Genomic DNA, 144,179 nt, shown 5'->3' on the forward strand with positions numbered 1-144,179 from the left:
TTATTTTCCAACTTTATATCTCACAAGTAAATGAAAATGTCATTACATTGAACTAAGCTTTGGAGAAAATTATGATAAATGCTATATTGTCCTAAGTAAGGTCTTTTTGGGTAATGAATTATGCAAACCTAGGTAGGAGTAAGACTAGGAGCCATTGACATCTTAAAATAGCTTAATCATTTAGCTTTACCTTTACTAGCTTAAATAGTTACCTTTACTATCTTACCAAAATAGTTTGCAAGGTCCTGAATGATCATTGGAAATGTATGTTCTAATTGAACTCTCATGGTGCAATCAAGAACAAAACGATTCCTTAACCCTTCTGAACTCTAGAATCTAAACCCTAGATCTTTAACCTTGGACTCTAGATAGTAAATCCTAAAACCTAGATCTTAAACCCTTTAAAACCCTAAACCCTAGATTGTAGACCCTAAACCCTAAACCTTAGATCCTAAACCCTAGGACTTAAACCCTAGATCATAGACTCTAAACCCTAAACCCTAAATCTTCGACCCTGGACCTTAAGCCCTAGACCCTAGACCCTAAACCCTAGACTCTAAACCTTAAACCCTAGACCCTAAACCCTAGACTCTAAATCTAAAGCCCTAGACCCTAAACCCTAAACCCTAGACCCTAGACCCTAGACCCTAGACCCTAGACGTTGAACCCTAGACCCTTAACCCTTGCAAGTAGATCCTAAAACCTAGACCTTAAATCTTGAATCTTAGACCCTAAATCTTAAACCCTAGACAAACCCTAAAATGCAAGAAATGATGTATAAAATATATTGATTTAAGCAACAAGTTGTGAGCAAACCCTAAAATATAAGTAATAATCTGTAAAATATCTTGATTTAAGCAACAGATTGTGTTGTACACAACCTGTTAAAAGAAATAGGTTGAGGTGCCCACAACCTGTTGCCTGAGCAACAAGTTAGGGTGCACTTAACCTGTTGCTCAAATCAATATTTTATAGTGATTTGAGCAACAGGTTGGATGCACCCCAACCTTTTGCTTAAGCAACAGGTTGGATTTCACCCAATCCATATCACTAAAAAATATGATTCCAAATTACTAAAGAGCATGATTTCAGCAATAGGTTGGATGCACCCAAAAAGAAGGTTGATTATTAAAATTTTTAATAAAAATATTAGTTATGTTTATATTTATATATATATATTTAACAATAGTTTATGTATATGAATAAATTATTGTTTTTTAAATATAGATATAATATTATGTATTATATAGATATATTATTACACTATATTATAATATTAATATTTTTAATATTCTAAATGATGTTATTTTTTTTTAAATATAAGATTATTTTAGATTTAAAAAAGAATATGTAATATAATATTATTATAAAATTTTAGTATTAATATTTATTATATTATATAATAGTATTTCAATTGTAATAATATAATTTTAAAATTTTACTTTGATTATATGTTATTTATTTATTTTAATTTGATTTTAGTTTATTGTTGTACCAATAGGTTAGATGAGAGTTGAGAAATCAAAACAAAAGCAAAAAACAGGTTGTAATAGGTTAGAAGAGAGTTCAAATTTCAAAATAAAAGGAAAAGTCGCAATAGGTTGGAAGGTGTTGTGTACACAACAAGTTGGGAAGACATTCACCTATTGTGACATTTGGAAAATTTTTTGAATTTGAGCAGCAAGTTGAAATGAAGAGAGAACAATAAAAAGTTGAGGAATGAGAAAAATTAATGAAGATTATCATACTTATACCTATCCTCAAAAAATTGTTAGATATCAATGCTCCACTCCCGTCTAACTATGCGAGAACCAGCTAACTCTACTTGTAAGCCCCCCATATGAGGAGAAGGCATTTGAGTAGCTCGGTTATTGGGTAGGTCCTGGTTTGGACACCAGCTGGGGGCCATGTGTGGCCTGATGGCTAGACGGCTTCAGATAGAGTTGGCACACCACCAACTAGGCTACATGCAAGTACAAGAAGGCATCCCATGACTGACCGCACTAAGGGTAGACAGAGCTTTTCTTGGGGCAGCCCACTCTCGGGTTGCGGGGCTCGTTTGGAGTCCCAAATGATCTTGGGTGGCTGTGGGCCGAATGAACACCATAGGTGAGTTGCTCTATTTTGTGCACCGGTTCTATCATGTGGTCGGTGGCCTATTTTGGCACCGACCCCTAGTTGACCATTTTGGGCGGACTAGGTCGATCACCATATTGGGCCTAACCGACTACGACTGGTGGCTATATAAGAGCAACCCTGTGAAACCCATTTCATCACTGGCTATAGTAACCCTAATTCCTTAGCATCCAGCCTCCGTCCTCTACTGTTTCTAGCTCACCATCGAAGCTTCTTTCACAAGAGCATACAGCTGGGAGGTAGCACCATCTATTATATCAGTTCTACAGTAATCAAATTTTTGATTCTCCATACTATCTGGTTTTCTCTCTTGCATACTAGATCCTGTTATCTATTGAGCATAGACGTTGTATTATTTTCTTACATGGTGTCACAGCCTGGATTCTAACAAGAAGATTTGGTAGTGTGTTTCTGTTTGCAAGCAGATTTTGAGAGATGGCCCAGCCCGCAAGACTACGAATCCCACCATTCGGCAAAAGCGAAAAGTTGGATGGCTCTAACTATCCACTCTAGAAGTTCAAGATGAAGACCATCCTAAGTGCATATGAGCTTTAGGACACTGCTAATAGGGTGGATGTGAGGCCGGTTGTGAGACCAGATCTAGCCAATGTAGGACAATAGATAGTACCAATTGCGGATGAGATTCTCACGTGGACAAGAAGAAATGCAGATGCACTGTGTTCTATTGTCTGCAGTGTAAGTGATTCCATCATGGCATTAATTCAACATGTCACCACAGCGGAGGAGGCATGGACGGTCTTGAAAAATCAGTATGAGACCATGAATCAGACGCAGATTCAGAATCTGGAGACTCAACTCGCAAACGAGAAACTGTCTGAGTCTGAAGCGGCAGAGAAGTTCATCACCAGGGTGAAGAATCTGCGCAATCAGATGATTGCAATTGGCATCACCATCACTAGCAAGAATCTAGCACGAAGGTGCATACGGATTCTCCCACCAAAGTACGATGGTCTTGTTATGGCACTGAATACGCAGAATAGAAATCCAGCAGTCAACTTTGAGGATTTGAGCGCAATGTTTCTAGAGGAGGAGATGCATCAAAAGATGAGGACTAGAGAAGATTTGGCTTTCTGGACCGGATCAAAGATAGGTAAGGGTAAGGACTCCGATAACCCATCTTCTTCTGATGATAAAAAGAGAAAGAAGAAGATCAAGTGCTTCTATTACAACAAGGCAGGGCACAAGCAGAATGAGTGCCGAAAGAAGATTGCAGATAAGAAGAACAGAGTAAAGAAAGAGTCCAGCAACAACACGTAGGCAGTACCAGTAGAGCTGTTCGTAGCAATTGAGGAGATTTGCATGGAGGCAATTCATGTATCTACAGATGAACCTTGGATCATTGACAGTGGTGAATCATGCCACATGACCAATTGGAAGGATTGGTATAGCTCTCTATAGCTGGTAGGGAATGACATCCTAGTAGCAGTCGGCAATGATGCAAAATGTCCACCAAAAGGAAAAGGTACGATTGCCCTCAAGTTAGATGGAGTTGTAAAATAGTTGTCCGATGTTCTTTATGTGCTAGATATTAAGAGGAACTTGTTGTCCATTTTTGCGATCACGGATCGGGACCTCAAAGTTCAATTCGATAAAAATGGTGCATAGATTTTGGATCTTCAAGGGAAGGTCATTGGTAAAGGTACAGGGTGCAACAACATCTTTGAACTCTCAGCTTTCAGTGCTCAAGCTGATGTGAAGAACACTAAGGTGTGGCATGAGAGGTTTGGTCATGTAAACCTTAGTTCTTTGAAGGAAATGCATAAAAGTGGAATGATTGCAGACCTACCAAAAATTTCAAATCTGCTCGATGTATGTGAAGCTTGCATGATGGGCAAGCAGCATCGACATCCCTTTCCTAAATAGGCCAACACGGCAAAGGCTCCTCTAGAACTTGTTCACACAGACCTCTATGGAAAGTTGGAGACAGAAGCTTTGGGTGGTTCCTACTACTTCATGACGCTGATCGACGACTACAGTAGAAGGGTATGGATATACTTCCTGAAGACTAAGGATGAGGCTTTCACAACAAGAAAAAGCACCCATAGACGCGGACACAGACGCGTTTACTGAATTTAAAAAAAAACTTATGGGTGCATCTATTTGTGCATCTTTTTCTGCATCTAGAGGCCCGCATCTAATAGTGCGTCTATATAGCAGACACACACACATATAGACGCGCATCTAGACGTGTACATAGACGCTCTGCTAAAAAATTAAAAAGACATATAGATGCATCATTAAACATGTGTATAGATGCATTTATAAATGGTCTTATAGATGCGTTTATAGATGTGCAAATAGATGCTTCTTGAACAGACAGACGCATATATAGATGCGTTTATAGACGCACTGATAAACGTGCTACATAATATTTTTTTAAAAATTTACAAAATGCTATGTATCTTGTGTATGGTAGATAGTTACAAGAATCCCATTTCCACATTGCGTAATTCAATTCGTACAGCCAACTGCATTTTAATTACAATTCCAAATAAAACATTACAACTCCAAAATGCAATAAAATTGAAAGCTCAAAAAGTGCTTGTATGCACATATAGCACGAAGCTAAGCCACGTCATGTGGCTTCAAGTACAAAAAATAAGAGGAGTGTATATACAAGAGGCACAAAGCCAAGCCAGTGGCTTTAAGTACAAAATAGAGTAGCTAGCACCACTTCTACAACTAATCTATGTTCTCCACGTCCTCGCTCCCTTCCATGCTCCCTTCTGCGGTCCAATTCTATGCTCTTTTCTCCACCTCCTTCCTCGTCTTCCTCCTCATCTTCTTGTGCAGGGACCTGTAAACAAGGGACAACATATATCAATGTATGAAAAATCAAATCTTTACTTATAATATTGACATTATTTAATTACCTTCAAGTACCTCGGGGGCCGCTCCAGTAGCCCGGATATACTGCTCCTCAGTAATCAACCCATCATGATAGAAGTGCTTCCATGTATCTTCTCTGCGATGGTGGTGGTGGTAGGCTGTCTCGACAAGAGTAGGATATCTGCCCATGATATCAAGCTGCAAGATTACACAATTTGCGGAGGGGTTAGTACAAAGAAACAACCTCCTAATAAACTACATAAGCAATATAATTTGAGATCGATATTTACAAATTGGGCCTCCCATGATTGAACACCCCCTGCTCCAAAATGCATGCTTCCATATTGCTCCATTTGGATCCTTCATGCCTCCACGTGCTGCAGACTGGGGTCCTCCCTCGCCCACTTCATTGCTTTCTTCCACTCAGGCTTGTGAGCGGTGTGGGGCAGGCCCCTTGGTGGTTGACCTCCCTTGAGCTTGGCAAGCTCTGCTAGTGCCTACCTCTTAAGTGAAGATGTTTTATTGCCAAGTATCGTAACAATCTTTGACTTGGCCCATTTATCTGTGAACTGACGATTGGGGGGGTTAGGATACCTAAAGCAAATAGCAGCGAGGGTCTCATCAGCCAACTTCTTTGGCTGGTCTTTGTAGTGGATAAAGCAATCTTTGTAATTGTTAGCAATTACAAAGCGCATGAAGACCATGATGTCCTTCCCTTGTGCATCCATCAAGATGCCTCCTGTCTAAGTGATGTCATAGAATATCGTACCATCACCCGGAGGCACATTTAAATCATCTAAATCATCATCATCCCCACCACCACCCCTCCCAAAGCACTGTGCCATGCATCTCCCACCGCTCTCCATGCTACTATGCTTGCTACCATGTCATGTCGAGCTAGTACGCTGGCCACTCATAGCTGGAGACTGCACGAGACTATGTGGACCACTCATACCTAGAGAACCGAGTCTCGACTGCGTAGGAGTACGCCGATGGCTCTATGAGACAGAAGGACCTCCTGATGGCATGGGGGAAGGGGCATAAGATGGCATGGCAGAAGGGGCATAAGATGGCATGGGGGAAGGGGCATAAGACGGCATGGGGAAGGGGCATAAGACGGTATGGGAGAAGGGCCTCGGTTGTGTAGCTGGCTGGGCCGTGCTGACTCCGCTAGGGTAATCTTAGCTGGTGTGGGGTGGTTTGGAGTTTGTACTACCGACTCCTGGGGGGTGTTTAGAGTACCCGTCATATACCCATATAACTTCATAGGACTAGGAGGGTGCCCTAAAAGGTTATATACGTCCCTAAAAATAGACTCTTGGAGATCAGGTGAGCCCAAAGAGCTTCCTGGCCACATGATGAACTGGAAAAAAGAAAAAAAAACGATTACTGATGAGCTGAGAAGGAAGAGGAAGGGAAGAAAAGATTACTATCGGAGCACGTCTATAGACGCATCTGAGAAGCGCGTCTATTTTTGCATATAATAGTGCATCTATAGATGCAGGTCTCTGTGTCTACAAACAGGCTAGACATGCGTCTAGATGCGCCTGTAGATGTGGTTTTAGACATGCTTTGAGATGTGCCTATAGACGCAATCTGATAGACGAACTTTTGTAAAAAGTAGAAAAGGACATGCGCCCGACACAAAAACGTAACCATGATACCAAATCATGCGTTTCTCAGATATAAGAAAGTACAAATCCAAAGAGAGCAAAGTTCCAAAAAAGATCAACTGTAAAAAGACTTACCTTGGATAGAGGTATGGAAGCTTCTTCTCCTTTTTCAAAGTTTCTTCTCTTCCTTTTCACCCTCTTCTCCTTTATGCTTGGAAGTAAGTGTGGGTGCCTTCCTCTTAAGCGTCGAAACTGTGGATCTGCTAATAGCAAAGCAAGCAAGCCGCACGAAGTATAAGTAATGTGAAGAAAAGCAAAGCGAGCGCGCTTAAAGTAGACTTAAAAATTGTGTCTATACACACGTCTAATAGTGCATTTATACATGCATCTAAATACACAGAGTAGACATGATTTTAGATGTACTTGTAGATGCGCACCATAGAACATATAGACATGATTTTAGACGCGCTTGTAGACATGCACCATAGAATAGATAGATGTGGTTTTAGATGCGCCTTTCGACGTGCCACAGAGTTTTTGAAGAAAAGCAAAATTTTTTGGGTTGTTTGTTTGTAGGATGTCTTCATCTTCAACAAGTAGCTCCAGTGAGGATGAATCCCTCCATATCCACCAAATTGCGAAATGTGGTTGGAGCAAAAAATCAAATGTATGTGTGATCGATGTCGAGGAAACATGTATCGTGCACACAGGATTACACTCAATCACAACTGAAAGTATGGAGAATGGGATGCAACCATAAACATGGTAAGCGTTAAAGAGTTAAGGTTGATTGAGATACCTATGGGTGTTCATATGTTTGAGTTATGATCCCATTTTAATTTGATACAGGATGCAGTGCCACACTCGCCTATGTTGCCAAATGCTTGCCATGAGGAGGCGAAGCGTCGGCGATATGAGGTGAGATCTTCAGGATGGACCGTTATGGATGCATGGAGTGATGGTGATAGTAGCCCTCCACCATTACCTCATGAAGCCATGGAGGAGGAGGTGTTTAATGATATGGTGCGGGATTTATATGTCCATCAAGGGAGGGATGATAGCATGGAGCAGGATGATCTTTTTACTGCAGCATCAACTCCACTGTTTGAGGGGTGCATATTTTTTGTTCTGTGTGCCTCCCTTGAGTTACTAAACTTGCAAACCATCTATGGATGGAGTAATGCAAGTTTGAATGCATTATTCAAGTAAGCTTTAAAGTCTATTTTGCAAACATGGTGAATTATGCTAGTGGGTCAATTACTCGAATGCTTTTCCTCATTTATGGTCCACGTGTAGGCTATTGTGTAAAATGATTCCAAGGGAGATTAAATTACCGACCTCAAGAGATATGGCAAGGCAACATGTGACCTCTCTTGGAGGATTAGATTACAAGCGCATCCATACATGTGTCAATGATTGCGTTTTATTTCGTGGACTACATAAGGATACAAGAGAGTGCCCTACTTGTGGAGAGGCAAGATATAGAACAGATCTCCAAACTTTGGATGTGCCTCGTAAGGTTCTGCGACATTTTCCCATAATCCCTTGCATCCAAGATATGTTCAAGTGCAAATCCGTTGCAGATCTCATGTCATGGCATTCCTCCCATCGATCAACCGATGGCAAGTGGAGAACTCCCGCAGACTCTACTGTGTGGAAGCATATTAAAGACACATGGCCAAGCTTCAAGGAAGAACCTAGGAGCTTGAGACTTGGATTGGGTATGGACGGTGTGAACCCATTTGGTCTCAAGAGCACCTCTTACAATGTATGGCCATTGATATTGGTGAATTATAATCTTCCACCCTCTATGGCTATTAAGAAAGGACGTGTTATGCTGTCCCTTCTAATTCTAGGGAAACATAAAGTGAAAAATCTTGATGTTTATTTGGAGCCTTTGATTGATGAGCTAGAGATACTTTGGAGAGGTATCGAGGTGCATGATGTGAGCAGGCCTCCCTCATCACGAGACTTCAACTGCAAAGTAGTCTTGATGTGGATGATGCATGACTTCCCAGGCTATGGCGAGTGTTCAGGTAAGCATTGCACTTCTAATTATGAATAGGCAAAGGATGTGGCACCCTAAACCCACCTTCAACTCTTAATTGCATATATTGTTCAGGTCTCACTACATCGGGTTACCATGCATGTCCTGTTTGTGGCCCTTTGCTAGTTGCCTCATGGGTAGACGCATTGAATAAGGTCATCTATGAGAATCACCATCGATTTCTCCCACCTGATCATCCTAGGTATGTTGCCCCTTGGAATGAAGTCCTCCCACAATCACTCACTGTGGGAGATTAGTTGAGAATTTGGGATGGTTCCATGACTCCTGCACCACTTAGCATGAGCCAGTAAGGGTTTGTAACTATTGTGTGCTATATTGGCTGGAAATAAAGATTGCCCACTAAGACTTTATTTTGTTTAGATACTCCATCTTTTATCGTTTACCATATTGGTCCCACCTCAAGATCAATCACCTGCTTGATCCCATGCATATCTTCAAGAATGTGGCATCTACCATTTGGGAGCATTTGAATGGGACATGAGATTTCGTAGGCATAAGGGAGGATCTACATACCACAGGGAGGATACGTGAAGCTTGGCCACAAGAGAGACCAAATGGCCGTATTTTTTTACCTCGTGCAGCATGGAGGTTATTAAAGCTAGAGATGGCAGTGGTGAAGCATGCTATTACTACAATTCGTACTCCCACTGTGGATGCATGAGGTGTTTGAAGGAAGCCTTTACAAAGAGCAAGAAAAGAGGTGTAGAGCAATTATATGGCTTGAAATCTCATGATTGGCACAAGATGCTCCAAGTAAGTATTTTATATGCATAATATCTTTTTCGTTTCAAATTTGTGAGTGAATAATTATAAGCAACTAATCAACCACCTCCTTGTGGGATTAGTTCATACTACCTACTAGCATTTAACGTGGTGCATCAAAGGACGTGAAAGATTGTATTTACAAGATGGGTGAGCTTGTGAGGTACTTTAGATGATACAAAATATGATGCATATCAATGCTCCATGCAAGGTGTTCATATTGCTAATATGGTGTACTTTTTCATTTCTAGGTATGTGAGCTCAAAGGAAATAGATCCCACCACACTTGAGAATGCTCGAGTTATGTCAGTGGAGGTGGTTTGTTTAGTGGAGGAGACCCTAGACTCTAAACCTTAAGCCCTAGACCCTAAACCCTAAACCCTAGACCCTAGACCCCAAACCCTAGACCCTAGACGTTGAACCCTAGACCCTTAAGCCTTGCCAGTAGATCCTAAAACCTAGACCTTAAATCTTGAATCTTAGACCCTAAATCTTAAACCCTAAACAAACCCTAAAATGCAAGAAATGATGTATAAAATATATTGATTCAAGCAACAAGTTGTGAGCAAACCCTAAAATATAAGTAATAATCTGTAAAATATCTTGATTTAAGCAACAGATTGTGTTGTCCACAACCTATTAAAAGAAATAGGTTGAGGTACCCACAACCTATTGCTTGAGCAACAAGTTAGGGTGCACCTAACCTGTTGCTCAAATCAATATTTTATAGTGATTTGAGCAACAGGTTGGATGCACCTCAACCTATTGCTTAAGCAATAGGTTGGGTTTCACCCAACCCATATCACTAAAAAATATGATTCCAAATTACTAAAGAGCATGATTTCAGCAATAGCTTGGATGCACCCAAAAGGAAGGTTGATTATTAAATTTCTTAATAAAAATATTAGTTATGTTTATATTTATATATATATATTTAACAATAGTTTATGTATATGAATAAATTAATATTTTTTAAATATAGATATAATATTATGTATTCTATAGATATATTATTACACTATATTATAATATTAATATTTTAAATATTTTAAATGATGTTATGTTTTTCTTTAAAAAAAATAAGATTATTTTAGATTTAAAAAAGCATGTAATATAATATTATTATAAAATTTTAGTATTAATTTATTATATTATATAATAGTATTTCGATTGTAATAATATAATTTTAAAATTTTAATTTGATTATATGTTATTTATTTATTTTAATTTGATTTTAGTTTATTGTTGTACCAATAGGTTAGATGAGAGTTGAGAAATCAAAACAAAAGCAAAAAATAGGTTGTAATAGGTTAGAAGAGAGTTCAAATTTCAAAATAAAAGCAAAAGTTGCAATAGGTTGGAAGGTGTTGTGTACACAACAAGTTGGGAAGACATTCACCTATTGCGACATTTGGAAAATTTTTTAAATTTGAGCAAAAAGTTGAAATGAAGAGAGAACAATGAAAAGTTGAGGAATGAGAAAAATTAATGAAGATTATCATACTTATACTTATCCTCAAAAAATTGTTAGATATCAATGCTCCACTCTCGTCTAACTATGCGAGAACCAGCTAACTCTACTTGTAAGCCACCCATATGAGGAGAAGGCATTTGAGTAGCTCGGCTATTCGGTAGGTCCTGGTTTGGACACCAGATGGGGGCCATGTGTGGCCTGATGATTGGCCGGCTTCAGATAGAGTTGGCACACCGCCAACTAGGCTTCATGCAAGTGCAAGAAGGCATCCCATGACTGACCGCACTAAGGGTAGACAGAGCTTTTTCTGGGGCAGCCCATTCTCGGGTTGCGGGGCTCGTTTGGAGTCCCAGATGATCTCGGATGGCTGTGGGCGGAATGAAAACCATAGGTGAGTTGCTCTATTTTGCGCACCGGTTCTATCGTGTGGTCGGTGGCCTATTTTGGCACTGACCCCCAGTCGACCATTTTGGGCGGACTAGGTGAGTCACCATATTGGGCCTACCGACTACGACTGGTGGCTATATAAGAGCAGGCTCGTGAAACCCATTTCATCACTAGCTACAGTAGCCCTAATTCCTTAGCATCCAACCTCCGTCCTCTATTGTTTCGAGCTCGCCATCAAAGCTTCTTTCACAAGAGCACACGGCTGGGAGGCAGCACCATCTATTGTATCAGTTCTACAGTAATCAAATTTTTGATTCTCCATACTATCTGGTTTTCTCTCTTACGTACTAGATCCTGTTATCTATTGAGCACAGACGTTGTATTATTTTCTTACATGGTATCAGAGCCTGGATTCTAGCAAGAAGATTTGGTAGTGTGTTTCTATTTGCAAGCAGATTGTGAGAGATGGCCCAACCCACAAGACTACGAATCCCACCGTTCGGCGAAAGCGAAAAGTTGGATGGCTCTAACTATCCACTCTAGAAGTTCAAGATGAAGACCATCCTAAGCACATATGAGCTTTAGGACACTGCTACTAGGGTGGACGTGAGGCCGGTTGTGAGACCAGATCCAGCCAATGTAGGACAACAGATAGTACCAACTGCGGATGAGATTCTCGCGTGGACAAGAAGAAATGCAGATGCACTGTGTTCTATTGTCTGCAGTGTAAGTGATTCCGTCATGGCGTTAATTCAACATGTCACCACAGCGGAGGAGGCATGGACGGTCTTGAAAAATCAATACGAGACCACAAATCAGACGTGGATTCAGAATCTGGAGACTCAACTCGCGAATGAGAAACTGTTTGAGTCTGAAGCAGTAGAGAAGTTCATCACTAGGGTGAAGAATCTGCGCAATCAGATGATTGCGATTGGCATCACCATCACCAGCAAGAATCTAGCACGAAGGTGCATACGGATTCTCCCACCAAAGTACGATGGTCTTGTTACGGTGCTGAATACACAAAATAGAAATCCACCCCTCAACTTTGAGGATTTCAGTGCAATGTTTCTAGAGGAGGAGATGCATCAAAAGATGAGGACTAGAGAAGATTCGGCTTTCTAGACCGGATCAAAGAAAGGTAATGGTAAGGACTATGGTAACCCATCTTCTTCTGATGATAAAAAGAGAAAGAAGAAGATCAAGTGCTTCTATTGCAACAAAACAGGGCACAAGCAGAATGAGTGCTGAAAGAAGATTGCAGATGAGAAGAACGGAGTAAAGAAAGAGTCCAGCAATAGCACGTAGGCAGTACCAGTAGAGCTATTCGTAGCAATTGAAGAGATTTGCATGGAGGTAGTTCATGTACCTACGGATGAACCTTGGATCATTGACAGTGGTGCATCATGCCACATCACCAGTCAGAAGGATTGGTATAGCTCTCTACAGCCGGTAGGGAATGACATCCTGGTAGCAGTCGGCAATGATGCAAAATGTCCACCAAAAGGAAAAGGTACGATTGCTCTCAAGTCAGATGGAGTTGTAAAATAGTTGTCCGATGTTCTTCATATGCTAGATATCAAGAGAAACTTGTTGTCCATTTTTGCGATCACGGATCGGGACCTCAAAGATCGATTCGATAAAAATGGTGCACAGATTCTGGATCTTCAAGGGAAGGTCATTGGTAAAGATACATGGCGCAACAATATCTACAAACTGTCAGCTTTCAGTGCTCGAGCTGATGTGAAGAACACTAAGCTATGGCATGAGAGGTTTGGTCATGTAAACCTTAGTTCTTTGAAGGAAATGCATGAAAGTGGAATGATTGCAGACCTACCAAAAATTTCAAATCTGCCCGATGTATGTGAAGCTTGCATGATGGGCAAGCAGCATCGGCATCCCTTTCCTAAAGAGGCCAGCAGGGTAAAGGCTCCTCTAGAACTCGTTCACACGAACCTCTGTGGAAAGATGGAGATGGAAGCTTTGGGTGGTTCCTACTACTTCATGGCGCTAATCGACGACTACAGTAGAAGGATATGGATATACTTCCTTAAGACTAAAGACGAGGCTTTCACAACAAGACAAAGCACCCACAGACGCACACACAGACGCATTTACTAAACTAAAAAAAAAACTTACAGGTGCATATATTTGTGCATCTATTTCTATGTCTAGAGACCCGCATCTAATAGTGCATCTATATAGCAGACACACATGCATATAGACGTGCATCTAGATGTGTAAATAGATGCTCTGCTTAAAAATTTAAAAGACAGATAGATGCATCATCAAACATGTGTATAGATGCATTTATAAATGGTCTTATAGATGCATTTATAGATGTGCAAATAGATGCTTCTCGAACAGACAGATGCGTATATAGACGCATTGATAGACGTGCTACATAATATTTTTTTTAAAATTTACAAAATGCTGTGTATGCTATGTATGCTATATAGTTACAAGAATCCCATTTCCACATTGTGTAATTCAATTCTTACAGCCAACTGCATTTTAATTACAATTCCAAATAAAACATTCTAACTCCAAAATGCAATAAAATTGAAAGCTCAAAAAGTGCTTGTATGTACGTATAGCTTGAAGCTAAGCCAATCATGTGGCTTCAAGTACAAAAAATAAGAGGAGTGTATATACAAGAGGCATGAAGCCAAGCCAGTGGCTTTAAGTACAAAAAAGAGTAGCTAGCACTACTTCTACAACTAATCTATGTTCTCCACATCCTTGCTCCCTTCCGTGCTCCCTTCTGCAATCCCTTTTGTGCTCCCTTCTCCGCCTCCTTCCTCGTCTTCTTGTGCAGGGACTTGTAAACAAGGGACAACATATATCAATGTATGAAAAATCAAATCTTTACTTATAATATTGACATTATTTAATTACTTTCAAATACCTCGGGGGCCGCTCCAATAGCCTGGATATACTGCTCCTCTTTAATCAACCCATCATGATAGAAGTGCTTCCATGTATCTTCTCTACGATGGTGGTGGTGGTAGGCTGTCTCGACAGAAGTAGGATATCTGCCCATGATATCAAGCTGCAAGACGACACAATTTGCGGAGGGGTTAGTACAAAGAAACAACCTCCTAATAAACTACATAAGCAATATAATTTGAGATCGATACTTACAAATTGGGCCTCCCCTTATTTGTAGACTAGGGTCCTCCCTTGCTGACTTCATTGCTTTCTTCCACTCATGCTTGTGAGCGGTGTGGGGCAGGCCCCTTGGTGGTTGACCTCCCTCGAGCCTGGCAAGCTCTGCTAGTGCCTACCTCTTAAGTGAAGATCTTTTATTGCCAAGTATCATAACAATCTTTGACTTGGCCCATTTATCTGTGAACTGACGATTGGGCGGTTAGGATACCTAGAGCGAATAGCAGCGAGGGTCTCATCAGCCAACCTCTTTGGCTGGTCTTTGTAGTGGATAAAGTAATCTCTGTAATTGTTAGCAATTATAGAGTGCATGAAGACCATGATGTCCTTCCCTCGTGCATCCATCAAGATGCCTCTTATCTGAGTGATGTCATAGAATATCGTATCATCACCTGGAGGCACGTTTAAATCAACTGAATCATCATCATCCCCAGCACCACCCCTCCCAAAGCACTGTGCCATGCATCCCCCACCACTCTCCATGCTACTACACCTACTACCATGTCATGTCGAGCTAGTACGCTCGCCACTCATAGCTGGAGACTGCACGGGACTACGTGGACCACTCGTAGTTGGAGAATCGAGTCTCAACTTCATAGGAGTACGCCGATGGCTCTACGAGACAGAAGGACCTCTTGATAGCATGGGGGAAGGGGCATAAGATGGCATGGTAGAAGGGGCATAAGCTGGCATGGGGGAAGGGGCATAAGACGGCAGGGGGGAAGGGGCATAAGATGGCATGGGAGAAGGGCCTCGGTTGTGTAGCTGGCTGGGCCGTGCTGACTCCGCTGGGGTACTCTTAGCTGGTTTGGGGTGGTTTGGAGTTTGTACTACCGACTTCTGGGGGGTGTTTAGAGTGCTCGTCATATACCCATATAACTTCATAGGACTAGGAGGGTGCCCTAAAAGGTTATATAAGTTCCTAAAAATAGACTCCCAGAGATCAGGTGAGCCCAAAGAGCTTCCTGGCCACATGATGAACTGGAAAAAAGAAAAAAAGAGGATTACTGATGAGCTGAGAAGAAAGAGGAAGGGAAGAAAAGATTACTGTCGGAGCACGTCTAGCGCACATCTAAGAAGCACCTCTATTTTCACATATAATAGTGCGTCTATAGATGCAGGTCTCTGTGTCTACAAACAGGCTAGACACGCGTCTAGACGCACTTGTAGACGTGGTTTTAGACACGCTCTGAGACGTGCCTATAGACGCACTCTAATAGATGAACTTTTCTAAAAAGTAGAAAAGGACATGCACCTGACACAAAAACGTAACACTGATACCAAAATGATGCATTTCTTGCATACGAGAAAGTACAAATCCAAAGAGAGAAAAGTTCCAAAAAAAGATCAACTGTAAAAAGACTTACCTTGGATAGAGGTATGGAAGCTTCTTCTCCTTTTTCAAAGTTGCTTCTCTTCCTTGTTCACCCTGTTCTCCTTTAAGCTTGGAAGTAAGTGTGGGTGCCTTCCTCTTAAGTGTTGAAACTGTGGATCTGCTAATAGCAAAGCAAGAAAGCCACGCGAAGTATAAGTAATGTGAAGAAAAGCAAAGCGAGCACGCTTAAAGCAGATTTAAAAGCTGTGTCTATAGGCATGTCTAATAGTGCATTTATACATGCATCTAAATACACAGAGCAGACGCGGTTTTAGATGCGCTTGTAGATGTGCACCACAGAATAGATAGATGTGATTTTAGATGCGCTTGTATTTGTGCACCATAGAATAGATAGACACGGTTTTAGACACATCTTTAGACGTGCCACTGAGTTTTTGAAGAAAAGAAAATTTTTTTGGGTTGTTTTTTTGTAGGATGTCTTCATCTTCAACAAATAGCTCCAGTGAGGATGAATCCCTCCATATCCACCATCGCGAAATGTGGTTGGAGCAAAAAATCAAATGTATGCGTGATCGATGTCGAGGAAACATGTATCGTGCACACAGGATTACACTCAATCACATCTCAAATTATGGAGAATGGGATGCAACCGTAAACATGGTAAGTGTTAAAGAGTTAAGGTTGATTGAGATACCTATGGGTGTTCATATGTTTGAGTTATGATCCTGTTTTAATTTGATACAGGATGCAGTGCCACACTCGCATATGTTGCCAGATGCTTGCCATGAGGAGGCGAAGCATCGGCGATATGAGGTGAGATCTTCAGGAGCGACCGTTACGGATGCATGGAGTGATGGTGATAGTAGCCCTCCACCATTACCTCATAAAGCCATGGAGGAGGAGGTGTCTGATGATATGGTGTAGGATTTATATGTCCATCAAGGGAGGGATGATAGCATGGAGCAAGATGATCTTTTTACTGCAGCATCGACTCCACTGTTTGAGGGGTGCATATTCTTTGTTCTGTGTGCCTCCCTTGAGTTACTAAACTTGCAAACCATCTATGGATGGAGTAATGCAAGTTTGAATGCATTACTCAAGTAAGCTTTAAAGTCTATTTTGCAAACATGGTGAAGTATGCTAGTGGGTCAATTACTCGAATGATTTTCCTCATTTATGGTCCACGTGCAGGCTATTGTGTAAAATGCTTCCAAGGGAGATTAAATTACCGACCTCAAGATATATGGCAAAGCAACATGTGACCTCTCTTGGGGGATTAGATTACAAGCGCATCCATGCATGTGTCAATGATTGTGTTTTATTTCGTGGACTACATAAGGATGCAAGAGAGTGCAATACTTGTGGAGAGGCAAGATATAGAAGAGATCTCAAAACTTTGGACGTGCCTCGTAAGGTTCTGCAACATTTTCCCATAATCCCTTGCATCCAACATATGTTCAAGTGCAAATCCATTATAGATCTCATGTCATGGCATTCCTCCCATCGATCAACCGATGGCAAGTGGAGAACTCCCGCAGACTCTCCTGCATGGAAGCATATTGAAGATACATGGCCAAGCTTCAAGGAAGAACCTAGGAGCTTGAGACTTGGATTGAGTATGGATGGTGTGAACCCATTTGGTCTCAAGAGCACCTCTTACAGTGTATGGCCAACCATATTGGTGAATTATAATTTTCCACCCTCTATGGCTATTAAGAAAGGACATGTTATGCTGTCCCTTCTAATTCCAGGGAAACATAAAGTCAAAAATCCTGATGTTTATTTGGAGCCTTCGATTGATGAGCTAGAAATACTTTGGAGAGGTATCGAGGTGCATGATGTGAGTAGGCCTCCCTCATCACGAGATTTCAACTGCAAAGCAGTCTTGATGTGGATGATGCATGACTTCCCAGGCTATGGCAAGTGTTCAGGTAAGCATTGCACTTCTAATTATGAATAAGCAAAGGATGTGGCACCCTAAACCCACCTTCAACTCTTAATTGCATCTATTGTTCAGGTCTCACTACATCGGGTTACCATGCATGTCTTGTTTGTGGCCCTTCGCTAGTTGCCTCATCGGTAGACGCATTGAATAAGGTCATCTATTAGAATTACCATCGATTTCTTCCACCTGATCATCCTAGATATGTTGTCCCTTGGAATCAAGTCCTCCCACAATCACTCACTACGGGAGATTGGATGAGAATTTGGGACGGTTCCATGACTCCTCCACCACTTAGCATGAGCCGGTAAGGGTTTGTAACTATTGTGTGCTATATTGGCTGGAAATAAAGATTGCCCACTAAGACTTTATTTTGTTTAGATACTTTATCTTTTATCATTTACAATATTGGTCCCACCTCAAGATCAATCACCTGCTTGATCCCATGCATATCTTCAAGAATGTGGCATCTACCATTTGGGAGCATTTGAATGGGACATGAGATTTCGTAGGCATAAGGGAGGATCTACATACCACAGGGAGGATGCGTGAAGCTTGGCCACAAGAGAGACCAAATGGCCATGTTTTTTTACCTCCTGCAGCATGGAGGTTATCAAAGCTAGAGATGGCAGCGGTGAGGCATGCTATTACTACAATTCATACTCCCACTGGATGCATGAGGTGTTTGAAGGAAGCCTTTACAAAGAGCAAGAAAAGAGGTGTAGAGCAATTATATGGCTTGAAATCTCATGATTGGCACAAGATGCTCCAAGTAAGTATTTTATGTGCATAATATCTTTTTCGTTTCAAATTTGTGAGTGAATAATTATAAGCAACTAATCAACCACCTCCTTGTGGGATTAGTTCATACTACCTACTAGCATTTCATGTGGTGCATTGAAGGACACAAAAGATTGTATTTAAAAGATGGGCGAGCTTGTGAGATACTTTACATGATACAAAATATGATGCGTATCAATGCTCCATGCAAGGCGTTCATATTGCTAATATGGTGTACTTTTTCATTTCTAGATATGTGAGCTCAAAGGAAATAGATCCCACCACGCTTGAGAATGCTCAAGTCATGTCAGTGGAGGTGGTTTGTTTAGTGGATGAGACATTTCCATGTTCTATTCTCACAAGCCAACTACATCATATAGTGCATTTGGTGGATGAGATCGCTATATGGGGTACTATACATGCACGATGGTTGTTCTTCCTCGAGCGCTTCATGAAGACCTTGAAGGGCTTCGTGAGATGAAATGCAAGACCCAAAGATAGCATGGCCAAGGGTTGGTTGGTACAAGAGTCACTTGTATATATTTCTGAGTTTCTTGTTGATGTGGATAGCTCTCTCCCACGACTATGGAGAGATGATGAAGACCTAAGGATGACCTCTATTGTGCCTCAAGGGAAAGGACACAACAAAGTAATAAACATGGAGTTGCATAATAGTATCAACCTCTATTACATGCTTAATAGTGATGTGATGAAAAGATGGGTGACAAGATACGAGGATGCAAAGGCAAGAAGACAAGAAGAAAGGGCCCTCTTTCGTACACACCATGGATCTTGTGTGCCATACCCTCAGTATCTAAGAGCACTTTCAAAGGATATTCATGTGGATTGGCTACTTGATGATATGGAGAAAGCAGAGAAAGACGAGGGGATGCATATCACAATAAAAGAATGGGAGTATGCTAGGGGATGCATGAGCAAGGTTGGTATATAGAATGTTATGCATAAGTTAGGAGCTTTCAATAATTTAGATTGCTTATTTAATTGATTTTTTCTTGGTGTAGTGCACTATGTTCAATGCTATATGGTGTGAGGGCAAGCATTTTTGAACACAACGGATTGATGATAAGAGAAACACACAAGATTGTGGCATCATTGCTAGCTTTGAGGGAGCCAATGGAGCCATGGATGATTATTGTGGCATAATCCAAAATATTATTAAGCTTGACTTTCGATGCTTCTTTGTGTATGTTTTGGATGTAAAGTGGTTTAAGGACGTGGTGGAAAGAGGCACTAATGCAACAATCAAATGCCATGCAAGTGGCTTTGTATCTATTGACTCCACAAAGTTTTGGCAAATTAGGAAGGACACACTAGTTCTACTGCAACAATATGAACAGGAACTGTGCACACATAAAAATACTCGCTTTCAAATATTTGATGCAAGGAAAATAACATGATTGTATTTGTGTTTGAATTAGGTTGTCTATTAACCAATGGTGGATAATAATAGATGGTTGCATGTCATACCTATTATGCCACATTCCAAAGTGATGTATAGTACATTTACTAATATGGAGCATATGGAGGATGATCATGGCCATGGACGTGATGATGCCTGTGATACAAGAGAGGAGGATGATCATGAGATAGGAGATACAGATATTGAGGCCATTACCCATGAGGATGAGCCTACCATTGGTGATGCTGATTTCGATGAGCACATGAGTAGCACAAGTAGTAGTGGTTTGAATGTATTTGTAGATCTAAACACTTGTTTGGATTTTGAAGTAGATAGTTTGGCAAGGGTTGATCTCATTGAGGATGAGATTGAACCGTAGCCCATCATTGATATTGGCAAAACTATTTTATATATTGTCTCATTCTCCTCACCTCACTTAATTCTTGTATATGTGGGCTTGCAAAAAAGCATTGATGTTTTTGTTAAAATTATGTGCTTTGGTAATCATGGGCAATGTTTGGAAAGCAATGATGTACACCAAATCCCACTTTTTGTATTCTCTGTTTTGCGTCTAAATATGCGTCTAATTCCCAGTGTAAATGCACTAATAGACGCACTAATACATGTGTAAATAGATGCATTGATAAATGCAATGTTAGACAGGCCCATATTTTCTCAATGTAGACGTGCAAATAGACGTGTTAATACATGTGCAAATAGACGAGCTACTAGACGCGCTATTAAATACACCCGTAATTTCTCTACTCAAGCAATGCCTATAGACGCGCCCGCTATTTTGCACATCTATCAAGTGCGTCTATAGTTTCTTTGTGTTGTTGTGTTTTAGTAGGTTCAAGGAATGGCATGTAATGGTCGAGAAAGAAATGGGGAGGAAGGTGAAGAAGTTGAGATCAGATAGAAGTGGAGAGTTCACATCAATTGAATTCAAAAGTTACCGCAAAAGTCATGGAATCAAGAGGCAGAAACCCTCGCCACATACATCACAGCAAAATGGAGTAGTAGAACGCAAGATGTGCATCATCTGTGAAATGGGCTGGAGTATGATGAAAGGGAAAGATTTGCCAAAGCCTTTTTGGGCTGAAGCATGTATCACTGCAGTTTACATCCTGAATTGTAGCTACACGAAGGTTGTGAATAGGATGACTTCACTGCAAGCCTTTTCTGGTAAGAAACCTTTAGCTGCACATTTTAGAGTTTTTGGATGTGACTGTTTTGTGCATGTCCCTGATGCTACCAGAACCAAATGGGAACCGAAGAGCTGAAAGTGTATTTTTTTGGGCTAGAGTGAAGAGGCAAAGGGTTACCATCTCTATAACCCTGTTACCAAGAAGGTAATTGTAAGTTGCGATGTGGTCTTCTCAGAACAGCCGCATCAATTGGAGGAGGATGCTTCCTTCCCAGACAACCAGGATCAGGATATCCATCCAGTACCGCCACCAATAGTAGACTGAACTCCCCAATGGTGCTTGGGAGGATTCAAGATAAAGAAGATGAAGAATAGCCTACAGAACCACAATGGCAATGGCCATTCCTAAAGTGGGTAAAGCAACTTTTGGATGGCAGAGAACCTCCGGCCATTGAGGAGGAACCATCCGAACATCACCGGTCCAAGAGATTAGAGGAGAAAAGAAGGGCATAGGAACACTTGGTCAACTATGCTTTGATGATAGAAGTGATCCGTGCTGATGAACCCAAGTGTCTTGAAGAGGCACAAGGCGATGATAGGTGGATGGAGGCTATGCAGTCAGAGTATGGCTCCATAATGAAGAACAACACTTGGGACCTTGTGGATTGACCACCAAAATGCAAGGTAATCAGAACCAAGTGGGTGTACAAGACCCGATGGCACGTTGGATAAGTACAAGGCTCGACTCATGGCAAAAGGATTTGCATAGGTGCATGGTTTTGATTATCAAGATACTTTTGCTCCCATAGCTCGACTAAGCACAATTCACAGTGTTTTGGCTTTAGCTGCCCAGGGAAGTTGGCCCGTGTTTCAGATGGATGTGAAATCCGCCTTTCTAAATGGAGATCTCAAGGAGGAGGTATACATGGAACAACCACCAGGTTTTGAGATCCCCGGTTCAAAAGGTAAAGTTTGCAAACTGAAGAAGGCACTTTACATGCTAAAACAGGCCCCACGAGCATGGTACTAGCGAATTGATGCCTACTTTCTACAAAACGGGTTCAAGAGGAGCCAAGGAGGTAGGTGTATGATCATGGTCCTTTATGTGGATGACCTTGTCATTACAGGGAACCATGAAGAGAAGATCTCGTAGACGAAGCATTTGCTAGGAAGAGAGTTTGAAATGACAGACCTCGGACTGATGCATTTCTATTTGGGGATTGAAGTTTGGCAGGAGCCGAAATAGACCTTCATTTCACAACTGAAGTATGCTGGAGAGATACTAAAGGCATTTGGCATGGCTGAGTGTAAGATAGTTGGTACCCCTGTGGAGGTTGACGCGAAGCTCTCAAACGAGGATTCATCACCACTGGTGGACGAAGCAAGGTATAAAAGGCTTGTGGGCAGCTTGAATTACCTGTGCAACACACGGTCGGACATCAATTTTGCGACTGGTATACTAAGTAGGTATTCCAATAAGCCCCAGGAGAACCATTGGAGGGTAGGGATGCGGGTGCTGAAATACATCAAAAGGCACACTTGATTATGGCATCACCTATACCAAGGGCAACATCTTGACTAGATTCTATGACTCGGATTGGGCAGGAGACATGGACAGTAGGAGATCAGTGACAGGTTATTGTTTTTCACTTGGATCTGGAGTCGTGTCATGGGTCAGCAAGAAGCAACCCACAGTTGCTCTTTCTTCTACCGAGGCTGAGTACAAATCTGCATGCTTTGCTTCTTGCGAGGCAGTGTGGTTGAGGAGGATATTGGGGGACATGGGTGCAGTGCAGAACAAGCCTATGCAGTTATCATGTAACAATTAGAGTTGCATGGTGATTGCTCAAAACCCGGTGTTCCACGCTCGCGCAAAACACATTGAGATTCAATATCACTTTGTACACGAGCTCATCATGGATGGAGAGGTCGACTTGGTGTACTGTTCAACTATAGGGAATGCTATGGACATCTTCACAAAGGCTCTTGGAAGAGACTTGCTAGAGAGGCATCTTCATCGACTTGGCATTGGGCCAAAAAAGTAAGTTCACTTGCGGGTGGACATTGAGGCATCCCATGACTGACCTTACTAAGGGTAGACGGTGCTTTTCCCAGGGCAACCCACTCTCAGGTTGTGGGGCCCGTTTGGAGTCCCACATGATCCCGGATGGCTGTGGGCCAAACGGAAAACCGTAGGTGAGTTGCTCTATTTTGCGCATCGGTTCTATCATGTGGTCGAAGGCCTATTTGGGGAGTGACCCCCAGTCAACCGTTTTGGGCGGACTGGGTCGGTCTCCATATTGGGCCTAACTGACTACGACTAGTGGCTATATAAGAGCAAGCCCGTGAAGCCCATTTCATCATTGGCTATAGCAGCCCTGATTCCTTAGCATTAAGCCTCCGTCCTCTACTATTTCCAGCTCACCATCGAAGCTTCTTTCACAAGAGCGCATGGCTGGGAGGTAGCGCCATCTATTGTATCAGTTCTATAGTAATCAAATTTTTGATTCTCCATACTATCTAGTTTTCTCTCTTGCATACTAGATCCTGTTATCTATTGAGCATAGACATTATTTTCTTACAAAAATCCCTAGATGTGCCCTAATCCTAGTTATCTTCTATATAATATTCCTCCTTCATTCTCCTCACTTTCTCAAATCTCCAATGACAACCTCCTTCTTCTTGGTAATCGCTCTGTCCCTCCTCTTCCCTCTCTCCCCCTGAGAGTCTCCTTCCTCCCCTCCTCCCTTGTCCTCTTTCCTTCTCTCTTTCCCCTCCTCCTTCAAGCCATCGCCTACTCCACCCCTTTCTCCTCCTCTCCTCTCACCTCTCCTCCTCATCCCTTCTCCTCCTCGCTTTTGTCTGCTGCCCCTCCTTCTGGGGGTACCCTCCTCCTCCCTTCTCAGCTGTCCCTACTTTGGGCTACCGATGCCCCTCCTTTGCTGTTGTAGATTGCCGTGGGCTGCCACCAATTCCTCTCCCTTTCCCTCCTCCTCCTCTCCCTCCTTCTTGTCCTCCTCCTTTCTCATTCGCCTCCCTCCTCTTAGTGGTGGTAGGTGGAGCGACATGGCACTGGGAGCTACAAATTTGGCATGGACGACAAGGGGCACCCCTGCTCCCAACCTGTGGTGTGCATCGTAGGTTGGGAGGGGGGATAAGATTAATTAAGTTTAAAATCCCCCCCTTCCAAACTGCGGCATGTGCTGCAGGTTGGGAGGAGGAGGTAAGATTAATTAAGTTTAAGTTTAAGGCCTCCCCCCTCCCAAACTGCGGTGCACACCATAGGCTGCAAGGGGGGGGAGTTTAATTAAGTTTAAGTTTAAAGCCCCGCCGTCCCACCCTGTGCCTTCCCAACCTACTAACGTTAAAAATTTCTACTTCCTCTATTTTATTTAAAAAATAATAAATATGTTTTAAAAACTTTTCTCTGTATTTAAAAAATAACTTTAGTTATTTTAAGATTAGTTAAGTCAATGTTTTAATTTAAAAAATTCCTTCCTCTATTTTATTTTAAAAGCAATAAATATGTTAACAAAAATTTTGTCTTTATTTAAAATAATAATAACTTTAGTCAATTTTTTTATTATTTAAATTTTTTAATGAAAATAAAAATGAAAAAGTAAATTTAAGATAAATTTTTTTAACTTTCATCTTAAAGAAAATATTAAAATAAAGAAAAGGAAGAATATTAAAATAAAGAAAAGGAGATAATATTAAAATTAAAAAAAAGGAAGAAATACTATGGATGACTAAGGCTATTGAGGTAGAGTTATTGTTAGGATAGTTGTTATACTTTGGTTAGTAGTACTAAGGAAGGATTATCGACTCCAAAAGACTTAGGTAGTTAGACACATGTTTTTTAGATAGTTAGACACTCACTTTTTAACATCTCCATGAAATATGCTCTAATGTAAAAAGATATAAATTTGCAGGAAATCGTGACAAAGTCTGTGGCTCCCAAGGTCACTAACAAGGAAAAATCAGGACACAGTCTGTGGCTCCCAAGGTCAGAGTCATTAACAAATTTACCTATCATGGCTGGTACTTAACCACAGGGAGCGATACAAAGTGTTTTTTGTTGGTCACCAAGCAATATGTTTCAAGCCCAAAACATAGAATAGAGGCAATAAGGACTTCTAGCATGGTCACAAAGATAGATTTTCAAGAAGAAAATGGTTTGATGAAAGCTATGTGCATAGTAGGCAAGAATAATGAATTGCTACTCTATACTCTAAGTGTTAGCACGACAAGAATAATCAATTGCTACTCTATACTCTAAGAGTATAGAGTAGCAGGCAACAAAGTTATGTTTGATGAAAGTTATGTGCACAGAAGGCAAGAAAAATGGTTCGATGAAAGTTATGTGCACAACAGGCAAAAATAATGAATTGCTACTCTAGACTCTAAGAGTTAGCGAGCGACGACAAGAAGTACTTTGTGAAGGCTATACTAGACTCACACTTATTTCAAGAATCTCAAGAAATACTTTCAGTCTTGGGATCTTTGAAAAAAATATGGGATGCATTACCGAACATTGTTGTACCTGCAGCAATTGTGCCAACAATAGTATCTTGTGCTAAAGGAGCACCGCTCACAACATCTCAAGTTGTAGCAAGTGTGCCACCAACAACATCTCGATCTAAGGTTTTATTAGCTTCAACTGCAACAACAGGATCTCAAAGGAGTCATCCTTAGATTGATTTCACTGCCACCTCTATTCAAAGAAAAAAAACCAAAATAACTCCAATGCCACATGTAGATCATTTGAGTGTAGGTTATCCACAAGTAGGCGAGTAGTTGGATAGTGATGAAGAGGATGATTCTTTACTAGCTCAATTTTCTGTGGATGTGAAAAACTTACATCCTCCTGAAGATGAGGGATATATTTGAGGATCGTCTCAATACATCATGTTCACAACAATAATTGATCGTGCTTCCTTGTTCACCAATTAACAAAATCTTTATGAGGAATTGGCACAAAATTTTTACGAAGATAGAGGGCCACTAAATTGCCATTTTCTGGTAATATCACTCTATGTCCCATGTAATTTAAGAGACATCAAGAAGATGATGCTCAATTGCCATATGTCAAATTTCAAAGCTCGAAGACTTTCAAAATGCCTTTAAAAGCTTCAAAACCAGTGACCTTGTTCATGTAGCTAGATTGTATGAGAGCAGACATGGGAGTGACCTATCAAAGAAATTAATGCTAACAAAAAGTAGATTCTTGAAGAGATGCAGATTTGAGTCCATTGATGGGCAACACTTTGGTGAGGCTTGCAGAATTTCTCTAGTAGAGGGACGAAATGAAAACTTGCCACAGCCTGAGTATATGGAGAAGTTTGCGCAAGTCATCACTTACATATGCCTATTTAAAGATGACTCTAATTACATTCTTGAATCAAAAAAATTGAATTTACTACCTTTTACGTGGGTTGAGGGCTTCTTTGGAAAAAAGATAAAGCATAGCTACTTGGATGAAATGGTCACCAAAATGGATAAAAGTGAAGCTACTCTCTCAGCATTACTATTTTTTATAACTTCATATGAGTAGCAGTTAGCCGAAAAAATAGTAAATGTGGATCATGAAAAAACACTTGGCGGCCTTGGTCAAATGCTTGACAAGTTGTGGGCTAGAAAGTGTACCACATGAATTTAGAAAGAAGGGTATTTTAATTCCACTTTTGTGAAAATTTTGGCAGGTTTACAATAACAGGAGGGGGTTTCTAATTCAACTTTAGAAAAAAATTCGTTAGTTCATAAATAAAGAGGGGTTGTTTAATTGGGATTTTTTTGTAATTGAGGGGTTTTTTTAATACCTATTGAACGCATGTGATACCTAAGATTTCTTAGAGTGCACCCCCCAAGGCTCTACATCAAATGAAAGATGCTCAAAGTTTTGGAAGGATGGGAAATAAAAAAGAAGAGCCAAGGCTTGGTTCCCCTTACCATACAGGAAGTCCAAAGGAAAGTCATAATTTCAATGAAGTGCAAGGAAAATGGAAGGCTATAGAAGTGGAAACTAGATACAAATTAAAACCCATTAAGCCACCCAAAGTCTTATTAGAAGGTGGGTTAAGCAAACAAGTCTTACTTATTGAAGTTAATGATTAGCTAGGACCTCAACAGCTGGCAGCTCCAGAGGATCCTAGAAAGGAGGTGCATGAGGATCCTCATAAGGAAGAGTCGATAGGTCCAACAAATCCTAGGAAGGAGGTGGAAGAGCCTACAGCCCTAGTGGATAATACTCAGGGGGGTCACTCATCATATGTAACCCTATCATGTGAGTTTAAAAGAAGGATATTTTTTATTCCTAAAATTTACAAAAATAAATATACATAAGGGACTATTTAAAATAGTTTTGGAAAAAATTTACAGATTTGTATAGAAAAGGGGTACATTTTATTAATGAAAAAATTTACAGATAAGGGATTTTAAATATAGGCCTTGAATGCACGTGATATAGAGGGTTTATACATAGTGACCCCCCCGAGGAATACTATAAAGGAGGTGGAAAAGAAACCTAGTAAGGAGGTGCATGTCAAGGATCCTGATAAGGAAGAGACAGAAGCTCCAACGGATCCTAGGAAGGAGGTCGAAGAGCCTACAGCTCCAATTACAAATACTAATAAGGAAGTGGAAGATCCTACAGCTACAGCAAATACTAGTATGGAGGTGCAAGAGGAACCTAATAACGAAGAGAAAACTCCAGAGAAGCCTATAATTAGTCAAGACCCTGGTAGTCAAGGTCCTCACATTGAGGAGCTTGGTACTCAAGAACATGCTAGTCAAGAGACCACTCCATTATGAGTCTTATGATGCAGTTATATGTTAAACACCAGAGGAAGCATCACAAGAGACCACTCCATTGTACATGGCCTTGTTAATTTTATGATGGTAATTTTTGTTTCTACAATGAAGTATTGAATCATGATGCTGTTTTTATTGATTATGCTCAATGTTACTTATTACATGAGTGTAATTTACTCATGATTTTCATTTCATTATTTCACATTGTGTATTATTTTAACATATGAATGTGTGATGATGTGATTATTCGGAAATATTACATGTGTGATGAGCAAGTAACCTTTCACTTCCAAGTATTACATGTGTGTCATTATATCTCGACCTTTGTGGTCTCGGCATGTGTGGCCTATAATAGTAAAGTTGATAATCTTATTTTGTATTCTGTGAAACAAGCCTAGTGGGACTGAGTAGATCATATTAGAGTTCCTAACATAGTTTGTATTTGAGTGGCGAATTCTCAATTTTTGACTGGAAAATTCTCATCCTATGTGGCTCTTATGGCTCTATAATGTTGCATCCATTGTTTATTAATGACTTTATACTTAAGGGTGTATTTCTACACCAAGATGGTGTGTCTATACACCACCTTTGCAAGAGAATTGGTTAATTTATAAATGCTCTTAAGGAATTATAGAAAGTAGAATGTTCATGGAAAGTTTTCGACCCTGTAGCATAATATGATTAATCTTTAAAAACCATAGAAATATATAGTTAATCAAGCTTAAAAATTGCATTAGAAAACTACTCATCACTAGCACAATACTCATAATAGTAAGTATTTTGGTAATCTCATCAAGTAGTTGGTACTTTCATTAAACTTTGGTTTTTAAAGTTAGCTTTAAAACTTGCATTAGGAGTGTATTTAAGAATTTTGGACTTTTTTTTAGTCTAGTTTTGAATTTGAACTTTAGACAAGTCCAAAAAATTTTAATATAGTGTTCACACAATTTTCTTCTCTAAACTCTAAGCTAGCATATGTTCTAAACGGTGAAGCCGCCAATGTCTATAGAAAATTTTGAAGAAGTATGGAGTCATGGGATAGTACTAAATTGCACCATGTGCAACCCCCATGCTCCACCCATGCAGCATCAATATTTCTATTTTATTGCACTTAATAGTATATGGAAACCTTTAACCATGGATTACATATGCAAATTTTTTTCTCTAACTTCTAGTTACCATATGTTCTAAGCTAAAAACCTGCCTATATCTATTCTAAACAAGTGTGGAGTAATGAGCTAGAAGTTGCACCATATGGAACATAACCATGGATTATAAGCCTATGTATACTACAATCTATTAATTGTAATTGGTCACTATCTATAATCTTGTCACTGAATTTTGTGAGTTGCTACCAGCTGGTATTGCAAGCTCCACAACTAGCTAGACTTTGAACAAGCTAGTATCAATGGGCTAGCATAAGCAAGCCCACAAACAGTTCAAAGTCAAATATTCGCTCTACACTCTTGAGTCCTCCTTTGCCATTTCAATACTAGTATAGCATAAATTATATATCCGTGTTCTAGTTATTTTTATGGGCCGGCATTAGCAAACCCTGGGGTACCAACTCAATATGTAATATGTTACTACCCTCATCCAAAATCTAAGGTATGGGGGGACAAGGTCCATATATAATATGCATGGATTTTCTTTTAACATTTCAAATATGCAAGGGAAAAATATGAAAATCTCATGTCCCCCCTCCCACAAAATATAAGGTATATACCTTGAAAAATATGCAAGATTTTAAGATTTGTACATATTTTTCATAATATGTGAGGCCCAAGGGCAGGGGTCTTTTGGATGAGGGGGGGTGAAACAAAAAATACACTAAAATATGAAAACCCATCTCCTTTAAAATTAATGTAACTTTTTCATGTGCTACCCAAATTTCAAGGTGTAAAGACATATTAGAAGCTCTTTTAGTGTAGAACACAACCATGTTAATTTGAATAATTTCTACTCATGGTGGCATATTTTTAAATTCATCTTATACTCAAGCTTTTGATAGGTTTTCTTACTAAAGGGAGTTGGCACCCTAGGTAGCAAACCCCCACCTAACACATGGACTCATATATAGAAATATTTATACTATAAAAAAAAAATATATAACAAAGGCAAGTAGTTTTTAAAAACTATTTTGATATTTTCAACAAGCAAATAATTTTTAAAAATAACTATTTTAAGACCTATAACATTTCATGCAACAAAAGAACTACAAATACTAAAGTTATCTAAAGGAACTACTTAAGAAACTAAAATATTTCATGCGACTTACAAAATAAAATACTAGGTTTATCCAACTAGTATTTGAGTGCGAGTGGATTTTGGCTGGCAAAAATGAGCCCACCATCGATACCAAATACCTTTTTAGAAGGATAAACAAAACTTACAAATTTGGTTTATAGCTTTGTTTATCCCTTCTTTTAGTATTTCTTTTCTTTCCCAAGATTCCATGGAACACTAGGAATCTTGGTAATGAGAAAGCTATGTAGTTGAAATTCATGCTAGGTAAGCTATGTAATTAAAATTTACCGTGCAGTAAAACACAACATCGCATGGTGTTGCCAATAGCACAATGCCATAAATAAAGACATCGTAAAGTGTAAATATCATAATAGGGTGTGCTTCCACTCCATGTGGTGTGTTTGCACATTACCACATGGTGTTGGATACACCACCCGATAACCATCTATAGGTAATCTCGGTCAAAATTCACTACAGTTGCATTTTAAAATGCTCCTAGGCTGATTAAAAAACGTTTTAACATTTTGATACCTCATTTCAAAATGTCATTGAACAAATTAATACCACTGCAAATCCCTGCTAGTGGCTTCCATTGCATTTATTGCACCTCACAACTCTTTTGCTATAAAGGCCCCAAGTGTCCCTTTCTTCTAATCTACAAATAACCATGGGTTAACAATAGCACGGACCCCTATAACTTGGCCTTCCACACCTTGTATATAACATTTACTGGTTTTTCTAGAATATTTTGGTTATGAATATCTTAGCTATATGCCAAATTTTTGTGATCACATTACCATGACTTTTCTCCACTTGGCCCATAGGTTCTCTAGCCTATTTTCTCTTAGGTCTACCTAAAATAAAACTTTGGAAGGTCAATCCCTAACAAACAACCAAAGATGCCTACACTTGATCCTAGCTATCTCAGCCCATTCTAGCTCAACAAATTAAGTCTCCTCTTTCACTTTAACCAACAAAGTTACAACATGAGAATCTATAAGAGAAATCAATACAACATTCTACAAATCTTATCAAATACCATGAAGCTACCCCTCTAGAGCTTATCTCTCCTAGTACAAGTTTGGTGGTCCCATTGTCTAATAGCTACATCACACCTAACACAAGGATCTATAGTGACTACTCCACACTCCCTCCACTTCCTACATACCAACTCACAAAAACATTCATGCAATAAAAAGCTTATATTATATTTGAATTGTACATCCAGGCACCTCCCAACCTCCATTGATAATGATCAGATAGCCCGCAATGAGTTAGATACTTCCCACTCATTAGGGCATCCACTACCCATCCTTTGAGAGGCATAAAACCTATCTACTATACGTACCCAGCTAAAAGGTCTCCCCTTTCCTCCCATTGTCCAAGAAAGCCCGCTACCCCATTTGGGTCATGGTTTGCTTAGGTGTAGCCATTTTTTATGAGGTTTAGGGAATTCTCTATATATAGGTATCTTGCATGACCCATAACTTATGCATTGCTCAACGGAATTGGAAAAACTTTGTCTTTGAGTTGTAGTACACATTTTAAACTTGAACATGAGAGCCAAAATTTATGGAATAAGGATCTGAAACAAGACCATTAAAGCATTACAAGTGCTATGTTGCATGTGAAGCATGCATCCTGAAGACTATAGGATATAGTAATTTATTAAAAAACATCAAATTTTTGTTCATACATACACGCAACCAAGTAATCATTTAAAAGTACATTACATGAGATTCTCTGAACCCAAGGACACACCTAAATGAGAACATTAGGAATGGCTTAACGGGCCTCCAATGTTGTGCTAAAGTGATGCATACCCATTTGAGGGCATGCTCCATAGCTTTTCTTTAATTTGTTGAAAACCAAAACGGATTGAAAATTTGGAATCCAAACTAGTGGGACTATTGCATGGTGGTATTAAAACATTGATAGTTGTTACTGGTATTGGCATCTAGATTCACCCTAAAATGGAAGTTGAAAAAGTGCAATTGGTGCATGTGTAAATATCTTTTAATAAATCCAACACTATTTGCAATTTTGAATTGTTTCCTTTTCCATGCACTTGTTGCTTTTATAGAGAGAAAGGTGTTGAGCTTTAAGACTTACATTAGCAACATCACAAGCTCAATTTGTAGCACCATTCCATTCAAGTACTACATCTCCTCTCCAACAACTTGTTCATGCATGACTTTGTGTCTTTGGGTATGAAGAGTCAATATTATCCATGCCCATTGTTCTCATCTTATCCTCCATGAAGTTGCTTAAAGAAGAGCAAAGGGAACCTTAGCGTAAGCAATGCACCACGATGGATAATCCAAATTAAGAAATTCATTGAAACACTAGGGAATTAACCTTTTTAGCTCATATCATCCTCTTTAAATCACTTCAAGTGGTTCAAGATGCTTCTTTTCTTGAAATGAAGAACATATTGAGCCTGCCACTTTTCTTTTCTTGTGAATGCCTAGTGGGAAAAGATCTCTTCTCTCCCTTCCTGGAAGAAGGTTCTCGATCTGGCTGCTCCCAAGAAAGAATAAGTTTACATATCTGGCTCTCTTTTCTTAATCCCATATTTCCTCAAAGTTCACACTATCAATGCAAAAGATCTAAACCTTGCACCTGCATCTTTTTGCTTTAGACCTTGATTCTAAATTTTTTGTACTTATCGTGAGATTTTTTTGCAGTTGATCTCACCTTTATCTGCTTATCTTGCCAAGAAGTAGCTTCTTCTTGTCTCAAGGGGTGCACTACTAAGAAACCCTATGTATCTCATGCATTCAAGGGGTATTTGAAAAACCCCTCAGCTAAAATACCCCCCCCAATTAAAATATCCCCTCTTTACTTATGAACTAAGTGATTTTTTTCTAAACTTGAATTAAAAAACCCCTCCTATTATTAAAATCCTGTTGATTTTTTTCAAAAAGTTGAATTAAAATACCCCTCCTTTTGAGTGCACGTGATATACTGAAATTTTGTGAGGTGGACCCCCCAAGCTCCTTGTTTGGCTTGTATTACCTAAAAGGAGTATCATAGCTCTTATACATTCAGGTAAGTAAGGAGACATGAAAAGTTATGATCACTCTGTAGATGCAGGACCTCAGTCATGCCGAGTTGGTTAGTAATCATTAGAAGTTTCCTACTACAATAATCAGCCAAGTGACTCAATATTGCTTAGATAATAATTTTCTCTTTTGGCTTTGCCTATGGGCACGATATCATATTATACGCTTGAAAATAGACAAACATATTTTGATTAGAAGTTTTACAAATGATAAAGTATTGAAATGTAGATCCTCAGTCTAGCCACGATCAATTATTGAAACATAGATAATGTTATAAATACTCACAATCATATGATCTGAGTTTTTGTTCTTCTTTGGTCACTGCCATACTAGCATAGTCTTCTTGTTTTATATACTTAAAAATACTTAAATAATATTTTCTTTACAAAAACATATTTCTCATTCATAATATCAACATGGCACATAGGTATAATCAAAGCCTATTGGACTGACCACATCCTTGTACACAAAGCTCAATAATTACCGGGAAGGGAGAAGGGGGGGCTGTGCAAGAGAGCTGAGAGGAGGAAGTGCGGAGAGAGTGTGGAGGAGGAGGGAGAGGCATAGAGAATAGGAGTTAAGCGGATGGAGAAGTGAGAAGCACAGCCAGAGAATAGAAGCTGAGCAAAAAGAGCAAACCGCAGAGAATAGGAGCTGAGGGAAGGAGTAAGCAGCAGAACTGTTGGTTGTGATGAGAGAGAGAGAGAGAGAGAGAGAGATGCACAAAGTTGCCCATGGCTCTCCGGGTACTAGGTATACTTCATTCCATGTATTGTACTAAGTTTGAAACATCGGAACACTCTGTCATGCCTTCCTTACATGATAATACTCCTTCATAGGTGCGGCTCTTCATGGGTACATCAAGCATCGCTACCATCAATGCACAATCTGCTAATGTAATTTGAAGGGCGTAAATCCCATTAATCCAGCCAAAGCTCCTCGCTTGTGATATTCTTATAAATCATCCACTCCAGTTTGGATGGATTTATCACATAGTTATCAACCTGCACCTACACAACAAATCCAACGGACTGAAAGATATAAGCGGGGTGTTTTGGAGCGCGATGAATGGAATTAATGCCAAAGAAGTTCAGAAAAATAGATTTCGTGAACTCGTTTCCGAAGAATTTTCGTGTAACCGCTGTTTACGACGGATGTATATACGAATGAAAAATATATGCGATCCGTTATTGCCATTACTACACATTGGATTTTATCAGCGTCGGCTTTGTATGGCCTGTCACCTCAGCTCGTAGCGAATGGACGTCCGTGTCTTGAATCGTTGAAAGTGTGAAGCTGAAAGATTCGAGCCCTTGCTGCTCTAATAGCTTTACAAATTTGGACAGAAGTCTGGACCTTTTCGAAGTACAAATCTCTAGAAGAAATCCTGTCCCGGTAGAGCGCACTGTCACGCTTGTAGCATTGGATCTGCATATTCTTTTGTCTACAGGCGCAACGGAGCAAAGAAGGCTAGGCTTAAAGCCATTGTTGCCAGTCGTGGACATGTTGGAGGACTTCGTGAGAGGCTGCAAACGAGGAGGCGATTTTGTAAGATGGCAAACTAGCTTTCTCTTAAATGAAGGATACGAAGATAAACGCGACAAATGGTATACAGGCAAATGGGTATATGAGGGAAGACCTTAGAACTGAGAAGAGAGCGGCGGGGAGGTGCTTGGGGTCTTGAGGATGAGAATGCGAAGATGAAGGGCACTTGGAGCCGGGGAGGGCGTGTGATTATGAAGGGAGAGAGGAGGCGTGGGTAGGGGCATGCATCTTGAGAGGGTGGCTCTAAGAATGTGCAAAATAAATAGAGCTGGCAAACTCCCCTTTGTGATCATTTTCAGCAGCCTTACCTTACACGTCTCTTTTGCGTGCCCTTCATTACTCTTCGCTTGGTAGTTGTATAGAGAGGTTACCACCCTCTCACCTCCTAGACACTCCTTACATGCTCACTCTCACGTCACTCATGACACATTTAGGGTGTTATTCCTAGAAGAGATTTATTGCTTGCACTTAATGCAACTACCTATTATAGCGACTCCTTGACAATGTGTGATAAGGCACGTTGCACAATAAGTGTGTTATACTTGCGAGTCGGTCATGATGGCCATAGTCTAGGTTTGATGTTGCGATCTAATGTCCTTCAGGACCTCATTGGTTATGCTTGAAAGGCATATGGAGCTTGGACATCATCATTCGATTGTGAAAATCTCGGGGGGCTCACCTAAAAAATTTTAGTGTACCATGTGCATTCAAAAGGAGGGTATTTTAATCCAACTTTTTGAAAAAATTAAACAAAATTACAATAACAAGAGGGGTTTTTTAATTCAATTTTTGAAAAAAATCACTTAATTCATAAGTAAAGAGGGGTGTTTTTATTGTGGGATAAATTTTAGTTGAGGGGTTTTTTTAATACCCTTTAAACGCACGTGATATGTAGGGTTTTTAGTAGTGCACCCCCTGAGGTGAAAATCGAGATGCTTCTGACAAAGACTCTATCAACAAGATTGTGGATCCATCTTTAATTGTTGATGAAGATTTACTGGAGGAGGTCTGGGCCATGGCCATTATGAAGCATTGCACAATCATGGATATAAACTCACATAACAAGCATGGCAACCTACATTGTCGATAAGCTTCCCAAGGCCCCCTAAAGAGAGGAAAGAGTGTTAGTTGTTGCTAGCACTACAAGATCAGAGACCCTTTAAGGCCTTATGAATGTACCTGTTACTCAAGGAATTCGATCCAATTTAACCTAAGGTCCCTAAAGAGAGGTACGACTTCTAGCCACTTCAACTACTACAAGCTCAAGGACCCTTAAGCTTAAGCCTTATGGATGTAGCCTTCACTCATGGGATTTGATGCAATTTAACCTAACTGATAATGGTTGGAGCTCACGCTAGCATTGTTTGATACCATAAGGTCGTGTTCCCTCAACCCATAGTTATACATACAATGCAAGATCAACTCTAAGAAGGATAGGTAACATTAAACTTGTTGTCATCCTAAACCTTGAAAAGTTATTGTGGTGCAAACATCAATGATGCAAAATGAGGTGGTTAATATCAATGTCATTCTAGCCTTTCAGTGCCTTTTAGGGGTAAGTGCAAAACCTATCAACACTGCTTTAACTCATAGATGAACTTGGCAAGCCTTTGAAAGGTGCTTATATTATAATTATGGTGAATGGCCAAGTCCCAATCAATAAAAATCTAAGGGCCAAGGTTAGGTATCCTCCATCATTACTTATTGTCTATTAATAGCATGAACTTGATGGTTAAACCTTATACTTTTTTATTTGTAAATTGCTAAAGTTGTACATTACTACTTAGTGGCTCATAAATAATGCATTCTATAGTCTACTACATACTTTATTCAATAAGATTTTAATTATCTAGTTAATGTAGAAGACAATTGCAATATTGAAGACAATTGCAATATTTAAGGATCCCTCCACATGTTACTATTGGATAATAAACTAGCTTGCTACACTGATATTTGAATGAAGTATTTCATATAAATTGCATTGTTGGCAATTAGATATTGCAACCTGGTTAGGCAATCTGGTCCTATGAGACTAAAATTTAAATGGATTTACTTGGACAAGATTCACAGAACAGGGGAAGATTGTAAGAGGAATATTGACCTATTGAGACTCAAATGGATATCAAATGACCTACAAACACATAAGTAATCACAATTTCAAGATTTTATAAATGTATTAGTAATTTTTATAACAATAAACATGTGTTTCATTAATTTTGGATTGATATTCTCTCTTAAACCAACAATGGGAAGTCTAAAACAAATTTGATGACTCATTTTAAACTCATGTGAATAAAAATTAATAGAAACCTCCAAATATAAAATTGGAAATTTTCTCTACAAAAACTAAGAGAATTTCCACAAAGTTTTTGTAGCAAATACATGTGAAATTATAAAACAAATTGATGATGTTACAATTGTAGCAAATACATGTGAAATTATAAAACAAATTGATGATATTACAAGAGATTATCGGGGGGTTCAGCTCATACAACTGTAGTGTACCACGTGCATTCAAAAGAAGGGGTATTTTAATTTGACTTTTCAAAAAAATTTAACAGAATTACAATAACTGGAGGGTTTTTCTAATTCAATTTTAGAAAAAAATCACTTAGTCCATAAGTAAAGAGAGGTGTTTTTATTGGGGAGGAAATTTTAATAAAGGGTTTTTTTTAATACCCTTTGAACACATGTGATACATATGGTTTCTTAGTAGTGCACCCCTCAAGAAGAGATTGAAGGAGACAAATGTACCATGAGAGTTCTCTTGTAATAAATGCAATTAAGTGGTCCTTTAATAGATGTAAAGATACAAAACTAGTAAAATCTCTCAGACTTAATAATGCTGTCAAATGACATTTTACAATAGTTTTAAAAGCAACAATGGTAAAATCTCTAAGATAAATTATTTCAACATACACCATGCAAAGTTTCAAAAGGCACTCTGATTTGTATCCTCCGCAAGAGTTTCATATAGGTTTTTAATTCATATGCTTTAGATCAGAAGACACTTATTTTACTATTTACTTTAATTATCATCGTCATCAATAAGCCCAAATTAGTAAAGATTCCCAAGGAACGATGGTCTATAGATCATTCTTTGTAAATATCTTTATCATCATATACTGGATTCTACAAGGATTCTACTTCCTCTTGCATACAAGGCACGAAATGAGTGTTAGTAAGCTGAAATTACACTTAATATTTGTAGCCAAGATGTTTAGTTATTTCATGAAACCTTTCATTCTCTAGATCCCCCCCTTCTCCACTTTTGGGGGTAGTCTTTATCCTATTGTGTCAATACATCAAGTCTTTTCTTGTGCTATTTAGGTCTTTTTAGTCAAAACTCCACTCCAATATGCTAGTGATACATCCTTGCTCCATATGAGATATCATGACCAAAACATCCATTTTAGATCCGTGTAGAGAAGAAGCTGACAATCATAATTGAACAAGCGTATGGATGCATTGGAAATGGATGATTACAAGGTAATATTAAAAGAAAGAAACTATAAAAATATGAGAATAAAAAGGAATTTTCCATCAATTAAAGAAACGCATAACTATAAGAAGATATGAAAGCAGCATCAACTGTAAAGAGATGAGAATGCTTTGAAAAGGATGATTAGACTCTGAGTCCAAAGAAACGAAATAAGAAAATGAAGCAAGGAACTAAAGTAATTTCAAATTATCTGAGGAGATGTGAATGTTATCAACCCCATTTTACTTTAGGGATACATAAGGTACTTGAGCTTTGCCAATTGAAATCTATTTAAAGTGCTTGGATATTAGAGGGATACGTAAGGCACTTGAGCTTTGTCAATTGAAATATTTAGAGTGCTTGGATAGAGGGTGAATATAATTATTATATTCTCAAGGATCATCATCATCATACATTGAATATAATTATATTTTCAATCATCACGCATTGAATATAATTATATTCCCAAGGATCATCACCATTGTGAATTGACTGACAAATTTTTTCCAAAAGTCTAAATGACAATACTAAATTATAACCCCAATGAAGAAAGATATAATAATCACCATCATGCACTGAATATGGTCATGTTTTCAAATTTATTGGTAACTACATGAAAATATGAAAATCAAATATATTTTGCAGTCTTTTCTTCTAAAGCCAACATCTTGATTTATTCATAGACATCAAGGCTTTCACATAAAATTTGTATGTAGTACCAAACAGAAAAAGTACATCGGATTTGTTCCTTTTACAAGGAAAATTGTTGGGAATTTTAGATTTAGGCCATGCACATGCCTTAGAAGAGTTCAAAGTTCTAGCCATAGTCTAGCTACATAACAAGGATTCATATATTAGATTACAATGCTACATGCCTCATGCTATGATCAATTTATCTAGATTTAATACGTATATGTTCTCTCCAACTTAGATAACTTTCATGTAGCACATTAATTTTAAATCTAACTTATTTAAGAAATAAAAGATATTACTTTAATAACTTAGAATAAATCAAACATGTTATGAATTGCATCACATCATTGTATGGCATAATCAAGACCTCAAAGTTGTACTACACCTCACGCTTTCTCGAGATGAGAATAATGACTCTCTTAAGACAAGAACATTATAATCATCATAATATATAATTATAAGACCTAGAATGGAAAATATTTTAAAACAAGGATTATAGCATGAATTAAACATGTAGTTTACAATATTTCATGTGTTTCTGGATGAACTGATTCAAATTTAGAACTTGTACTATTTTTCTTCAATGTGATCATGTTGACTCTCTTAATAAAATATAATAAGAATCATGACTACACCACTTTCTTGTAATAAAAGCATCTACATAAGACATAATGATTCAATCAATGCCGATTCAATGTTTAATAAGATGTAAACCAATTGTTTAGCTACTCAGTACATAATCACTTGAGCATTTGGCATATATATTAAGATAAGAATGCATTGAATATCTTGTTGTCATTTCTGGTGTGAATTTGATTAATTGAAGGCCTTTCACTTCTATATTCTTCCATGTACATGAATCAGATAATATAATCAATTAAAATGAACTTACCTCTAGCGTGACAAATTCTTGTTTAATGGAGACAAAACATGCTTCAACACTCCCTAATATAGTTGATGTCTAAATGCAAGGGAACACATTCGATATATGATTTTAATTGTGAATGGGTGTTATAATGAGAAAAAATAATCACATATGTCATGTCAAAACAATTTAAACCATATGCTTCTACAAAGTCACTCATCACTCCTACACTTTTGCAGTGCACTTCACGTATCCTTTGATGCACTATACTTTGAAAATATAGTTGAATATTCATGTATTTTGTCCTATTGCAATGGTCATCTTTTAAATATTCTCCTAAATCTTAATTAAATGTAGTCTTATCTTCTATTCTATAGCTTTACATGTGCTTTGGCAGTGCTTCACATGTACTTTACATGTGCTTTGCATGTGCTTGTTAGTGCTTTGGTTGTGCTTCATGATTGCTTGGCCTTTTCTTGATTGCTTTATAAGTGCTTTAACATTGCTTTGTGGTTTCTTGTTGACAGCTTTCTATTTGAGGAGTGCTTTACATGTGCTTTTCAGTGCTATAACAATGCTTTAGTGGTTCTTTTTAACTACTAGGTATTTGCTTTTGAAGTACTTGAAAACAATCATCATATAAAAAGATTTTAGCCCAATTCCTTTACATTTGCTTTGGTAGTGCTTTGCATGTGCTTGTTGCTGCTTTGGCAGTTGCTTGGGCTTTTCTTGATTGCTTTATGAGTGCTTTTCCACTACTCTCTACTTGTAATGTGCTTTGCATGCAATTTACGAGTTCTCTCTATGTGCTTTGTGACTGCTTCACAAGTTCTCAGTATGTCCATTGAGTGCTTTACATATGTGCTATGATTTCTATCCATAGAGTGATTTCTATCCATGATTTCTTGATTGACTTCAGGGGCCCTCTTGCTCTTGTTCTTTCAAAACTTACTAATGTTGTGTCCTAAACTATTGCACATCGTGTAGAACTGATAAGCTCAAAGCTAGTTTGTTGTGTGGCTATTTGTCTTGCATTTTTAACCCCAGACCTCTCCCTCCTCTAGGTTGTCTCAGATGCCAATTTCTTTTAAGAGCTTCTCGATCTCCTCCTTTGTGGCATCCTTGTTTCGTGCCTTTTCTTATTCTCCTTTAATCTTTTCTTCTCAAATGGGTGCGTGCTCATCAGGATACTAGTCATACCATTTGATGGCCTTCTTAGCAGATGTGGTGTCCTAAGAGAAGTATACTACGTGCTCTTACTAACATAAAATTCACAAGATTGCAATTGTTTTCTAGATTGGGGATTCTCTCCCTTGGCCCCATTGAAGTTTTGGAACTTCACCCTTATCCTTGGTCCTCATTTTGGTGAATTCCTTTCTCTATCACCTTGGTCATTAGGAAAGTCCTCGGGGGGTGCAATACTAAGAAATTTTATAGTTACATGCATTCTATCAACATACTAGAATCTATGATCACAAGAGAGAGAATGAGGGAATGTAGAAAGTGGAAGTTGAAATTTGCATGAGACAAAATTCTAGGAGAAGCTACCTTGAATAAGGCTGCTTGCATAAGAGAGATAATGGAGAGAGAGAGAGAGAGAGAGAGAGAGAGAGAGAGAGAGAACACCTCATGAGACTTAATCTATACAAAGATTCAGTCCTTGTATTTCAATACATGTGATAAGACTCTCTTAGGTCCTTTTAATAGAGGCTATAGGTTACAAGCCACACACTTGTGTATATTCTTCCCCCATACTTGGTCACATCCTTAGCCAAATAATATATTGGCCATGTTCCATGTGGTGCCATTTATAGGTATGCATGGCAAAATTTTTACAAGTATGTTTTTGCATGATGTACTTTATGGATGCGTGGTTTTCATTTTTCATGTTGCTTGTTTCATACAACACATTTTTTGCGACTCTTGATATGGTATAGAAAGGAGGATCTTGTCTCTTGTCTCATTTAACTGACAAGGGCCATACATGTACTCAAGGGGTTCACCTCATAAAATTCTAGTGTACCATGTGCATTCAAAAGTAGGGGTATTTTAATTTAAGTCTTTGGAAAATTTTAATAGGTTCACAAAAATAGAAGGGTTTTTTAAATTCAACTTTAGAAAAAAATCACTTAATTCATAAGTAAAGAGGGGTGTTTTTATTAGGGGGGAAATTTTAGTTAACGGGTTTTTTAAATACCCCTTGAACGTATGTGATACAAAGGGTATCAAAGTAGCACATCCCCCAAGCATGTCTACTCCATAAGTACAAAGAGCACTTTTGTGAATGTTAGTGTTTTTAAACCCAAGCGACATTAGAATCAATCATACGGCCATATTTTCAATATTTTATCTCCATATTGTAGATTCTCCGATAACACCGATGACCTCTTGATGACCAAGAGATTTTGAATATATGCCTGCCATGAGTATAAATGCTTGAAACTAGAAAGCGCTTGCAATACACAAGCTTCTTGCAGATCCATTGACACCTTGGAAACAAGGAAACTTTTATAAAACAAAAGGCATATAAATAGCTCTCTCTCAAATAGTGGGGCTGAAATGATCAATCAACTTTAAAGTTGACCAACTCAAGGCACTTTGGAAAGGGGATTGAATGGGCAAAGAATTAAATTTACCACATGGAAGGAAATCCTTGTTGGAGAACCATTATCTAAAAAACAAGAAAATGTTTCTGCCTCTCTGTCTATTCCTTGCATCGCCGCTCGAGCTCGTCGTTCTTTTTGCCACTACAAGCTTCTTCTCCTCTAGTCACCTCTCCAAGCTCTTGTTGTTGCATTTTTCTTTCGTTCTTGTGTTCCAAGACGAGGTTCAAAGCTTTTTGCTAGTTCTCTCCTTCAAGCCTACTCAGCCACCTTCTTGAATGCAGGTAGCTCCTTCTTAGAATGGTTGGCCATCCAAGCTGTTGGTCTATCTTTGTCGAGCTATTGAGCTCTTATGCAGCCTTTCTTCCTTGCTTGGCTGAAGCTTCTGGCTATTGTGGCTTCTTCACAAGTTGCTGGTGTCATTACACCGTTCAAGCTGCTCGTCTGGCATACTCCATTGCCATCTTCATTCTTGCAACTACTCTTGGAGCTTGAGGGAGGCTTCATACTCATAGTCGTTGATGGCGGCTTCTGTAGACTTCTCGTGGGTCTTCTTCAAGAATAGTAGCTATTGCATGCTTTTCTTCACATGCAGGTGAGGCTCCTATTGAATCATCTTGCTTCATAGTTGTGGAGCTGCTCCCACATTAGGCATTTTGGTAGCCCGAGTTGCTTCACTTGCAGCTATTCCTCAAATGCTTCTAGCTCCCACTCGACTTTCATGAAAGGGTGTAGCTAAGCAGCTTTTCACATGGTGTGCGAGATGTTTGGGCAGCTCTTCAGGCTATGTTTGCTCGCAGGTCATTTCCATGTATGTAGGATTGTTTATTCATTGCCTTCAAGATCTTTTTTTAGATGGAAGCTACCGTTCGAGTTGCTATCAGTGCTGTGCTGAGGTCTTCTTTCAAATCGATTATCTTTCAAGCTTCCTTGGATGGCCTTCTTCTTCAAACAAAGCACCTTCTCAAAGCTCGAAATGAAGAACTCTCACTAGTTCAAACTATCACCTCCCCGCCTGAAAATCAATTGTTATCACATGAATTCAAATTGGAAATTCAAAAAAGGAAGAGCAAGTCTCCACGTGGCACTCCTTATATTGAAAAAAAAAACAAAAAACGCGAACCTTGCAGTTGTGTAGAAAAGCATATATCGAATATATCGTGTGGCCATAGGGCTGAAACGCTTTCACTGCATATTGCATATATCGCGTGCAGAGACCGCAACTTCCCACGTCCTCATCAGGTTATAAGTAGTCCGTTCCTCTCATGCTGCTTCTTCATTATTCATTGTCCGTGTGCAGACGCATTGAGCCTTGTAGGATGGCTATGGCGCTTGCTCATGAGCAGCAATCCAAACCATCAGATCGTCTACTTTTTTCCCATCCTCACGTCGTCGCCGTTCCTCTTCCCGCTCAAGGCCACATCAACCCCCTCATGGAGCTCTCCAAGCAGCTTGCAGCTCGCGGATGCGCAGTCACCTTCATCAACACCCACCTCAATCACCTGCGCATACTGACGTCCCAAAACATCCGCCCGCCTCCTCCTGCAAGAGACCTTCAGGCGCAGCAGCAGGCCTTCGTGCCCATCTTCCAGCATGAGGGCCTCGACATCCGGCTAGTCAGCCTTGGCGATGCCCTCCGAGAGGAGGAGAATGGAAGGACCGATCTACCTCGCAACGTCATCCCAAACTGGATTTCTCCGAATAAGCAAGCGTCTCTGCGACGAGTGTTTGCCAGACTTTTGCAGGAGGGCGACCCTCCTGTGACTTGCCTCATCTCGGATATGCGACTCGACTATACGCAGGACTTGGCCAACGACTATGGCGTCCCCAGAATCGCCTTCTGGCCTCAGTCCGCAGCGAGCTTTGCATCCAATCTCATGGTCGCCAACGGTTACACGCCTCCCCCAGGTAGAAATTCTGTTGTTTGATTCGCATTTTGCAATCAGCTCAAACAGTTTTGCTCTTTCAATCAGCCGCAGATCCCTGCAGCTAATGAAATCTGAATGTTCCTGCTTCCTGTAGACGACTCCACCCTCATCACCTCCATTCCTGGCGCTCCCCCCCATAAACGCTCGGAGATGTCCTTCCTCTTTACAGTTGATCCTTCTGATCATATCCTCTTCGGTTACGGAACCCGCCCCTTCCAACGAATGGGAGAAACTGCTTGGGTTCTCCTCAATACCTTCGACGAACTGGAGGAATCTGCAATGGCGTCTCTAATTCGGAAGCTCCGCGGGACCCTCACCATGGGTCCTTTGTTGCCATCTCCTTTCTTCCAGTTCTCATTAAACATTGATCAGATCGCAAGTCGCGAGCCTTCCTGCGGGCCAGAGCTGAATGATGCCTCTTGCTTGCGGTGGCTAGACAAACAGGCTCCCTGCTCGGTCCTGTATGTCTCTTTCGGAACATTGGTTGATCGCTCCGCTGAACAAATTGGCGAGTTAGCCCTCGGCTTGGAAGCAAGCGGAGAGCCGTTCCTTTGGGTGATTCGCCCGGATATGATATCTTCTGAGAGTCCGGCAAACTCTCAGCTGGAGAGCCTCCTGCTGCGCCTGACGAAGGATCAAAGAGCGATGGTGGTACCTTGGGCGCCACAGCTGGAAGTTTTGTCGCACCCGGCGACAGGGGGCTTCCTGACGCACTGCGGGTGGAATTCGACGCTGGAGGGGGTGAGCAGAGGGGTACCGATGCTGGGGTGGCCGAAGTTCGTGGATCAAGGGCTGAATGCAAGGTGCATTACGGACGAATGGGGGATAGGGATGGATTTGGAGGCGGATGAGAAGGGATGGGTAGCGAGGGAGGAGGTGGAGAAGAAAGTGAAGGAGCTGATGAAAGGCGAGGAAGGACGTCGAGTGAGGGAGATTGCATGCAAGCTGCGGGATGCAGCTCTCAGGGCCATAGCCACAGGAGGTTCCTCCGACGCTAACATGCAATGTCTCATGAATTGGCTTCTTGACAATTGCTCCAATCCTGGAACCAAATATCCATAGAACTCCTCAAGGCATGGAGTTCTATTTAGTGTCATAAATAATAAACAAGATATAAATAATAAATAAAAGTTCCCCTCGGGCTTCAACTCAAGACCGCCACCTCGGGATTCTATCTTCTTCACCCCTTGTACAACGAAAAAAAAAAAAGAGTTTGAGGTGGAAACAATGCTTGAATGTAGTGCAAGTTTCTTCAAGCAGCTTCACCAAATAAAAACACTTACAAGTGCAATAGGATACATAGCAAGGCTAAAAAATATAGCTTTTGTACTTTCTTGTGTGCATCTTCTCTTTGGGTGTTCCAACAATGTGCTAGCTAACAAAGGCCAAAAAAAAAAAGGCGAGCTCACAAAAGAGGCATCCCCTCTCTTAGGGGCATTTTATTAAATAAAACTAGATTCAGATAGATAACCCTATTGACATCGGTGTATATGTTTTCTTTGAATTTCGTAAGTTGATTGAAGCATTTAGGCAATTGATATATTCATTTTTCAAATATATATCTTTTGAAGACATCAAAACGTTATCAATTCCTTTATCTAGACATAAGAAGATAGCATTGAAACCAAGAGGTAATTCTTTTCACACAAATTCACCACTTAATCAATTGGAGAAGAAGAACACAATCACACCATGAAAGCAACAGCAGAATGGGTACAATCTCCCCCCCTAGATGAGTGGCTCACGCTTCCTTATCTAGAGTATTTATGATATTTCATAAAAGCACCAGGGAGCCAAAATTATCCCTCTCATCCAAAAATAATGGATTTGCTTTACATAGCCATCTTAGGGCCCAAAATGAATTATGCCCTCCACAAAATATATTGCTCAAACTTGCAATAATAAAACAAATACAAAATTGGCCCATGGCCATTTATAATGCGTTGTGCGACACCTCGATCGGTACCCTCGCACTAACTCCAATCCTCGCTACGAGTTCCATCACCTGTACTCAAGCTGCCAATTGCATTAGTTATTAACAATCGATCGAATGAATCACAATCAACCGATCCCAACATAACCGCGCTCAAAGCACAATAATCAAGCACAACACCAATAACACTAGCGACATCAGTATTGACATGGAATCATCCACAATACCGGCCATATAGCATGGCAAAACACAAGCTAGTCAGGTGTCCCCAACTAACCACACAAAGTATCCACTAGGACCCCCGCCGCGTCTGGGGTGTTTCTATGGAGTACTTTGCCATAGTCACACTCGACTAAAAATAATAATGTCCAAAGCAAGATATATGAGAAATATAATTTTTGTAACATCCCTCTTGCTTGGATTGCAAGTGACCTCAATTGCGTGTTTGATTATAGGAACTAAGGAGGTCTAGAAAAGTTTGAAAGAACTGCTCAGGCATCCACTGAGTATCATCTCTCGGATGATTCTTAAATTTGAGCAAGTATTATAGACATTTCGTTTTCAGGTCGAGGTTTGTTGATGATCAATAATGCATTCAGGTTCTAAAATTTCTTCTTCATCAACAATCAATGGAGCCTCTTCATAGACATGATGAATAGGTAAAGGTCCCTTGAAGGGCTTTAAGAGGCTGATATGGAAAGCATTATGTATTTTCTAGTTATCAGGTAATTCAAGCCTATAAGCTAGATCATTGATTTTATGAATCACCTTGAATGGTCCATAAAAATGTGGTGACATCTTGATTACTTGCCATTTCTCAACACTCTTCAATCTTCTTTTCTCAATCCAAAGAAGTACATAATCACCTTCTTTAAAAAGCATGTGTTTCCATTTCTTATTAGCTTGTTTTGTGTACTTCTCTTGAGCGATTGCAATGGCTTCTTGAACCTCTTTGAGAATTTTTTGGTAGTCATGGGTAAATGCATCTGCTGCTTCCACTCTATGGGTTAATCGTGTGATAGGAATAGGTAAAACCTTCCCATATATAATCTCAAAGGGTGCTCTTCTAGTTGCAGAATGAGGAGTATTATTATAAGCAAACTGTAAGAGATGAATGTATTTGTCCCAAGTCTTTGGTTAACTTCCCGCATAAGCTCTTATCATGTCTAGAATAGTATTGTTGGTAACTTCAGTTTGTCCATTTGATTATGGATGAAAAGCTGATGAGAAATCTAACTTAGTGCCTAGATTATGAAATAATGCAGTCCAAAATTACTACAAAACTTCGAATCTCGATCAAACACTATAATCTTTGGCAAGCCATAATGAACAAAGATATGCTTAATGAATAAATGTGCAGCTTACTGAGCTATTAAAGTCTTCTTACATGGGATGAAATAAGCTTGCTTACTAAAGTGATCTACTATTGTCCAAATCATATCATTTTGATTCGCTGTAGTAGGAAAACCTATTATGAAATCCATGGATATTTGTTCCTAAGGCTGCAAAGGAATAGGCAAAGGCATTAGCAATCCTGGGGTCTTGCCTTTGTAACTCTTGATCTTCTGACAAGTGATGCATTCGGCTACAAATTTAGCCCCATCTTTTCTTATAGGAGGCCAATGAAATTCCCTTGCTATCACTTGTAAAGTGGCAGTCACTCCCCTATGTCCCATATATGGTGGTTGGTGCATTTCCTCCATTACAATTTGTCTAAAGGGTCGAGTGATGCATAATTTCTTTTGATAAAAGAGATATCCATCATTGTATGAATAGTCCAACATAGGATTCCAATTGTTATTCTCTAATTTGTTCCATATATCGAAAAAGTCTGGATCCCCTTGATAGGAATTCTTCATACTTTCGAAAGGCTGGGTCTCTACAGCAATGATGTGATTAATACTTGGCTTTCCAGGTTGATGCTGAATCATGGGCTGAGAACTTTGTATAAATGATGCCCACTTGATGTGCCTATCAGATATTAGTGGCTGAGTCAACAAATGCTTGATACTTTGCTGATCGGTTTTGATAAGAAACTCAGCTCCCATCAAATAATGTTTCAACATTCGTAAAGCATGCACAACATCGGTTAATTCTTTATCATATGTACTATAATTGCATTCTACTGGTTTTAATTTTCGGCTCTCATATGCTACTGGATGTCCATCTTGCATAAGTACAACTCCAATTCCATATCCACTAGCATCGGTTATAGCTACAAAGAATGGTCTAGAGAAATTGGGTAGTTGCAACACAGGAGCTTGTGTGAGAGCTTACTTTAGAGCTATAAAAGATTTATCTTGATGCTCAATCCATAAGAAATGATTAGCTTTTCTAAGAAGGTCTGCCAATGGATGTGCAATGTATGCAAAATTCTTGACAAACTTTCTATAAAAGCTACACAATCCCAAGAATGATCTTAATTCATGTATATCTCGGGGTTTAGGCCACGTGACTATGCACTCAATCTTCTTTGGATCTACTCGAATCCCATCGATGGATACAATGTGACCCAGATAATCTATTTGATCTTGAAAGAAACTGCTCTTTTCAGGGTTTATGTACAATTGATTTTCTTTCAAGAGTGAAAGGAATAGCTTCAAATGTTCCTTATGCTCCTTAACATCTTTGCTAAACACCAGAATATTATCAAAAAATAGTACCACACAATCTTGGTGTTAAAGAAAGATTCGGTTCATCATTCTACTAAAAGTAGCTGGAGCATTAGTTAGCCCAAAAGGCATAACTAGGAACTCATAATGTCCCATTTGAGTTCTAAAAGCAGTCTTGTATATATGCTCTTCTACCATATGAACTTGATGATAGCCAGATTTGAGATCTATTTTACTGAAGACCATGGCCCCTTTCAATTTGTCCAAAAGATCATCAATCCTAGGGATTGGATATTTGTTCTTGACTATGATTTTATTCAGTGCACGATAGTCTATGCACATTTGGTAGGTTCCATTTTTCTTTTTGACTAGTAAGACAGGTGCTCCATAAGGAGAACTGTTGGGTCTTATCAATCCTCTCTCTATTAGTTCCTCCACTTGCTTTTGTATTTCCTTTTGTTCTAGTTGATTCACTCTATATGGAGCTTTGCAAGGTGGAGTATTGCCCGGTAGGATTTCTATCCTATGATCTTTAGGTCGAGAACATGGTAGTCCAGGTGGTAAATCATCCTAGAAACAATCAGAAAACTGAGAAAGAGACTTTTGGTGGGTAGGCTTAGTGTTTGGCTGAGTAGCCGTTACCGTATTCACCAAAATCAGATATGCCTTCTCGCATTTTCTAATTGCTCTTTTGGCTTGTGTGTGGTTGAGTAAAGGACTGATCTCAAGTTTTATTGAGCTTTTTAGACATATTTCTTGTTTGTCCTCAATCCACATCTGATGTGAATCGTAATCTATCTTAGGATTGTATTGATTTGCCTCTATGGCATTCCTAAGATGACGTCCACTCCTTGTAGGGGTGCCACTAGAAGGTCTCTTGTATCCTTGTAAGGTTTGATTGAGATTTTAAGATTCTTGACTTCTCTAGTACAATTGTACTTTGTTTTGGTAAAAGCAGCTTTGACCTTATAGTTAGATGGGAAAGACTCTAGGTTTAGCTTTGCTAAGGTTCTTTCCAAAATGAAATCATGTGTACTACCATCATCATGCAGAATAACAACCTCTTTGCCATTAATGAAACCTTTCATCTTTAGAAGAGCATGACAAGTATACTTACCTCCCTCTTGCTTAGTTGCTTCATCGTGAATCATGTGAATTTTTGCCATCGGGGCCTTCTTTATTTCGATACTCAATGGCTATGTGTCCCACCTTGTTGCATTTGAAACACCTTATTTCTTTCTTTGGAAAATTCCCACCGTTCGGCTTCGAAGAAGAATCTGTCTTTTGTGGAACAAAACCATTTTAGATTTAAAGAAGGGCTTTTTATCAAATCTCTTTTTCTTATGAAAGGGGACATGCCATTCAGAATCTTTCCCTTCTTTTGGGATCCCATTCTTCCTCTCACAATTCATTGCAAGAGAAATTACAGAGCTCAGTGAGCGAGGATGAAACGTGTTAATCTCAGCTCTCAACTTAGACTTTAGACCTGCCACATACTTTCTGCATTAATCTCTCTCATGAACTTTCTCTAAGGATTGTAATTGGATCAACGTTTGCCAAAATCTATCAGTGTATGTGGAGATCGTTTCCTTATCAAACTACCTGAAAGTATCCCATTGTTGTCTAGCTTTTGCGTTGAAATGTGAGGGAAGGAAATCTCTCTTGATGAGCTTTTGAAAAGTCTTCAAGATTTTGGTCACCTTTTACTGTGGTTAGTGATGTTCTACCAAAGTGCAGCACTCTCTACTAAATGATTTGTAGCACATTTAATCTTATCTTTTTCAGAGAATTTCTCCCCCAAAAAATAATCATCTAACTGACTGATCCAAGACAAGACAGTGCGTGCTTCTTTCTTTCCATCAAAATTCTGAAATGAGAAAGCTTTTCTACTTATCTTACTCTCCTTCCTCAAATTTTGTGCTCTCAATGTGGCTTTGACTATCCTGATAATAGTATCATCATCGGAATCATCATCGGATGACTCATCGTCAGATGAATGTCTCTTCCTTTTCTTACCATTGATTTTCTTTTCCAATCTCTCCCTATGCTCACGCTCATCAGCTAACTGTGCCTGAAGTGTGTCTAACTGCTCTTGGAGCATGGGTGGTTGTGGTTGATGTGCCATGATATTGCAATAAGTACAAATAAAGCAAAGCAGAGAAAGATAAGGATACTAAGTGTATGAGATTTAAACGGATGGAAAAGTGTGTTTCGAGTGTATGTTTCGAGTGTATGGTAAGACAACGGATGGTGGAAAGTACTAAGTGTATGAGATATAAAGCAAAAGAAATCACTTATCTCGCTCTTTGATCGGAGATAAGAAGAACTAGAGTCGGAGATATGTGATTGATGATGTCACTCGTAGTCATCTTTGCGCTCGATTGATCTCCAATTAATTGCTCGGTGATTCGTGGTCCCATCACCTTCTTGATTCAAGTGTTCAGAATTGGCATTGATCTTTGCCTTGCTGATCTCCAATCACCTATAGGAGCCCTGTAGCTTGCTGAATTTTCCTCTTCTTCTTTCTCTTTTATACGGCCTCACTGGTTAGTGGAGTGGCTTAGCACTTGAGTTGTAGGTCGCCAAATGGAAAAGAGTCTTCTTGAGTTGGCCTTTAGAATGCTTTCTCTCTTTTTTAAAAAAAAATTATAAAATAAATAAATGAAGCCTTTGAACCTTTGATGCAAGGTTAGGAAGAACACCTATTTCATTAATTTTGGACTAGTGCACTGTCCAAATTCATTTTGTGAGATAATTTTGGATAAAGCATTTCAAAAAAAGAGGCTCTTATAAAACAAAACTTTGAGTCAAAAAGTAAGATTTTAAAAAAGCAAATTAGAAAAAATGACGTGACATGTTATTAAAACTAGAGTACATTAAAAAAAGAGGACTTCATGTTGTTAAAAGAGACAAAAAGTAAGATTTTAAAAAATCAAATTAGGAAAAAAACTAGAGTACATTAAAAAAAAAAGCATGACACATTTGTACAAGAAGTAGATCATATAACTCAAAGCCATATGGTGTTAAAAAACACCTTCCATTAGCTCAACCTAGAAGATGTCATCTTTGTCTCTCTTGTCTATTACAACTTTACATTAGAGAACTAAAAAGTCTTTGTGGAACTGTAGTTTCATTTCTTGTCTATTACAGTTACTTTAGAAAACACATAAGTCTATGGAATTAAATTTCACACTTACTTTAAATTTCTATGGAATTAAATTTCCATCACTTGACTATTAAGTCATTAGAGAGAGCATATGTCCTCGAAAGTGCCTACTATGGCATTGGCTTCCTAAAAACAAGCAGACTTTAAACTTGCAGGCCATGCGTAACCAATGTTGGCATCGCAAATCTCCTCACAGACTCTCCTCACAACTTGTTTCGAATCTTCTGCCAACTTGTAAGCATTCAATAACTCTTCTTTTCTCTCTTAGCTTTCCTCATCTTCACCATTTTTTTCAATATAGCTTCTAGCCACTGCCATATCCTGTACAAAAATTTAACTCGTTCACATAAGAAGTACGTGATTAAAAGAAGCGAAAAAGAAAGCTAAGGATATTCACCTCTTCTGTTGAGTTCAAATAAAGCAGCCATGTGCGTAACATATCCTCCTCGAATGATTCTCCCTTCATTGGTCCATACAAAAGAGATCTAAGATAGAATTTGAGTTCAGTAAATGAAGTCGGGTAGTAACTAGTCATTGTCTTAGAGGGAAAGTGGGAGAAGGAGAGTGAGGGAGCAATAGCGAGGGATGCACAGTGAGCTGCCCCTCCTTCAAGAGTGATAGAAAGTGAGGGAAGACACAAAGTAAAAGATGAATACAAGTTAATAAGAAGGACTAGGATGTGAGACATAAGAGAGTGTTTGTGGAAGGACTACGATGGAAGATTACAAGTGCACTAAGGCACGATGTGTTCGCTATGATAAGGATAAGGGTTGGAATTAAGTGAGAGAAGCATTGGAAATGCTCTACTTTAAGTGAGTGGAGACTGTCCAACTGAATAAAATTTTGTAGAGCATAGGGAATGCTGTACTTTAAGTGAGTGGAGCATTGGGAATTGATACTTTGCTATGAAATATATTACAAATATTACATCATCACATATTCATATCAAAATTATCATCACAGAAGGTTATATTTCCTAATAATCACATCATCACACATTCATATCATAAAATTGTGTGCATGAAATAAATATATATATATCATGACTAAATGCCACTTAAGTAATAAGTTAGAAATTGGTGTATAATCAACAAAAACTACATCATGATTCATACATTGCAACAAATAAATGTCAACCATAATATTCATGGCGCAAACAACATCATGAGAATATGCTCCTCATGCATATATACAAACACAACATCATACATGCATCACAACTCTTCTGATGCTTCTAGTGGAGACTGTGGCAACTCTTCTGATGCTTCCAATGGATGCTGTGGTGCTCTAGATGTACACTCAGTCTCTACTTCTGTAGTATGTAGTGCTTTCGGAGTAGACTCAGTATCCTCTTCCTTAAATGCAAGCGGAGTCTATGGCAACTCTTGATGCTTCCAGTGGAGCTGTGGTGTTGTAGGTGTACAATGAGTCTCTACTTCTTCTGTAGTGTGCAGCACTTTCATAGTAGACTCAGTCTCCTTTTCCTTAAATGCAAGCTCTGATATTGCTTCAGTTGCACGTTGTATTCTAATGGCAGCAATTAGGTCTCGAATGATTTCAGCCCTAAACAATTGTATATCCTCCTCTGAATATTTGAGCTCCAAAGAGTTTTTCGATGAGATCTGTGGCTTAAGTGAGAAAATTTCATTGAAAATCAACATGCAGTTGTAGGCAACTCTCCACCCACAACTATGCCCATCTTCTTGCTCTACTACTAAATGCTTTTGAAAGTCTACCGAGTCTTTGTACTGTCCTGTTTCTCTGATAGCAGATACCAACTTCTCAATCAACCTGCTCATCATGACATATTAAAAAAACTTAGTGTGTCTATTACATAAGGTACATAATATAGAAGTAACAACAGATTAATAGAATACTTACGTTTGCACTGAGCCATGAAAGCCTGCAATCGAGTTAACAAGCCAACAATAGTTGTCTTCAAGGTCCCAAACCACTAGACTCCAATGTTCCCTATACGAATAATTAAGAACCATTATTATTTAACACAATGTTGCCAGTATAAGATGAAAATAAAGGTTGCCATGATACTTATATCTCGTGATATGCCATGAATAGGACTCGCACGCCATGTAAATGTAAAGGCTATAACCATTTACAAACATCGGCTATTTTCAATTCTAGCAATGCAATAGAAAAAACAAGTAGGGTTTGATGCTTATTTCTCCAAATATGCTGTAAAAATAACTCGTGCGTCATTCATAGGAATGTGCTTCAACCACTTGCAAACATCCTCTATGGTTTCTTCTTTGTTGTTAAGCACTTCCGAAATACCAGGATCGAGCATATATGAAACGCTTTGTATATTTTGTGAAAAATTTACTATAACATTACTATATTAAAAAAAAAAGTATTAGCTTCTTGGGTTTAATTCAAATAGGCAAAGTATAAAGCCAAGGAAAAGACTGCATCAAACTTGAGGATGGTTGTAATGACTTTGACATGAAGCTCTTTCTTAGGATTCAAGAGGATTGAAATCTCTTCTTCACCAAATTCCAAAAAATGAGGTTGTTGTCGAATTAACATAGCGGTGAATGAACTTCCAATCTGCTCCAATAGATTCATATTTTCATGACTCATCTTATTGAGAGAGTAGTCTACATCATGTTCTTCTTCACTTGCTATGTCTTCTACATCCTCCTTCTGCTATAAAAATATAAAAAAGTTATGCGATGTACACATCCCAAATAAAGGCTTAAACAAGCATATAAGGTTTCATACATGCTTTCATTAGAGTGAGTCTCTCCTCCACTTGGAGCAAAAATTGAAAAAGTAAGGTTTCATACATGCTTTCATTAGAGTGAGTCTCTCCTCCTCTTGGAGGAAAAATTTAAAAAGTTATGAGATTTACATGTCCTATATAAAAATAAAGGTTTAAATAATCATAGAAGTATAAAGATAGCATGCTCTCATTAGACTCAGTCTCTTCTCCTCTTGGAGGAAAATATAAAAAAGTTATGAGATTTACACATCCCAATTAAAGGCTTGAATAAGCATACAAGTATAAAGATAAGGTTTTATACATGCTGCAATGTAGTCATATTTTCAGGTTGTTTCCCAATGGTAGTAATTAGACGCTGAATACTCTTAGCCCGAAATGCTAGTAGATCGGCTTCTGTATATGATTCCATTTTGACTGGTAACTCCAAATCAAAAATCTCTCTAAGAAACAACATGCAGTTGTAGGCAACTCTCCACCCACAGCTGTGCCCACCTTTTTGCTCCACTGGCAGATGTCTTTTAAATTCTACTTGATCTTGTTGCTCCGTGGTTGTTCTGATAGCAGATACTAGCTGATATGTAGCACTGTCCATCATGACATATTAAATATATTAATATGTCATGATCATAAGATACAAAATAAGAAAGTATCAAAAATATTAAGAGAATAATTACCTTGGGGAGTTGGCATGATAGCCTTCCATTGAATTCACAAACCACAAACGGTTGAGTTCAAGGTCCCAGACGATTAGGCTCCAATGTGAGCTGTTAAAGATAGTGTAAATTGCACTATCCACATAGGGCATAGGGGCAAACCCTAACCCTAACCCTAAGGGGTTCACATGTATATCTTCATGTTCATTGTCAATACACTTAGTGTACAGGTAGCTATATCGTGTGCACTCCTCTCTCTCTCTCTCTCTCATTTCCGTCATCATGGTATCAGAGCCAATGGTGCTCCACTCCCTTCATGAGTGTCAAGCCCTCCTTGCGTGAGGCATCTTCCATTGAGAGAGATTTCCGTCGAGAGAGAGTCAAGCCCTTGCTCCATCAAGGCACAAGCCCTTGTTCCGTCAAGGCAACAAGCCCTCTTTCATGAGGCATCTTCATCTCTCAGTTAGCTCTCATCGTAGAGCCCCTTCTCGTCTCTGTTTCGGATCTAAAATCTCTCCATTCCGCTTCATGGAGGTCAAGTTATGATGTAGATTTCTTTGAGAGATCTTGTAAGGTTTTGTGAGAGAGAAAGGTTCATTTTTGAGCCTCTAAGGTTCTGTAAGCTTTCATTTCTTGAGAGAGATGAGCTTTGAGAGGCTTGCGAGGTGCTCTTCCTTCAACCACTATGGTTGATCCTTTGGAGACTCCAACAACAATGCTAGCAGCAGCTACTGAGGCCACGTTTTCCATTTCTAGAGCTTCAAGCTCTACACAGTCGTCCTCCAACTCGAAAGCCTCAGCATTTCAACGCTTCTCCAACAGCCGCAGCCTCTAAGACAACAACGATGCCTTCACCAGCCCAGACGAGCTCTACACGAACCTGCGGACAGCTTCTCTTCCACCGCCTTCAAGTAACAGATGGACAACCTCCATGATAGCAGTATTCCTGCAGAAGGTGGCCAGCCTTAGCAAGCAATGCCACGCCCATCACCAACACGCCCCAACGACCCACAGCGGGCTCCCAAGGTTCGACGGCTAGTAGCAGCTCCCGTCTTCAACAATCCGCCTGTCTACCGTGACAACCAGCTAGCAGTTCTTAGGCTCAAGCGCCTTTCTGTAGCACTGACGACCAGATTGCGAGGCCTCCATAGGCAGCACATTACATAGCCAGCCGACGGGCTTCTCAGCGACCTGAATCTACAGAGAAGTAGATCTATAGCAAGGCCCCTAGCTTCAACAGGCGATAGCGAGCAACTCACAGCAGGCTCCACCTACAGGCCACTCCAACAACGACAGTCTCCTCCACCGCTCACTAAGTCTATGAGCCTCCTCCTCAAACTGGTGAGTGCCTTCAACAAGCCTCAGCCAACTTCTCGACGACAGGCTGCTCCATCATAGCCTGGACTGCAGAGGCGACTACCCATAGCACCGGCTCCAACAACTGACAAGCTCAACTCTAGCACCATCGCCACGACTCCTTCGACCATTCGGGCAAAGCTGCTCTACACTACGCCAACGATCTCGACCAGCCTCAGCTTCACCGACCAATAGCCCTACGCTTCACACAGTTCTCCACACAGCCGCCTCCTCCGTTCACCGCATCCCGTCGCCATCGTTGCCGCGTCAAAAATCGCCACAAACCTTAGACCTAAGGTTTGGCAAAATTGCCACGTGGCATGTAAGGTTCAACCTGGGTTAGGTCCTTGTGACCCTGGGTTTGAACAGTGGTCAGAGTTAACCATGGTTTGGTTCAATTAACCATGAGTGAGGAGGGGCAGTTACTTTTATGCCACATGGCAGTCTTATCCACAGGTGCCATGTCATCATGCACAGTCCTCAGCTGCCCAATCAGCAGTGACATGTCAGCCTGCCACATCAGCATGGGACACCTCAGCAGCACAGTCACCCATGTGCCACCTCAGCACACAGAGTGCCAGCCAGGCACAGTTGCCTCTTCATAGGCACAGTTGTATTCTGCATGTGATCACCAGTCTGCCACATCACCCTCTAGGCCACATCATCATTTTTGGCCTTCTTGGGATCAAAGTTAGGCCTATCCTTCTGAGGGCTGTATCTTTTGATCCAGAGGGAATTTCGCAGAGCTGTAAAAGGCAAAAATGCTCGCCATATCATGCTCTACGCGCTGAGCACCTCAGATCTGCCATCCGAGATTTCCACATGCTAGCATCATTGATTCCTCTTCATTGGAACCACCTCCTGATCCTTTGCAGCATACCCAGCACTTAAAATGAATTAAGATAAAATTCATTTGCTGCATTTATCGCATCGACGTGTAGTCTAGCTATAGACTAGCACTGCCATAGAGGAGATTCAACTCCACCAAGCCAAGTCAGCCATTGCCACATTACCCGATTAGTTCCCATCGGCGTCAGTCCCATCGGATCTATCATCGGTATTCACTTTCACACATCTAACACCAGTTCAGTCCTCTTGGCATTTGGCACTCAATCACTCAGTGTGACACTTGGCAGAGTGATCTTCCTCCTCGGATTCAGGATTGTTGCACCTTTGCACGCACACATGCCACCCATGTACAGTCACATTTGTTGACTATTTTTGGCATTGGTTTCCACACACATACATCAGCCTTGTATAGCCTCTTGGCTACTCCCGACACACAGTTGTCATCACTTTCCTACAGGCTTGATCCTTGGCACACACATCAGTTCTCACATGACTTGGTTCTGACAGTTTAGCGTAAGCCCCCAGTGGCAGCTCCTTTACAGTGTTCTCATGGGTAGACACTCTCGCCGGTACACGGGTAAGCCTCTTGCACAGAGCACCAAACCGCCTCCATCATGGAGTTATCCACATCACACAGTTGATGATATACCAGTCATGACTCCGGACGAGATCCGTGAGTGGAAAGAGAACCTACTTCGACCATTCATTGCCACAGGGTATGTACCAGTCTATGATGCAGACTCGAGCCTCATTGGCCTTGACAGATCAAATGCAGTTGCAGATGCTTCAGTTGTTAGCATGGATCAGCCCGTAGTTTTTGATCATGCACACTCCTCGGTAAGCCCTCAGCATGAGGCACACTTCTTGGTAAGCCCTCAGCATGAGGCACATTCCGCAGTAAGCCCTCAGCACGAGGCATATTTGACGGTAAGTCCTCAGTACGAGGCAGTCCCATCTACATCAGCTCTGTCTGATTTCAGTGATGTACAGCCATCACCCTTATGCATGGATCCGACTCCATCTCTTGCCACAGATACAGATACTCAGCAGGAGTTCACCTATGATCATGCAGTTATTCAGCAGGTAAGTCCTCAGCACGAGGCACTCACATCTTCTGCCACATGCAGAGATATATGCCCCAGCGCATTCAGCTCTTCAAGTGATTCCATTCTAGCATCCATCACTGATGCTTTCACCTCTGACATAGAGCATACCTTGGGCTCAGTTCCCTTCAGCAGTTCAGATCAGCAGATCAGTCTTCAGGACATTTCAGCATCGGCTCACTCATGCCGCATTGCATCCTTGGATCCAGTTATGACCACCACTTTCGATCAGTAGATCATTCCTCAGTATGAGGATACTTATGCATCAGTACGGTCTTGCTCCAGTGCAGTAGACATCATCAGGTTCAGCCATAGCGCAACCTGGGGAGACTCAGTGTTTCATCATGCACTTATGGCTGTCGTATACAGTCCATACTTGATGCAGATCAGTGGTTGGATTCAAGATTATAGATCAGTCCCTACATCAGCATTCGGCACCTCATTCGCCTCAGGGACATTTTATGCATTCTCAGTTGTATTCCAGGCTTCTAGGCCTTTATACTGTCAGCTCCTTCTCGACGAGCCTATGACAGATGCTACATCCCATGCCGATGGATGTTTAGCCATGCACACAGCAGACGACCTTCAGCTCATGACAGTTGAGCATACAGGTTTGACAGGTTGCCATACCTTGTCAGTTTTACAGGCCTCTTCTTCAGCAGAGCAGTGTATCACACCTGCACCTTCGGCCCTAGATTTTCAGCCCTTGGATCACTCTGTCCACATCGACTATGCGGTCTTCTTCGACACTGCATCATTTGACAGAGATTATACTTCTACTGCAGCATACCTTGCACATTGCTGTCAGTTCTTTTGGGTTGGTGACACTCTCATATGTCACAACCTACCGGATCACATCTCCATAGCTACATCGACTAGCCTCACATCCGGATGCCTCTTCTTCAGAGCAGTTGCACAGTCCACGATGACTCATGACATGTTCAGCTTTGACATGTTCAGTACGCAGCCATACATGCAGACATTCACGCAGTCATCTTTTGATCGACCAGTCTTTGATCCAGGTGGACTTGACTTTCTCCATATTTCCTTCCTCTTCCTTTCGGCCTATCTTCTGGGTTTTATTCCCAAAGGCGAAGGATGACCCACAACTTAAGAGGGGGAAATCCACGATATGTACAGGATCGTAAGTTGTACTCATTGTACATGCTTCCGCTACGTAGTCACTGTGCTCACATATGCACATACTACTCTGATTTCTTTCAGTTTTCTTTTCAGTTTTGGATGCTAGCATACGCACCAAACAAAATCCACAAAAAGGTCTTGTACATGCACCCTCTACTTACCCAGTGCAATTTAAGAGGGGGTGTTAAAGATAGTGTAAATTGCACTATCCACATAGGGCATAGGGGCAAACCCTAACCCTAACCCTAAGGGGTTCACATGTATATCTTCATGTTCATTGTCAATACACTTAGTGTACAGGTAGCTATATTGTGTGCACTCCTCTCTCTCTCTCTCTCTCATTTCCGTCATCATGAGCTACACAACCAGAATAAAAATGATTATTGTTTTACACAAACTTGCCAAAGAAATAGTAAAAATAAGGTTAGAGTTGATACTTACGCCTCATGATAAGGCATTAAGATGACTCGCACCCCATCTAAATTCAAAGGGCTTAACCAGGTACAAACATCTTCTATAGTCTTTTGAGGAGAGCTAAGAATAGAAGAAAGGAAAGCATTGAGCATGTAGACACGATGCTGCACTGCACTAGGAAGCTGAGAAATAACTACACTGCACCAAGAAATAAACAAACATTAGCTCATAGAATTGATTTGCATTCTGTACTAGGAAACTAATATATAACTACATTGTGAATTAATAAACAAATGTTAGCTCATTGAAGTAGCAACAAATAAACAAACGTTACCTGAGAATGGCCAAGATAACATTGTCATTAACCTCTTTTAAAGGATTGGAGAGGATTGAAACCTCCTCTCTACCAAAGCTCAAATACTGAGGTTCTCATTTTAAAACGATCCTAACTTCAAATGAGCTCTCCATTTTATCCAATGCAGCTAAATTTGCAGAATGGGTCTCTGTCATAGCTTGTATTCAAGGTTTGGGATCATTTTGCTTTTCCATGGTGTCTTTAAAGCTCTTGTGCTCATGGGATTCTTCAATCAAATTTAGAGGTGGTTGCATTGTTGAAGTAGAAGGGAGTGCCTCCATATTGACTTCATCCATTTCTTCTCCCTCTATTGCCTATAAACAAATATGAGAGATTAGATTCATTATCTTTAAATTTAAATCTTGTTTAAAAAATTGTATTTAGTTGAGAAATAGAGAGTTCATACCGCTAAGTATTGTCGTAGTGGCCTTTTTTCATAACCCTGTGAGCCATAATTATCAAAGAAGGCATCATCATGTTTGTCTTCATCCACGAACCTCTTTCTGAACGGGTCATGTAAGTCCATCTTTCATCATCATCAATTGGGACATTATGACCTTCAAGGTAATCATCCATCTCATCAGTGTCCTTGTGGTCTATCTCTTTTTCATAGTGTGTGGTTAGATCTGCTTGAAGTTGAAAATAAGCCATGAAATGCTTATTTTCAATGATATTTGTGGAGTTGCCTTTTCTGAGGAGATCCTCAAATAAATATCCCATCCTGCACAAGGTGACCTCCCAACCTGCCAGTAGCAAATTCTCCATCATGGTAAGCAAGAGACTCCAACTTTTTGCAGGACCTCCATAGTTGTTTTTTTGATAATGTATGGACCTGGGAATATCTTGCTCTTCTAGCATCAATCTCAAATTATTTGAATTCCCTCTTATGTTCTTTTGTAAGGAGTGATCAGGGTTGGGACTCCGCATACACAAAAAGAATGATTCAAGAGATTGAATCGCTATGCCACATTCTCTCTTGCCTCTCTTTGCTGCATAAACACCACTATAGATCTTCAAATCTGATGAATATGCTCGCTCTAGAGTAACTTGCATGGCTTCTTTGTCTTTTTTATCAACAAAAATGACAATGTTGCAAATTGCCACTTTGCTAATGGTGGTATATACTATTCTATTAATGAAGTTATGGATATCATCGCTAGAAACTTCATTGATAAAGAATAGTTGTGGCTTATCCCATGCTGACTCATTCTTGAAGAAGTCATCTTCTGAGACTCCCCTGAAGTTCACAAGCTTTCCAGCCTCTGCCATAACCTCTACATTGAATTGAAATCTTTGGTGCATATCTGTCGGCATCCTTATCTCGCTGATTAATCTTTCCACATATGCAACCACCTATTGTGGGATTTCTTTTCTCATATAAGAGGTTACTATTTCTGACCCATCTTGATCCTTTTTAATCCACCTGTTTGCCCATAGCTTTACCTTGGGTGTTGACAAAGAAGCTATATGCTTCACCACATTATAGTCAATGTTACAATGAGTAAGTGGAATTTGTTCTCTGACAGCAAATACTTAATGGCACTATGACTGCATCACGCCTCACCTGTACATTGATGCATTCTTCCATGCAGTGGTCTTTGTCTTTTTTTCCAAAAAACCATTCTTTCTTTAAAATTTTTTGTGCTACCATGGATGCATACTTGTTAGGTAAGTAATTTATAGGCCTCCACATCCTTGCTGTCAACTCCTTCTTATCCATTACCTTTGACTTTTCAGAGATAAACAAAGGAGCTTCATAGGTCAACTATCCACGCTCACAAGCAATGCACGTTTCCTCCACGTTTCAAGCATCTCATTGAACACTTCAACAGGACGAAATATGATAGAAGTGTAGTCGGCATATCTGTCCCTCACCACCTTGAGGCTTGTCATACTTTCTTCTCGCTCTTGAGTTCCCCTAGGCACAACTGCACTCAAAGAAGTATAGAAGTTCGTGAGTGTGTCGGCGTCTGCTTTTGTGACCTTTCACTTCAAATCAGGATTTTGAGAACCAAATGTTGTCCATATAAACCTTGCCTTCTGTAAGACCTCTGATGTTGAGGATATCTTATGCTTTCCATGGACATAATGAATAAGTCTTTCGGACTAAATCAAATACTTGATCTCATGCTTGAATATACAGATTGTTGCATGATAATAATGGAATGAACTTATCTTTGCAAATTGTTCTGGAGTGAGTCTTTTGACCACCTTTGCTTCCCTTCTGATCTGATTACAAGCATAAGCCCAATGTTGACCATCAATGGGCTGGAATCTGCAATGAAGGAGGAATTCCTTCTTTGCTTCCTTTAGCATATTCTCACCTTGTGCCTCTTCGCCTTGTTCATGTGGAATATTTTTAAGAGTGTCTTTAAAGAATCGACTGAAGGTTTCCTCAAAATATGTAGGCCCTGTAAATGTTATTTGATCCAGAAAACTATTTTTGGTTGGACAAAACATTATTGGGTGCAAGACCACATTGCTTGCATCCCACATCATCATCTGTAACTGCTTCATTAAGATCCAGATTAAGATTTTTGATTGATGTGAGTTCATCTTGATCATCTTCAGCCTCGGGTTCTGAGTCTTCTTCATCTTTCTCTTCTTTTAACCGTCTTTCATCCACATTATCTCTCTCTACAGTGGGACGATGTCTTTTTTAACTGCTTGGAATCGTGGCTCTTGCAATACTAGCCTTTTGCATTTCACATCGTGGTTTGCTAGCAAGAGCTTCTAGCATAAATGCAGTGGATCGACCTTGATCTTCTTCAATTTTTTTAAATTCCCGTGCACTCAAGGCTTGTGTTTCATCATCCTTAGTTACATCCACCATTTCTTGCTCTAGAAGTTTGTGCTCATGTTCTACACGTTTGTGACAGTGTGCCTGTTCTTCTTGTCCCTGCATCGAAGTCTGAGATTTTCTATCTCCTTCATGTGAAGATCCTTGAATATGAGGAGCATATTGTGCATGTTATGAGTGTTAAACCGCATGTGAGCGAAGGGACTGACAACGATTAGGAACTAGTTAGAAAAATTTGAGCATGGCTTCGATTGGCAACTTGGAGAATTGTCTCTCCTCTAAGGCAATCTAATCTATGCTAAACTATGCTAAACCAACTGTCGAAGCGAAGAAAAGCAATAAATAATTTATTTTTCTATGTTCATTGTAATGTGTTGGGGTTTAAGAGGCTTAAATATGCAAAAGAAGGGGTTTTGATGTAGAGGCTAAACCTGCATGTGAGATAAATGAAGAACAAGTATCTAAAGAAAAGTTAACATTTTTCAATTTAAAAGATGAATATATATAAAAATATTATCTCACCTTCAAAACAAACCATAAATTCACTCTTTTATAAATTTTTAAAAGTATAATATAAAACATGTAAATATATAAAACTCTCTTTACTTTCTCTCTCTCTCTCTCTCTCTTGACTCCTAAATCTCTCTGTAGCCTTAGTCAAGACACCTCATTCTCTCTTGTAATCTCTCTCTCTCTCTGTCTGACAACTCTTATGTGTTTCCCTCTCTATCCTCATCCCACTCATTCTCTCTCTTAGTTTATCTCAACTCTCTCTTTCTCTCCCTCCCATGGCGGCTAAGATTTTTCATTCTCTCTCTTTATCTCTCTCTCTCTCTCCCTAGGATTTGTAATTATTTCTCTCTCTCTCTCTCTCCATCTCTCTCCTCTCTCTCTCCTCTTCTCTCTCTCTCCCTCTCTCTCTCTCTTACCCTCTCTACCTCCCTACCTCTATCCTCTTGGCCGCTAGGATTTGTCATTCTTTCCCTCTCTATGTCTCTCTCTCTCTCTCTGAATTCTCTCTCTTATTCTCTCTCAGCCTTCCTCCCTCCCTCCCTCCCTCCCTCCCTTGGCGGCCACGGTCGTGAGAAGTCTCTCTCTCTCTCTCTCTCTCTCTCTCTCTCTCTCTCTACCTCCCTCTCTTGGTGGCCACGGCTACTAGAAGTTTCATTCTCTCTCCCTCTCTCTTTATCTCTCTCTCCCTAAGTCTCCCTCCTCTCTTCTCTCTCTCTCTCTCTCTCTCTCTCTCTCTCTCTCTCTCCCTCTCTCCCTCTCTCTCTTTCTCTCTCCCTAAGTCTCCCTCCTCGCTTGTCTCTCTCTCTCTCCCTCTCCCTCCCTACTCTCTCCCTCCCTCTAGCATAGAAGTTTCATTCCTCCCTCTCTCTCCCTCTCTCTCTTTCTCTCTCTCTCTCTCTCTCTCTCTCTCTCTCTCTCTCTCTCTCTCCCTCTCTCCCTCTCTCTCTTTCTCTCTCCCTAAGTCTCCCTCTTCTCTTCTCTCTCTCTCTCTCCCTCTCCCTCCCTCTCTTTCTTTCCCTCCCTACTCTTCTAGCAGAGAAGTTTCATTCCCTCTCTCTCCCTCTCTCTCTTTCTCTCTCTCTCTCTCTCTCTCCCTCTCTCTCTTTCTCTCTCCCTAAGTCTCCCTCTTCTCTTCTCTCTCTCTCTCTCTCCCTCTCCCTCCCTCTCTTTCTTTCCCTCCCTACTCTTCTCTCTCATTGCTGCGAGGAGACTCTCTTCTCTCTCTCCCTGTCTCAGCTCTCTCTTTCTTTCCCTCCCTACTCTTCTCTCTCATTTAAGGAGCCCCTCTTCTCTCCCTTAATCTCTTGTCTCTCTCCCTCTCTCCTCTCCCTCCCTACTCTTCTCTCTCATTTCTCATTCTCTCTCTCCCTCTCTCTCTTTCTCTCCCTCCCTCCTCTTCTCTCTCTTAATCTCTTATCTCTCTCCCTCCCTACTCTTCTCTCTCATTTCTCATTCTCTCTCTCCCTTTGGCGGGCATGGCCTCGAAGAGCCCCTCTTCTCTCTCTTAATTTCTCTCTTTTCGTCTCTCCTCTCGCCACGTTTCATTCTGATAAACATCTCTCTCTCTCCCTCTCTCTCCCTCTCTCTCTTTCTCTCTCTCTCCCTCTCTCTCTTTCCCTCTCTCTCTTTCTCTCTCTCTCCCCCTCTCTCTTTCTCTCTCTCTCCCTCTCTCTCCCTACTCTCTCCCTCCCTCAAGTAGCCACGGCTGCCAGGAGACCCTCTTCTCTCTCTTAATCTCTCTCCCCCCTCTCCTCTCTCTTTCTTTCCCTCCCTACTCTTCTCTCTCATTTAAGGAGCCCCTCTTCTCTCTGTGAATCTCTCTCTCTCTCTCCCTCTCTCCTCTCTCTCTTTCTCTCCCTCCCTACTCCTCTCATTTCTCATTCTCTCTCTCCCTTTGGTAGCCACAGCCGCCAAGAGCCCCTCTTTTCTCTCTTAATTTCTCTCTTTCCCTCTCTCCTCTCTCCTCTCTCTTTCTCTCCCTCCCTATTCTCTCATTTCTCAAATTTACAAACTCAAATATAAATAAAAAACTAATTAAAATAGAACTCAAAAACTCAAATAAGAAACTAATTTAAAAAGAATTGTAATGCCTTCTAAAAGACCCCCCTCCTCAAAAACTTTAACAATAAACTAATTGAAAAAGAATTGTAAGTAAAGAAAAAGAATTACAAGACGAATTTTAAGAAATAGAACTCAAAAACTTTAACAAGAAACTAATTGAAAAAGAATTGTAAGTAAAGAAAAAGAATTACAAGACGAATGAAAACGAATGCAAGTACCTGGAAAAAGTGAAAAAAGTAAGGCTCTGCTTATCCTTTCTCTTCCGCTCTTGGTTGCTTCAATGAAATGAGGAGAGAGTTAGAATGAATGAATGGAAAGAAAAGTATAAAAACTAGCCCACTCCTCCTACGCATAAATTTGAATTTTTAAAAAAGAGAGGGAAATTTGAATTCATTATAAATTTGAATTCAAATTTGTGTTCAACATTCTTCTCATACTTTCTTCTCGTATGTTCCTATTGAATTCAAATTTGTGTTCAACATTCTTCTTGATACTTTTTTCTCGTAAGTCCCTTTCATTCTTCTCGTAAGTCAAAACTTATTTGTCGCTCTTGCTCATGATAGTAAGTCAAATCTTATTTGTCACTGTTGCTTGTGATAGTAATCTTATTTGAGCAAGAATCTTATTTGTCCCTCGACCCCCCGCCCTCCCCTCCTCCCCTCCCCTCCCCTCCCCTCCCTCCGCCACCAAAACCCCTCCCCCCTCTGCCCCCCCTCGACCCCTCCCCCCCTCCCCTCCCCTCCCGCTCCCCCCCTCCCCTTCCCCCTCCGCCCCCCCCCTTCCCCCTGATGGCCCTGCCCCCGCCCTCCCCTCCCCTCCCCTTGTTGAGATATCGAGCTCCACTCGCGATATGCCAGGGTGACTATTGTGCATTTATGTCACCGACTTGTTAGTTGGAGATGCGGTTGGTACACCGCTCACGAATAATAGCTGGATGACAGCTATCCTTATCTACACTAGTTCGTGGCTCAGTTAGTCTGCCACCTTAGTTAGTTGAGTTTGGTTTGAGACCCACATATAGGGTTCTTCTATTTTCTTTGTACAAGAGTTCTTTTGGCTTTCACAACTAAGAAGAGGAAAACTGTTTTCAGCCTCCACCTTTGTGTGTCTTCCCCCATTGTGCATGTGAGAAAGCCACAAGTGAGACTCCTTCCCTCTCTCCCACAATCTTCACATGGTATCAGAGCCTTGTTCGTGGTAAGGAGCTCAAGAAAGCAAGCCAAGTTCGTGGTGTCCTGGTAAGAGGACCAGTGTTGCTTTCCTATTTCGAGTTTGGGAGCAAATCTCTGCAAGTAGCACAGCCATAAGTGCAGGAGTGCACTGTTTCAGATTGAGTCGCCCTTGCGGTGTGGTGAAGTTATTTTTCTGATTCGAGGTCATTTCGGGGCCCGTTTTGGAGACGGAAGTTCTCCGCAGGCACTTAGAAAAAGGCCCTGTTTTTGTTGTGCGACCACTATTCTGCAGGTCGGTGAAAAGTTGCCGTAGAAATTGCATCGTATGTCTTTGTGCAGAGATATTGGGAGTTGCAGATTCATGCTTGTTGCCTGTTGATGCAAAATTGTCACTAGGAAGTGACTGTGTGGTGAAATACCACTTTCGTCAGTTTTGCAGTTCTGCCCGTGTGAGGCAAAAGCTATGTTTTTTACAGTGATAGAATATTTTGCAGTGTTTTGCAATGGCATCCGATTCCCTTCCACAGATTGTCACTGAAAAGCTTGACAAGAATAACTTCCAGGCATGGAAGTTTAGAATGACGAATTTCTTGATGGGAAAAGGCTATTGGGAGTTCATTATAGGAAATGAAGAAGAACCTGTTCTTCCTAATGTTCCCAGTCAACAGGAAATGCAGGCATTCAAAGGAAACACCTATTTCATTAATTTTGGACTTTTTGTGTTGTTTTTGGACGAAGCCCAAAAATCCTTCCCAAATGAAAACTTTACTTTATGAAAATATCCTTTCCAAATCAAAATTTTACTCTCTAAAAAGTTTCTTCCCAAATCAAAAGTTCACTTTGTGGCACTGTCATATTCACATAAAAATATTGTTTTTTCAATCTATACTTTTGCACCAACATGCAAGAATTTGAAATAATCCTATATTAGAAATTCTAGCTATATCTAAGTTATTTGTTAATTTAATTATTTTTAATATTTTTCCTTGACGTTTTTCCTTCCCAAATCAAAAGTTCACTTTGTGGCTCTATCATATTCACATACAAATATTGTTTTTTCAATCTATACTTTTGCACCAACATGCAAGAATTTGAAATAATCCTATATTAGAAATTCTAGCTATATCTAAGTTATTTGTTAATTTAATTATTTTTAATATTTTTCCTTGACGTTTTTCGTTGACGTGATAAATTTATAAATCCATGAAAGGAGACTTAAATATTTCATGAAAATAACATTGTCACTCGGCAATATGCACAAAATTTAACAAAACTTTTAATAAATAGAAAGAAGACATGATGCCATAAGACCAAAGAGGGATAATAGCAATTGTAGCTTTATGTACTATATGATTACATTGAGAGACGTTGCTCTTAGCTAGAGTCTTTATATCCAAAATGATATAGATTGAACATATGTTTACAATTTAAATTGTTGCTCTTAAAGAGCCTCAATTCGTGCCATCTGCATAATTTGACACCCCATTGTCTTATTGCTCAATGTCACAACAGTCCCTTGCCAGTTGCCATCTGCATAATTTGACCTAGGCTTGTCTTGCCAAGCCTTGCCCCTTGGGTGCATTGACTCCCCATTGTCTTATTGCTCAATGCGATAGTCCCTTGCCACGTGCCATCTGCATTAACTCCCTGTTGTCTTGCCAAGCCTTGACCCTTGGGTGACATCCAGTGCAAAATACAGGTGCCATCTGCATTAACTCCCACAAGTTATCTTGCCAAGCCATGCCCCTTGGGTGCATTGACTCCCCATTGTCTTATTGCTCAATGTGATAGTCCCTTGCCAGGTGCCATCTGCATTAACTCCCTATTGTCTTGGCAAGCCTTGACCCTTGGGTGACATCCAGTGCATATTTTGACTCTCATTTGACATACGAGGTGATGACTCTGATTATAATTGTCTTGGATTGGCTCCTTGCCTAGTACCCAAATAAAATCCTTCTGAATCAATGGACTTCAATACAAAGCTTTAATCATGGACATTCTTCATTTGCGCTGTCTCCTTCTACTTCCTCCATGGCGAGCATCCTTAAAAATTTGTGTATATGCAAAATAGTTTGCTGTGGTATTTTTATTTTTCCTTCTACCTCATATCCCATGTGCTTCTTTGATTTCTTTGCCCTTGAATGCCAAGACACTATGATTGTCTCCGTCAAAACTTGAGAGACTGCTTCATCATTTGGGACCCACTCCTTCATTATACAATTAGTATATAATGTGTTGTTATCCATATTCTCCTTCCTGCCCTTTGGCTCATACCATACCGCTGTAAATGTTGTAGCTCTCCCTTGGTCATCTCTTTGCACATCAACTACTTTTGCAACCCAAAACTTCACATTCTCATATTCATCATCCGCCGATGGCCGAACCACAACAAAACAATCGACCTCTATATCTACTTGTGGCATAAACTCTCTCTTCTTCGGTCCACAATATGGACGTGGGAGTAATGATACAAATTCATTTTCAAAGACTGGAGCTGGGCGCAAATCGTTATGAACATTTGGCCAAAACATATTGCATTCTTCCTTGACAAGGCTTTGAGCCTCGCATTCTCTCAAGGTCCTTTATTAAATTTCGTGTCTTGTTAATTACAGTGGTAGTGTGTTCTCTCCAAGTAGGCTTCGAATCAGGATATCGCCGGAGCATTTCCTCTTTGTATGTAATAAATGCTTTTAATCCATCTATTTCACAATTAGACCTCTCATTAAATTCTTGTATAGGAGCCCATGTTGGATACCTTTCCTTGCTGGGAATTGAAGTTAAGAGACCGTAAGGTTCTTCAGGTTCCCATTTTGTATCATGAGAATACTGTTGCCATTGCATTACGGGTTTTTCATCTTTTAAAAAAAAACGAAAGTAGTGTGGATTGGTATGACCTGTCAATGCATCACCACCCATTTGTATGAAAGGTAGAATGAAGCTCTTCCAATCATACATTCTTTCGAGCCTCTCACATACTGTACTTTCCTTACGACCACCAACTTGCCTGCCACATCTTCTTACCAAGTCATCTATTGTCTCCACATCCTTGCATTTAAGCTCCCTTGAGACTGTGCTAAAAACCTGATCAATATCCTCATGTGTATGCCCAACATACAAAAATCCACATTCGACCTCATTGAAGATTTGATGAGCAACTAGCATGGAGTAGAATGCAAACATGAGTACATTCTTATTTTCTCGCCAGCAATTATCAGCTTGTATTCTCAAAGTCGGTGGCAGGTGACCTTTTTCTGCATGTACATTGCGAATTGCCTTCATAATGGATGTTACAACTTGATTGCTATCATGTAGATGCAAGGAATCAATCCATATATCTGCACGGAACTTAATTCCATGCACTAACACTCCACATAGATGTGTCTTTAGAAAGTGCTTTCCTTGTAATTTAGGTGGAGTGGCAACAAAACGAGGCAATGTTGTTGTATTCTGATCCATGCCATCTACAATAAGGCACATGTAGTCATCAGGATGCGAAATAGCTTGCTCCTTCCAAAATGCATATTTTTGTCTGGAATGTCAAATAAGGTCATGATGAGATTTTCGGTTTTTTTTGTATAATTCCCTTTGATTTGGACATGTTGCACTCTCAATCGCTCGCTTTAAATCATCACAGATATTGCACTTTGACATTTTTTGCCTCCTTGGGAATTTAACATATCCAAAGTTCTTCTTCCAAAGAGTATACAAAGTATGAGAAGAAGCTACGGCATCCCCTCTTTGCCTTTGCTTTTCTACAATAGAGTCAAATACTTCGAGCTTTGTCAAGCCCATTGGAAGGTGCATTTCAGTGATCGCGTCACCGTTAGGGAGTTTGGTAGATATATGGGGTTGAGGCAAAGCATTTTCATGTATGAAGTCTTGCAAAATTGCTGCTACCCTGACAGTTGAGATTCTTGATTTGGACCTTCCTCTATTACCGTGAATGCTAAATTTGTTGCCGCCCTTTGCCTTGGTGACTAAATCCCAATATGTACCATGGGATAATCCAGTAATATTGTGATATGCCTTATTGCAAATCCTTTTTCCATTTACGAGAGGTTTTACCTTTTGTCTTGAACTTAGCCTTTTATTGCCATTCTAAAAAAAGCAAGAGAGACTTGTGAGAAGGTATTCATTTCTTTCGCTTCCCCTTCTTTGCCACATGTGTCCTCTACATTCCCTGATGTCTGCAAGATCAATGAAGCGCATACATCTTCGCTTGCAACATAGATATCCCAATGCATTTAACATGTTCTCCTCCTTCATTACTCTCTTCCTCTTTGGTTGCTTTTGTGGATCTGCCTGGATTCTCTTTCTCTTCATGCATATGTATGACCGTTTTCGTTCCTCGTGCACATTGTTATCTGTATTTATGCACTTCTTCTCCTCACATTTGTTTGTAACCAAGCATCCATGATTGATCGTTGCATCCTTGTTCATATCACAATCAAAGTTAAATACTGAATAATCCTCTGTTGATCTCATCCTCGTTTTTAACATACTCTTAGGACCATTCAATGAATTCAATATTCTACGAGAGTATTGAGAACCTTCAAACTCTTCCACTCCTGAGAGAACATCACTCATTGGGACATCTTGCATGGCTTTCACACCTTGATTGACACCAGGTTTGTTAATATGCATGAACTCATCCACACTTGACAAGACATCGCTATTGAAACCTTTGCCCTTCTCACTGTGCAAGAATTCATCCACCCCAAATAAGGCTTCGCTTCTAAAATCATTTTGTTTCTTGGAACCAATGAACTCATCCACTCCAGATAAGATGTCACTTCTATAATTGAGTATATTGAAATCATCCACATTTGAAGTGATAGAGCCTGGCACATGGGCACGCTTTTTAGGTCCTTTGATATTGTAGTATACGTTGTCTTTATCATTGAAAACCACGTGCCTCTTTCTCATGTTTAAAAATTGCATGCTCCATCTCATATTCTTGCCTACCTCATAGTAGGGATCACATAAGGATGTTATGTTATCAACCATACCATCATCAGTGACTTTTAGAATCCTCATCTGCGCAAATGACCATTGCTCCACTTGTTCAAATCCCAATACTTCACCTTCTACTACAATCTTATTTGCAAATGATCTCATTTGTAAAATGTCCCCTATAGTAAAATCCAAGGTGGTGCACTTTGTATTCTTGATAATGTCTGTTGCATAAGTCTCATCTTTGTCCCATGCTATAAATGATTTTTTGGATGTATTGTAGGGCATAACATCTCCAAGTGTTTCCATATCTCCACATTTATACTTTAGCTCAACATGTGCGCTAAGAATCTTTGATACAGTAACTGCTACCTTATCTTCGCCAAGTCTTCGAAAGTGGCAAAGTGAATTGGGATCACTATCATGGATTGTAGCAAATGCAACTACTTCTCTTTTGCTACATAAAATCACATCCATCCCTGGAACAAAATCTATAGCCATCTCCTTTGTGAGAGTCCTTCGCAAGCAAGCTGCAGTGGCAACAATTACATAAATATTAGTCTCTTTTTAATAATCTACTTATTTATTATAATTTTTAATTAGTACTTAATTTATTAGTGGGAGAAGTTATCCGATCAAGTACTCATCAGATGGACATGCCAAGTTATCCTTTGCATGGTCAATCAAGCATTAAATACTATTTTTGCTCTAGTGTCATGCACATTCGTAAAAAAACATGAGCCTACTAGGTACGTTATCCAATCAAGCACTAATGATATGCGGGTGCCACTTTGCATGTAAGTCAATTCCACCTAGTTGAGGTGTACAAAAAGTGCTGTGCCCATCGGATATGCCTTGCATGGTCCATCGAGCATTAAATACTATTTTTGCTCCAGTCATGCACATCCATAAAAAAAACACGATGCTAGGTGTGTTATCCGATCAAGTACTTATGCGATGGGAATGCCACTTTGCGTGTAAGTCAATTCCACCTAGTTGAAGGTGTGTGCAAAGTATTGTGCCCATCCAATATGCTTTGCATTGTCGATCAAGCATAACACACTGTTTCTGCCTTACTGTCATGCACAACCATATAAAAACACGGCCATAGGTGTGTTATTCAAATAAGTACTTATCAGATGGGGGCTCCACTTTGCACGCAAGTCCTTTTTAACTACGTTAAGGTGCGTGCAAAGTATTTTCACCATCGGATATGATTTGCATGGTCGATCACGCATTATACACCATTTTTTCCCTAATGATATGCACATTCGCACAAAAACACGCCATTAGGTGTGTTATCTGACCAAGCACTTATCGGATGGGTGTGCCTCATTGAGAACATTTCAATACCACCTAGGTTGAGGCATACAAAAATTTTTGTGCCCATTGGATATTCTTTGCATGGTCAATCGAGCATTAAATACTATTTTTACTCTAGTGTCACGCACATCCGTCAAAAAACACGCTACTAGGTATGTTATATGATCAAGCACTTATGGGATGGGCGTGCCACTTTGCATGTAAGATGATTCTACCTAGTTGAAGGTGTGTGCAAAGTATTGTGCCCATCGGATATGCTTTGCATTGTCGATCAAGCATAAAACACCGTTTTTGTCTTAGTGTCATGCACATTCGTCAAAAAACGCAGTCCTAGATGTGTTATTCAAACTAGTACTTATCAGATGGGGGCTCCAGTTTGCACACAAGTTTGTTTCAACTAGGTTGAGGTGTGTGCAAAGTATTATTACCATCGGATATGATTTGCATGGTCGATCACGCATTATACACCGTTTTTTCCCTAGTGGTATGCACATCCGCAAAAAAACACGCCCTTAGGTATGTTATCTGACCAAGTACTTATCGGATGGGTGTACCTCTTTGACAACATTTTAATACCACCTAGGTTGAGGTATAAGAAAAGTATTATGCCCATCGGATATGCTTTGCATGGTCGATCCAGCATTAAATACCATTTTTGCCTTAGTGCCATGCACATCCGTAAAAAAACACGCTGCTAGGTGTGTTATCCGATCAAGAACTTATGCGATGGGAATGCCACTTTGCATGTAAGTCAATTACACCTAGTTGAAGGTGTGTGCAAAGTATCGTGCCCATCCGATATGCTTTGCATGGTTGATCGAGCATTAAATACCATTTTTGCCTTAGTGCCATGCACATCCGTAAAAAAACACGCTGCTAGGTGTGTTATCTGATCAAGCACTTATGCGATGGGCGTGCCACTTTGCACGTAAGTCAATTACACCTAGTTGAAGGTGTGTGCAAAGTATTGTGTTCATCGGATATGCTTTGCATTGTCGATCAAGCATAACACACCGTTTCTGCCTTAGTGTCATGCACAACCATATAAAAACACGGCCATAGGTGTGATATTCAAATAAGTACTTATCAGATGGGGGATCCACTTTGCACGCAAGTTCGTTTCAACTACATTGAGGTGCATCCAACGTATTGTCACCATCGGATATGATTTGCATGGTCGATCACGCATTATACACCATTTTTTTCCTAATGATATGCACATCCGCAAAAAAACACGCCATTAGGTGTGTTATCTGACCAAGTACTTATCGGATGGGTGTGCCTCATTGAGAACATTTCAATACCACCTAGGTTGAGGCCTACAAAAAGTTTTGTGCCCATCGGATATCATTTGCATGGTCGATCGAGCATTAAATGCTCTTTTTACTCTAGTGTCATGCACATCAATCAAAAAACACGCTGCTAGGTATGTTATCCGATCAAGCACTTATGGGATGGGCGTGCCACTTTGCATGTAAGTCTATTCCACAAGTTTGAAGGTGTGTGCAAAGTATCGTGCCCATCGGATATGCTTTGCATGGTCGATCGAGCGTTAAATACCATTTTTGCCTTAGTGCCATACACATCCGTAAAAAAACACGCTGCTAGGTGTGTTATCTAAACAATCACGTATGCGATGGGCGTGCCACTTTTCATGTAAGTCAATTACACCTAGTTGAAGGTGTGTGCAAAGTATTGTGCCCATCGGATATGCTTTGCATTGTCGATCAAGCATAACACACCGTTTTTGCCTTAGTGTCATGCACAACCATATAAAAACACGGCCATAGGTGTGTTATTCAAATAAGTACTTATCAGATGGGGGCTCCACTTTGTACGCAAGTCCGTTTTAACTACATTGAGGTGCGTGCAAAGTATTGTCACCATCGGATATGATTTGCATGGTCGATCACGCATTATACACCATTTTTTTCCTAATGATATGCACATCCGCAAAAAAACACGCCATTAGGTGTGTTATCTGATCAAGTACTTATCGAATGGGTGTGCCTCATTGAGAACATTTCAATACCGCCTAGGTGTGTTATCCGATCAAGCACTTATGCGATGGGAATGCCACTTTGCATGTAAGTCAATTCCACCTGGTTGAAGATAATGTTATAGCAAATTTTCCGCAAAATATACAAAGCGTTTCATATATGCTCGATCCTCGTATTTCGGAAGTGCTTAGCAACAAAGAAGAAACCATAGAGAATGTTTGCAAGTGGTTGAAGCACATTCCTATGAATGACGCACGAGTTATTTTTACAGCATATTATGAGAAGTAAGCATCAAACCCTACTTGTTTTTTCTATTGCATTGCTAGAATTGTCTCAAACACAGTAATTATTCTTTATTGATAATGCAGCTCACATTGGAGTCTGGTAGTTGTGGACATCCTTGCGAAGAAGTGCTTCTTTGCAAACTCAATGACATCCGTCCATGGCAATGTGTTAGAGTAAGTATAGACTACACTTGTTGTCACTTCTTGACATGTAGATTGATATGCAATGCACATATTCACTGTTGTTATATGTTTTGTTATGCAGATCAGCTCGAAAATTAGTAGATGCTATCGACATAGTAATGTGGCAATGTGACTTGGCACAACAAATAGAGTATATAACATGTCAGGTATCACATCAAGATAATAGCCACATCTATAATTGTGGATGGAGGGTGGGCTACAATTGCTTTTTGGTACTTGGTCAAATTTTTGAGATGCAAAATGACACCACACTATCAACATATACGGATTTGTATCTCTATGCATTTATAACATGTACCATTCGAGCAATCATTGATTGCGAAATGAATGCCATCAAAGAGTCAAAGAGGATAGATGACCTCAACTCTACAAACATGGCTTCATTAAAAGAATTGGGAAGCTCTTTGAATGTTAGGGTTATGATTCAACATAGACCTCAGTATCTTGAATTTGGGGGAGAGGAGATTTCAATTCTCTCTAGAGCTTCAAATGAGGTCAATAACAACGTTATGATGGCCATTCTCAGGTTTGATACAAACTTTTTCTCTACTTGATAATTCAATATTTTGATTTAATCTAATAAGCTAATAAGCTAATATTGATTTATTTTGATTAAATCTAATAAGCTAATATTCATTTATTTGTTGGTGCAGTATAGTTATCTCACGATTTGGTAGAGTCGTACAAAATCGTGTGTATATGTTGGATTCCCTCCTTTCTCCTATACTTAGCGATAGCAGAAAGACAATAGCCGATGTTTGTAAATTATTACAGCCTTTACATTTACATGGCATGCGAGTCCTATTTATGGCATATCATGAGATGTAAGTATCATGGCAACCTTTATTTTCATCTTATACTGGCAACATTGTGTTAAATAATAATGGTTCTTAATTATTCGTGTAGGGAACATTGGAGTCTGGTGGTTTGGAACCTTGAAGACAACTATTGTTGGCTTGTTAACTCGATTGCAGGCTTTCATGGCTCAGTGCAAATGTAAGTATTCTATTAATCTGTTGTTACTTCTATATTATGTACCTTATGTGATAGATACACTAAGTTTTTTTAATATGTCACGATGAGCAGGTCGATTGCGAAGTTGGTATCTGCTATCAGAGAAACAGGATAGTACAAAGACTCAGTAGACTTCCAAAAGCATTTAGTAGTAGAGCAGGAAGATGGGCATAGTTGTGGGTGGAGAGTTGCCTACAACTGCATGTTGATTTTCAAAGAAATTTTCTCACTTAAGCCACAGATCTCATCGGAAGACTCTTTGGAGCTCAAATATTCAGAGGAGGATATACAATTGTTTAGGGCTGAAATCATTCGAGACCTAATTGCTGCCATTAGAATACAACGTGCAACTGAAGCAATACCAGAGCTTCCCTTTAAGGAAGAGGAGACTGAGTCTACTATGAAAGCACTGCACACTACAGAAGAAGTAGAGACCCAATGTACACCTACAGCACCACAGCCTCCACTGGAAGCATCAGAAGAGTTGCCACCACCTTCGCTTGCATTTAAGGAAGAGGATACTGAGTCTACTCCGAAAGCACTACATACTACAGAAGAAGTAGAGACCGAGTGTACATCTACAGCACCACAGCCTCCATTGGAAGCATCCGAAGAGTTGCCACAGTCTCCACTAGAAGCATCACAAGAGTTGTGATGCATGTATGATGTTGTGTTTGTAGTTTTTGTTGATTATACACCAATTTGTGACTTATTACTTAAGTGGCATAATCATGATATTTATATAATTTCTTTATGCACACAATTTTATGATATGAATGTGTGATGATGTGATTATTTGGAAATAAATCCTTGTGTGATGAGAATTTTGATATGAATATGTGATGATGTAATATTTGTAATATATTTATTTCATGGACACAATTTTATGATATGAATGTGTGATGATGTGATTATTTGGAAATAAATCCTTGTGTGATGAGAATTTTGATATGAATATGTGATGATGTAATATTTGTGATATATTTCTTCATGCACACAATTTTATGATATGAATGTGTGATGATGTGATTATTTGGAAATAAATCCTTGTGTGATGAGAATTTTATTCAGTTGGACAGTCTCCACTCACTTAAAGTAGAGCATTTGCAATGCTTCTCTCACTTTATTCCAACCCTTATCCTTATCATCTCCACTCACTTAAAGTAGAGCATTCAATCTCCACTCGCTTTATTCCAACCCTTATCATAGTGAACACATCGTGCCACTCACTTTATTCCAACCCTTATCCTTATCGTAGTGAACACATCGTGCCTTAGTGCACTTGTATTCTTCCATCCTAGTGCTTCCACAAACACTCTCTTATTTCTTACATCCTAGTCCTTCAGAGTAACTTGTATTCTTCTATCCTAGTCCTTCCGCAAACACTCTCAGAGTCTTCTTTCATCCATCCTGATAACCAAGTATTCTTCTATCCTAGTTCTTCCACAAACACTCTCTTCTTTCATCCATCCTAGTGCTTCTCATTAACTTGTATTCTTCTTGTATTCTTCTATCCTAGTCCTTCCGCAAACACTCTCAGAGTCTTCTTTCATCCATCCTGATAACCAAGTATTCTTCTATCCTAGTTCTTCCACAGACACTCTCTTCTTTCTTGCATCCTAGTGCTTCTCATTAATTATTCTTCTTGTATTCTTCTATCCTAGTCCTTCCGCAAACACTCTCAGAGTCTTCTTTCATCCATCCTGATAACCAAGTATTCTTCTATCCTAGTTCTTCCGCAGACACTCTCTTCTTTCTTGCATCATAGTCCATCTCCCTTTCTTTATCATCTCCCGACCCATGGATGTCCTTGGCATTGTCAAAGACGTGGAGTTTGGAATTAACAATCTCAAAGAATGGATTGCTGACCAAGGAGCACAGAGAGAGGCCAGAATTCGACAAGGTTCTCCTTTGACACACATGGAGAGAGAGGAATTTGCTGCACAAAGGCACGCAGAGAGGGAGGAGACTCTCAAGATAGCAGACAGTGAAAGACTTCTAAGACGTATGATAAAAGCACGACAAGATCTATTAGACTTCTTAAGTAACCTGCGTTATCGCAGCTCTCGTCATGGGCGATTCGATGCGGATGCTGAGAGAACAATAAGAGCCTCTCAGAGAAATTATAAAGAAACAATTTGTGATTGCTTAAACTTCTTCTTCACATGTAATTATGTTGAGGATACAGTTGTGGAGGCAGTGAAGGATTGGGTTGTTGAGAAGATAAGAGAGACCAATGATGAGATCTTCTAGACTTAGATAAGAGAGACTGTATTAAGGTGTTTTTTGACACCATATGGCTTTGTATTAAGGTGTTTTTTGACACCATATGGCTTTGTATTAAGGTGTTTTTTGACACCATATGGCTTTGAGTAATATGATCTACTTCTTGTACAAATGTGATGTTAAGATGATGTTAAGAGAGACTGTATTAAGGTGTTTTTTGACACCATATGGCTTTGAGTAATATGATCTACTTCTTTACAAATGTGATGTGCTCTTTTTGAAATGTACTCTAGTTTTCATAACATGTCACACCATTTTTTCTAATTTGATTTTTTAAAATCTTACTTTTTTGTCTCTTTTAACAATGTGATGTACTCTATTTTTAACATCTCACGTCATTTTTCCTAATTTGATTTTTTTAAATCTTCCTTTTTGACTCAATGTTTTGTTTTATAAGAGCCTCTTTTTTTGAAATGTTTTATCCAGAATTATCTCACAAAATGAATTTGGATAGTGCAAGAGTCCAAAATTAATGAAATAGGTGTTAGGATGGCATGAGAGAGCCAGGAAAGTTATGTACTGGCTGTCTACCAGTATTTCGGACTCCATGATTGTGCATATTCAGGATGCAAATACGCCAAAGGAGGCATGGGATACTTTGGCAAAAATGTATAGCACAAATACGCAAGCCAGGAAAATGCAACTCAAACAGGAGTTGCACAATGTGCGGAGAGAAAATTTGAGCATAAATGACTATCACATGAAAGTGGAAAATTGCAGATGCACTTGCTTCCATTGGGTCGCCAGTGGATGATGATGATCTGGTTTCTATGACCTTGAATGGTCTAGGAAAGGATTATGCATAGTTCCGGACATCCATTGCCGTCCGTGAAAAATTTCCTGATTTTGAGGAGTTGATTGCTCTTCTAATTTCTGAAGAGCAGAGAAATGGGGGTGCATCTTCTTCAGCAGGAACTTCAAAAGAAACTGTCTTCTACTCAAATGCTGGCAGAGGTAGAGGCAGAGGTAGAGGAGGCCAATCTGCAGGCCGTGGTAGAAATCAGAATATGCAGCAAATGCAAGAAAACCAGTCCTATGTAGGAGGACGTGGTAACTCTAGAGGCAGGGGGAGCCAAAGAGGCCGTGGTGGATGGCAGAGAAGCCAAAATGCAAACAGCAATGTTGAATGCTACTATTGTGGCAAAATGGGTCATATGGCTAAGGACTGCTACAAAAAGCAGAATGACATTATGAATGGAAAATTGCAGCAAGGCAATTATGCATCTTCTAGCAGGCAGGGTGATGACAGAAATGAGCATCTTTTTATGGTGCAGCATATGACCAATTCTGTGACAAGTGCAGAAGAACAAAATGATGTGTGGTATGTTGACTCAGGTGCGTCAAACCACATGATAGGTCATGCAGAATGGATGCAAGATGCAAGGAAAATGAAAAAGCCAGGATTTGTGGAGACTGGTGATGATACTGCACATCCTATTGTGCAGATTGGCAAAATTCCTTTGTCTATGCAGGATGGGAAAAAGAAATACTTGTCTGATGTATTTCATGTCCCGAACATCACCAAGAACCTGGTTTCTATTGGTCAAATGGTTGAGCAGGGCTTGCAGGTCAGATTTAATCCTCATGGATGCTTTGTTGAGGATATGAAAAATAATGGTCGCTTGATAGCAAAAGGAAAGAAGAAGGGTAGAATGTTTACGTTGGATGCGGACATGCCTGAATTGAGTGCAGCAATGTTTGCACATGGGACCGGTGTAGTTGCAGATATTGATATCTGGCACAAACGCATTGGTCATGTTAATATACAGCGACTTAAATCAATGCAAGCCCAAAATATTGTTGCAGGATTGCCTAAATTCAAGGTTGCAGAAATGCACAAGGTTTGTGAAGCCTGTCAATTTGGGAAACAGGTAAGGAAACCTTTTCCTAGGCATGTTCAAGAGAGTAAAAAGCCATTGGAATTAATCCACTCTGATGTGTGGACTACAAAAGCTGCATCTATTGGAGGCTGTCACTATTTTGTCACATTTATTGATGACTTCAGCAGAAAACTGTGGGTGTATTTTATGAAAAAGAAAAGTGAAGTGTTTGGGCACTTCAAAGCTTTCAAAGCTATGGTGGAAAAAGAAACAGGCCTGCAAATAAAATGCCTAAGGTCAGATGGAGGGGGAGAGTACCTCTCAAATGAGTTTGCAAGGTTCTTGCAGGAGCATGGTATAAAGCAACAATATTCATGCAGTCATACCCCATAGCAAAATGCAATTGTAGAAAGAAAAAACAGCCATATTGGAGAGGTATCTCGGGCTATGCTAAATGAAAAAGACCTACCAGATTATTATTGGGCTGAAGCAGTTGCTACAGCAGTCTATATAATGAACAGGACTCCCACTGCAGCAATACATGGCATGACGCCAGAGGAGATGTATACTGGTAGGAAACCAGATATTTCTCATTTGAAGATTTCTGGTTGCATTGCCTATGTCCATGTGCCAGATGAGTTGAGGTCCAAGTTGGATCCAAAAGCTGAGAAGTGCATCTTTATTGGTTATTCTCTATAGCAGAAAGGGTATAGATGCTATAACCCTTCTACACGTAAGTTCACAATGAGCAGAGATGTTGTTTTTGATGAGATGAGCAGCTGGTATAAACCAGTAAATGTGATGATTGATGTAGATGCACAAAATGGTAATGTTGCACAGAATTCACAGCAGTAATCACAAAATATCAGTGGACCTGGAGTGTCCTCTAGCAGTGGTTCACATACTTTGCCATGGACAGGCAGATTGAGATCAGGAGGATCTCCTCAAAGCAATGCAGAAAGTGGTACACAGGTATCACGAAAAGGAAAAGAGAAGGTAGATCAGCCCATGTTTGATGTGAATGCAGGTCACTCTTATGTGGATGGTGAATCCAGTGGCTCAGAACAGAGCATTAATGATGAGTTGGGTATTCCTTCTATCGTTACGCCTGGAGTAAGGAAGACCAGGGATGTTTTGAGAGCACCTGGAAGTGAGCCTATTTTGCGGAGGTCTACCAGGGTTAGGTATCCTATGGATAGGCTGAAATATGATGGATTTACAGCCATCCACTATGCCTATATGGTCAAAGTGATACAGGAACCAGAACCCACTTCTTTTGAGCAAGCCATGGGAAATGAAAAATGGGAGAAAGCCATGGATGAAGAAATGGATGCCTTGGATGCTAATGCTACATGGGAATTGGTGCCTTTACCTAAAGGCAAGAATACAATTGGTTGTAAGTGGGTTTATAAGATCAAGCACAGTGATAGACGATCTACCAGTGGATAAGTGTTCTCTTTTGGGAGTGCTGCAGTCACTTGGAGCATCAAGAAACAGCCTACAGTTGCCTTGTCGAGCATAGAGGCTGAGTACAGAGGTGCAGCAATGGCTACATGTGAGGTAGCTTGGTTGCATAAGCTACTCTATGATATGCATCAGTCTACGGATGGGCCAGTTGTCATTTATTATGACAACATGAGCAGTATACACTTGGCAAAGAACCCAGTCTTTCATGCTAGAACAAAGCACATTGAGGTGCATTATCACTATGTGCAGGAGAAGGTTTTACTAGGTCTTACTGATCTAGTTTATGTCAGCACAGAGGATCAGGTAGCTGACATATTCACGAAAGCATTGGGTGCAGAGAAGCTGCGCAAGTTCAGAGACCTGCAGGAATTGGGATTGAGCTCGAGGGGGACTGTTGAGATATCGAGCTCCACTCGCGATATGCCAGGGTGACTATTGTGCATTTATGTCACCGACTTGTTAGCTAGAGATGCGGTTGGTACACCGCTCACGAATAATAGCTGGATGACAGCTATCCTTATCTACACTAGTTCATGGCTCAGTTAGTATGCCACCTTAGTTAGTTGAGTTTGGTTTGAGACCCACATATAGGCTTCTTCTATTTTCTTTGTACAAGAGTTCTTTTGGCTTTCACAACTAAGAAGAGGAAAACTGTTTTCAGCCTCCACCTTTGTGTGTATTCCCCCATTGTGCATGTGAGAAAGCCGCAAGTGAGACTCCTTCCCTCTCTCCCACAATCTTCACACCCCTCCCCTCCCTTCACCGCCAAAACCCCTCCCCCCCTCTGCCCCCCTCAACCCCTCTCCCCCCCCCTCCCGCCCCCCTTCCGTTGGAAGGGGGCACTAGCCCCCCCCTTTTCGCCCCCCGCCCCCCCCACCCCCCCTTCCCCCCCTCCTGCCAGCCCCTCACCCCCCTCCCACCCCCTTCCCCCTCCCCCCCCTCCCCCCCCAGCCCCCCCTCCCCCCTTTCCCCCCTCGCCCCTGTCCCACCCCCTTCCCCCTCCACCCCCCTTCCCTAGGGCTGGCGACCGCGGCCGCTAACCCCCCCTCCCCCCTCCCCCCTTCCCCCGGGTTGGTGGCCGCGGCCGCCAACCCCCCCGCTCCCCCCTTCCCCCCCTACCAGCCCCCCTTCCCCCTCCACCCCCCCATCCCCCCTTCCCCCCCGCCCCCCTTCCCCCTGGAGGGGGCGCCAGCCCCCCCTCCCCCCTTCCCCCCCCACCAACCCCCCCCTCTTCCCGCCCCGGCCCCCTTCACCCCGCCCCCCTTCCCCCGTCGAAGGGGGCACCAGCCCCCCCTCCCCCCTTCCTGCCCCGGCCCCCCTCCCCCCCCTTTCCCACCCCACTCCCCTTCCCCTCCTCCAGGGGGGGTGGCGACCGCTCCCCCCCCCTTCCCCTTCCCCACCTCCAGGGAGGCTACCCCAGCCCCCCCCTTCCCCCCTCCTTTCCCCCCTCCCCCCCTCGACCCCGCCCCCACCTCTCCCTCCCCTCCTCCTCCCTTCCCTCCTGCCCCTCCATCCTCTCTTTCTCCTCCCCTCCCTTTCTCTCTCTAGTTCCTCTCTCTTCAAATTTTTTAAAAAAAATCTAGATAAAGAATTAATCAAAAAAATTTGCAAGTACCTGGAAAAAGTTTGTAAGTTTGCTCTTTCTTGCTTTCTTGCTCTTCCTTGCTTGCTTTCTTGATTGTCCTAGCTTTCTTGCTTCAATGAATGACATGAGGGGAGAATGAATGAAGAAGGAAGACTATATATAAGAAAATTTAGGTTTTCCTCCTCCTCTCCTATTGGCTTCCCATTCCTCCCCTCTCCTATTGGCTTTCATTTATCCCCTCTCCCATTGGCTCCCATTACTCCCCCTCTCCCATTGGACCCCCATCCCTCATCCCAATCTTCCATTAGCCCTCCCCCCATCCATTTCAAAACGGTATTTAATACTCAATCTACCATGTAAAGCATATCCGATGGGCACAATACTTTGCACGTGCCTCAAAAGCGGTGGTATGGTATTCCATGCAAAGTGGAACGCCCATTCAAAAAGTACTTTTTAGAATATCACACCTAGGACCATGTTTTTTATTGGTTTTGTCCATGACACTAAGGCAAAAATGCTGATTTATGCTTAATCGACAACGCAACGCATATGCGATCATCACACTACTTTGCACACATTTCAACCTAGGTATTATTGACTTACATGCAAAGTGGCGTGCCCATCCCATAACTACTTAGTCGAATAACACATCTAGGACCACGTTTTTTTATGATTGTGCATGACACTAAGGCCAAAACAATGTTTAATGCTTGTTCGACAATGCAAAGCATATCCGATGGGCACAATACTTTGCACACACCTTCAACTAGGTGGAATTGACTTACATGCAAAGTGGCATGCCCATCGCATAAGTTCTTGATCGGATAACATACCTAGCAGCGTGTTTTTTTACGGATGTGCATGACACTAGAGCAAAAATAGTATTTAATGCTCGATCCACCATGCAAAGAATATCCGATAGGCACAACACTTTTCTTACACCTCAACCTAGGTGGTATTGAAATGTTCTCAAAGAGGCACACCCATCCGATAAGTACTTGGTTAGATAACACACCTAAGGGCGTGTTTTTTTGCGGATGTGCATATTACTCGGGAAAAAATGGTGTATAATGCGTGATCGACCATGCAAAGCATATCCGATGGTGACAATACTTTGCACGCACCTCAAGGTAGTTGAAACGGACTTGCCTGCAAAGTGGAGCCCCCATCCGATAAGTAATTGTTTGAATAACAACCTAGGACCGTGTTTTTTCATGGTTATGCATGACACTAAGGCATAAACGGTGTTTTATGCTTGATCGACAATGCAAAGCATATCTGATGGGCACAATACTTTGCACACACCTTCAGCTAGGTGAAATCAACTTACATGCAAAGTGGCACGCACTTCCCATAAGTGCTTGATCAGATAACATACCTAGCATCGTGTTTTTTTATGGATGTACATGACACTAGAGCAAAAATAGTATTTAATGCTCGATCGACCATGCAAAGGATATCCGATGGGCACAACACTTTTCTTACACCTCAACCTAGGTGGTATTGAAATGTTCTCAAAGAGGCACACCCATCCGATAAGTACTTGGTCAGATAACACACCTAATGGCGTGTTTTTTTATGGATGTCCATATCACTAGGGAAGAAATAGTGTATAATGCGTGATCGACCATGCAAAGCATATTTGATGGTGGCAATACTTTGCACGCACCTCAACATAGTTGAAACAGACTTGCGTGCAAAGTTGAGCCCCCATCCAATAAGTACATATTTGAATAACACACCTACGGCCGTGTTTTTTGACGGTTGTACATGACACCAAGGCCAAAAACCGTGTACAATGCAAGATCGACCATGTAAATCATATCCGATGGTGACAATACTTTGCACGCACCTCAACCTAGTTGAAACAGACTTGTGTGCAAAGTGGAGCCCCCATCTGATAAGTACTTGTTTGAATAACACACTTAGGATTGTGTTTTTTCATGGTTGTACATGACACTAAGCCAAAAACGGTGTTTTAGGCTTGATCGACAATGCAAAGCATATCTGATGGGAACAATACTTTGCACACACCTTCAAGTAGGTGCAATTGACTTACATGCAAAGTGGCATGCCCATCCCATAAGTGCTTGATCGGATAACATACCTAGCAGCGTGTTTTTTGCGGATGTGCATGACACTAGAGGAAAAATAGTATTTAATGCTCGATCGACCATTTAAAGGATATCCGATGGGCACAACACTTTTCGTACAACTCAACCTAGGTGGTATTGAAATGTTCTCAATGAGGCACACCCATCCGATAAGTACTTGGTCAGATAACACACCTAATGGCGTGTTTTTTTGCGGATGTGCATATCATTAGGGAAAAAATGGTGTATAATGCAAGATCGACCATGCAAAGCATATCCGATCATGAAAATACTTTGCACACATTTCAACTAGTTGAAATAGACTTGCGTGCAAAGTGGAGCCCCCATCCGATAAGTACTTGTTTGAATAACACACCTAGGACCGTGTTTTTTCATGGTTGTGCATGACACTAAGGCAAAAACGGTGTTTTATGCTTGATCGACAATGCAAAGCATATCCGATGGGCACATTACCTTGCACACACCTTCAACTAGGTAGAATAGACTTACATGCAAAGTGGCACGCCCATCCCATAAGTGCTTGATTAAATAACATACCTAGCACTATGTTTTTTTATAGATGTGCGTAACACTAGAGCAAAAATAGTATTTAATGCTCGATCGACCATGCAAAGGATATCCGATGGGCACAACACTTTTCGTACATTTCAACCCAGGTGGTATTGAAATGTTCTCAAGGAGGCACACCCATCCGATAAGTACTTGGTCAGATAACACACCTAAGGGCGTGTTTTTTTGCGGATGTGCATATCACTAGGGAAAAAATGGTGTATAATGCGTGATCGACCATGTGAAGCATATCTGATGGTGACAATACTTTGCATGCCCTACAATGTAGTTGAAACAGACTTGCATACAAAGTGGAGCCCCCATTCGATAAGTACTAGTTTGAATAACACACCTAGGACCGTGTTTTTTCATGGTTGTGCATGACACTAAGGCAAAAACGGTGTTTTATGCTTGATCGACAATGCAAAGCATATCTGATGGGCACAGTACTTTGCACACACCTTTAACTAATTGGAATCAACTTACATGCAAAGTGTCATGCCCATCCCATAAGTGCTTGATCGGATAATATACCTAGCAGTGTGTTTTTTTATAGATGTGCATTGCACTAGAGCAAAAATAGTATTTAATGCTCGATTGACCATGCAAAGGATATCCGATGGGCACAAAACTTTTCGTACACCTCACGCTACATGGTATTGAAATGTTCTCAAAGAGGCACACCCGTCTGATAAGTACTTGGTCAGATAACACACCTAAGGGCGTGTTTTTTTGCGGATGTGCATATCACTAGGGAAAAAATGGTGTATAATGCGTGATCGACCATGCAACGCATATCCGATGGTGACAATACTTTGCACGCCCTTCAACATAGTTGAAATGGACTTGCGTACAAAGTAGAGCCCCCATGCGATAACTACTAGTTGGAATAACACACCTAGGACCGTGTTTTTTCATGGTTGTGCATGACACTAAGGCAAAAACGGTGTTTTACGCTTGATCGACAATGCAAAGCATATCTGATGGGCACAATAATTTGCACAGCCCTTCAACTAGGTGGAATAGACTTACAAGCAAAGTGGCACGCCCATCCCATAAGTGCTTGATCGGACAACATACCTAGCAGTGTGTTTTTTTATAGATGTGCATGACACTAGAGCAAAAATAGTATTTAGTGCTCGATCGACCATGCAAACGATATCTGATGGGCACAACACTTTTTGTACACCTCAACCTAGGTGGTATTGAAATTTTCTCAAACAGGCACACCCATCCGATAAGTACTTGGTCAGATAATACACCTAAGGGCGTGTTTTTTTGCGGATGTGCATATCACTAGGGAAAAAATGGTGTATAATGCATGATCGACCATGCAAACCATATCCGATGGTGACAATACTTTGCATGCCTTTCAACGTAGTTGAAACGGACTTGCGTGCAAAGTGGAGCCCCCATCCGATAAGTACTAGTTTGAATAACACACCTAGGACCGTGTTTTTTCATGGTTGTGCATGACACTAAGGCAAAAATGGTGTTTTATGCTTGATCGACAATGCAAAGCATATCTGATGGGCACAATACTTTGCACACACCTTAAACTAGGTGAAATTGACTTACATGAAAAGTGGCACGCCCATCCCATAAGTGCTTGATTGGATAACATACCTAGTAGGCTCATGTTTTTTTATGGATGTGCATGACACTAGAGCAAAAATAGTATTTAATGCTCGATCGACCATGCAAAGGATATCCGATGGGCACAACACTTTTCTTACATGTCAATGTAGGTGGTATTGAAATGTTCTCAATGAGGCACACCCATCCGATAAGTACTTGGTCAGATAACACACCTAATGGCGTGTTTTTTTGCGGATGTCCATATCAGTAGGGAAAAAATGGTGTATAATGCGTGATCGACCATTCAAATATATCCGATGGTGACAATACTTTGTACGCACCTCAACATAGTTGAAAAGGACTTGCGTGCAAAGTAAAGCCCCCATATGATAAGTACTTATTTGAATAACACACCTACGGCCGTGTTTTTATATGGTTGTGCATGACACTAAGGCAAAAACGGTGTTTTATTCTTGATCGACAATGCAAAGCATATCCGATGGGCACAATACTTTGCACAAACCTTAAACTAGGTGGAATTGACTTACATGCAAAGTGGCACACCCATCGCATAAGTACTTGATCGGATAACACACCTAGCAACGTGTTTTTTTACGGATGTGCATGACACGAGCAAAAATAGTATTTACTGCTCGATCGACCATGCAAAGCATATCCGATGGGCACAATACTTTCCATACACCTTAACCTAGGTGGTATTGAAATGTTCTCAAAGAGGCACACCCATCCGATAAGTACTTGGTCAGATAACATACCTAAGGGCGTGTTTTTTTCGGATGTGCATACCACTAGGAAAAAAACGGTATATAATGCGTGATCGACCATGCAAAGCATATCCAATGGGCAACACACTTTTCTTACCCATGAACCTAAATGGTATTGAGATGTTCTTAATGAGGCACACCCATCCGATAAGTACTTGGTCAGATAACACACCTAATGGCATGTTTTTTTGCGGATGTCCATATCACTAGGGAAAAACTGGTGTATAATGTGTGATCAACCATGCAAAGCATATCCGATGGTGACAATACTTTGCACGCACCTCAATGTAGTTGAAACGAACTTGCGTGCAAAGTGGAGCCCCCATCAGATAAGTACTTATTTGAATAACACAGCTACGGCCGTGTTTTTATATGGTTGTGCATGACACAAAGGCAAAAACGGTGTTTTATGCTTGATCGACAATTCAAAGCATATCCGATGGGCACAATAATTTGCACACACCTTCAACCAGGTGGAATTGACTTACATGCAAAGTGGCATTCCCATCGTATAAGTACTTGATCGGATAACACACCTAGTAGCGTGTTTTTTTACGAATGTGAATGACACTAAGGCAAAAATGGTATTTAATGCTCGATCGACCATGCAAAGCATATCCGATGGGCACAATACTTTTTCTATACCTTAATCTAGGTAGTATTGAAATGTTCTCAAAGAGGCACACCCATCCGATAAGTACTTGGTCAGATAACACACCTAAGGGCGTGTTTTTTTGCGGATGTGCATATCACCAGGGGAAAAATGGTGTATAATGCGTGATCGACCATGCAACGCATATCCGATGGTGACAATACTTTGCACACCCTTCAACATAGTTGAAATGGACTTGCATGCAAAGTGGAGCCCCCATCTGATAAGTACCAGTTAGAATAACATACCTAGGACCGTGTTTTTTCATGGTTGTGCATGATACTAATGCAAAAACGGTGTTTTACGCTTGATCGATAATGCAAAGCATATCTGATGGGCACAATACTTTGCACACACCTTAAACTAGGTGGAATAGACTTACATGCAAAGTGGCACGCCCATCCCATAAGTGCTTGATCAGACAACATACCTAGCAGCGTGTTTTTTTATAGATGTGCATGACACTAGAGCAAAAATAGTATTTAGTGCTCGATCGACCATGCAAAGGATATCCAATGGGCACAACACTTTTCGTACACCTCAACCTAGGTGGTATTGAAATGTTCTCAAAGAGCCACACCCAGCCGATAAGTACTTGGTTAGATAACACATCTAAGGGCGTGTTTTTTTGCGGATGTGCATATCACTAGGGAAGAAATGGTGTATAATGCGTGATCGACCATGCAAACCATATCCGATGGTGACAATACTTTGCACACCCTTCAATGTAGTTGAAACAGACTTGCATGCAAAGTGGAGCCCCCATCCGATAAGTACTAGTTTGAATAACACACCTAGGACCGTGTTTTTTCATGGTTGTGCATGACACTAAGGTAAAAACGGTGTTTTATGCTTGATCGACAATGCAAAGCATATCTGATAGGCACAATACTTTGCACACACCTTAAACTAGGTGAAATTAACTTACATGAAAAGTGGCACGCCCTTCCCATAAGTGCTTGATCAGATAACGTACCTAGCAGCGTGTTTTTTTATGGATGTGCATGACACTAGAGCAAAAATAGTATTTAATGCTCGATCGACCATGCAAAGGATATCCGATGGGCACGACACTTTTCTTACACATCAACCTAGGTGGTATTGAAATGTTCTCAATCAGGCACACCCATCGGATAAGTACTTGGTCAGATAACACACCTAATGGCGTGTTTTTTTGCGGATGTCCATATCACCAGGGGAAAAATGGTGTATAATGCGTGATCAACCGTGCAAAGCATATTCGATGGTAATAATACTTTGCACACACCTCAACCTAGTTTAAACTCACTTGCGTGCAAAGTGGAGCCCCCATCTGACAAGTACTAGTTTGAATAACACACCCAGGACCATGTTTTTTCATGGTTGTGCATGACACTAAGGCCAAAACGGTGTTTTATGCTTGATCGACAATGCAAAGCATTTCCGATGGGCACAATACTTTGCACAAACCTTCAACTAGGTGGAATTGGCTTACATGCAAAGTGGCACACCCATCGCATAAGTGCTTGATCAGATAACACACCTAGCAGCGTGTTTTGTTACGGATGTGCATGACACTAGAGCAAAAATAGTATTTAATGCTCGATCGACCATGCAAAGCATATGCGATGGGCACAAAACTTTTCGTACACCTCAACCGAGGTGGTATTGAAATGTTCTCAAAGAGGCAGACCCATTCGATAAGTACTTGGTCAGATAACATACCTAAGGGCATGTTTTTTTCGGATGTGCATACCACTAGGGAAAAAATGGTGTATAATGCGTGATCGACCATGCAAAGCATATCCGCCGATGGTGACAAAACTTTTCATACCCATGAACCTAAATGGTATTGAGATGTTCTCAATGAGGTACACCCATCCGATAAATACTTGATCAGATAACACACCTAATGTCGTGTTTTTTTGCGGATGTCCATATCAGTAGGGAAAAAATGGTGTATAATGCATGATCGACCATGCAAAGCATATCCAATGGTGACAATACTTTGCATGCAACTCAACGTAGTTGAAACGGACTTGCGTGCAAAGTGGAGCCCCCATTCGATAAGTACTTATTTAAATAACACAGCTACGGCCGTGTTTTTATATGGTTATGCATGACACAAAGGCAAAAACGGTGTTTTATGCTTGATTGACAATGCAAAGCATATCCAATGGGCACAATAATTTGCACACACCTTCAACCAGGTTGAATTGACTTACATGCAAAGTGGCATTCCCATCGTATAAGTACTTGATCGGATAACACACCTAGCAGCGTGTTTTTTTACGGATGTGCATGACACTAAGGCAAAAATGGTATTTAATGCTCGATCAACCATGCAAAGCATATCCGATGGGCACAATACTTTTCCTAAACCTTAACCTAGGTGGTATTGAAATGTTCTCAAAGAGGCACACCCATCCGATAAGTACTTGGTCAGATAACACACCTAAGGGCGTGTTTTTTTGCGGATGTGCATACCACTAGGGAAAAAATGGTGTATAATGCGTGATCGACCATGCAAATCATATCTGATGGTGACAATACTTTGCAATCATCTCAACCTAGTTGAAAGGGACTTGCGTGTAAACTGGAGCCCCCATCCGATAAGTACTTGTTTGATTAACACACTTAGGACTGTGTTTTTTATGGTTGTGCATGACACTAAGGCAAAAATGTTGTTTTATGCTTGATCGAGAATGCAAAGCATATCGGATGGGCACAATACTTCACACACACCTTCAACTAGGTGGAATTGACTTACTTGCAAAGTGGCATGCCCATCCCATAAGTGCTTGATCGGATAACATACCTAGCAGCATGTTTTTTTATAGATGTGCATGACACTAGAGCAGAAATAGTATTTAATGCTTGATCGACCATGCAAAGGATATCCGATGGACACAACACTTTTCGTACACCTCAACCTAGGTGGTATTGAAATGTTCTCAAAGGGCACACCCATCTGATAAGTACTTGGTCAGATAACACACCTAAGGGCGTGTTTTTTTTCGGATGTGCAGATCACTAGGAAAAAAATGGTGTATAATGCGTGATCGACCATGCAAAGCATATCCGATGGTGACAATACTTTGCACTCATCTCAACCTAGTTGAAACGCACTTGCGTGCAAACTAGAGCCCCCATCCGATAAGTACTAGTTTGAATAACACACCTAGGACTATGTTTTTTCATGCTTGTGCATGACACTAAGGCAAAAACGTTGTTTTATGCTTGATCGACAATGCAAAGCATATCCGATGGGCACAATACTTTGCACACACCTTCAACTAGGTGGAATTGACTTACATGCAAAGTGGCATGCCCATCCCATAAGTGCTTGATCGGATAACATACCTAGCAGCGTGCTTTTTTATAGATGTGCATGACACTAGAGCAAAAATAGTATTTAATGCTCGATCGACTATGCAAAGGATATCTGATGGGCACAACACTTTTCATACAACTCAACCTAGGTGGTATTGAAATGTTCTCAAAGATGCACACCCATCCGATAAGTACTTGGTCAAATAACACACCTAAGGGTGTGCTTTTTTGCGGATGTGCATATCACTAGGGAAAAAATGGTGTATAATGCGTGATCGACCATGCAAAGCATATCCGATGGTAATAATACTTTGCACACACCTCAACGTAGTTGAAACGCACTTGCGTGCAAAGTGGAGCCCCCATCCGATAAGTACTAGTTTGAATAACACACCCAGGACCGTGTTTTTTCATGGTTGTGCATGACACTAAGGCAAAAACGGTGTTTTATGCTTGATCGACAATGCAAAGCATATCCGATGGGCACAACACTTTGTACACACCTTCAACTAGGTGGAATCGACTTACATGCAAAGTGGCACACCCATCCCATAAGTGCTTGATCAGATAACATACCTAGTAGCATGTTTTTTTATGGATGTGCATGACACTAGAGCAAAAATAGTATTTAATGCTCGATCGACCATGCAAAGGATATCCGATGGGCAAAAGCTTTTCGTACACCTCAACCTAGGTGATATTTAAATGTTCTCAAAGAGGCACACCCATCCGATAAGTACTTGGTCAGATAACACACCTAAGGGCGTGTTTTTTTGCGGATGTCCATATCACTAGGGAAAAAATGGTGTACAATGCATGATCGAGCGTGCAAAGCATATCCGATAGTGAAAATACTTTGCGCGCACCTCAACCTAGTTGAAAAGGACTTGTGTGCAAAGTGGAACCCCCATCCGATAAGTACTTGTTTAATTAATACACTTAGGAGCGTGTTTTTTCATGGTTGTGCATGTAACTAAGGCAAAAACGGTATTTTATGCTTGATAATGCAAAGCATATCCGATGGGCACGATACTTTGCACACACCTTGAACTAGGTGGAATTGACTTACATGCAAAGTGGCATTCCCATCGCATAAGTTCTTGATCGGATAACACACCTAGCAACATGTTTTTTTTACGGATGTGCATGACACTAAGGCAAAAAAGGTATTTAATGCTCGATCGACCATGAAAAGCATATCCAATGGGCACAATAGTTTTTGTATACCTCAACCTAGGTGGTATTGAAATGTTCTCAAAGAGGCACACCCATCCAATAAGTGCTTGGTCAGATAACATGCATAAGGGCGTGTTTTTTTGCGGATGTGCATACCACTAGGGAAAAAACGGTGTATAATGCGTGATCGACCATGCAAATCATATCCGATGGTGACAATACTTTGCACACACCTCAATGTAGTTGAAACGGACTTGCGTGCAAAGTGGAGCACCCATCCGATAAGTACTTGTTTTCCTACGCCTTAACCTAGGTGGTATTGAAATTTTGTCAAAGAGGCACACCCATCCGATAAGTAGTACTTGGTTACATAATATACCTAAGGGCGTGTTTTTTTGTAGATGTGCATATCACTACAGGAAGAACATTGCATAATGCATAATCGACCATGCAGAGCATATCTGATGGTGACAATACTTTGCATGCATCTCAACCTAGTTGAAACGGACTTGCGTGAAAAGTGGAGCCCCAATCCAATAAGTACTTGTTTGATTAACACTCATTAACACACTTAGGACCGTGTTTTTTCATGGTTGTGCATGACACTAAGGCAAAAACGGTGTTTTATGCTTGATCAACAATGCAAAGCATATCCGATGGGCACAATACTTTGCACACACCCTCAACTAGGTGGAATTGACTTACATGCAAAGTGGCACACACATCCCATTAGTGCTTGATTGGATAACATACCTAGTAGGCTCATGTTTTTTTACGGATGTGCATGACACTAGAGCAAAAATAGTATTTAATGCTCGATCGACCATGCAAAGGATAACTTGGCATGTCCATCTGATGAGTACTTGATCGGATAACTTCTCCCACCAATAAATTAAGTACTAATTAAAAGTTATAATAAATGAGTAGATTATTAAAAAGAGACTAATATTTATGTAATTGTTACTACTGCAGCTTGCTTGCGAAGGACCCTCACAAAGGAGATGGCTATAGATTTTGTTCCAGGGATGGATGTGATTTTATGTAGCAAAAGAGAAGTAGTTGCATTTGCTACAATCCATGATAGTGATCCCAATTCAGTTTGCCACTTTTGAAGACTTGGCGAAGATAAGGTGGTAATTACTATATCAAAGATTCTTAGCGCACATGTTGAGCTAAAGTATAAATGTGGAGATATGGAAACACTTGGAGATGTTATGCCCTACAATACATCCAACAAATCATTTATAGCATGGGACAAAGATAAGACTTATGCAACAGACATTATCAAGAATACAAAGTGCACCACCTTGGATTTTACTATAGGGGACATTTTACAAATGAGATCATTTGCAAATAAGACTGTAGTAGAAGGTGAAGTATTGGGATTTGAACAAGTGGAGCAATGGTCATTTGCACAGATGAGGATTCTAAAAGTCACTGATGATGGTATGGTTGATAACATAACATCCTTATGTGATCCCTACTACGAGCTAGGCAAGAATATGAGATGGAGCATGCAATTTTCAAACATGAGAAAGAGGCACGTGGTTTTCAATGATAAAGACAACGTATACTACAATATCAAAGGACCTAAAAAGCGTGCCCATGTGCCAAGCTCTATCACTTCAAATGTGGATGATTTCAATATACTCAATTATAGAAGTGACATCTTATCTGGAGTGGATGAGTTCATTGGTTCCAAGAAACAAAATGATTTTAGAAGCGAAGCCTTATCTGGGGTGGATGAATTCTTGCACAGTGAGAAGGGCAAATGTTTCAATAGCGATGTCTTGTCAAGTGTGGATGAGTTCATGCATATTAACAAACATGGTATCAATCAAGCTTGTGGATTTGTGAAAGCCATGCAAGATGTCCCAATGAGTGATGTTCTCTCAGGAGTGGAAGAATTTCAAGGATGCTTGGTTACAAACAAATGTGAGGAGAAGAAGTGCATAAATACATATAACAATGTGCATGAGGAACGAAAACGGTTATACATATGCATGAAGAGAAAGCGAATCTAGGCAGATCCACAAAAGCAACCAAAGAGGAAGAGAGTAATGAAGGAGGAGAACATGTTAAATGCATTGGGATATCTATGTTGCAAGCGAAGATGTATGCGCTTCATTGATCTTGCAGACATTAGGGAATGTAGAGGACACGTGTGGCAAAGAAGAGGAAGCGAAAGAAATGAATACCTTCTCACAAGTCTCTCTTGCTTTCTTCAGAATGGCAATAAAAGGCTAAGTTCAGGACAAAAGGTAAAACCTCTCGTAAATGGAAAAAGGAATTGCAATAAGGCATATCGCAATATTACTGGATTATCCCATGGTACATATTGGGATTTAGTCACCAAGGCAAAGGGCGGCAATAAATTTAGCATTCACGGTAATAGAGGAAGGTCCAAATCAAGAATCTCAATTGTCAGGGCAGCAGCAATTTTGCAAGACTTCATACATGAAAATGCTTTACCTCAACCCCATATATCTACCAAACTCCCTAACGGTGACGCGATCACTAAAATGCACCTTCCAATGGGCTTGACAAAGCTCGAAGTATTTGACTCTATTGCAGAAAAGCAAAGGCTAAGAGGGGATGCCGTAGCTTCTTCTCATACTTTGTATACTCTTTGGAAGAAGAAATTTGGATATGTTAAAATCCCAAGGAGGCAAAAAATGTCAAAGTTCAATGTCTGTGATGATTTAAAGCGAGCGATTGAGAGTGCAACATGTCCAAATCAAAGGGAATTATACAAAAAAAACTGAAAATCTCATCATGAACTTATTCGACATTCCAGACAAAAATATGCATTTTGGAAGGAGCAAGCTATTTCGCATCCCGATGACTACATGTGCCTTATTATAGATGGCATGGATCAGAATACAACAACATTGCCTCGTTTTGTTGCCACTCCACCTAAATTACAAGGAAAGCACTTTCTAAAGACACATCTATGTGGAGTGTTAGTGCATGGAATTAAGTTCTTTGCAGATATATGGATTGATTCCTTGCATCTACATGATAGCAATCAAGTTGTAACATCTATTATGAAGGCCATTCGCAATGTACATGCAGAAAAAGGTCACCTACCACCGACTTTGAGAATACAAGCTGATAATTGCTGGCGAGAAAATAAGAATGTACTCATGTTTGCATTTTGCTCCATGCTAGTTGCTCATCGAATCTTCAATGAGGTCGAATGTGGATTTTTGTATGTTGGGCATACACATGAGGATATCGATCAAGTTTTTAGCACAGTCTCAAGGGAGCTTAAATGCAAGGATGTGGAGACAATAGATGACTTGGTAAGAAGATGTGGAAGGCAAGTTGGTGGTCGTAAGGAAAGTACAATATGTGAGAGGCTTGAAAGAATGTCTGATTGGAAGAGCTTCATTCTACCTTTCATACAAATGGGTGGTGATGCATTGATAGGTCATACCAATCCACACTACTTTCGTTTTTTTTTAAAAGATGAAAAACTCGTAATGCAATGGCAACAGTATTCTCATGATACAAAATGGGAACCTACCTTGCAGTCTCTTAACTTCAATTCCCAGCAAGGAAAGGTATCCAACATGGGATCCTATACAAGAATTTAATGAGAGGTCTAATTGTGAAATAGAAGGATTAAAAGCATTTATTACATACAAAGAGGAAATGCTCCAAAGATATCCTTATTCGAAGCCTACTTGGAGAGAACACACTACCACTATAATTAACAAGACACGAAATTTAATAAAGGACCTTGAGAGAATGCGAGGCTCAAAGGATGTTAAGGAAGAATGCAATATGTTTTGGCCAAATGTTCATAACGATTTGCGCCCCGCTCCAGTCTTTGAAAATGAATTTGTATCATTACTCCCACATCCATATTGTGGACCGAAGAAGAGAGAGTTTATGCCACAAGTAGATATAGAGGTTGATTGTTTTGTTGTGGTTCAGCCATCAGATGATGAATATGAGAATGTGAAGTTTTGGGTTGCAAAAGTAGTTGATGTGCAAAGAGATGACCAAGGGAGAGCTACAACATTTACAACAGTATGGTATGAGCCAAAGGGCAGGAAGGAGAATATGGATAACAACACATTGTATACTAATTGTATAATGAAGGAGTGGGTCCCAAATGATGAAGCGGTCTCTCAAGTTTCGACAGAGACAATCATAGTGTCTTGGCATTCAAGGGCAAAGAAATCAAAGAAGCGCATGGGATATGAGGTAGAAGGAAAAATAAAAATGCCACAGCAAACTATTTTGCATATACACGAATTTTTAAGGATGCTCGCCATGGAGGAAGTAGAAGGAGATAGCACAAATGAAGAATGTCCATGATCAAAGCTTTGTATTGAAGTCCATTGAAGGATTTTATTTGGGTACTAGGCAAGGAGCCAATCCAAGACAATTATAATCAAAGTCATCACCTCCTATGTCAAATGAGAGTCAAAATATGCACTGGATGTCACCCAAGGGTCAAGGCTTGCCAAGACAATAGGGAGTTAATGCAGATGGCACCTGGCAAGGGACTATCACATTGAGCAATAAGACAATGGGGAGTCAATGCACCCAAGGGGCAAGGCTTGGCAAGATAACTTGTGGGAGTTAATGCAGATGGCACCTGTATTTTACACTGGATGTCACCCAAGGATCAAGGCTTGGCAAGACAATAGGGAGTTAATGCAGATGGCACCTCGCAAGGGACTATCGCATCGAGCAATAATACAATGGGGAGTCAATGCACCCAAGGGGCAAGGCTTGGCAAGACAAGTGGGAGTCAAATTATGCAGATGGCACCTGGCAAGGGACTATCGTGACATTGAGCAATAAGACAATGGGGAGTCAAATTATGCAGATGGCATGAATTGAGGCTCTTTAAGAGCAACAATTTAAATTGTAAACATATGTTCAATCTATATCATTTTGGATATAAAGACTCTAGCTGAGAGCAACGTCTCTCAATGTAATCATATAATAATAGCTATAATTGCTATTATACCTCTTTGGTTCAATACAAAACTTGGGTCTTATGGCATCATGTCTTTTTTCTATTTATTAAAAGTTTTAAAAATTTTGTGCATATTGCGAGTGACAATGTTATTTTCATGAAATATTTAAGTCTCCTTTCATGGATTTATAAATTTATCATGTCAACGAAAAACGTCAAGGAAAAATATTAAAAATAATTAAATTAACAAATAACTTAGATATAGCTAGAATTTCTAATATAGGATTATTTCAAAGTCTTGCATGTTGGTGCAAAAGTATAGATTGAAAAAACAATATTTTTATGTGAATATGATAGTGCCACAAAGTGAACTTTTGATTTGGGAAGGAAAAAAGTCAAGGAAAAATATTAAAAATAATTAAATTAACAAATAACTTAGATATAGCTAGAATTTCTAATATAGGATTATTTCAAATTCTTGCATGTTGGTGCCAAAGTATAGATTGAAAAAACAATATTTTTATGTGAATATGATAGTGCCACAAAGTGAACTTTTGATTTGGGAAGAATATTTTCATAAAGTAAAATTTTGATTTGGGAAGGATATTTTCACAAAGTAAAGTTTTCATTTGGAAAGGATTTTTGGGCTTCATCAAAAAACAACACAAAAAGTCCAAAATTAATGAAATAGGTGTTAAACGAGGATTCATCACCACTAGTGGATGAAGCGAGGTACAAAAGCTTGTGGGCAGCTTGATTTACCTGTGCAACACGTGGTCGGACATCAATTTTGTGACTAGTGTACTAAGCAAGTTTTCCAATAAGCCCCAGGAGAACCATTGGAGGGCAGGGATGCGGGTGCTAAAATACATCAAAGGCACACTTGATTATGGCATCACCTATACCAAGGGTAGCATCTTGACTGGATTCTGTGACTCGGATTGGGCAGGAGACGTGGACAATAGGAGATCAGTGATAGGTTATTGTTTTTCACTTGGATCTGGAGTCGTGTCATGGGTCAGCAAGAAGCAACCCACAATTGCCCTTTCTTCTACCGAGGCTGAGTACAAATCTGCATGCTTTGCTTCTTGCGAGGCAGTGTGGTTGAGGAGGATATTGGGGGACATGGGTGCAGTGCAGAACAAGCCTACACAATTATCATGTGATAATTTGAGTTGCATGGCGATTGCAAAAAACCCGATGTTCCACGCTCGCACAAAACACATTGAGATTCAATATCACTTTGTACACGAGCTCATCATGGATGGAGAGGTCGACTTGGTGTACTGTTCAACTATAGAGAATGCTACGGACATCTTCACAAAGGCTCTTGGAAGAGACTTGCTAGAGAGGCATCTTCATCGACTTGGCATTGGGCCAAAAAAGTAAGTTCACTTGCGGGTAGACATTGAGGGGGGTTATCCGGTAGGTCCTAGTTTGGACACACCAGATGGGGGCCATGTGTGGCTTGATGGTTGGACGGCTTCATATAGAGTTGGCACACTACCAACTAGGCTACATGCAAGTGTGGGAAGGCATCCCATGACTGACCTTACTAAGGGTAGGTAGTGCTTTTCCCAGGGCAGCCCACTCTCAGGTTGTGGGGCCCGTTTGGAGTCCCAGATGATCCCGGATGGCTATGGACCGAACGGAAAACCGTAGGTGAGTTGCTCTATTTTGCACATCGGTTCTATCGTGTGGTCGGTGGCCTATTTCGGGACTGACCCCCAGTCGATCGTTTTGGGCAGACTAGGTCGGTCACCTTATTGGGCCTAACTGACTACGACTGGTGGCTATATAAGAGCAAGCCCGTGAAGCCCATTTCATCACTGGCTATAGCAACCATGATTCCTTAGCATTAAGCCTCCGTCCTCTACTATTTCCAGCTCGCCATCTAAGCTTCTTTCACAGGAGCGCACAACTGGGAGGTAGCGCCATCTATTGTATCAGTTCTATAGTAATCAAATTTTTGATTCTCCATACTATCTGGTTTTCTCTCTTGCATACTAGATCCTATTATATGTTGAGCATAGAGATTATTTTCTTACAAAAATCCCTAGATGTGCCCTAATCCTAGTTATCTTCTATATAATATTCCTCCTTCATTCTCCTCACTTTCTCAAATCTCCACTAACAACCTCCTCCTTCTTCTTGGTAATCACTCCCTCCCTCCTCTTCCCTCTCTCCCCCTCAGAGTCTCCTTCCTCCCCTCCTTCCTTGTCCTCTTTTCTTGTCTCTTCCCCCTCCTCCTTCAAGCCATCACCTACTCCACCCCTCTCTCCTCCTCTCCTCTCACCTCTCCTCCTCATCCCTTCTCCTCCCCCCTTTTGTCTGCTGCCCCTCCTTCTGGGGGTACCCTCCTCCTCCCTTCTCAGCTGCCCCTACTTTGGGCTATCGCTGCCCCTCCTTTGCTGTCGTAGATTGCCGTGGGCTGCCACCAATTCCTCTCCCTTTCCCTCCTCCTCCTCTCCCTCCTTCTCGTCCTCCTCCTTTCTCATTTGCCTCCCTCCTCCCGATGGTGGTAGGTGGAGCGACACGGCATTGGGAGCTACAAATTTGGCATGGATGACAAGGGGCACCCCTGCTCCCAACCTGTGGTGTGCATCGTAGGTTGGGAGGGGGGATAAGATTAATTAAGTTTAAAATCCCCCCCTTCCAAACTGCGGCGTGTGCTGGAGGTTGGGAGGAGGAGGTAAGATTAATTAAGTTTAAGTTTAAGGCCTCCCCCCTCCCAAACTGCAGTGCATGCCATAGGTTGCAAGGGGGGGGGAGTTTAATTAAGTTTAAGTTTAAAGCCCCGCCCTCCCACCCTGTGCCCTCCCAACCTACTAACGTTTAAAATTTCTGCTTCCTCTATTTTATTTAAAAAATAATAAATACATTTTAAAAACTTTTCTCTTTATTTAAAAAATAACTTTAGTTATTTTAAGATTAGTTAAGCCAATGTTTTAATTAAAAAAATTCCTTCCTCTATTTTATTTTAAAAACAATAAATATGTTAACAGAAATTTTGTCTCTTTATTTTTTTTTAAAAAAAATTAGCTAATTTTTTTATTATTTAAAATTTTTAATGAAAAAGTAAATTTAAGATAAAATTTTTGAACTTTCATCTTAAAGAAAATATTAAAATAAAGAAAAGGAAGAATATTAAAATAAAGAAAAGAAGATAATATTAAAATTAAAAAAAAGGAAGAAATACTACGGATGACTAAGGCTATTGAGGTAGAGTTATTGTTAGGATAGTTGTTACACTTTGGTTAGTAGTACTAAGGAGGGATTATCGACTCTAAAGGACTTAGGTAGTTAGATACATGTTTTTTAGATAGTTAGACACTTGCTTTCTAACATCTCCATGAAATATGCTCTAATGTAAAAAGATATAAATTTGCAGGAAATCATGACAAAGTCTGTGGCTCCCAAGGTCATTAACAAGGAAAAATCAGGACATAGTCTGTGGCTCCCAAGGTCAGAGTCATTAACAAATTTATCTATCATGGCTGGTACTTCACGACAGGGAGTGATACAAAGTGTTTTCTATTGGTCACCGAGCAATATGTTTCAAGCCCAAAACATAGAATAGAGGCAATAAGGACTTCTAGCATGGTCACAAAGATAGATTTTCAAAAGAAAATGGTTTGATGAAAACTATGTGCACAGTAGGCAAGAATAATGAATTGCTACTCTATACTCTAAGTGTTAGCACGACAAGAATAATCAATTGCTACTCTATACTCTTAGAGTATAGAGTAGCAAGCAAGAAAGTTATGTTTGATGAAAGTTATGTGCACCAAAGGCAAGAAAAATGGTTTGATGAAAGTTATGTGCACAGTAGGCAAAAATAATGAATTGCTACTCTAGACTCTAAGAGTTAGTGAGAGCGACGACAAGAAGTACTTTGTGAAGGCTATACTAGACTCACACTTACTTCAAGGATCTCAAGAAATACTTTTAGCCTTGGGATTTTTGAAAAAAATATGGGATGCATTACCAAACATTGTTGTGCCTATAGCAATTGTGCCAACAATAGTATCTCATGCTGAAGGAGCACTGCTCGCAACATCTCAAGTTGTAGCAAGTGTGCCACCAACAACATCTCGATCTAAGATTTTATTAGCTTCAACTGCAACAACAGGAACTCGAAGGAGTCATCCTCAGATTGATTTCACTACCACCTCTATTCAAAGAAAAAAACCAAAATAACTCCAATGCCACGTGTCTACAGATCATTTGAGTGTAGGTTATCCACAAGTAGGCGAGTAGTTGGATAGTGATGAAGAGGATGAATCTTTACTAGCTCAATTTTCTATGGACGTGAAAAACTTACATCCTCCTAAAGATGAGGGATATATTTGAGGATCGTCTCAATACGTCGTGTTCACAACAATGATTGATCGTGCTTCCTTGTTCACCAATTAACAAAATCTTTATGAGGAATTGGCACAAAATTTTTATGAAGATACAAGGGCCACTAAATTGCCATTTTCTGGCAATATCACTCTATGTCCCATGTAATTTAAGAGACATCAAGAAGATGATGCTCAATTGCCATATGTCAAATTTGAAAAGCCCGAAGACTTTCACAATGCCTTTAAAAGCTTCAGAATCAGTGACCTTGTTCATGTAGCTAGATTGTACGAGAGCAGATATGGGAGTGACCTATCAAAGAAATTAATGCTAACGAAAAGTAGATTCTTGAAGAGATGCAGATTTGAGTCCATTGATGGGCAACACTTTGGTGAGGCTTGCAGAATTTCTCTAGTAGAGGGACAAAATGGAAACTTGCCACAGCTTGAGTATATGGAGAAGTTTGCGCAAGTCATCACTTACATATGCCTATTTAAAGATGACTCTAAGTACATTCTTGAATCAAAAATATTGAATTTGCTACCTTTTATGTGGGTTGAGGGCTTCTTTGGGAAAAAGATAAAGCATAGCTACTTGGATGAAATGGTCACCAAAATGGTTAAAAGTGAGGCTACTCTCTTAGCATTACTATTTTGATAACTTCAGATGAGCAGCAATTAGCCGAAAAAATAGTAAATGTGGATCATGAAAAAACGCTTGGCCTTGGTCAAATGCTTGACAAGTTGTGGGCTAGAAAGTGGATGAGTACAATGGATAGTGAAGACACACCAACAAAGGATCTTAGAGCAAAAATGCCAAAGGTAATAGAGATAGAGTATGGAGACATGAAGAAGACAACGATCTTGGAGCACACCTTGCAAAGTATAGCAACATGTTCTGCTTTTAGCTTCTCCTATGATATCTTGTTATCAGAGGAGGATACAAATTCTCTACACATAAACGGCATTGATACAGAGCACTTCATGGCAATGACAGAAGATTCTTGGGAGAAGCCATGTTTATCATATAAAGTTCTTTGGGTGATAAGAAAAGATCAACTTTGGTCATGTTTGTGACTGTAGAAGCACAAAGATATCCATTGTATGCAATGACAACTATCATCAGGTAACCCCTTCTTTTCAAAAGTATATCATGGTATAGTTCAGTGCAATGACTATAGTGTCACTTACGCCACCGCCATTCAAGTCTTGCATCCTTTCTTGATTTGTTTTATCAAGGGGTGGTGGTCCTCTATTTCAAATTCCTATAAAGCTTCTGGAGTAGTTAAAATTGAGGAAGAAATGCCTAAACCAAATACAACAATGCAAGACTATCGAAAGGCGAAGCATGCCAAAATTATAGAGGAGATGCTAAGAAACTTATCGCATATGATGGATGGATGGTAGCACTTTACAGAATGGGTTACACTGTAGAAACATTGCTATAGATGGGTATTAATGTAAATGTCATCGATACACCCCATCAAGTGAAATTCTTTGATACATATTATAGTTGCACTACCTTCTTGGCAGAGGAAAATGTCAAAGAAAATAGAGAAGATAGTGACTCAAAGACTAATGATTCAGAATCAAATGATGATTTAGAGGAGGTTGACAGCTCTACACTTGGGGGGTTCACCTTCCAAAATTTTAGTGTACCACATGAATTCAGAAGGAAGGGTATTTTAATTCCACTTTTGTGAAAATTTTAGCAGGTTTACAATAAAAGGAGGGGGTTTCTAATTCAACTTTAGAAAAAAATCCGTTAGTTCATAAATAAAGAGGGGTTGTTTTATTGGGAATTTTTTCTAATTGAGGGGTGTTTTTAAAACCTATTGAATGCATGTGATACCTAAGATTTCTTAGAGTGCACCCCCCAAGGCTCTACATCGAATGAAAGATGCTCAAAGTTTTGGAAGGATGGGAAATAAAAAAGAAGAGTCAAGGCTTGGTTCCCCTTACCATACAGGAAGTCCAAAGGAAAGTCGTAATTTCCATGAAGTGCAAGGAAAAGGGAAGGCTACAGAAGTGGAAACTAGAGACAAATTAAAACCCATTAAGCCACCCAAAGTCTTATTAGAAGGTGGGTTAAGCAAACAAGTCTTACCTATTGAAGTTAATGATGAGCTAGGACCGCAACAGCTGGCAGCTCCAGAGGATCCTAGAAAGGAGGTGCATGAGGATCCTCATAAGGAAGAGTCGATAGGTCCAACAAATCCTAGGAAGGAGGTGGAAGAGCCTACAGCCCCAGTGGATAATACTCAGGGGGGTCACTCATCATATGTAACCCTATCATGTGAGTTTAAAAGAAGGATATTTTTTATTCCTAAAATTTACAAAAATAAATATACATAAGGGACTATTTAAAATAGTTTTGGAAAAAATTTACAGATTTGTATAGAAAAGGGGTACATTTTATTAATGAAAAAATTTACAGATAAGGGATTTTAAATATAGGCCTTGAATGCACGTGATATAGAGGGTTTATACATAGTGACCCCCCCGAGGGATAATATAAAGGAGGTGGAAGAGAAACCTAGTAAGGAGGTGCATGTCAAGGATCCTGATAAGGAAGAGACAGAAGCTCCAACGGATCCTAGGAAGGAGGTGGAAGAGCCTACAGCTCCAATTATAGATACTAATTACGAAGTGGAAAATCCTACAGCTACAGCAAATACTAGTATGGAGGTGCAAGAGGAACCTAATAAGGAAGAGCAAACTCCAGAGAAGCCTATAATTAGTCAGGACCCTGGTAGTCAAGGTCCTCACATTGAAGAGCTTGGTACTCAAGAACATGCTAGTCAAGAGACCACTCCATTATGAGTCTTATGATGCAGTTATATGTTAAACACCAGAGGAAGCATCACAAGAGACCACTCCATTGTACATGGCCTTGTTAATTTTATGATGGTAATTTTTGTTTCTACAATGAAGTATTGAATCATGATGTTGTTTTTGTTGATTATGCTCAATGTTACTTATTACATGAGTGTAATTTACTCATGATTTTCATTTCATTATTTCACATTGTGTATTATTTTAAGATATGAATGTGTGATGATGTGATTATTCGGAAATATTACATGTGTGATGAGCAAGTAACCTTTCATTTCCAAGTATTACATGTGTGTCATTATATCTCAACCTTTGTGGTCTCGGCATGTGTGGCCTATAATAGTAAAGTTAATCTTATTTTGTATTCTCTGAAACAAGCCTAGTGGGGCTGAGTAGATCATATTAGAATTTCTAATATAGTTTATATTTGAGTGGCAAATTCTCAATTTTTGAGTGGAAAATTCTCATCCTATGTGGCTCTTAAGGCTCTATAATGTTGCATCCATTGTTTATTAATTTGACAAGTTTAAACTTAAGGGTGTATTTCTACACCAAGATGGTGTGTCTGTACACCACCTTTGCAAGAGAATTGGTTATTTTATAAATGTTCTTAAGGAATTATAGAAAGTAGAATGTTCATGGAAAGTTTTTGAACCTGTAGCATAATATGATTAATCTTTAAAAACCATAGAAATATATAGTTTATCAAGCTTAAAAATTGCATTAGAAAACTACTCATCACTAGCACAATACTCATAATAGTAAGTATTTTGGTAATCTCATCAAGTAGTTGGTAGTTTCATTAAACTTTGGTTTTTAAAGTTAGCTTTAAAACTTGCATTAGGAGTGTATTTAGGAATTTTGGACTTTTTTTAAGTCTAGTTTTGAATTTGAACTTTAGACAAGTCCAAAAAATTTTAATATAGTGTTCACACAATTTTCTTTTTTAAACTCTAAGCTAGCATATGTTCTAAACGGTGAAGCCGCCAATGTCTATAGAAAATTTTGAAGAAGTATGGAGTCGTGGGATAGTACTAAATTGCACTATGTGCAACACCCATGCTCCACTCATGCAACATCAATATTTCTATTTTATTGCACTTAATAGTATATGGAAACCTTTAACCATGGATTACATATGCAAATTTTTTTCTCTAACTTTTGGTTACCATATGTTCTAAGCTAAAAACTTGCTTGTATCTATTCTAAACAAGTGTGGAGTAATGAGCTAGAAGTTGCACCATATGGAACATACCCATGGATTATAAGCCTATGTATACTACAATCTATTAATTTCACTATCTATAATCTTGTCACTTAATTTTGTGAGTTGCTACCAGCTGGTATTGCAAGCTCCACAACTAGCTAGACTTTGAACAAGCTAGTATCAGTGGGCTGGCATAAGCAAGCCCACAAACGGTTCAAAGTCAAGTATTCACTCTACATTCTTGAGTCCTCCTTTGCCATTTCAATACTAGTATAGCATAAATTATATATCCGTGTTCTAGTTATATTTATGGGCCGGCATTAGCAAACCCTGGGGCACCAACTCAATATGTAATATGTTACTACCCTTGTCCAAAATCTAGGGTATAGGGGGACAAGGTCCGTATATAATATGCATGGATTTTCTTTTAACATTTCAAATATGCAAGGGAAAAATATGAAAATCTCATGTCCCTCCTCCCACAAAATATAAGGTATATACCTTGAAAAATATGCAAGATTTTAAGATTTGTACATATTTTTCATAATATGTGAGGCCCAAGGGCAGGGGTCTTTTGGATGGGGGGGGTAAAACAAAAAATATACTAAAATATGAAAACCCATTGCCTCTCAAATTAATGTAACTTTTTCATTTGTTACCCAAATTTCAAGGTGTAAAGACATATTAGAAGCTCTTTTAGTGTAGAACACAACCATGTTAATTTGAATAATTTCTACTCATGGTGGCATATTTTTAAATTCAAACTATACTCAAGCTTTTGATAGGTTTTCTTACGAAAGGGAGTTGGCACCCTAGGTAGCAAACCCCCACCCAACACATAAACTCATATATAGAAATATTTATACTATACTAAAAGAAAATATAACAAAGGCAAGTATTTTTTAAAAACTATTTTGATATTTCAACAAGCAAATAATTTTTAAAAATAACTATTTTAAGACCTATAACATTTCATGCAACAAAAGAACTACAAATACTAAAGTTATCTAAAGGAACTACTTAAGAAACTAAAATATTTCATGCGACTAACAAAATAAAACACTAGGTTTGTCCAACTAGTATTTGAGTGCGAGTGGATTTTGGCTGGCAAAAATGAGCCCACCATCGACACCAAATACCTTTTTAGAAGGATAAACAAGACTTACAAATTTGGTTTATAGCTTTGTTTATCCCTTCTTTTAGTATTTCTTTTCTTTCCCAAGATTCCACAGAACACTAGGAATCTTGGTAATGAGAAAGCTATGTAGTTGAAATTCATGCTAGGTAAGCTATGTAATTAAAATTTACCATGCAGTAAAACACAACAGTGCACGGTGTTGCCAATAGCACAATGCCATAAATAAAGACATTGTACAGTGTAAATATCATAACAGGGTGTGCTTCTACTCCATGTGGTGTGTTTGCACATTACCACATGGTGTTAGATACACCACCCGATATAGGTAATCTCGGTCAAAATTCACTACAGCTGCATTTTAAAATGCTCCTAGGCTGATTAAAAAACGTTTTAACATTTTAATACCTCATTTTAAAATGTCATTGAACAAATTAATACCACTTCAAATCCCTGCTGGTGACTTCCATTGCATTTATTGCACCTCACAACTCTTTTGCTATAAAGGCCCCAAGCGTCCCTTTCTTCTAATCTACAAATAACCATGGGTTAACAATAGCGTGGACCCCACACCTTGTAAATGAAATTTATTGGTTTTTCTAGAATATTTTGGTTATGAATATCTTAGCTATATGCAAATTTTTGTGATCACATTACCATGACTTTTCTCCACTTGGCCCATAGGTTCTCTAGCCTATTTTCTCTTAGGTCTACCTAAAATAAAGCTTTGGAAGGTCAATCCCTAACAAACAACCAAAGATGCCTACACTTGATCCAAGTTAGCTCAGCCCATTCTAGCTCAACAAATTAAGTCCCCTCTTTCACTTTAACCAACAAAGTTACAACATGAGAATCTATAAGAGAAATTAATACAACATTCTACAAATCTTATCAAATACCACAAAGCTACCCCTCTAGAGCTTATCTCTCCTAGTACAAGTTTGGTGGTCCCATTGTCTAATAGCTACATCACACCTAACACAAGGATCTATAGTGCCTACTCCACACTCCCTCCACTTCCTACATACCAACTCACAAAAACATTCATGCAATAAAAAGCTTAAATTGTATTTGAATTGTACATCCAGGCACCTCCCAACCTCCAGTGATTATGATCAAATAGCCCGCAATGAGTTAGATACTTCCCACTCATTAGGGCATCCACTACCCATCCTTTGAGAGGCATAAAACCTATCTAAGTAGTATACATACATAGCTAAAAGGTCTCCCCTTTCCTCCCATTGTCCAAGAAAGCCTGCTACCCCATTTAGGTCATGGTTTGCTTGAGTGTAGCCATTTTTTGTGAGGTTCAGGGAATTCTCTGTATATAGGTATTTTGCATGACCCATAACTTATGCATTGCTCAACGGAATTGGAAAAACTTTGTCTTTGAGTTGTAGTACACATTTCAAACTTGAACATGAGAGCCAAAATTTATGGAATAAGGATTTGAAACAAGACCATTAAAGCATTACAAGTGCTATGTTGCATGTGAAGCATGCATCCTGAAGACTATAGGATATAGTAATTTATTAAAAAACATCAAATATTTGTTCATACATACACGCAACCAAGTAATCATTCAAAAGTACATTACATGAGATTCTTTGAACCCAAGGACACACCTAAATAAGAACATTAGGAATGGCTTAACGGGCCTCCAATGTTGTGCTAAAGTGATGCATACCCATTTGAGGGCACGCTCCATAGCTTTTTTTTAATTTGTTGAAAACCAAAACAGATTGAAAATTTGGAATCCAAACTAGTGGGACTACTGCATGGTGGTATTAAAACATTGATAGTTGTTGCTGGTATTGGCATCCCTAAAATGGAAGTTGAAAAAGTGTAATTTGTGCATGTGCAAATATCTTTTAATAAATCCAACACTATTTGCAATTTTGAATTGTTTCTTTTTCCATGCACTTGTTTGCTATATGTCTCATAAGCATGCCAAAGGTCATTGCACTTCATAATACACAACATCAAACTCGATAGCATGCCCTTTGGCATATTTGTTTTGAAGCATTTTAGACCACATTGCACTTGTTTGGGATGTCCAATTCTACTGATGTGTATCGCTAGAGGGGAGAAAACTAGCGGCTAAAAATTATGCTACTCTCGTGAATTTCAAATTTTCACACCTCTCGCCCATCAAATTCAACTTCTAAGTTGCTTTTACAGAGAGAAAGGTGTTGAGCTTTAAGACTTACATTAGCAACATCACGAGCTCAATTTGTAGCACCATTCCATTCAAGTACTGCATCCCCTCTCCAACAACTTGTTCATGCATGACTTTGTGTCTTTGGGTATGAAGAGTCAATATTATCCATGCCCATTGTTCTCATCTTATCCTCCATGAAGTTGCTTAAAGAAGAGCAAAGGGAACCTTAGCATAAGCAATGCACCACGATGGATAATCCAAATTAAGAAATTCATTGAAACACTAGGGAATTAACCTTTTTAGCTCATATCATCCTCTTTAAATCACTTCAAGTGCTTCAAGACGCTTCTTTTCTTGCAAATGAAGAACATATTGAGCCTGCCACTTTTCTTTTCTTGTGAATGCCTAGTGGGAAAAGATCTCTTCTCTCCCTTCATGGAAGAAGGTTCTCAATCTGGCCGCTCCGAAGAAAGAATAAGTTTACATATCTGGCTCTCTTTTCTTAATCCCATATTTCCTCAAAGTTCACACTATCAATGCAAAAGATCTAAACCTTGCACCATCTTTTTGCTTTAGACCTTGATTCTAGATTTTTTGTACTTATCATGAGATTTTTTTGCAGTTGATCTCATCTTTATCTGCTTATCTTGCCAAGAAGTAGCTTCTTCTTGTCTCAAGGTGTGCACTACTAAGAAACCCTATGTATCTCATGCATTCAAGGGGTATTTGAAAAACCCCTCAGCTAAAATACCCCCCCAATTAAAATATCCCCTCTTTACTTATGAACTAAGTGATTTTTTTCTAAACTTGAATAAAAAAATTCCTCCTATTATTATAATCCTGTTGATTTTTTTCAAAAAGTTGAATTAAAATACCCCTCCTTTTGAGTGCACGTGATATACTAAAATTTTGTGAGGTGGACCCCCTAAGCTCCTTGTTTGGCTTGTATCACCTAAAAGGAGTATCATAGCTCTTATACATCCAGGTAAGTAAGGAGACATGAAAAGTTATGATCACTCTGTAGATGCATGACCTCAGTCATGCTGAGTTGGTTAGTAATCATTAGAAGTTTCCTACTACAATAATCAGCCAAGTGACTCAATATTGCTTAGATAATAATTTTCTCTTTTGGCTTTGCCTATGGGCACGATATCATATTATACGCTTGAAAATAGACAAACATATTTTGATTAGAAGTTTTACAAATGATAAAGTATTGAAATCTAGATCCTCAGTCTAGCCACGATCAATTATTGAAACATAGATAATGTCATAAATACTCACAATCATATGATCTGAGTTTTTGTTCTTCTTTGGTCACTGCCATACTAGCATAGTCTTCTTGTCTTATATACTTAAAAATACTTAAATAATATTTTCTTTACAAAAACATATTTCTCATTCATAATATCAACATGGCACATAGGTATAATCAAAGCCTATTGGACTGACCACATCCTTGTACACAAAGTTCAGTAATTACTGAGGAAGGGAGAAGGGGGGGCTGTGCGAGAGAGCTGAGAGGAGGAAGTGCGGAGAGAGTGTGGAGGAGGAGGGAGAGGCATAGAGAATAGGAGTTAAGCGGATGGAGTAGAGAGAAGCACACCCAGAGAATAGAAGCTGAGCAGAAAGAGCAGACCGCAGAGAATAGGAGCTGAGGGAAGGAGTAAGCAGCAGAACTGTTGGTTGTGATGAGAGAGAGAGAGAGAGAGAGAGAGAGATGCACAAAGTTGCCCATGGCTTTCCGGGTACTAGGTATACTTCATTCCATGTATTGTACTAAGTTTGAAACATCGGAACACTCTGTCATGCCTTCCTTACATGATAATAAGCTCCTTCATAGGTGCGGCTCTTCATGGGTACATCAAGCATCGCTACCATCAATGCACAATCTGCTAATGTAATTTGAAGGGCGTAAATCCCATTAATCCAGCAATTATAGTGTTCAAAGCTCCTCGCTTGTGATATTCTTATAAATCATCCACTCCAGTTTGGATGGATTTATCACATAGTTATCAACCTGCACCTACACAACAAATCCAACGGACTGAAAGATATAAGCGGGGTGTTTTGGAGCGCGATGAATGGAATTAATGCCAAAAAAGTTCAGAAAAATAGATTTCGTGAACTCGTTTCCGAAGAATTTTCGTGTAACCGCTGTTTACGACGGATGTATATACGAATGAAAAATATATGCGATCCGTTATTGCCATTACTACACATTGGATTTTATCAGCGTCGGCTTTGTATGGCCTATCACCTCAGCTCGTAGCGAATGGACGTCTGTGTCTTGAATCGTTGAAAGTGTGAAGCTGAAAGATTCGAGCCCTTGCTGCTCTAATAGCTTTACAAATTTGGACAGAAGTCTGGACCTTTTCGAAGTACAAATCTCTAGAAGAAATCCTGTCCCGGTAGAGCGCACTGTCACGCTTGTAGCATTGGATCTGCATATTCTTTTGTCTACAGGCGCAACGGAGCAAAGAAGGCTAGGCTTAAAGCCATTGTTGCCAGTCGTGGACATGTTGGAGGACTTCGTGAGAGGCTGCAAACGAGGAGGCGATTTTGTAAGATGGCAAACTAGCTTTCTCTTAAATGAAGGATACGAAGATAAACGCGACAAATGGTATACAGGCAAATGGGTATATGAGGGAAGACCTTAGAACTGAGAAGAGAGCGGCGGGGAGGTGCTTGGGGTCTTGAGGATGAGAATGCGAAGATGAAGGGCACTTGGAGCCGGGGAGGGCGTGTGATTATGAAGGGAGAGAGGAGGCGTGGGTAGGGGCATGCATCTTGAGAGGGTGGCTCTAAGAATGTGCAAAATAAATAGAGCTGGCAAACTCCCCTTTGTGATCATTTTCAGCAGCCTTACCTTACACGTCTCTTTTGCGTGCCCTTCATTACTCTTCGCTTGGTAGTTGTATAGAGAGGTTACCACCCTCTCACCTCCTAGACACTCCTTACATGCTCACTCTCACGTCACTCATGACACATTTAGGGTGTTATTCCTAGAAGAGATTTATTGCTTGCACTTAATGCAACTACCTATTATAGCGACTCCTTGACAATGTGTGATAAGGCACGTTGCACAATAAGTGTGTTATACTTGCGAGTCGGTCATGATGGCCATAGTCTAGGTTTGATGTTGCGATCTAATGTCCTTCAGGACCTCATTGGCTATGCTTGCAAGGCATATGGAGCTTGGACATCATCATTCGATTGTGAAAATCTCGGGGGCTCACCTAAAAAATTTTAGTGTACCACATGCATTCAAAAGGAGGGTATTTTAATCCAACTTTTTGAAAAAATTAAACAAAATTACAATAACAAGAGGGGTTTTTAAATTCAATTTTTGAAAAAAATCACTTAATTCATAAGTAAAGAGGGGTGTTTTTATTGTGGGATAAATTTTAGTTGAGGGGTTTTTTTAATACCCTTTAAACGCACGTGATATGTAGGGTTTTTAGTAGTGCACCCCCTGAGGTGAAAATCGAGGTGGAATAGATGAAGCATTGCATAATCATGGATATAAACTCACATAACAAGCATGGCAACCTACATTGTCGGTAAGCTTCCCAAGGCCCCCTAAAGAGAGGAAAGAGTGTTAGTTGTTGCTAGCACTACAAGATCAGAGACCCTTTAAGGCCTTATGAATGTACCTGTCACTCAAGGAATTCGATCCAATTTAATCTAAGGTCCCTGAAGAGAGGTACGACTTCTTGCCACTTCAACTACTACAAGCTCAAGGACCCTTAAGCTTAAGCCTTATGGATGTAGCCTTCACTCATGGGATTTGATGCAATTTAACCTAACTGATAATGGTTGGAGCTCACGCTAGCATTGTTTGATACCATAAGATCGTGTTCCCTCAACCCATAGTTATACATACAATGCAAGATCAACTCTAAGAAGGATAGGTAACATTAAACTTGTTGTCATCCCAAACCTTGAAAAGTTATTGTGGTGCAAACATCAATGATGTAAAATGAGGTGGTTAATATCAATGTCATTCTAGCCTTTCAGTGCCTTTTAGGGGTAAGTGCAAAACCTATCAACACTGCTTTAACTCATAGATGAACTTGGCAAGCCTTTGAAAGGTGCTTATATTATAATTATGGTAAATGGCCAAGTCCCAATCAATAAAAATCTAAGGGCCAAGGTTAGGTATCCTCCATCATTACTTATTGTCTATTAATAGCATGAACTTGATGGTTAAACCTTATACTTTTTTATTTGTAAATTGCTAAAGTTGTACATTACTACTTAGTGGCTCATAAATAATGCATTCTATAGTCTACTACATACTTTATTCAATAAGATTTTAATTATCTAGTTAATGTAGAAGACAATTGCAATATTGAAGACAATTGCAATATTTAAGGATCCCTCCACATGTTATTATTGGATAATAAACTAGCTTGCTACACTGATATTTGAATGAAGTATTTCATATAAATTGCATTGTTGGCAATTAGATATTGCAACCTGGTTAGGCAATCTGGTCCTATGAGACTAAAATTTAAATGGATTTACTTGGACAAGATTCACAGAACAGGGGAAGATTGTAAGAGGAATATTGACCTATTGAGACTCAAATGGATATCAAATGACCTACAAACACATAAGTAATCACAATTTCAAGATTTTATAAATGTATTAGTAATTTTTATAACAATAAACATGTGTTTCATTAATTTTGGATTGATATTCTCTCTTAAACCAACAATGGGAATTCTAAAACAAATTTGATGACTCATTTTAAACTCATGTGAATAAAAATTAATAGAAACCTCCAAATATAAAATTGGAAATTTTCTCTACAAAAACTAAGAGAATTTCCACAAAGTTTTTGTAGCAAATACATGTGAAATTATAAAACAAATTGATGATATTACAATTGTAGCAAATACATGTGAAATTATAAAACAGATTGATGATATTACTAGAGATTATCGGGGGCTTCAGCTCATACAATTTTAGTGTACCACGTGCATTTAAAAGAAGGGGTATTTTAATTTGACTTTTCAAAAAAATTTAACAGAATTACAATAACTGGAGGGTTTTTTTAATTCAATTTTAGAAAAAAATCACTTAGTCCATAAGTAAAGAGAGGTGTTTTTATTGGGGAGGAAATTTCAATAAAGGGTTTTTTTTAATACCCTTTGAGCGCATGTGATACATATGGTTTCTTAGTAGTGCACCCCTCAAGAAGAGATTGAAGGAGACAAATGTACCATGAGAGTTCTCTTGTAATAAATGCAATTAAGTGGTCCTTTAACAGATGTAAAGATACAAAACTAGTAAAATCTCTCAGACTTAATAATGGTGTCAAATGACATTTTACAATAGTTTTAAAAGCAACAATGGTAAAATCTCTAAGATAAATTATTTCAACATACACCATGCAAAGTTTCAAAAGGCACTCTGATTTGTATCCTCTGCAAGAGTTTCAGATAGGTTTTTAATTCATATGCTTTAGATCAGAAGACACTTATTTTAATATTTACTTTAATTATCATCATCATCAATAAGCCCAAATTAGTAAAGATTCCCAAGGAACGATGGTCTATAGATCCTTCTTTGTAAATATCTTTATCATCACATACTGGATTCTACAAGGATTCTACTTCCTCTTGCATACAAGGCACGAAATGAGTGTTAGTAAGCTGAAATTACACTTAATATTTGTAGCCAAGATGTTTAGTTATTTCATGAAACCTTTCATTCTCTAGATCCCCCCCTTCTCCACTTTTGGGGATAGAAATCCCATCTTTATCCTATTGTGTCAATGCATCAAGACTTTTCTTGTGCTATTTAGGTCTTTTTAGTCAAAACTCCACTCCAATATGCTAGTGATACATCCTTGCTCCATATGAGATATCATGACCAAAACATCCATTTTAGATCCGTGTAGAGAAGAAGCTGACAATCATAATTGAACAAGCGTATATGAATGTTAGTGTTTTTAGAACCAAGCGACATTAGAATCAATCATGCGGCCATATTTCCAATATTTTATCTCCATATTGTAGATTCTCCGATAGCACCGATGACCTCTTGATGACCAAGAGATTTTGAATATATGCCTGCCATGAGTATAAATGCTTGAAACTAGAAAGCGCTTGCAATACACAAGCTTCTTGCAGATCCATTGACACCTTGGAAACAAGGAAAATATTATAAAACAAAGGGCATATAAATAGCTCTCTCTCAAATAGTGGGGCTGAAATGATCAATCAACTTTAAAGTTGACCAACTCAAGGCACTTTGGAAAGGGGACTGAATGGGCAAAGAATTAAATTTACCACATGGAAGGAAATCCTTGTTGGAGAACCATTATCTAAAAAACAAGGAAATGTTTCTGCCTCTCTGTCTATTCCTTGCATCACCGCTCGAGCTCGTCCTTCTTTTTGCCACTACAAGCTTCTTCTCCTCTAGTCACCTCTCCAAGCTCTTGTTGTTGCATTTTTCTTTCCTTCTTGTGTTCCCAGATGAGGTTCAAAGCTTTTTGCTAGTTCTCTCCTTCAAGCCTACTCAGCCACCTTCTTGAATACAGGTAGCTCCTTCTTAGAATGGTTGGCCATCCAAGCTGTTGGTCTATCTTTGTCGAGCTATTGAGCTCTTATCTCGGGGGGGTCACTATGTATAAACCCTCTATACCACGTGCGTTCAAGGCATATTTCTAAAATTCCATATCTGTGTAAATTTTTCATTAATAAAATGTACCCCTTTTCTATACAAATCTGTAAATTTTTTCCAACACTATTTTAAATAGTCCCTTATGTATATTTATTTCTGTAAATTTTAGAAATAAAAAATATCCTTTTGTTGAACTCATGTGATAGGTTTACATATGATGAGTGACCCCCCCGAGGCTCTTATGCAGCCTTTCTTCCTTGCTTGGCTGAAGCTTCTAGCTATTGTGGCTTCTTCACAAGTTGCTGGTGTCATTACACCGTTCGAGCTACTCGTCTGGCATACTCCATTGCCATCTTCATTCTTGCAACTACTCTTGGAGCTTGAGGGAGGCTTCATACTCATAGTCGTTGATGGCGGCTTCTGTAGACTTCTCGTGGGTCTTCTTCAAGAATAGTAGCTATTGCATGCTTTTCTTCACATGCAGGTGAGGCTCCTATTGAATCATCTTGCTTCATAGTTGTGGAGCTGCTCCCACATTAGGCATTTTGGTAGCTCGAGTTGCTTCACTTGCAGCTATTCCTCAAATGCTTCTAGCTCCCACTCGACTTTCATGAAGGGGTGTAGCTAAGCAGCTTTTCACATAGTGTGCGAGATGTTTGGGCAGCTCTTCAGGCTATGTTTGCTCGCAGGTCATTTCCATGTATGTAGGATTGTTTATTCATTGCCTTCAAGATCTTTTTTTAGATGGAAGCTACCATTCGAGTTGCTATCAATGATGTGCTGAGGTCTTCTTTCAAATCGATTATCTTTCAAGCTTCCTTGAATGGCCTTCTTCTTCAAACAAAGCACCTTCTCAAAGCTCGAAATGAAGAACTCTCACTAGTTCAAACTATCACCTCCCCGCCTGAAAATCAATTGTTATCACATGAATTCAAATTGGAAATTCAAAAAAGGAAGAGCAAGTCTCCACGTGGCACTCCTTATATTGAAAAAAAAAACAAAAAACGCGAACCTTGCAGTTGTGTAGAAAAGCATATATCATGTGCAGAGAAGCTGACTGAATATATCGTGTGGCCATAGGGCTGAAACGCTTTCACTGCATATTGCATATTTCAGCTGGAAGTTTTGTCGCACCCGGCGACAGGGGACTTCCTGACGCACTGCGGGTGGAATTCGACGCTGGAGGGGGTGAGCAGAGGGGTACCGATGCTGGGGTGGCCGAAGTTCGTGGATCAAGGGCTGAATGCAAGGTGCATTACGGACGAATGGGGGATAGGGATGGATTTGGAGGCGGATGAGAAGGGATGGGTAGCGAGGGAGGAGGTGGAGAAGAAAGTGAAGGAGCTGATGAAAGGCGAGAAAGGACGTCGAGTGAGGGAGAATGCATGCAAGCTGCGGGATGCAGCTCTCAGGGCCATAGCCACAGGAGGTTCCTCCTATGCTAACATGCAATGTCTCATGAATTGGCTTCTTGACAATTGCTCCAATCCTGGAACCAAATATCCATAGAACTCCTCAAGGCATGGAGTTCTATTTAGTGTCATAAATAATAAACAAGATATAAATAATAAATAAAATTTCCCCTCGGGCTTCAACTCAAGACCGCCACCTCGGGATTCTATCTTCTTCACCCCTTGTACAACGAAAAAAAAAAAAGAGTTTGAGGTGGAAACAATGCTTGAATGTAGTGCAAGTTTCTTCAAGCAGCTTCACCAAATAAAAACACTTACAAGTGCAATAGGATACATAGCAAGGCTAAAAAATATAGCTTTTGTACTTTCTTGTGTGCATCTTCTCTTTGGGTGTTCCAACAATGTGCTAACAAAGGCCAAAAAAAAAAAGGCGAGCTCACAAAAGAGGCATCCCCTCTCTTAGGGGCATTTTATTAAATAAAACTAGATTTAGATAGATAACCCTATTGACGTCGGTGTATATGTTTTCTTTGAATTTCGTAAGTTGATTGAAGCATTTAGGCAATTGATATATTCATTTTTCAAATATATATCTTTTGAAGACATCAAAACGTTATCAATTCCTTTATCTAGACATAAGAAGATAGCATTGAAACCAAGAGGTAATTCTTTTCACACAAATTCACCACTTAATCAATTGGAGAAGAAGAACACAATCACACCATGAAAGCAACAGCAGAATGGGTACAATCTCCCCCCCTAGATGAGTGGCTCACGCTTCCTTATCTAGAGTATTTATGATATTTCATAAAAGCACCAGGGAGCCAAAATTATCCCTCTCATCCAAAAATAGTGGATTTGCTTTACATAGCCATCTTAGGGCCCAAAATGAATTATGCCCTCCACAAAATATATTGCTCAAACTTACAATAATAAAACAAATACAAAATTGGCCCATGGCCATTTATAATGCGTTGTGCGACACCTCGATCGGTACCCTCGCACTAACTCCAATCCTCGCTACGAGTTCCATCACCTGTACTAAAGCTGCCAATTGCATTAGTTATTAACAATCAATCGAATGAATCACAATCAACCGATCCCAACATAACCGCGCTCAAAGCACAATAATCAAGCACAACACCAATAACACTAGCGACATCAGTATTGACATGGAATCATCCACAATACCGGCCATAAAGCATGGCAAAACACAAGCTAGTCAGGTGTCCCCAACTAACCACACAAAGTATCCACTAGGACCCCCGCCGCGTCTGGGGTGTTTCTATGGAGTACTTTGCCATAGTCACACTCGACTAAAAATAATAATGTCCAAAGCAAGATATATGAGAAATATAATTTTTGTAACATCCCTCTTGCTTGGATTGCAAGTGACCTCAATTGCGTGTTTGATTATAGGAACTAAGGAGGTCTAGAAAAGTTTGAAAGAACTGCTCAGGCATCCACTGAGTATCATCTCTCGGATGATTCTTAAATTTGAGCAAGTATTATAGACATTTCGTTTTCAGGTCGAGGTTTGTTGATGATCAATAATGCATTCAGGTTCTAAAATTTCTTCTTCATCAACAATCAATGGAGCCTCTTCATAGACATGATGAATAGGTAAAGGTCCCTTGAAGGGCTTTAAGAGGTTGATATGGAAAGCATTATGTATTTTCTAGTTATCAGGTAATTCAAGCCTATAAGCTAGATCATTGATTTTATGAATCACCTTGAATGGTCCATAAAAATGTGGTGACATCTTGATTACTGGCCATTTCTCAACACTCTTCAATCTTCTTTTCTCAATCCAAAGAAGTACATAATCACCTTCTTTAAAAAGCATGTGTTTCCATTTCTTATTAGCTTGTTTTGTGTACTTCTCTTGAGCGATTGCAATGGCTTCTTGAACCTCTTTGAGAATTTTTTGGTAGTCATGGGTAAATGCATCTGCTGCTTCCACTCTATGGGTCAATCGTGTGATAGGAATAGGTAAAACCTTCCCATATATAATCTCAAAGGGTGCTCTTCTAGTTACAGAATGAGGAGTATTATTATAAGCAAACTGTAAGAGATGAATGTATTTGTCCCAAGTCTTTGGTTAACTTCCCGCATAAGCTCTTATCATGTCTAGAATAGTATTGTTGGTAACTTCAATTTGTCCATTCGATTATGGATGAAAAGCTGATGAGAAATCTAACTTAGTGCCTAGATTATGAAATAATGCAGTCCAAAAATTACTACAAAACTTCGAATCTCGATCAAACACTATAATCTTTGGCAAGCCATAATGAACAAAGATATGCTTAATGAATAAATGTGCAACTTGCTGAGCTATTAAAGTCTTCTTACATGGGATGAAATAAGCTTGCTTACTAAAGTGATCTACTATTGTCCAAATCATATCATTTTGATTCGCTGTAGTAGGAAAACCTATTATGAAATCCATGGATATTTGTTCCCAAGGCTGCAAAGGAATAGGCAAAGGCATTAGCAATCCTGGGGTCTTGCCTTTGTAACTCTTGATCTTCTGACAAGTGATGCATTCGGCTACAAATTTAGCCCCATCTTTTCTTATAGGAGGCCAATGAAATTCCCTTGCTATCACTTGTAAAGTGGCAGTCACTCCCCTATGTCCCATATATGGTGGTTGGTGCATTTCCTCCATTACAATTTGTCTAAAGGGTCGAGTGATGCATAATTTCTTTTGATAAAAGAGGTATCCATCATTGTATGAATAGTCCAACATAGGATTCCAATTGTTATTCTCTAATTTGTTCCATATATCGAAAAAGTCTGGATCCCCTTGATAGGAATTCTTCATACTTTCGAAAGGCTGGGTCTCTACAGTAGTGATGTGATTAATACTTGGCTTTCCAGGTTGATGCTGAATCATGGGCTGAAAACTTTGTATAAATGATGCCCACTTGATGTGCCTATCAGATATTAGTGGCTGAGTCAACAAATGCTTGATACTTTGCTGATCGGTTTTGATAAGAAACTCAGCTCCCATCAAATAATGTTTCAACATTCGTAAAGTATGCACAACATCGGTTAATTATTTATCATATGTACTATAATTGCATTCTACTGGTTTTAATTTTCAGCTCTCATATGCTACTGGATGTCCATCTTGCATAAGTACAACTCCAATTCCATATCCACTAGCATCGGTTATAGCTACAAAGAATGGTCTAGAGAAATTGGGTAGTTGCAACACAGGAGCTTGTGTGAGAGCTTACTTTAGAGCTATAAAAGATTTATCTTGATGTTCAATCCATAAGAAATGCTTAGCTTTTCTAAGAAGGTCTGCCAATGGATGTGCAATGTATGCAAAATTCTTGACAAACTTTCTATAAAAGCTACACAATCCCAAGAATGATCTTAATTCATGTATATCTCGGGGTTTAGGCCACGTGACTATGCACTCAATCTTCTTTGGATCTACTCGAATCCCATCGATGGATACTATGTGACCCAGATAATCTATCTGATCTTGAAAGAAACTGCTCTTTTCAGGGTTTATGTACAATTGATTTTCTTTCAAGAGTGAAAAGAATAGCTTCAAATGTTCCTTATGCTCCTTAACATCTTTGCTAAACACCAGAATATCATCAAAAAATACTACCACACAATCTTGGTGTTAAAGAAAGATTCGGTTCATCATTCTACTAAAAGTAGCTGGAGCATTAGTTAGCCCAAAAGGCATAACTAGGAACTCATAATGTCCCATTTGAGTTCTAAAAGCAGTCTTGTATATATGCTCTTCTACCATATGAACTTGATGATAGCCGAATTTGAGATCTATTTTACTGAAGACCTTGGCCCCTTTCAATTTGTCCAAAAGATCATCAATCCTAGGGATTGGATATTTATTCTCGACTATGATTTTGTTCAGTGCACGATAGTCTATGCACATTTGGTAGGTTCCATTTTTCTTTTTGACTAGTAAGACAGGTGCTCCATAAGGAGAACTGTTGGGTCTTATCAATCCTCTCTCTATTAGTTCCTCCACTTGCTTTTGTATTTCCTTTTGTTCTAGTTGATTCACTCTATATGGAGCTTTGCAAGGTGGAGTATTTCCCGGTAGGATTTCTATCCTATGATCTTTAGGTCGAGAACATGGTAGTCCAGGTGGTAAATCATCCTAGAAACAATCAGAAAACTGAGAAAGAGACTTTTGGTGGGTAGGCTTAGTGTTTGGCTGAGTAGCCGTTACCGTATTCACCAAAATCAGATATGTCTTCTCGCATTTTCTAATTGCTCTTTTGGCTTGTGTGTGGTTGAGTAAAGGACTGATCTCAAGTCTTATTGAGCTTTTTAGACATATTTCTTGTTTGTCCTCAATCCACATCTGATGTGAATCGTAATCTATCTTAGGATTGTATTGATTTGCCTCCATAGCATTCCTAAGATGACGTCCACTCCTTGTAGGGGTGCCACTAGAATGTCTCTTGTATCCTTGTAAGGTTTGATTGAGATTTTAAGATTCTTGACTTCTCTAGTACAATTGTACTTTGTTTTGGTAAAAGCAGCTTTGACCTTATAGTTAGATGGGAAAGACTCTAGGTTTAGCTTTGCTAAGGTTCTTTCCAAAATGAAATCATGTGTACTACCATCATCATGCAGAATAACAACCTCTTTGCCATTAATGAAACCTTTCATCTTTAGAAGAGCATGACAAGTATACTTACCTCCCTCTTGCTTGGTTGTTTCATCGTCAATCATGTGAATCTTTGCCATCGGGGCCGCCTTTATTTCGACACTCAATGGCTATGTGTCCCACCTTGTTGCATTTGAAACACCTTATTTCTTTCTTTGGAAAATTCCCACCGTTCGGCTTCGAAGAAGAATCTGTCTTCTGTGGAACAAAACCATTTTTAGATTTAAAGAAGGGCTTTTTATCAAATCTCTTTTTCTTATGAAAGGGTACATGCCATTCAGAATCTTTTCCTTCTTTTGGGATCCCATTCTTCCTCTCACAATTCATTGCAAGAGAAATTACAGAGCTCAGTGAGCGAGGATGAAACGTGTTAATCTCAGCTCTCAACTTAGACTTTAGACCTGCCACATACTTTCTGCATTAATCTCTCTCATGAACTTTCTTTAAGGATTGTAATTGGATCAACGTTTGCCAAAATCTATCAGTGTATGTGGAGATTGTTTCCTTATCAAACTACCTGAAAGTATCCCATTGTTGTCTAGCTTTTGCTTTAAAATGTGAGGGAAGGAAATCTCTCTTGATGAGCTTTTGAAAAGACTTCCAAGATTTTGGTCACCTTTTACTATGCTTAGTGATGTTCTACCAAAGTGCAGCACTCTCTACTAAATGATTTGTAGCACATTTAATCTTATCTTTTTCAGAGAATTTCTCCCCCAAAAAATAATCATCTAGCTGACTGATCCAAGACAAGACAGTGCGTGCTTCTTTCTTTCCATCAAAATTCTGAAATGAGAAAGCTTTTCTACTTATCTTACTCTCCTTCCTCAAATTTTTTGCTCTCAATGTGGCTTTGACTATCCTGATAATAGTATCATCATCGGAATCATCGTTGGATGACTCATCATCAGATGAATGTCTCTTCCTTTTCTTACCATTGATTTTCTTTTCCAATCTCTCCCTATGCTCACGCTCATTGGCCAACTATGCCTGAAGTGCGTCTAACTGCTCTTGGAGCATGGGTGGTTGTGGCTGATGTGCCATGATATTGCGATAAGTACAAATAAAGCAGAGCGGAGAAAGATAAGGATACTAAGTGTATGAGATTTAAACGGATGGAAAAGTGTGTTTCGAGTGTATGGTAAGACAACGGATGGTGGAAAGTACTAAGTGTATGAGATATAAAGCAAAAGAAATCACTTATCTCGCTCTTTGATCGGAGGTAAGAAGAACTAGAGTGGGAGATATGTGATTGATGATGTCACTTGTAGTCATCTTTGCGCTCGATTGATCTCCAATTAATTGCTTGGTGATTCGTGGTTCCAATCGCCTTCTTGATTCAAGCGTTCAGAATTGGCATTGATCTTTGCCTTGTTGATCTCCAATCACCTATAGGAGCCCTGTAGCTTGCTGAATTTTCCTCTTCTTCTTTCTCTTTTATACGGCCTCACTGGTTAGTGGAGTGGCTTAGCACTTGAGTTGTAGGTCGCCAAATGGAAAAGAGTCTTCTTGAGTTGGCCTTTAGAATGCTTTCTCTCTTTTTTTAAAAAAAATTATAAAATAAATAAATGAAGCCTTTGAACCTTTGATGCAAGGTTAGCAAGAACACCTATTTCATTAATTTTGGACTAGTGCACTGTCCAAATTCATTTTGTGAGATAATTTTGGATAAAGCATTTCAAAAAAAGAGGCTCTTATAAAACAAAACTTTGAGTCAAAAAGTAAGATTTTAAAAAAGCAAATTAGAAAAAATGACGTGACATGTTATTAAAACTAGAGTACATTAAAAAAAGAGGACTTCATGTTGTTAAAAGAGACAAAAAGTAAGATTTTAAAAAATCAAATTAGGAAAAAAACTAGAGTACATTTAAAAAACTAGAGTACATTAAAAAAAAAAGCATGACACATTTGTACAAGAAGTAGATCATATAACTCAAAGCCATATGGTGTTAAAAAACACCTTCCATTAGCTCAGCCTAGAAGATGTCATCTTTGTCTCTCTTGTCTATTACAACTTTACATTAGAGAACTAAAAAGTCTTTGTGGAACTGTAGTTTCATTTCTTGTCTATTACAGTTACTTTAGAAAACACATAAGTCTATGGAATTAAATTTCACACTTACTTTAAATTTCTATGGAATTAAATTTCCATCACTTGACTATTAAGTCATTAGAGAGAGCATATGTCCTCAAAAGTGCCTACTATGGCATTGGCTTCATAAAAACAAGCAGACTTTAAACTTGCAGGCCATGCGTAACCAAGGTTGGCATCGCAAATCTCCTCACAGACTCTCCTCACAACTTGTTTCGAATCTTCTGCCGACTTGTAAGCATTCAATAACTCTTCTTTTCTCTCTTGGCTTTCCTCATCTTCACCATTTTTTTCAATACAGCTTCTAGCCACTGCCATATCCTGTATGAAAATTTAACTCGTTCACATAAGAAGTACGTGATTAAAAGAAGCGAAAAAGAAAGCTAAGGATATTTACCTCTTCTGTTGAGTTCAAATCAAGCAGCCATGTGCGTAACATATCCTCCTCAGATGATTTTCCCTTCATTGGTCCATACAAAAGAGATCTAAGATAGAATTTGAGTTCAGTAAATGAAGTTGGGTAGTAACTAGTCATTGTCTTAGAGGGAAAGTGGGAGAAGGAGAGTGAGGGAGCAATAGCGAGGGATGCACAGTGAGCTGCCCCTCCTTCAAGAGTGATAGAAAGTGAGGGAAGACGCAAAGTAAAAGATGAATATAAGTTAATCAGAAGGACTAGGATGTAAGACATAAGAGAGTGTTTGTGGAAGGACTACGATGGAAGATTACAAGTGCACTAAGGCATGATGTGTTCGCTATGATAAGGATAAGGGTTGGAATAAAGTGAGAGAAGCATCGGAAATGCTCTACTTTAAGTGAGTGGAGACTGTCCAACTGAATAAAATTTTGCAGAGCATTGGGAATGCTGTACTTTAAGTGAGTGGAGCATTGGGAATTGATACTTTGCCATGAAATATATTACAAATATTACATCATCATATATTCATATCAAAATTATCATCACAGAAGGTTATATTTCCTAATAATCACATCATCACACATTCATATCATAAAATTGTGTGCATGAAATAAATATATAAATATCATGACTAAATGCCACTTAAGTAATAAGTTAGAAATTGGTGTATAATCAACAAAAACTACATCATGATTCATGCATTGCAACAAATAAATGTCAACCATAATATTCATGGAGCAAACAACATCATGAGAATATGCTCCTCATGCATATATACAAACACAACATCATACATGCATCACAACTCTTCTGATGCTTCTAGTGGAGACTGTGGCAACTCTTCTGATGCTTCCAATGGAGGCTGTGGTGCTCTAGATGTACACTCAGTCTCTACTTCTCTGTAGTATGTAGTGCTTTCGGAGTAGACTCAGTATCCTCTTCCTTAAATGCAAGCGGAGGCTATGGCAACTCTTGATGCTTCCAGTGGAGCTGTGGTGCTGTAGGTGTACACTGAGTCTCTACTTCTTCTGTAGTGTGCAGCGCTTTCATAGTAGACTCAGTCTCCTCTTCCTTAAATGCAAGCTCTGATATTGCTTCAGTTGCACGTTGTATTCTAGTGGCAGCAATTAGGTCTCGAATGATTTCAGCCCTAAACAATTGTATATCCTCCTCTGAATATTTGAGCTCCAAAGAGTCTTTCGATGAGATCTGTGGCTTAAGTGAGAAAATTTCATTGAAAATCAACATGCAGTTGTAGGCAACTCTCCACCCACAACTATGCCCATCTTCCTGCTCTACTACTAAATGCTTTTGGAAGTCTACCGAGTCTTTGTACTGTCTTGTTTCTCTGATAGCAGATACCAACTTCTCAATCAACCTGCTCATTATGACATATTAAAAAAACTTAGTGTGTCTATTACATAAGGTACATAATATAGAAGTAACAACAGATTAATAGAATACTTACGTTTGCACTGAGCCATGAAAGCCTGCAATCGAGTTAACAAGCCAACAATAGTTGTCTTCAAGGTCCCAAACCACCAGAATCCAATGTTCCCTACACCAATAATTAAGAACCATTATTATTTAACACAATGTTGCCAGTATAAGATGAAAATAAAGGTTGCCATGATACTTATATCTCGTGATATGCCATGAATAGGACTCGCACGCCATGTAAATATAAAGGCTATAACCATTTACAAATATCGGCTATTGTCTTTCTGCTATCGCTAAGTATAGGAGAAAGGAGGGAATCCAACATATACACACGGTTTTGTACGGCTCTACCAAATCGTGAGATAACTATACTGCACCAACAAATAAATGAATATTAGCTTATTAGATTTAATCAAAATATTGAATTATAAAGCAGAGAAAAAGTTTGTATCAAACCTAAGAATGGCCATCATAATGTTGTTATTGACCTCAATTGAAGCTCTAGAGAGGATTGAAATCTCCTCTCCCCCAAATTCAAGATACTGAGGTCTATGTTGAATCATAATCCTAACATTAAAAGAGCTTCCCAATTCTTCCAATGAAGCCATGTTTGTAGAGTTGAGGTTTTCTATCCCCCATTAGGAAAAAAGGGAGCTCATTTTGGGGCCTTTTAGAAGAGAGAGAAAATAGGCTCTCAACCAATCAGGAGTGGGCCAACGTAACGTTGAAAATTCAACAAAAGAAGATGAAAATAAGAAAAAGAAATAGTACTATATGTTCGTAGAAGCATGTCACATTAATGAGGTGATCTAATTTGAATCTTTTAAAAATTTATTTTCTGTGCAGAATTTGGTGATTCTGACACCGCAGACGCATCCGAAACGGCCCAAAACCCCAAAAACGGTACTGGAAACGCTGGAATCGGACATCCGGAGGCCCGGAAACGGCCAAAAAAGGTCGAAAAGTGGGATTTGTAGCAAAACGCGATCCGCAGACGCGTCCGGATGTCCAATTCCAGCGTTTCCAGTGTTGTTTTTGGGATTTTGGGCCGTTCCGGACGTGTCTGCAGTGTCAGAATCACCAAATTCTGCACAGAAAAGTATTGCTCTTATATGAACATTGAATGTAAAGCATGTGAAAGAATATATTTATTCCTTTTCACGCTGACATTTCTCACGCAAGTATCCATATTTTCTTGCTTTTGTAGAGAGAGAAAAGAGAAAATAGTGAATTTCTTACAGGGCCCCAAAATGAGCTCCCTTTTTTCCTAATGTTTGACTCTTTGATGGCATTCATTTTGCACTCCTCTGAGCCATTATCTATTTGCCTTGTGGGAGGGTCCATAATGTTGCCCTTAATGATTGCTCGAATGGTACATGTTATAAATGCATAGAGATGCAAATCCATATATGTTGACAGTGTGGTGTCATTTTGTATCTCAAAAATTTGACCAAGTACCAAAAAGCAATTGTAGCCCACCCTCCATCCATAATTATAGATGTGGCTATTCTCTTGATGTGATACTTGACATGTTATATACTCTATTTGTTGTGCCAAGTCACATTGCCACATTACTGTGTCGATAGCACCTACTAACTTTCGAGCTGATCTGCACATCAAAACATATAACAACAGTGAATATGTGCATTGCATATCAATCTACATGTCAAGAAGTGACAACAAGTGTAGTCTATACTTACTCTAACACAGTGCCATGGATGGATGTCATTGAGTTGGCAAAGAAGCACTTCTTCGCAAAGATGTCCACGACTACCAGACTCCAATGTGAGCTGCATTATCAATAAAGAATAATTACTATGTTTGAGACAATTCTAGCAATGCAATAGAAAAAACAAGAAGGGTTTGATGCTTATTTCTCATAATATGCTGTAAAAATAACTCGTGCGTCATTCATAGGAATGTGCTTCAACCACTTGCAAACATCCTCTATGGTTTCGTCTTTGTTGCTAAGCACTTCCAAAATATCGGGATCGAGCATATATGAAACGCTTTGTATATTTTGCGAAAAATTTACTATAACATTACTATATTTAAAAAAAAAGTATTAGCTTCTTGGGTTTAATCAAAATAAGCAAAGTATAAAGCCAAGGAAAAGACTGCATCAAACCTGAGGATGGTTGTAATGACTTTGACATGAACCTCTTTCTTAGGATTCAAGAGGATTGAAATCTCTTCTTCACCAAATTCCAAAAAATGAGGTTGTTGTCGAATTAATATAGCGGTGAATGAACTTCCAATCTGCTCCAATAGATTCATATTTTCATGACTCATCTTATTGAGAGAGTAGTCTACATCATGTTCTTCTTCACTTGCTATGTCTTCTACATCCTCCTTCTGCTATAAAAATATAAAAAAGTTATGCGATGTACACATCCCAAATAAAGGCTTAAACAAGCATATAAGGTTTCATACATGCTTTCATTAGAGTGAGTCTCTCCTCCACTTGGAGCAAAAATTGAAAAAGTAAGGTTTCATACATGCTTTCATTAGAGTGAGTCTCTCCTCCTCTTAGAGGAAAAATTTAAAAAGTTATGAGATTTACACGTCCTATATAAAAATAAAGGTTTAAATAATCATAGAAGTATAAAGATAGCATGCTTTCATTAGACTCAGTCTCTTCTCCTCTTGGAGGAAAATATAAAAAAGTTATGAGATTTACACATCCCAATTAAAGGCTTGAACAAGCATACAAGTATAAAGATAAGGTTTTATACATGCTGCAATGTAGTCATATTTTCAGGTTGTTTCCCAATGGTAGTAATTAGACGCTGAATACTCTTAGCCCGAAATGCTAGTAGATCGGCTTCTGTATATGATTCCATTTTAACTGGTAACTCCAAATCAAAAATCTCTCTAAGAAACAACATGCAGTTGTAGGCAACTCTCCACCCACAGCTGTGCCCATCTTTTTGCTCCACTGGCAGATGTCTTTTAAATTCTACTTGATCTTATTGCTCCGTGGTTGTTCTGATAGCAGATATTGGCCGATATGTAGCACTGTCCATCATGACATATTAAATATATTAATATGTCATGATCATAAGATACAAAATAAGAAAGTATCAAAAATACTAAGAGAATAATTACCTTGGGGAGTTGGCATGATAGCCTTCCATTGAATGCACAAACCACAAACGGTTGAGTTTAAGGTCCCAGACGATTAGGCTCCAATGTGAGCTACACGACCAGAATAAAAACGATTATTGTTTTACACAAACTTGCCAAAGAAATAGTAAAAATAAGGTTAGAGTTTATACTTACGCCTCATGATAGGCATTAAGATGACTCGCACCCCATCTAAATTCAAAGGGCTTAACCAGGTACAAACATCTTCTATAGTCTTTTGAGGAGAGCAAGAATAGAAGAAAGGAGAGCATCGAGCATGTAGACACGATGCTGCACTGCACTAGGAAGCTGAGAAATAACTACACTGCACCAAGAAATAAACAAACATTAGCTCATAGAATTGATTTGCATTCTGCACTAGGAAACTAATATATAACTACACTGTGAATTAATAAACAAATGTTAGCTCATTGAAGTAGCAACAAATAAACAAATGTTACCTGAGAATGGCCAAGATAACATTGTCATTAACCTCTTTTAAAGGACTGGAGAGGATTGAAACCTCCTCTCTACCAAAGCTCAAATACTGAGGTTCTCATTTTAAAACGATCCTAACTTCAAATGAGCTCTCCATTTTATCCAATGCAGCTAAATTTGCAGAATGGGTCTCTGTCATAGCTTGTATTCTAGGTTTGGGATCATTTTGTTTTTCCATGGTGTCTTTAAAGCTCTTGTGCTCATGGGATTCTTCAATCAAATTTAGAGGTGGTTGCATTGTTGAAGTAGAAGGGAGTGCCTCCATATTGACTTCATCCATTTCTTCTCCCTCTATTGCCTATAAACAAATATGAGAGATTAGATTCATTATCTTTAAATTTAAATCTTGTTTAAAAAATTGTATTTAGTTGAGAAATAGAGAGTTCATACCGCTAAGTATTGTCATAGTGGCCTTTTTTCATAACCCTGTGAGCCATAATTATCAAAGAAGGCATCATCATGTTTGTCTTCATCCACCAACCTCTCTCTGAACGGGTCATGTAAGTCCATCTTTTCATCATCATCAATTGGGACATTATGATCTTCAAGGTAATCATCCATGTCATCAGTGTCCTTGTGGTCTATCTCTTTTTCATAGCGTGTGGTTAGATCTGCTTGAAGTTGAAAATAAGCCATGAAATGCTTATTTTCAATGATATTTGTGGAGTTGCCTTTTCTGAGGAGATCCTCAAATAAATATCCCATCCTGCACAAGGTGACCTCCCAATAGTTGTTTTTTTGATAATGTATGGACCTGGGAATATCTTGCTCTTCTAGCATCAATCTCAAATTATTTGAATTCCCTCTTATGTTCTTTTGTAAGGAGTGATCAGGGTTGGGACTTCGCATACACAAAAAGAATGATTCAAGAGATTGAATCGCTATGCCACATTCTCTCTTGCCTCTCTTTGCTGCATAAACACCACTATAGATCTTCAAATCTGATGAATATGCTCGCTCTAGAGTAACTTGCATGGCTTATTTGTCTTTTTTATCAACAAAAATGACAATGTTGCAAATTGCCACTTTGCTAATGGTGGTATATACTATTCTATTAATGAAGTTATGGATATCATCGCTAGAAACTTCATTGATAAAGAATAGTTGTGGCTTATCCCATGCTGACTCATTCTTGAAGAAGTCATCTTCTGAGACTCCCCTGAAGTTCACAAGCTTTCCAGACTCTGCTGTAACCTCTACATTGAATTGAAAGCTTTGGTGCATATCTATCGGGATCCTTATCTCGCTGATTAATCTTTCCACATATGCAACCACCTGTTGTGGGATTTCTTTTCTCATATAAAACGTTACTATTTCTGACCCATCTTCATCCTTTTTAATCCACCTGTTTGCCCATAGCTTTACCTTGGGTGTTGACAAAGAAGCTATATGCTTCACCACATTATAGTCAATGTTACAATGAGTAAGTGGAATTTGTTCTCTGACAGCAAATACTTAATGGCACTATGACTGCATCATGCCTCACCTGTACATTGAAGCATTCTTCCATGCAGTGGTCTTTGTCTTTTTTTCCAAAAGACCATTCTTTCTTTAAAATTTTTTGTGCTACCATGGATGCATACTTGTCAGGTAAGTAATTTATAGGCCTCCACATCCTTGCCGTCAACTCCTTCTTATCCATTACCTTTGACTTTTCGGAGATAAACAAAGGAGCTTCATAGGTCAACTATCCACGCTCACAAGCAATGCACGTTTCAAGCATCTCATTGAACACTTCAACAGGACGAAATATGATAGAAGTGTAGTCGGCATATCTGTCCCTCACCACCTTGAGGCTTGTCATACTTTCTTCTCACTCTTGAGTTCCCCTAGGCACAACCACACTCAAAGAAGTATAGAAGTTCGTGAGTCTGTCGGCATCTGCTTTTGTGACGTTTTGCTTCAAATCAGGATTTGGAGAACCAAATATTGTCCATATAAACCTTGCCTTCTGTAAGACCTCTGATGTTGAGGATATCTTACGCTTTCCATGGACATAATGATTAAGTCTTTCGGACTAAATCAAATACTGATCTCACGCTTGAATATACAGATTGTTGCATGATAATAATGGAATGAACTTATCTTTGCAAATTGTTCTGGAGTGAGTCTTTTGACCACCTTTGCTTCCCTTCCGATCTGATTACAAGCATAAGCCCAATGTTGACCATCAATGGGCTGGAATCTGCAATGAAGGAGGAATTCCTTCTTTGCTTCCTTTAGCATATTCTCACCTTGTGCCTCTTCGCCTTGTTCATGTGGAATATTTTTAAGAGTGTCTTTAAAGAATCGACTGAAGGTTTCCTCGAAATATGTAGGCCCTGTAAATGTTATTTGATCCAAAAAACTATTTTGGTTGGACAAAACATTATTGGGTGCAAGACCACATTGCTTGCATCCCACATCATCATCTGTAACTGCTTCATTAAGATGCAGATTAAGATTTTTGATTGATGTGAGTTCATCTTGATCATCTTCAGCCTCGGGTTCTGAGTCTTCTTCATCTTTCTCTTCTTTTAACCGTTTTTCATCCACATTATCTCTCTCTACAGTGGGACGATGTCTTTTTTTACTGCTTGGAACCGTGGCTCTTGCAGTACTAGCCTTTTGCATTTCACGTCGTGGTTTGCTAGCAAGAGCTTCTAGCATAAATGCAGTGGATCGACCTTGATCTTCTTCAATTTTTTTTTATTCCCGTGCACTCAAGGCTTGTGTTTCATCATCCTTAGTTACATCCACCATTTCTTGCTCTAGAAGTTTGCGCTCATGTTCTACACATTTGTGACAGTGTGCCTGTTCTTCTTGTCCCTGCATCGAAGTCTGAGCTTTTCTATCTCCTTCATGTGAAGATCCTTGAATATGAGGAGCATATTGTGCATCCTGAAAGTACTCAAATATTATCTTTGCATGCATCCTTTTTGCCACCACACTAGGAAATTGCTCCCAAGTATATGAAAGAGTCTCCAATGCACTTTGTAGCTCTGGAAACTTTGATGGTTGAAGAGGAGGCATCACAAAGGTCTTTGAGTCTCTCCTTGACACAATAATATGAATACGGCCAACTTCAAGATCTAAACTCTTTGTAAAAATATCGACAAAGGTCTCTTTTGGCTCTATCATTATGCCTACCACAAGGCTTGAAGTCATATCTTTTTTGAAGAAAGTAGCATCCCATGGACTTCAACACCATTGAACTCCCTTTTTGACATAAGTAAAAAGAGTCTCTTTTCCTTTTGATGAAGAAACCAAGCTCTTTTGGCCATGTAATATCGAGTCCACCTACCAAAGCCATTAGGGCTATATTCCTTTCCTTTGAAATTCAAAGTAACATCAGAAACCCATTCTCTGATCTCAGAGTCATTTAGGATAGCCACCACATTAGTTGATTGCTCCATAATCCTATAAGAAAAGATAATGAAGAATTTAGATACATACAAGTAAAGTACAATATACAAACCTTGATACAATAAATGTGGGAAATAGCCCAAAAGGCTTTACAAGGCTTCATATGGCAATAAATGTGGGAAATAGCCTAGAAGGCTTAAATATTTGTACAAATGTAAAAAATTTAGCCAATAAAGCTTTATAGTAATATAAAATGTCGTCTAGTGATAAAGCTTCAATCTTCGTGAAGACATATAATCTATCCATCCATTGATTTTCCCTCTAGTCATAAAGTTTCAATCTTCGTGATGACATGTAATCTGTCCATCCATTGATATCTGTGCACTGATACCCAACTAATGCAATCTACCCACTAAAATTTGTTCCACTGATATCCACTTATGCATCCCACTGATACTCGTTAAATAGTGAATGGTCGAGATGGTCGGGTTTATTACAAGGCGCTTCATATGACAATAAATGTAAAAAATAGCATAGAAGGCCTTACAAAGTTTTTTATGACAATAAAGGAGCTTAAATATTTATACAAATGCAATAAAAATAACCAATAATCATCAAGCTCCAATATGTCCCATGACATGTAATCTGTCCACTGATATCTGCTCATGCAATCTGCCCACTGATAAACTTCTTGATAAATGGTAAAAGGTCTTATTTAATAGCATGTTATGAGTGTTAAACTGCATGTGAGCGAAGGGACTGACAACGATTAGGAACTAGTTAGAAAAATTTGAGCATGGCTTCGATTGGCAACTTGGAGAATTGTCTCTCCTCTAAGGCAATCTAATCTATGCTAAACTATGCTAAACCAACTGTCGAAGCGAAGAAAAGCAATAAATAATTTCTTTTTCTGTGTTCATTGTAATGTGCTGGGGTTTAAGAGGCTTAAATATGCAAAAGAAGGGGTTTTGATGTAGAGGCTAAACCTGCATGTGAGATAAATGAAGAACAAGTATCTAAAGAAAAGTTAACATTTTTCAATTTAAAGAATGAATATATATAAAAATATTATCTCACCTTCAAAACAAACCATAAATTCACTCTTTTATAAATTTTTAAAAGTATAATATAAAACATGTAAATATATAAAACTCTCTTTACTTTCTCTCTCTCTCTCTCTTGACTCCTAAATCTCTCTGTAGCCTTAGTCAAGACACCTCATTCTCTCTTGTAATCTCTCTCTCTCTCTGTCTGACAACTCTTATGTGTTTCCCTCTCTGTCCTCATCCCACTCGTTCTCTCTCTTAGTTTATCTCAACTCTCTCTTTCTCTCCCTCCCATGGCGGCTAAGATTTTTCATTCTCTCTCTTTATCTCTCTCTCTCTCTCTCCCTAGGATTTGTAATTATTTCTCTCTCTCTCTCTCCATCTCTCTCCTCTCTCTCTCTCCTCTTCTCTCTCTCTCCCTCTCTCTCTCTCTTACCCTGTCTACCTCCCTACCTCTATCCTCTTGGCCGCTAGGATTTGTCATTCTTTCCCTCTCTATGTCTCTCTCTCTCTCTCTGAATTCTCTCTCTTATTCTCTCTCAGCCTTCCTCCCTCCCTCCCTCCCTCCCTCCCTTGGTGGCCACGGCCGTGAGAAGTCTCTCTCTCTCTCTCTCTCTCTCTCTCTCTCTACCTCCCTCTCTTGGTGGCCACGGCTGCTAGAAGTTTCATTCTCTCTCCCTCTCTCTTTATCTCTGTCTCCCTAAGTCTCCCTCCTCTCTTCTCTCTCTCTCTCTCTCTCTCTCTCTCTCCCCCTCTCTCCCTCTCTCTCTTTCTCTCTCCCTAAGTCTCCCTCCTCTCTTCTCTCTCTCTCTCTCCCTCTCCCTCCCTACTCTCTCCCTCCCTCTAGCACAGAAGTTTCATTCCTCCCTCTCTCTCCCTCTCTCTCTTTCTCTCTCTCTCTCTCTCTCTCTCTCTCTCTCTCTCTCTCTCTCTCCCTCTCTCTCTTTCTCTCTCCCTAAGTCTCCCTCTTCTCTTCTCTCTCTCTCTCTCTCCCTCTCCCTCCCTCTCTTTCTTTCCCTCCCTACTCTTCTAGCAGAGAAGTTTCATTCCCTCTCTCTCCCTCTCTCTCTTTCTCTCTCTCTCTCTCTCTCTCTCTCCCTCTCTCTCTTTCTCTCTCCCTAAGTCTCCCTCTTCTCTTCTCTCTCTCTCTCTCCCTGTCCCTCCCTCTCTTTCTTTCCCTCCCTACTCTTCTCTCTCATTGCTGCGAGGAGACTCTCTTCTCTATCTCCCTCTCTCAGCTCTCTCTTTCTTTCCCTCCCTACTCTTCTCTCTCATTTAAGGAGCCCCTCTTCTCTCTCTTAATCTCTTGTCTCTCTCCCTCTCTCTTTCTCTCCCTCCCTACTCTTCTCTCTCATTTCTCATTCTCTCTCTCCCTCTCTCTCTTTCTCTCCCTCCCTCCTCTTCTCTCTCTTAATCTCTTATCTCTCTCCCTCCCTACTCTTCTCTCTCATTTCTCATTCTCTCTCTCCCTTTGGTGGGCAAGGCCTCGAAGAGCCCCTCTTCTCTCTCTTAATTTCTCTCTTTTCCTCTCTCCTCTCGCCACGTTTCATTCTGATAAACATCTCTCTCTCTCCCTCTCTCTCCCTCTCTCTCTTTCTCTCTCTCTCCCTCTCTCTCTTTCCCTCTCTCTCTTTCTCTCTCTCTCCCCCTCTCTCTTTCTCTCTCTCTCCCTCTCTCTCCCTACTCTCTCCCTCCCTTAAGCAGCCACGGCCGCCAGGAGACCCTCTTCTCTCTCTTAATCTCTCTCCCCCTCTCTCCTCTCTCTTTCTTTCCCTCCCTACTCTTCTCTCTCATTTAAGGAGCCCCTCTTCTCTCTGTGAATCTCTCTCTCTCTCTCCCTCTCTCCTCTCTCTCTTTCTCTCCCTCCCTACTCCTCTCATTTCTCATTCTCTCTCTCATTTCTATTCTCTCTCTCCCTTTGGCAGCCACAGCCGCCAAGAGCCCCTCTTCTCTCTCTTAATTTCTCTCTTTCCCTCTCTCCTCTCTCCTCTCTCTTTCTCTCCCTCCCTATTCTCTCATTTCTCAAATTTACAAACTCAAATATAAATAAAAAACTAATTAAAATAGAACTCAAAAACTCAAATAAGAAACTAATTTAAAAAGAATTGTAATGTCTTCTAAAAGACCTCCCTCCTCAAAAACTTTAACAATAAACTAATTGAAAAAGAATTGTAATTAAAGAAAAAGAATTACAAGATGAATTTTAAGAAATAGAACTCAAAAACTTTAACAAGAAACTAATTGAAAAAGAATTGTAAGTAAAGAAAAAGAATTACAAGACGAATGAAAAAGAATGCAAGTACCTGGAAAAAGTGAAAAAAGTAAGGCTTTGCTTATCCTTTCTCTTCCGCTCTTGGTTGCTTCAATGAAATGAGGAGAGAGTTAGAATGAATGAATGGAAAGAAAAGTATATATAAGAAAAACTAGCCCACTCCTCCTACGCATAAATTTGAATTTTTAAAAAAGAGAGGGAAATTTGAATTCATTATAAATTTGAATTCAAATTTGTGTTCAACATTCTTCTCATACTTTCTTCTCGTACGTTCCTTTTGAATTCAAATTTGTGTTCAACATTCTTCTTGATACTTTCTTCAACATTCTTGTTGATACTTTCTTCTCATAAGTCCCTTTCATTCTTCTCGTAAGTCAAAACTTATTTGTTGCTCTTGCTCATGATAGTAAGTCAAATCTTATTTGTCACTCTTGCTTGTGATAGTAATCTTATTTGAGCAAGAATCTTATTTGTCCCTCGACCCCCCGCCCTCCCCTCCTCCCCTCCCCTCCCCTCCCCTTCCCTCCCTCCGCCGCCAAAACCCCTCCCCCCTCTGCCCTCCCTTGACCCCTCCCCCCCTCCCCTCCCCTCCCGCTCCCCCCCTCCCCTTCCCCCTCCGCCCCCCCCCTTCCCCCTGATGGCCCTCCCCCCGCCCTCCCCTCCCCTCCCTTCGCCGCCAAAACCCCTCCCCCCCTCTGCCCCCCTCGACCCCTCCCCCCCTGCTCCTGCCCCCCTTCCCCCCCTGCCAGTCCCCCACCCCCCCTTCCCCCCCTCCCGCCAGCCCCTCACCCCCCTCCCACCCCCTTCCCCCTCCCCCCCTCCCACCCCTGCCAGCCCCCCCTCCCCCCTTTCCCTCCTCGCCCCCGTCCCACCCCCTTCCCCCTCCACCCCCCCTTCCCCAGGGCTGGCCACCGCGGCAGCCAACCCCCCCTCCCCCCTTCCCCCGGGTTGGCGGCCGCGGCCGCCAGCCCCCCCCGCTCCCCCCTTCCCCCCCTGCCAGCCCCCCTTCCCCCTCCACCCCCCCATCCCCCCTTCCCCCCCGCCCCCCTTCCCCCTGGAGGGGGCGCCAGCCCCCCCTCCCCCCTTCCCCCCCCGCCAACCCCCCCCTCTTCTCGCCCCGGCCCCCTTCACCCTGCCCCCCTTCCCCCCTCGAGGGGGGCACCAGCCCCCCCTCCCCCCTTCCTACCCCGCCCCCCCTCCCCCCCCTTTCCCACCCCGCTCCCCTTCCCTTCCTCTAGGGGGGGTGGCGACCGCTCCCCCCCCCTTCCCCTTCCCCCCCTCCAGGGAGGCTACCCCAGCCCCCCCCTTCCCCCCTCCTTTCCCCCCTCCCCCCCTCAACCCCGCCCCCACCTCTCCCTCCCCTCCTCCTCCCTTCCCTCCTGCCCCTCCATCCTCTCCTTCTCCTCCCCTCCCTTTCTCTCTCTAGTTCCTCTCTCTTAAAATTTTTTAAAAAAAATCTAGATAAAGAATTAATCAAAAAATTTTGCAAGTACCTGGAAAAAGTTTGTAAGTTTGCTCTTTTTTGCTTTCTTGCTCTTCCTTCCTTGCTGTCTTGATTGTCCTTGCTTTCTTGCTTCAATGAATGAAATGAGGGGAGAATGAATGAAGAAGGAAGACTATATATAAGAAAATTTAGGTTTTCCTCCTCCTCTCCTATTGGCTTTCCATTCCTCCCCTCTCCTATTGGCTTTTCATTTATCCCCTCTCCCATTGGCTCCCATTACTCCCCCTCTCCCATTGGACCCCCATCCCTCATCCCAATCTTTCATTAGCCCTCCCCCCATCCATTTCTTCTTCCTCCCCCATTGCCACCACTCCCATCCCACATTTCCCGAGACATTTCCACCACGTCCCATATTCCTCCCATTTCCCAAAATCCCATATTTCCCCATCTCACCCTCCTCTTTTTCATCCCCTATTAACTCCCCTCACTCATTTCACTCCCTTATTATCCTACTCCCCTATTACCTTCCCCTCTCCCATTCCATTCTTCCCTCCCCACTCTCACTTCCACTTCCCATTACTCACTTGCCATTTGAAAACTCTTAATATATTATTATACTATTTTTTATACTTATTATCATACACCCCTATTACTTCTCTCTCCCATTCCACTCCTCCCTCCTCACTCCCACTTCCACTTCCCATTACTCACTTGCTATACACATTTGCAAACTATTAATATATTATTATATGATTTTTTATACTATTTACAAACTTACATGTGGGCAAAATCACAGGTGTCAAAGCGATCCTATTGTGGTCATACAACAACTGTGCTTTTATTCAAGGGCATATTTATCCTCATCAAAAACCTTATTTACTCAAGGTATGAAGTGCATAATTTGTGCACTAGGTGTTTACTTTGTTGTATCAAAATTGTTTGCCACACACACACACATATACACATACCGAGGACTTTCTAATATTTTCGCATCTACATTTCTCCGATGGGCACAAAACTTTGTACACGCCTCAACCTAAGTCGTATTGACTTGCATACAAAGTGGTGCACCCATCCCATAAGTACTTGTTCGGATAACATACCTCCAAACGTATTTTTATGACGATTGTGCATAACACTAGGAACAAAATGGTGTATAATGTGAGATCGACTATGCAAAGCATATCCAATGGACACAAGACTTTGCATGTTCCTCAACCTGGGTAGTATTGACTTGTGTGCAAAGTGGCATCCCCATCCGATAAGTACTTGTTTGAAAAATACACCTACGATCGTGTTTTTTGACGGTTGTACATGACACCAAGGCCAAAAGCGGTATTTAATACTCAATCTACCATGTAAAGCATATCCGATGGGCACAATACTTTGCACGTGCCTCAAAAGCAGTGGTATGGTATTCCATGCAAAGTGGAACACCCATTCAATAAGTACTTTTTAGAATATCACACCTAGGACCACGTTTTTTATTGGTTGTTGTCCATGACACTAAGGAAAAAATGCTGATTTATGCTTAATAGACAATGCAACATATATGCGATCATCACAATACTTTGCACACATCTTAACCTAGGCATTATTGACTTACATTCAAAGTAACGTGCCCATCCCATAAGTACTTAGTCGAATAACACATCTAGGACCGTGTTTTTTGATGGTTGTGCATGACACAAAGGCAAAAACAGTGTTTAATGCTTGTTCGACAATGCAAAGCATATCCGATGGGCACAATACTTTGCACACACCTGCAACTAGGTGGAATTGACTTACATGCAAAGTGGTACGCCCATCCCATAAGTGCTTGATCGGATAACATACCTAGTAGCGTGTTTTTTAATGGATGTGCATGACACTAGAGCAAAAATAGTATTTATTGCTCGACCGATCATGCAAAGGATATCCGATAGGCACAACACTTTTCTTACACCTCAACCTAGGTGGTATTGAAATGTTCTCAAAGAGGCACACCCATCCGATAAGTACTTGATCAGATAACACACCTAAGGGTGTGTTTTTTTGCGGATGTCCATATCACTAGGGAAAAAATGGTGTATAATGCGTGATCTACCATGCAAAGAATATCCAATGGTGACAATACTTTCCACACACCTCAAAGTAGTTGAAACAGACTTGCGTGCAAAGTGGAGGCCCCATCCGATAAGTACTTATTTAAATAACACGCCTACGGTCGTGTTTTTATATGGTTGTGCATGACACAAAGGCAAAAACGGAGTTTTATGCTTGATCGACATTGCAAAGCATATCAGAGGGGCACAATACTTTGCACACACCTTCAACTAGGTGGAATTGACTTACATGCAAAGTGGCATTCCCATCGCATAAGTACTTGATTGGATAACACACCTAGCAGCATGTTTTTTTATGGATGTGCATGACACTAAGGCAAAAATGGTATTTAATGCTCGATTGACCATGCAAAGCATATCCGATGGGCACAATACTTTTCCTTTTTTTTGCGGATGTGCATATCACTACGGGAAAAACGTTGTGTAATGCGTAATCGACCATGTAGAGCATATCCGATGGTGACAATACTTTGCACGCATCTCAACCTAGTTAAAACGGACTTGCATGAAAATTGGATACCCCATCCGATAAGTACTTGTTTGATTAACACACTTAGGACCATGTTTTTTCATGGTTGTGCATGACACTAAGGCAAAAACGGTGTTTTATGCTTGATTGACAATGCAAAGCATATTCGATGGGCACAATACTTTGCATACACCTTCAACTAGGTGGAATTGACTTACATGCAAAGTGGCACACCCATCCCATAAGTGCTTGATCGGATAGTTAACATACCTAGCAGCATGTTTTTTTACAGATGTGCATGACACTAGAGCAAAAATAGTATTTAATGCTCGATCGACCATGCAAAGGATATTTGAAGGGCAGAACACTTTTCCTACACTGCAAGCTAGGTGGTATTGAAATGTTCTCAAAGAGGCACACCCATCCGATAATTACTTGGTCAGATAAAACACCTAAGGGCATGTTTTTTTGCGGATGTGCATATCACTAGGAAGAAAACGGTCTATAATGCGTGATCGACCATGCAAATCATATCCGATGATGACAATACTTTGCACACACCTCAATGTAGTTGAAACGGACTTGCGTGCAAAGTGGAGCCCCATCCGGTAAGTACTTGTTTGAATAACATACTTAGGACCGTGTTTTTTCATGGTTGTGCATGACACTAAGCCAAAAATGGTCTTTTAGGCTTGATCGACAATGCAAAGCATATGCGATGGGCACAATACTTTGCACACACATTCAACTAGGTGGAATTTACTTACATGCAAAGTGGCACTCCCATCCCATAAGTGCTTGATAGGATAACATACCTAGTAGCGTGTTTTTTAACGGACGTGCATGACACTAGAGCAAAAATAGTATTTAATGCTCGATCGATCATGCAAAGGATATCCGATGGGCACAACACTTTTCATACACCTCAACCTGGGTGGTATTGAAATGTTCTCAATGAGGCACACCCATCCGATAAGTACCTGGGTAGATAACAAACCTAATGGCGTGTTTTCTTGCAGATGTGCATATCACTAAGGAAAAAATGGTGTATAATGCGTGATCGACCATGAAAAGCATATCCGATGGTGACAATACTTTGCACGAATCTCAACCTAGTTGAAACGGACTTGCGTGCAAACTCGAGCCCCCATCCGATAAGTACTTGTTTTAATAACACAACTAGGACCGTGTTTTTTCATGGTTGTGCATGACACTAAGGCAAAAACGGTGTTTTATTCTTGATCGACAATGAAAAGCATATCTGATGGGCACAATACTTTGCACACACCTTCAACTAGGTGGAATTGACTTACATGCAAAGTGGCATGCCCATCCCATAAGTGCTTGATCGGATAACATACCTAGCAGCGTGTTTTTTACAGATGTGCATGACACTAGAGGAAAAATAGTATTTAATACTCGTTTGACCATGCAAAGGATATCTGATGGGCACAACACTTTTTGTATGCCTCAACCTATGTGGTATTGAAATGTTCTCAATGAGGCACACCCATCTGATAAGTACTTGGTCAGATAACACACCTAATGGCGTGTTTTTTTGCAGATGTCCATATCATCAGGGAAAAATGGTGTATAATGCGTGATCAACCATGCAAAGCATATCCGATGGTGACAATACTTTGCACGCACCTCAACATAGTTGAAACGGACTTGCGTGCAAAGTGGAGTCCCCATCCGATAAGTACTTATTTGAATAACACACCTACGGCCATGTTTTTATATGGTTGTGCAAGACACAAAGGCAAAAACGGTGTTTTACGCTTGATCGACAATGCAAAGCATATCTGATGGGCCCAATACTTTGCACACACCTTAAACTACGTGGAATTGACTTACATGCAAAGTGGCATTCCCATCGCATAAGTACTTGATCGGATAACACACCTATCAGCGTGTTTTTTTACGGATGTGCATGACACTGAGGCAAAAATGGTATTTAATGCTCGCTCGACCATGCAAAGCATATCCGATGGGATCAATACTTTTCCTACACCTTAACCTAGGTGGTATTGAAATGTTCTCAAAGAGGCACACCCATCCGATAAGTACTTGTTTAGATAACATACCTAAGGGTATGTTTTTTTGCGGATGTGCATATCACTACGAGAAAAACGTTGTATAACGCATAATTGACCATGCAGAGCATATCTGATGGTGACAATACTTTGCACGCATCTCAACCTAGTTGAAACGGACTTGGGTGCAAACTGGAGCCCCCATCCGATAAGTACTTGTTTGATTAACACACTTAGGACCGTGTTTTTTCATGGTTGTGCATGACACTAA

General features: G+C 39.9%; 2 protein-coding genes across 3 annotated transcripts; one reads left to right on the plus strand and one right to left on the minus strand.

Moving 5' to 3' along the window:
- Positions 1-34,125: 34,125 nt before the first annotated feature.
- LOC147881281 (uncharacterized) lies at positions 34,126-34,924 on the minus strand. Its single transcript, XM_087402365.1, has 3 exons — positions 34,845-34,924; positions 34,450-34,731; positions 34,126-34,215 (listed from the first exon to the last, which is right to left on the minus strand). Exons 2-3 carry the CDS (start codon positions 34,708-34,710, stop codon positions 34,126-34,128), a joined length of 351 nt encoding a protein of 116 aa, XP_087258491.1. The 5' UTR covers positions 34,711-34,731; positions 34,845-34,924.
- An 8,780-nt stretch (positions 34,925-43,704) lies between these two features.
- Positions 43,705-118,971, plus strand: LOC147881282 (UDP-glycosyltransferase 85A7-like). Of its 2 annotated transcripts, XM_087370232.1 has the most exons (3): positions 44,098-44,300; positions 44,415-45,302; positions 118,734-118,971. In XM_087370232.1, exons 1-3 carry the CDS (start codon positions 44,174-44,176, stop codon positions 118,844-118,846), a joined length of 1,128 nt encoding a protein of 375 aa, XP_087226358.1. In that variant the 5' UTR covers positions 44,098-44,173; the 3' UTR covers positions 118,847-118,971. The 2 variants fall into 2 exon arrangements, with proteins under 2 accessions (XP_087226357.1, XP_087226358.1); XM_087370231.1 differs by lacking the exon at positions 118,734-118,971 and having other exon boundaries at positions 43,705-44,300; positions 44,415-45,658.
- Positions 118,972-144,179: the final 25,208 nt, after the last annotated feature.

Source organism: Dipteris shenzhenensis, chromosome 31, assembly GCF_047967505.1.
Source record: "Dipteris shenzhenensis isolate YYH24624 ecotype China chromosome 31, Dip_SZ_1.0, whole genome shotgun sequence".
NCBI lineage: Eukaryota > Viridiplantae > Streptophyta > Polypodiopsida > Gleicheniales > Dipteridaceae > Dipteris > Dipteris shenzhenensis.

Coding starts and splice junctions, on each gene's coding strand:
- LOC147881281 (XM_087402365.1), bottom strand. CDS start 34,710: ATGTCCACGACTGGCAACAATGGCTTTAAGCCTAGCCTTCTTTGCTCC. Junction 34,216..34,449: donor TCCATTCGCTACGAGCTGAG/GTGACAGGCCAT, acceptor TTTGTTGTGTAG/GTGCAGGTTGATAACTATGT.
- LOC147881282 (XM_087370231.1), top strand. CDS start 43,712: ATGGCTATGGCGCTTGCTCATGAGCAGCAATCCAAACCATCAGATCGT. Junction 44,301..44,414: donor CGGTTACACGCCTCCCCCAG/GTAGAAATTCTG, acceptor TGCTTCCTGTAG/ACGACTCCACCCTCATCACC.